The following is a 144,179-nucleotide window of genomic DNA, read 5'->3' as shown; positions in this document are numbered from 1 at the left end:
CTCTGTCAAATAAATAAATAAAATCTTTAAAAAAAAAAAGAGTCTCTTAAAAATGTCAGTAAGTTTGAATTTTTTTTTAAAGATTTTATTTATTTATTTGACAGATAGAGATCACAAGTAGGCAGAGAGGAGGAAGCAGGCTCCTTGCTGAGCAGAGAGCCTGATTCGGGGCTCGATCCCAGAACCCTGAGATCATGACCCGAGCCAAAGGCAGAGGCTTAACCCACTGAGCCACCCAGGTGCCCCAATAAGTTTGAATTTTTGATCTCCCAAAATAATAAGGATAACACAATGAAATCAAGAAAAAAATACACCAACAAAATGCAAAGTTGAACAGAAATAATTTTAGAAGAACCAAACAAATTCTGGAGCTAAAGAACACAGTGAATGAAATGAAAAAATGTAATAAAGAGCATCAAAAGCATGCTTCTCAAGCAGAAAAATGATTCTGTGAAGTAGCAGACAAAATCTTTGTAATTCTTCAATGGAGAACAAAGAAAGATTGAAGAAAGCCAACATGAAGCATGGAATTCATGAAAAATAAGTTGGAATCTCAGAAGGAAAATGGAGGAAGGAAACCTGGACATCGAAATTCATTAAGATAATATGTCATCCCCAAATTTCAAACTAAACTGTCTCCATAAAACATTATTGTACATTTTGTCTGAAATCAAAGACAGAACATTTAAAGCAGCAAGAGCAGTAAGAGAAAATTCTCGCATAGAAGGGAATCCCCTTAAGGCTACTACTAGATTTCTTGGAACAAACTTTGCAGATTAAGAGTGGAATGATAGGGGCGCCTGGGTGGCTCAGTGGGTTAAGCCGCTGCCTTCGGCTCAGGTCATGATCTCAGGGTCCTGGGATCGAGTCCCGCGTCGGGCTCTCTGCTCCGCAGGGAGCCTGCTTCCCTCTCTCTCTCTGCCTGCCTCTCCATCTACTTGTGATCTCTCTCTGTCAAATAAATAAATAAAAATCTTAAAAAAAAAAAAAGAGTGGAATGATATAGTCAGTGGACTGGGGCTGAGGGTAGGAGGAAGTCGGGGAGGGGACCTTGCCACCAAAATACTTTATCCTGCAAAGGTGTCCTTCAGAAGTGTGGTAAAGACAGTCCAAAGCAAAACCTGAGGGAGATCATCACCATGTTACCTGCCTCACAAAAAAGGCTGAAAGGAATTTGCCAAGCCAAAATGAAAGAACATTAATTAGAAATATAAAAATATATGAGGTGTGCCTGGGTGGCTCAATGGGTTAATAAGCCTCTGCTTTCAGCTCAGGTCATGATCTCAGGGCCCTGGGATTGAGCCCCACATCAAGCTCTCTGCTCAGCAGGGAGCCTGCTTCACCCTTTCTCTCTGCCTGCCTCTCTGCCTACTTGCAATCTCTCTCTCTGTCAAATAAATAAAATCTTCATAAAAAAATATGAAAATATATGAAAGTATAAAAACACACTGGTAAAGTTAAGTATACTATCAATTCAGAATACTCTAATAATGCAGTGTGTTAATTTGTGGTGTGTCAGTTAACCCTAGTATAAGGGTTAAAGGAAAAAATACTACAAACGTCTAACCTACAGTAATTTTAATTATTATGGAATAAAAATATGTAAGTTGCAAAGTTGCAACTTTAAAAACATAGAGGAAGAGTAAATGATTCGAGTTTTTAAATGTAACTGAAGTTGCTAGCCTAACATAGGCCATTATAACTATGATTTATGTTTACCACAAAACTAAAGCTTGGAGTAGGTTAAAAAAAGAAAAATTAGGAGAAGTGAATCAAAGCATACCACTATGGAAAATCATAAATTCACATGGGAGGATAACTAAAGAAAGGAACAGCAGAATCACACAACCTTACCTACAAGCCTTTACCTATCATTAACTCTTTAAGTATAAAAGGATTAAATTCTCCAGTCAGAAGAGGAGCAAACTACGGGCTGCCTAAAAGAAACTCATTTCAGTTTCAGGAGACATAAAGGCTCAAAGTGAAGTTAGGGGGAAAGATATTCCATGCACATGGAAACCTGAAGAGAGCAGGAATTTCTATACTTACTTAAGGAAAAAAAAAAAAGACTTTAAATCAAAGCCTCTAACAAGAAAAAAAGCTAATGAGATAAGACCATATTATAGATAAATGGGTCATTCATCAAGGATATTTACCAATCCTAAATATACATGAACACAACATCAGAGAACCTAAATATATTAAGAAAATACTAATAGATACTAAAAGAGAAATAGACAACAATAAAAACAGGACAGAGGACTTGATTATTCCACTTTCAACAATGGATAGATTATCCTAAAAAATTCATAAGGAAATTTGTCAGCACTTTGGTTTCAAATAAACGGCCCTAACAGATACAGAGAGGACATTTCTACCAACAGCAGCAGAATACAGAATACAGATTCTCAGGTGAACAGGGACATTATTCAAGTTAATGTATACAAATTAGGTTTTCTGACCACAATGACATGAAACTAGAAATCCATAGCTGGAGGAAAGCTGAAAAATTCACAAGTGTGTAGGAATGAAACACACTCCCGAAGATCCAGTGTGTCAAAGGAAAAAAATGAAAACACTAGTTAAAAACTATCTTGAGGGGCGCCTGGGTGGCTCAGTGGGTTAAGCCTCTGCCTTCGGCCAAGGTCATGATCTCAGGGTCCTGGGATTGAGCCCCGCATCAGGCTCTCTGCTTGGCAGGGAGCCTGCTTCTCCCTCCCTCTCTGCCTGCCTCTCTGCCTACTTGTGATCTCTCTCTGTCAAATAAATAAATAAAATCTTAAAAAAAAAAAAAAACTATCTTGAGACAAAAGAAAATAGAAACATAGCAAACTGTACTTATGGCAGGTAGAAAAAACAATTCTATGGGGGAAGTTCATAAAGATCTCAAACAACCTAACTACATTTCAAGGAGCTAGAAAAAGAACAAGGTAAGCCCAAAGTTAGTAAAAGGAAAATAACGAGATCAGAGCAGTAGATAAGAACCAGAACAACAACATAGAACTGGTTTTATGAAAGATGAAACTGACACACATTTAGGTAGACTTAAAAAAAAAAAAAGGAAAAATCAAATTGAGAAATAAAAGTGGTGATATTACAGTTGATAGAAAAGATCCTAAGAGATGACCATAGGGAATTATAGGCTAACAAATACAGAACCTATTAAGAGTCAATCATTAAGAAACAATCAGAACAGACTTGTAAAGATGAAGAAGACTAAAGCAAGTAATCAAAAACCTCTCAACAAATGAAAGCCCAGGACCAGATGGTTTCCTCGGTGAATTCTTGTAACAGTTTCAGAATTACCACAACCATAAAATGGGCTTGGGAATGTTCCTACTCCTCAATTTTTGGGGGCCAGCATTACCCTGATACCAAAGCCAAATAAGCTAAAAGAAACTATAGACCAATCTCCCTGCTAAATGAAAATGCAAAAATGTAGCAAAATGCTATCAAATAAAATTTAACAGCATATTAAAAGGATTATACTCCACAATAGAGTAGGATTTATCCCTGGGATTAAAAAAATGATTCAGCCTATGCAAACCAATACATGTGATAAACCATTTGACAAAAATTCAACATCCATTCACAATAAAAATGCTAGACAAATTGGGTATAGAAAGAACATATCATAATAAACACTGTAACAGACAAATCCACAGCTAACATATACTCAATTAAAAGTGGGAAATCCAGTCTTCTAAAATCATGAATGAGACACAGAGACCCATTCTCATCACTCCTATTCCAACATAGTCCTGAAAGTCATAGCAAGAACATTCAGGCAAGAAAAAGAAATTCGAAAGGGAGAAGTAAAATTGCTTAATTGTAGATGACATGATCTTATATGTGGGAAATTCTAAACACGCCACTGAAAATTGTTAAAATTAGTGTATTTTCAATGAAGTCAAAGAATACAAAACAGAAATCAGTTGCATTTCTATACACTTACAACAAAATATTTGAAAAAGAAAACCGTCTCATTCACAACAGCATTTAAAGGGAAAAAAATTACATAGTGATGTATTTCACTAAGGGGATGAAAGGGCCATACACTGAGAAAAAAACTTTGATGAAAGACACAATGTGTCTTTTGACAAAGACACAAATGAATGGAAGTATAGCCTGTGTTCTGGGATGGAAAGAACTAATGTGAAGATATCCGAACTCCCCAAAGCCATTTATAGATCTCATAGAATTCCTACTGATTTCTAATGGCATTGTTTTTCACAGAAATATCTTTTAGGGGGCACCTGGGTGGCTCAGTGGTTAAGCCTCTGCCTTCGGCTCAGGTCATGATCTCAGGGTCCTGGAATCGAGTCCTGCATCGGGTTCTCTGCTCTGCAGGGAGCCTGCTTCCTCCTCTCTCTCTCTCTGCTTGCCTCTCTGACCACTTGTGATCTCTCTCTGTCAAATAAATAAAATCTTAAAAAAAAAAATCTTTTAAAGCTCCAAAATTTGTATAGAATGATAAATGACCTTGAATAACCAAAGAAATTCTAAGAAAAAACTAGGCTGGAGGCATCACACTTCCTGTTTTCAAACGCTATTACAAATACAGCCATCTAAACAAACACAGAGACCAATGGAAGAGAGTTCTCTCAATAAATAAATAATAGACCTTGTAGGGGTGCCTGGGTGGCTCAGTGGGTTAATTAAGCCTCTGCCTTCGGCTCGGGTCATGGTGTCAGGGTCCTGGGATCGAGCCTCACATCGGGCTCTCTGCTTGACGGGAAGCCTGCTTCCCCTCTCCCTCTGCCTGCCTCTCTGCCTACCTGTGATCTTTCTCTCTCTGTCAAGTAGATAAATAAAATCTTTAAAAAAAATAATAAGCCCTGTATATACAGTCAACTCATATTTGAAAAGGGACCCAAGAATACTCACTGGGGCAAGAATACTCTCTTCCATAAGTGGTGTTTGAAAAATTAAATAATCTTATGTAAAAGAATGAAATTGGACCCCCCCACTTACACCACTTACAAAAATAAACTCAAATGGAGTCAAGATTTAAGATCTGAAACTTTTAAACTCCTAGAAGAAAGCAAAAGAAAAACTCCTTGACCCTGATCTTGGTAATGATTTTTTTTGGAGGTGATACCATCAGCACAAGCAACAGAAGCAAAAACAAGTAGATTATATCAATCTAAAATCTTTTACACAGGAAAAAACAAAAACACAAAAACCAATGGATGGATATTTGCAATCATCTACTGGATAGGAGGCTAATATCGTCCAAAATATATGGAACTCCTACAAATGAATGGGCCAAAAAAAAAAAAAAAAAAAATCTATTTTAGAAATGAGAAGACCTGAACAGACATTTTTCCAGAGAAGACACATAGATGGCCAACAGGTACATGAAAATTTGCCCAATCGCTTCTCGGCCTTTTGGCTAAGATCAAATGGAGAATTTGCCCAACATCAGTCATCATCAGGAAAAGGCGAATCAAAACCACCATAAAAAATTACATCACACCTGTTACAAGGAGCAAGATGACAGGAGTAGGAGACCTAAATATCATCAGGTCGTAGGAGTTCAGCTAGATACTTCTCAAACAGTTCTGAACACCTACAAACTCAACAGGAGATCAAAGAAAAGAATAGCAGCAATTCTACAAACAGAAAAGTGACCACTTTCTGGAAGGGAGGACATGCAGAGAAGGGAATTTGGGAAGATGGACCAAAGGAGGAGGGAGCCTCTGTCAGCTGGCTCCTGGCAAGTGAGAGAGCAGCGGAGCACAAAATTGGAACTTTTAGAAGTCTGCTCCAGTGAGGGACGTCACTCGAATGGCTAAGCAGGGGTTGGAGCCCTCACTGGAACAGTGTGGTCTCAGGACCCTTGGGGGTCACAGAAAGACCAGGGCCTGAGTGTGGCAGAGCTCCCAAATATTAGAGCAGGGAGCCGAGAAATGGGCTGTCAGCTCAGGGTTACCATAAACCATGATCTGCAGCACAGGTGGGCCACTGCTCTTCAAGCAGGGACCCCACAAGTGGCAGATCCAGGGAGACTACCTTTCCTCCCCCAGGAAGAGTGGCCCAGGAGCCTGCCACAGCAATCTGCTGTGTCTGAAGACTCCAAATGGGGTTGTGTGCCAGAGACAGGATGTTTGGTCACAGGCCATGTAAGCATGGAGTGCCGCTGGAGACCAGGGAGACAAGAGTGATTGAGAGCTTTTTTCTGAGGGCAGACTGAGGAGTGGGGCCCCAAGCTCTCAGCTCCTCTGGGTGGGAGATTGGGAGGCCACCATCTTTTTTTTTTTTTTTAAGATTTTACTTATTTATTTGACAGAGATCACAAGTAGGCAGAGAGGCAGGCAGAGAGAGAGGAAGAAGCAGGCTCGCTGCTGAGCAGAGAGCCCGATGTGGGGCTCGATCCCAGGACCCTGAGATCATGACCTGAGCCAAAGGCAGAGGCTTTAACCTACTGAGCCACCCAGGTGCCCCCGGAGGTTGCCATCTTCATTCTCATCCTCCACAGCTGTACAGAAAGCTTTCAGGGAACAAAAGCTACTGAGCATAAACCAGAGCAGTTTACATTGCCTGGCCCATGGCAAGGGCGGTGCAACTCCACCTTGGGTAAGGACATCACTGCAACAGGCCCCTCCCCCAGAAGATCAGCAAGAACATCCAGCCAAGACCATGTCTACCAGTCACTGAGAATTGCAAATCTCCAGTGCTAAGGGAATATAGCATATAGAATTCATTGCTTTTTTCCCCATAATTCTTTAGTCTTTTGGAGTTAGTGGGGTTTTCTTCTTCTTTCCCTTTTCAACCAACATCTTATCAATTCCTTCATTTTTAACATCATATTCTATCCCTTCATTGTATTTAACCTTATTGTTGGTATACATATATGTTTTTCTTTCTTTAAAATGTTGGGATACAATTTCTTCTAACAGACCAAAATATACCATAAATCTAGTGTACTGCGTGTTCTAGTCTCCTGCCTAATCACATTTTTTTAAATTTTTCCCTCTTTTTCAACAGACTTATCAACTCTTTTAAAATCTTTAATTTTCATCTTTACAGTCCTATTCCATTTGTTCACAATATGACTGTAAAGATAAGTTTTGTTTTCCTTAAAATTTTGGGAGGCAGTTTCTTCTAACAGACCAAAATACACCCAAAACCTAGGGTGTGGCTCTGTTCTATTCAGCAGCCTAACCCTATTACTTATTTTCCTTTTTTTTCTTTTTTCTTTTTTCCTTTCTTTTGCCCCAAGTTTCAGGTCTTTTCTGATTTGCTTAGTGTGCATTTTTCTGTGGTAGTTGTTACATTTCAGCATTTTATTCTCTCATTTGTCTATTCTCAGGGCAAATGACAAAATGGAAATACTCACCTCAAAAAAAAAAAAAAAAAAAAGAGGCATTACCAACTGCCAGGGACCTAATCAATACAGACATTAGTAAGATGTCAGAACGAAAGTTCATGACAATAGAGGGAGGCACCTGGGTGGCTCAGTGGGTTAAGTCTCTGCCTTCAGCTCAGGTCATGATCTCAGGGTCTTGGGATCAAGCCCCGCATCAGGCACTCTGCTCAACAGGGAGGCTGCTTCCCCCTCTCTCTGCCTGCCTCTCTGCCTACTTGTGATCTCTGTCAAATAAATAAATAATCTTTTTTAAAAAAGAAAAGAAAGATCATGACAATAGAGTATATGATTATTATAAAGATACGAGCTGGGCTTGAAGAAAGCATAGAAGATACAAGAGAATCCCTTTCTGGAGAAATAAAAGAACTAAAATCTAAGCTAAAGTCAAAACGGCTATTAATAAGGTGCAAAATAGAAATGGAAGGAAAATTTCCAAAGTCTTTTTCTGGCCTTTATGAGGCCAGCATTACCTTGATCCCCAAACCAGACAAAGACCCCATCAAGAAGGGGAATTACAGAATATCCCTGATGAACATGGATGCAAAAATTCTCACCAAAATTCTAGCCAGTAGGATCCAACAGTACATTAAAAGGATTATTCGCCACAACCAAGTGGGATTTATTCCTGGGTTGCAAGGTTAGTTCAACATCCACAAATCAGTCAAGGTGATATACATTAATAAGAGAAAGAACAAGAACCATATTATCCTCTCAGTAGATGCAGAAAAAGCAGTTGACAAAATACAGCATCCTTTCTTGAGCAAAAGTTTTCACAGTGTAGGGATAGACTGTACACACCGCAATATCATAAAAGCTGTCTATGAAAAGCCCACAGCAAGTATCATTTTTTAAAGACTTTGTTTGTTTGTTTTATTGGACAGAGTGAGACACTGTAAGAGAGGGAGTACAAGCAGGGGGAGTGGGAGAGGGAGAAGAAGGGTTCCATGGAGCAGGAAGCCTGATGCAGGGTTCTATCCCAGGACCCTGGGATCATGACCTGAGCCAAAGGCAGATGCTTAATGACTGAGGGACCCAGGCGCCCCACAAATATCATTCTTAATGGGGAAAAACTGAGCTTTTCCCTTAAGGTCAGGAACAGAGCAGGGATGTCCACTATGACCACTTCTATTCAACATAGTACTAGAAGTCCTAGCCTCAGCAATCAGATAATAGAAAGAAAGAAAAGCATCTGAATCAGCAAAGAAAAAGTCAAACTCTCACTCTTTGCAGATGATATGATATGATTCTTTACATGGGAAACTCAAAAGACTCCACGCCAAAACTGTTAGAACTCATACAGGAATTCAGGAAAGTGTCAGGGTTTAAAAATCAATGCACAGAAATCAGTTGCATTTCTATACACGAAAAAGACAGGAGAAAGAGAAATTAAGGAGTTGATTCCATTTACAGTTGCACCCAGAGCCATAAGACACCTAGGAATAAATCTAAACAAAGAGGCAAAGAACCTATACTCAGAAAACTATAGAGTACTCATGAAAGAAATTGAGGAAGACAAAAAGAAATGGAAAAACATTCCATGCTCAGGGATTGGAAGAACAAATACTGTGAAAATGTCTATACTATCTAGAGCAATCTACATATTTAATGCAATCCCTATCAAAATACCATCAACTTTTCTCAAGGAAACAGAACCAATAATCCTAAAATTTGTATGGAACCATACTCTGGTTTCTCTTCAGATCATATAAATCTTTCGCCTTTTACTAAAATTTGTATGGAACCAGAAGAGACCCCAAATAGCCAGAAGAATGTTGAAAAAGAAAAGCAAAGCTGGTGGCATCACAATCCCAGACTTCAAGCTCTATTACAAAGCTGTAATCATCAAGACTGTATGGTACTGGCACAAAAACAGACACATAGATCAGTGGAACAGAACAGAGAGCCCAAAAATAGACCCTCAATTCTACGGTCAACTAATCTTTGACAAAGCAGGAAAGAATGTCCAATGGAAAAAGTCTCTTCAACAAATGGTGTTGGGAAAATCGGACAGCCACATGCAGAAGAGTGAAACTGGACCATTTCCTTATACCACACACAAGAATAGACTCAAAATGGATGAAAGACCTCAATGTAAGACAGGAATCCATCAAAATCCTTGAGGAGAAGAGAACAAAGGCAGCAACATCTTTGACCTCAGCCACAGCAACTTCTTAGACATGTCACCAAAGGCAAGAGAAGCAAGGGCAAAAACGAACTATTGCGACTTCATCAAGGTCAAAACCTTTTTTTTTTTTTAAGATTTTATTTATTTATTTGACACACAGAGAGAGATCACAAGTAGGCAGAGAGGCAGGCAGAGAGAGAGAGGGAAGCAGGCTCCCCACTGAGCAGAGAGCCCGATGCGGGACTTGATCCCAGGACCCTGAGATCACGACCCAAGCCGAAGGCAGAGGTTCAACCCACTGAGCCACCCAGGCGCCCCAAGGTCAAAACCTTTTGCACAGCAAAGGAAACAGTCAACAGAACCAAGAGACTCCTGACAGAATGGGAGAAGATATTTTCAAATGACATATCAGATAAAAGGCTAATATCCAAGATCTACACAGAACTGATCAAACTCAACACCCAAAAAACAAAAAATCCAATCAAGAAACAGGCAGAGGGGGCGCCTGGGTGGCTCAGTGGGTTAAAGCCTCTGCCTTCCGCTCAGGTCATGATCCCAGGGTCCTGGGATCGAGCCCCACATCGGGCTCTCTGCTCAGCAGGGAGCCTGCTTCCCTTCCTCTCTCTCCCTGCCTCTCTCTGCCTGCCTGTGATCTCTGTCTGTCAGATAGATGAGTAAAATCTTTAAAAAAGAAAAAGAAAAAGAAACAGGCAGAGGACATGAACAGAGATGTTGGCAAAGAAGACATCCAGATGGCCAACAGACACATGAAAAAGTGCTCAGCATCACTCAGAAACAGGGAAATACAAATCAAAACCACAATGAGATACCACCTCACACCAGTCAGAATGGCTAAAATTAACAAGTCAGGAAATTACAGGTGTTGGCGAGGATGCAGAGAAAAGGGAACCTTCCTATACTGTTGGTGGGAATGCAAGCTGGTGTAGCCACTCTGGAAAACAGTACAGAGGTTCCTCAAAAAGTTGAAAATAGAGCTACCCTACAACCCAGGTATTGCACTACTGAGCATTTACCCTGAAGATAGAAATGTGGTGCTCCAAAGGGGCACGTGTACCCAAATGTTTGTAGCAGCAATGTCCATAATAGCCAAACTATGGAAAGAGCCTAGATGTCCATCAACAGATAAATGGATAAAGAAGATGATGTGTATATATACAATGGAATATTATGCAGCCATCAACCCCCCCCCACTGAAATCTTGCCACTTGTAATGACGATGCAACTAGAGGGCATTATGCAGAGAAAAACAATTATCATATGATCTCACTGATACAGGGAATTTGAGAAACAAGACAGGATCATAGGGGAGGGAGGAAAAAACGAAACAAGGCAAAACCAAGAAGGGAGAGAAACCATAAAAGACTCCTAATCTCAGGAAACAAACTGAGGGTTGCTGGAGTGGAGGGGGCGGAAAGGAATAGGTTATGGACATTAAGCTCTGTGAATTGTGTAAGACCAATGAATCACAAACTTGTACCCCAAAAACAAATAATACATTATATGTTAGTAAAAAAAAAAAAAAAAAGTATGGAGGTTCATCAAAAACATTAAAAATAGGGGCGCCTGGGTGGCTCAGTGGGTTAAAGCCTCTGCTTTCAGCTCAGGTCATGATCCCAGAGTCCTGGGATCGAGCCCCGCATCGGGCTCTCTGCTCAATGGGGAGCCTGCTTCCTCCTCTCTCTGCCTGCTTCTCTGCCTACTTGTGATCTCTGTCTGCCAAATAAATAAATAAAATCTTTAAAAAAAAGAAAAAAAATATTAAAAATACAACTACTATATAATCTAGCAATCCCACTTAGGGCTATATATAAGGAAATGAAATCAGTATCTTAAAAAGATTATCTATATCCCACATTCATGAAAACATTATTCACAAGAGTCAAGACATGGAAAAGACCTAAGTGTCCACTAATGGATATCCATTGATGAATAAAGAAAATACATAGATGTATACATACACATACTATATCTCTATCTTATCTGTGTATGTATCTATATAATGCAGTATTATTCAGCAATAGGAATTCTGCCATTTGTGACAACATGGACAGAATATGCAGACATATGCTAAGTGAAGTAAGTCAGACAGAGAAAGACACACAATATATGATCTATCTTAAATGTGGAATTTTAAATATCCAAAATCCTAGTAACAGAGATTGGAATTGTGGCTGCCAGGGGCTGGAAGTTGGGGAAAATGAGGACAAGTTCATCAAAGGTATAAACTTCCATTTATGAGTAAATTTCTTAGATTGAATGTATAATGTGGAATCTATAGTGAACAACACTTTATTATGTGTTTGAATGTTGCTAGGAGAGTAGAGCTTAAATATTGTCACCACAAAAAAGAAAAGGTAATTATGTGAGATAATAAGTGTTAATGAACCCTATTGTGGTAATCATTTTGCAATATATACATGTATCAAATCATCACATTGTACAACTTAACAGAATTTTTAAAAAAGATTTTATTTATTTATTTGCCAGAGAGATAGAGTACAGGCAGGCAGAGTGGCAGGTAGAGGCAGAGGGAGAAGCAGGCTCCCCGAGGAGCAAGGAGCCCGATGTGGGACTCGATCCCAGGACCCCGGGATCATGACCTGAGCTGAAGACAGCCGCTTAACCAACAAGACACCCAGGCATCCCCAACTTAACACAATTTTATGTGCAAATTATGTATTAATAAATTTGGAAAAAAGAATGTTGTTTCACACACTTTTTATTATATACACATATTTCTTGACTTTGTAAACTACTAGCCTCTAGAAGCAACAGTACCCCTTAACAATAAGCATGCACTGAGTTCTAATTTAGATTTTTAATACCATTTATAACAAAAGGAATTAGGCTCTTTAGAAAAATGACTACTCTAGAGCTAATGCAGGGAATATTCAAGACGATCTCATGTCAGAAACTAAGTGCTTAAAAACAAAACCAACTGAAATATGTCAAAGGGGCATAAGAGCCAGCTGATAAGACTTTCAGTGGTCAAAAATGAAAGTTTGTAATACAAAATATTTGATTACAGTTCAAGTTAGAAAATGAATATCCCTTAGTCTGTACTGAAATTAATCGATTATAAATTGGTAAAAACAGACAAGTATCCTGAGCAAGAGAATTCCAATTAATGCATGTAGATTCTGCTACCTCAAGCAACGGTAGCAGAACTCCCAAGCCCTTAAAACTGGTCCATACATAATGACCTTTTTGGAAATAGTACAGTATGGAAGGGGGGAAATAACTTTCCTATGTCAAAACCTGAAAAACACTCCTCCAACTATGACCAAACTTAATACCCATAATGACCTATTGTGTTGATAACACATATCCTTCCATATGATATGATGAGAACTGCATTTTACTATGCTCTTCCTCCCAAAAGCCTTCATCCCAGTCTAAGCATCATAAAAAAAAAAAAAAAAATCCCAGTTGAGGGGAAACTGTGAAATACCTGACCAAGAATCCTGCAGACTAGCACAGTAGGTCCAAACTAAGGAAATCAACACAAGAAATGGAGTCAGTTACCGAGGATCGTGTTCACGCAGGTGTTAATTGGGTGTATCAAGTGTAGTAAGCAGGGGAAACTAGTTATGGAGTACATAGAAATAATTATTTTTGCAACCTTTCTATTTGAAACTTTTTTTGAAAAGTTTATTGTTATGCAATGAAAAAACTAGTCTAAGAATAAAAGTCTAGAAGAATGTTATCAAACTCCTCTTTGGATTTTTCCATTCAAAAATACACTCTGTAGTGAGAACATTATTTTCTGTTATAAAGACATCTGTATCTAAGTATATATATTTATCATCCAATAAATATATGTTTATCATTCACTCTTATAGGTCTAGTGATAAAGAGTGACACATAATCACACACTGATAATCATTTTATGGAAATTGTAATGATAAAAATATGCACAGTGTACTATGCATACCTACATGAGAAGGTAACCTATGAATTTCATTTGAACTGATAAATCAGAATTAACCACATGTAGAAAAGAGAAGAAGGTTATGCATTTTATTTTTAAAGACTTTATTTCTTTATTAGAGAGAGCACAAGCAGAGAGAGAGGCAGAAGGAGAGGGAGAGACTCCCTGCTGAGCTGGGACCACAAAGCCAGAGACACTCAGCCTCATCCATGCCCTCAACTCAGCCTCCCCAACCCCCAACAGTTCTCTCTGGGGTCTTCAGATCAGTCCTGCCATGCCCCTAGTCCCTAACGCTAACCCTTGGATGGGTTCTGAGAGGGCCTTCCCCCAAGGGCCTTGCTTCAAATCCCCAGGGATCAGGGAAGCTGGAGCAATACCAGATGACACAGCCTGTCAGCCAGAAGGACACCATGACATTTGGATCTTCAGAAAGGTTCCAGAGCACCTCAGGCCATGACCATATTTAGTGGACCTCTGGATACAAACCCAGAGGCAGCATTCACCTGGACCCATGCTTTCAACTCAGCCCTGGGAACACTCCCAAAAGCACCTTTAGATCAGTCCTTCCATGCCTCTAGATCTTAACCCTAACCCTTGGTTGGGTTCTGAGGGGTCCATCCCTAGTGACCATGCTCCTTAAAGCAGGAGTTTGGGACACTTGGGCAATAGCAGAGGACTCAGTCAGCCTCCTTGAAGGAAATTTTGCCCTTTGGACCTCTGGAAAAGATTCAGTATTGGAGAAATCTGCATGCCCATCTGAGGCCACCCCCCTGTTCAGTGGCCCCTGGACACAAAGCTAGAGCCTTATATCCTTACGTTCTCTATCAGCTCACCCCCCAGTAGAGATTGAAACACCCTGGGCAGTTCATGCCTGATATGCCCCTAGGCCCTAACTTTAACCCTGGGCTAGGACTTCAGGATTCTGTCCCGAGTCCTGGCATGCATGCCCTATGTGTTGGGGACACCTGAACAATACCAGAGAACTCCGCCTGCCACACAGAAGGAACCCATGCCAATTGGAAATCTGATACGGATTCACAGTAGAAGAAATCTGCATGTCTGCCTGAGACCACACCCACATTTACTGGACCACTGGACACAAATCCGGATCCTGACAGTCATCCTGACCCATGCCCTCATCTCAGCCCTACCCTGGGAAACTCGCCGATGCACCTTCGCTTGGGTCCTGCCATGCCCTAGCCCCTAACACTTATACTAGGTTGTGTTCTGAGAGGTCTGACCCCAAGGGTCTGCCTTTAATGTCCTAGGGAGTGCGGACAGCTGAGCAATACCTGAGGACTAAGTCTGCAACACAGAAGACCACCACCATGTGGAACACCAGGAAGGTTTCAGGGCAAGAGAAATCTGAAGGCGAAGCTGGGCCCATCCCAGCAATCCCCCACTTTCTTCGATCCCCTGAACACAAACTCCAAGCCTGACCCTCCTCTTATCCCTAAACTAACCCAACTCCTAAATTCTAAGCCGTAACCGTATCTCCTAACCTCTAATGCCTAACCCTCACCCTAAGAAGAAGGAGAAACCTGGAGAATGGTAGAAGACATTTCAGACATCGGGCAGGTAGACACAGTTGAAGTGGGTCTGTGGTCTTTTTTATAAGGTGGAACCTGTAATGATCTCCTCATTTCAGGTTACGTGGTGGTTCTGCAGGACTCTGTCCCTGTTTTGGGTCAAACACACTGAAGCATCCCATCTGAGGCGGCAAACATGGTTAAGAAACAACAGCTAGAGGGCACCTGGGTGGCTCAGTGGGTTAAAGCCTCTGCCTTCAGCTCAGGTCATGGTCTCAGGGTCGTGGGATCAAGCCCCGCATCAGGCTCTCTGCTCAGCAAGGAGCCTGCTTCTCCTCTCTCCCTGCCTGCCTCTCTACTTGTAATCTCTATCATATAAATAAAATCTTTAAAAAAAAAAAAAAAAGAAAGAAACGACAGCTAGGGAACCTGAGTGTGGAGATAAAGCACATTTGTGCTGCTGTAACAAGTTGGCTGCACATTGAAATTATCACAGAGGAAATGACTCTTCCAAACATCCACGTTAACACCATGTCACAGAAGCAGAGGGGACATCAAACTTTGGGATGGAGGCCAAGTCCTGCCAGATCCAGTTCACCTACCATGGAGAGGCCAGTTACCCTTGCAGGAGGCCACATGTTAGCAAGAGACTTGTGAGAGGATTAAATCGGGCGCCCCTGTGTGTTGGGTGCAGTAGAAGCAGTGGGATTCGGAATTCCAATTCTGCACAACACTCCACCACAACCTGGTTAGAACTGTGAAAAGCATGAAGGGAAGCCTCGTAAAGTGGACAGGGGATGCCAGAAGTGGAGGCTGGAAGGGGGTGCCTGGTGCTCAGTGCCCATTACAGACCCCACGTTACAATCCCCCATGGGTGAGACTCATCCATTCCAGGCCCCGCAGGGGAAGCTGGAGGGTTCATCTCCTACAAGAAATCCACCATCCCCGCAGCTTGGCCAGTGAGAATCCTCCATCACCCTGAAGCCCTGCCTTTCTCCAGTGGACTTTCCTTCCAAGCAACCCTCCCAACTTCTTCCTCCTTCTCCATGAAATAACGTTCCTCTCCTTTGTTTCTTGCACTTGCCAGTGATGTACCCGTAGCTTGCTCATCCCAGATTGCCATTCTCTGTTCTTCCCAAATAAACCCATTTTGCTGGTCAAATAACTGGCAGTTTGAGTTTAAGGTGAACAAAACTAATAAATTCAAGAAACTTGCAAGGAACAAAATCAATATACACAAATCAATTGCATTTCTACGTGCTCCGAAGGAACCATCAGAAAGAGACTACAGAGAACAATCTCATTTACTACTGCCTCCAAAAGAACAAGATACCTAGGAGTCCCCTGAACCAAGGGGGTGACAGACCTGTCCTCTGACAGCCATGGGACACTGATGACAGACAGACGGAGACACACAGAGATGGGAAGACACTCTGTGCTCAGGAAGAACTGACACTGGGAAAATGCCTCCTTTCCCTAAAGCCATCTACAAAGTCCGTGCTGTCACTCCTGAACTTCTAGACTCCAGACTAACCCTGAAGCGGCTGTGGGTACAGGAAGGACCCTACAGGGCCGAGGCATGGGGAGCACGAGCAGCGAGGCAGGTGGCCGCTCCCTGACTGCAGACTCTCTCAGGAGCCCCAGGAACCAAATCTTCATGTGCACAAACACAGACGCAGGACCCAGGGTGCACATCCAAGCCCAGAAAGGGGAGACCCCACAGCCCCACAATACCATGGGGTGCCACGTCACCACAAACAAAACCACGGAAGCCCCAGTGTCTATACAGCACGCCCTTCCTCCATGGGATCCTGAAACCACTTAACACCTCGCCAGTCCCCACTGAGGCAGGTTCTCCTCACCTTCTCTTCTAGGGGCGGGTTCTGAGGGGGCTAGACTGCTATCAGTGTGGATGCGGCCCCACATCCTCCACAGTGGGTCCTATGTGTGGATGTGGACTCACATCCTTCCCAGCTTGTCCTATCAGCATGGGAGCAGCCCCACGTCCTCCAGAAGTGTCCACAGCGGGTCCTGAGGAGGCCAGGCTCCTGTCCCAGCTGAGGATGCACAAGCCAGGCTCAGGGCAGGAGCTGGGGTCCTGCACCCTCTGCAGGTGGTGGAGGGCAGTGGAGGACTAGGGGAGCTCACCCTTCCATGGAAGCACCTGCTCCCTCCCGGGGTCCAGCTGAAGCCATTTCATTCTGGAAATTCAAGCTGCATGGAGCCCAATATCCCCCAACTTCTCCAAAAAGAGCTAAGGAACAATGAATTGGAAACAATATGGAATGACAACAGTCCCTGACCCAAATGGTGGCACCAAACATGACCCTGGCCCTGATGCAGAACCACACTCTGACCTCAACTTGCTCTCAAGCCTGACCCTGACCCCAATCCAAGACCCTAATCCTAGCCCCCAACCCAAACAGTGTTCACAAGAATCAAAACGTAGAAACTGCAAATATCCACCAGGGGTGAACACATAAACAAAGTGTGGTGAAGGGACTGATTTTGGGTTCAGGTTCAGGTTTCAGTCAGAGTTCTAGATCAGGCTTTGGGTATAGGGACAGGGTGAGGATTTAGAGTAAGGGGCAAGGAAACAGAGTTGGATTTTAGGGTTTTTAGGTTTATGATTTAGGGTTTAAAACACAGGGCTTCGGGGCGCCTGGGTGGCTCAGTCGGTTAAAGCCTCGTCTTCGGCTCGGGTCATGATTCCAGGGTCCTGGGATCGAGCCCCACATCGGGCTCTCTGCTCGGCAGGGAGCCTGCTTCCTCCTCTCTCTCCCTCTCTCTCTGCCTGCCTCTCTGCCTACTTGTGATCTCTGTCAAATTAATAAAATCTTTAAAAAAAATAATAAATAAATGATTAAAACACAGGGCTTCTGGGATAAAGCTCAAGGTCAAATTTGGGGTTTGGGTTCATGGCTCAGACTTCTGGTTTAGGGTTTGGGTTCACAGTCAAGGCTTGGAACCAGGGCTCAGGTTCACAGTCCAGGCTTCCAGTTCAATTTCAGATTTGGGATTCAGGGTTCTAGTTGGGACCTTAAGGTCAGGTTAGGTCTCAGTGTTAAGGTTAGGATTAGGGATGACACTATTTCTTCAGTTGTCATGGACACAAAATTTCTATCTGAACTTTCTAAATCTGAAATGCATTTTGTCTGGGTGTCAAGAGCTGGTTTGTAATTTAGGATCGCAGTAACTCCCTACTGACAGCATAGTTGTCCTAGAACCTCCCAGTCATCCAGAACCAGCATTTGTCTTGGCCCAAACATACCCTTGGCAGAGAAGGCCAAACTGGTGCCAAAGTTGGGTTGACTTTACAATGGTAGAGGTGTGAAAACAAATATCAGGGAAATGTTCATGGAAAATGAAACAGGAGACAAATAACTGGTGGACTCTGATTCTTCCACAATAACAAAGACCAAGTCTCCAATAGAATCTGATAATGTTCCCTAGGAAGGCCTATGGTCCTCATTACCAGTACTGAAAGAGGGCCCCTACCCTGCATTAAACTAAGAATCACAGCAGGACACTTCCTACTTTGTGTCAACAATAAAATTTTATTAGTTAGCTGTTCCAGTGTACAATTTGTGGAAGCACTGACAATATTTTCCTTTCCCAAATCCTCATCAACACACGGGTAAAATGCAGGCAACATTGTAATGCACTGCTCATTGGAATTCCAAGTGCAAGGAGGGCTCTGAGAAGCAATAAAAAGGTATCGAAACTCAGAAAAAGCACCCTTGATGGGCACTCAATGAGGATCCCTACCCATAAGATCTAACATCTCATCCTGTGGAATTCGCCCATATAACTCATCAATAACAACAGCCTGCTGACCACCATAACCATCTCACCATTGACCTCTAGGCTTGTAATACACATTCCAACCGCTAGAGACACACTTCTCAGCAGCAGAACGGGTCTTGCCCACTCCCGGTGGACCAACTCTTACACTGAAGCCAAAACTCCCAGTCCTTGGAAAGCCCAGCCACAGAAACCACACCCTTAACTCAATAAAGGACAGACATTTCATGAAGCGGAGGCTAGAGATCAACTCCACTCCCATGAAGTAACTCTACAGTGGAGTCCAGATCTGTCCCCTTCCCAGGATCACATGGGGCACCGCATTCTTCCATTACTCCATCCTCAGAACAAAACAGTGAACCATCCTCATCAGTTCTGGGTGCAGGCTCACAGTGAGCCCTGCAAAAGCCAGACACCTTCTTGAGAGCACTCAGCCTCTCATGCCTCTCCTAGAGGATGGAGGGTGCTGTCTCCCTGACTTCCATACCAACTGGAGAATACTTGAAACAAGTCTTGCCATACTCCATGCAAAAGGCATATTCTCCATCTGCAAAATGATGGATGATGAAATGCCAAGGATTCCCCACACCTTCTTGAACCTAGATAATGTGGAGATAGAGCTTGGCCAGAGCTATCATCCCCAACCGCCCACCACCACCACCACACACACACACCCCCTTCCCTTGTGCACTCCAGACCAGTTTCCATCTACTTTGCTCATTCTCAGGCATTGTCTCTGCACTGTAGTATAGCAGAACTGAGGTGCTGGGACTGAGGTGCTAGGTGCTAAGCCAGCACCTTGGACACACTTACTATTAGAAATTAATATTCATTTTATTAACAGATGCATCCCAGAAGATCTTGCCACCATGGCCATTAGAAAAGTCAATACCACAGAGGTCCTAACAACCAGGGCCAATTTCCACAGCTCCACTCCCTGGCTCCAGGGATTGGCTCATCCATGAGCATGTGACCTGGTCCCAGCAAATAAGGTGGGAGGAACCTTGGGTCTCAGCCTACAGGGCCAAGTGTGGGGTGAACCACCCATGCCAGTGGCTTTCCCATCACGACTGCAGAAGTGGCCTAGGCCAGGCCCATGCCAGTGCCACAGAGGGCCCAGGAAGCCAGGTGGTCCGTAACATTGCTGAGGGCTCAGACTTGTCCTAAAGCCCACACTTGCTAGATCCTCTGCAAACTCAGAACCCCAAATGTGCTCACGGTCTTGGCCTGAACAAAATGAGCAACTGTGTGGTATAGAACCCACATTATACCCGCCAGGCAAAGGGGACTGACTCGGCCAAACATACGAACATGGAAGTCAACCACAGACAAACGTGTTGTGGGAAGCTTAATGCCTACAGAGAAATGAAGGGGAATTCCTGAGGTCTTAATCATTGGCCAATCTCACTATCATCTTTTTCTCTTTTCACGTGCAGGGGCCAGGGTCAGGAAGGATAGATCCCGGTGTCTTCCCACTCTGCCACTGAAAAAAAAGAGCCCTCTCCCCCTTCATCCATCGTGTTGCAGATCTGGGGTGTGGGAAAGTACCACCCATCGGCCAAATGGGCTGGGCCTCCCCCTGTATTCTGTCAATCAAGTGTGTCTGGAACATTAGTTATGGACGGTCTGTGGCTGCTTTCAAGCCACAATGCAAGAGCGGAGTCATTGTCAGAGACACCACGTGGACTGCAACACCTAACAGAAATCTTTACAGAAGACTTTCCAGAAAACTCTGTGACGATCCCTGTTCTCCAAGATCCTAGGCTCATGTCCCTTCTTTGAGGAGAACATAGCCCCTTCTGGGTCAAATATAATTTCTTCACCCCCACAGGCAAGGACTTCCATCCTTATAGCCAGAACTCCATCTCCATCCTTTTCTACGGACACCTTGAATGGCGTGTCTACAGGTCTGCAGCCCAATGGGAATTCACTGTTGTTTCTATGGCTGTGATGCTCCAAAACGGAGGTGTGTGAACTTGTGAGGGTGAGCGTGTGTTTCCTCTTTGGTAGCCAGAGTGTGCGAGGAGGATACAATAGCATGCTTTCTGTCCCAAAGCAGTAGCCACGCGATGTGGTTCCATCATGATCTCAGACAGAAGCCACACTTCATCTGGGAGGACTCCCAAGTCCCTTGCCCTGGACAGTAAGTTCCACTGAGACTGGGGGCACACAGAGGGACAGAGACTCCCCCTGCCCATCAGGGTTTTGAAGGACGCCTGCTTTTCCAGGACAAAAGATCCTGAAACCATTCATTGGCCTGTTATTCAGTCAGGCATCTCTGAGAGAGATCTACTCCAAGCAAAAAGGACAATGAATGACAGCCTTGTGTGACAAGTGCCATGACAGCGGACACTCAGGAGGACTGGAGGTGTTCAGGTTTTTCCAGACCTGGGGGTAGGGGGACCAGGAATCCTCCAGGATCACCCCTGAACGCCGGCCAAGCTGCCCTCTACTCAGCCATCCAGGGAGCCTGCCGCAGCATGTACCATACCCCTAGGCCCTAACCCTAGGTTGGGTTCTCAGGCTTTCATCCCCAGAGGCCTGGCCCCCAAGCCATCCAGACTGGTGACCCCTGAGCCACAACCCAGGAGTCCGCCTGCCACCCAAGAGGAAACCATGGCCCTTGGAGCTGCACAGAACCGTCAGAGTGGGAGCCACCTGCATGCACGCCTGAGGCCACATCCACACTCAGCAGTCCCTCAGGCCACAAACCTGATCCCAACGCCCCTTCTGATGCTTGGCCTCCACTCAGACCCCCTGGCGATCTCGCCTCAGTGCCAGCAGATTGAACCTGCCATGGCCCTCGGCCCACCCTAGGATTAGGTTGGATTTTCAGACTTCCGGTCCCAGAGGCCTGGCCACTGAAGCCCTACAGATTGGGGACTGATAAGCCATATCAAAGGACTCAGCATGCCACCCAGGAGGAAACTGCACCTTTGGGAGCTGCGTGAAACACTCAGAGTGGGAGAAACTTGCATGCCCCCTTAAGCCAACCCCATCTTTGGCGCCCCACTTGGCAATAATAACATCATCTGACGTGCCACATAACTGCCACCCTCAACTCAGCCATGCTGTGAGCCCGATTTAGTGCCGGTAGATCCCATCTCCCATGCCCCTAGGCTCTAACACTAAAGCTAGGTTGGGTGTCAGGATTCCGAGCCCAGAGGCCTGGCCATCAAGCCCTCCCAATTGGGGACCCTCGTGAAACACCCCAGGGCTCCAATGGCAACCCAGGAGGAAACCATGCCTTTGGAGCTGCACAGAACCCTAAGGGCTGGAGAACCATACATGCCCACCTGAGGCCACCCCCAGGATTGGTGGACCCCCTGGCCACAAACCCGGAATCTGACATGCCCACTGACAACCGCCCTCAACTCAGGGACTGCGGGAGTCCACCTTAGCGCAGGCAGATGGGGCCTGTGATACCCCTTGGCCCTACCTTAACCCTAGACCGGGTATTTAGGCTTCTGTTCCCAGAGGCCTGGCCCCCAAGCCCTCCAGACTAGGGACCCCTGAGCAACACCCCAGGACTCCATCTATCACCCAAAAGGAAACTGTGCCATTTGGACCTCTGTAGAACCCTCAGAGCGTCAGAAAACTGCATGCCCCCTAGAGTCCATCCCCACTTTCGGTGGCCCACTCTGGCCACAAACTGAGAGCCTGATGTGCCGCCTGACACGTGCCCTCAACTTGGCCCCCCAGGGAGCCCACTTCAGCACTGGCGAATTGGGCCTGCCATGCCCCTAGGCCCTAGCCCTAACCCTAGTTTGAATTTTCAGGCTACGGTCCACAGAGGCCTGGCCTAAAAGCCCTGCAGATTTGGGACCTCTGAGCCACATAGCAGGACTTGGCCTGCCACCCAGGAGGAAACCGTGCCATTTGGAGACGCGCAGAATCCTAAGGCTTGGAACAACATGCATGCCCACCAGAGGCCACCCCTAGGATCTGCGGCCCACCCTGGTCACAAATCCAGAATCTGACTTGCCTCCTGACAACTGCCCTCAACTCAGGGACTGCGGGAGCCCGCCTTAGCGCAGACAGATCGGGTCTGTGATACCCTTGGACCTAACCATAACCTTAGGTTGGGTTTTCAGGCTTCTGTCCCCAGAGGCCTGGAATCAAGCCCTCCAGACTGGGGACCACTGAGCCACACCCCAGGACTCGGCCTGCCACCCAGGAGAAAAATCATGTCATTTGGAGATGCACAGAACCCTCCGAGCAGGAGAAACCTGCATGACCTCCTTGGGCCACCCCCATTTTCGGCAGACCCCACTGGCCACAAACCCAAAGACTGATGCACCGCCTGACACACGCCCTCAACTTGGCCTCATGGGGAACCCACCTCAGTGCCGAGAGATCCAGTCTGCCATGCCCCTAGACACTAACCCTAGGGTGTTTTCTGGCTTCTATCCCCGGAGTCCTGGCCCCATGCCCTCCATATGGGGGACCCCTGAGCCACACTGCATGACTCCACCTGCCCCCCAGAAGGAAACCGCATAAAACCCACAGGTCAGGAGAAACCTTCATGTTCACCTGAGGCTACCCCACATTTGGCAGACCCCTAGATACAAACGCACAGGCAGATTCATCCTAACTCCTGCTCTCAACTTAACTACCTGGGAAACTTGCTTCAGCTCTGGCAGATGGGATTGCCGTGCCCCTTGGCCCTAATTGTAACCCAAAGTCCTGGTCTCCAAGCCCTAAGCCACACCACATGACTCCACCTGCCCCCCAGAAGGAAACCGTGCCATGTGGAGCAGCACAAAACCCTCAGAGCTGGAATAACCTGCATGCCCCCTTAAGGCCTCTACAAGCATCGGCAGTGCCCTTATTTTATGGATGATATGTGGAATTTAGGAAATAAGACAGAGGATCATGGGGGAAGAGAAGGAAAAAGGAAGCAAGATAAAACCAGAGAGGGAGACAAAGCATAAGAGACACTTAAACTCAGGAACCCACAGGGAATCTGAAGGCGGATAGGGGTGGGGGAATGGGGTGGCTGGGTGATGGGCACAGGGAGGGTATGTGCCAGGGTGAGCACTGTGTGCTGTGTAAAATGGAAGGATTACAAACATGTACCTTTGAAACAAATGACACATTATATGATCATAATTTAAAAAGAAGTGAAGGGGCACCCGGGTGGTTCAGTGGGTTAAGCCTCTGTCTTTGGCTCAGGTCATGATCTCAGGGTCCTGGGATCGAGCCCCACATCAGGCTCTCTGCTCAGCAGGGAGCCTGCTTCCCCCCCCCCCCCCCGCCCTCTGTCTGCTTCTCCACCTACTTGTGATCTCTGTCAAATAAATAAATAAAATCTTAAAAAAAAAAAAAAGAAGTGAAAGATAAACTTTTAGAATACAAATGTAAACTACATAAAAATAAATAAATAAATAATCTCACTGATAGAAAGCAAGCAAGTGACTAAGCCACCTGGAGTCACCACACTCCAATTTCCAGCTAGATTACAAAGCCGTTGCCATCAAACAGTGTGGTACTGGCATAAAAACAGACACACAGGACAATGGAACACAACAGAAAGCTCGGAAACTGACAATCATAGTACTTCTGGCAAAGTTCATTCATTCATATATTAAAGGTATATTTAAACTTAGCTCTGATAGAATGATTAACTCTGAATGGGAATTTATAATATTGATGTCCTGTTCCAACATTTGCTTCCAATAAATGCATTTTTTAAAGATTTTATTATTTGCTTGACAGAAAGAGATCAATCACAAGTAAGCAGAGAGGCAGGCAGAGAGAGAGGGGGAAGCAGGCTCCCTGCTGAGCAGAGAGGCTGATGCAGGGCTCGATCCCAGGACCCTGGGACCATGACCTGAGCTGAAGGCAGAGACTTTAACCCACTGAGCCACCCAGGTGCCCCATTTTTTAAATAGGGTGCTCTTTTATATACATATAAAAATATATATATATATTTTTTGTTTATATATATAAACATATATATACATATACACGTTTATAAAACGCTCTTTTATATACATACATATTATAAAATAAGGATGATTTAAAATCCACACTTTTAGGAAAAGTTAAATTCACTTTAACAAACCTACCACGGAAAAGGAAATATAGATATCTATCATCACAAATGAGAATATCACAAAAGAAGACAATCAGACACAATCTGGTGTCTGACGGAAGAACAGAACACTGCTTAAGTAGTTCTGCCCAAATGTTCAACCTGGTGAAAGCTATAGATCATGCTAGTCATTTACAAAAACACAAATGTCAGAGAGAAGTCCTACCAAAGAGTATGACAACATCATCAATGAAGACCACACTGCATGTATTCCGACATGAAAAAAAAATATTTTCCCAACAAATAAACTGTAAGACCAGAAAGAAAAAAGAAAGAAAGAAAGAAAGGGAAGGAAAGGAAAAGGAGAAACATCAGAAACTAACCCACACATGTATGGTCTTAACTTATGACACAGCAGAAAATATACAATGGGGAAAGGACTGTCTCCTCAGTGACCAGTACTGGGAAATCTGGACACTAAATGCGGGAGAATGTGACCGGATCACTTTCTTACACCACACATACACATTATGAATGGATGAGTGATTTGACCATAAGAACTGAATCTATAGTCCCAGTACTAAGTTTCTCCATATTGGTTTTGGTGAAGAGCCTCTTAACATCAGACACCAAAAGCAAAGGCAACAAAAGCAATAATAAACAAGTGGGAGGACATCAGACTGAAATTTCTGCATGACAAAAGAACACATCAAACCCTTAAAGGCAACCTCCCCAAGGAGAAAAAATATCTGCACATCCTATGTGTGAGAAGAGGCTAATATCCAAAATACACAAAACACTCCAAATCCAAACAAAAACTGGGGAGAATGTGTGAATACTTTGCAAAGATAGCATACAGGTGGCCAACAGACACAGAGAAAGTTGTTCAATGTCACTAATTGTCATCAGAAATGAGTCAAAGCTGCAATCAGCTGTCACCTCACAACTGTGGGAACAGCAGTCATCCCAGAGACAGACACCAGTGTGGTCAAGGGTGTGTAGACAAGGGGACCCTGTGCACTGTTGGTGGGAATGGAAATGGGTGCCGCCACTGTGACAAACGCTACAGAGTTTCTGGAAAAAATTAGTACAACTACCAATGACTTGGTAATTGCTCTACTGAGTATTTCTTTGGAGAACACAAAAACACTCCCTCCAAAAGAGAGATGCACTCCCATGTTCACGGCAACATTATTCACAATAACCAGACATGGAAACATTGACCTTGGGAGCATTATGCTAAGTAATTCAGACAAACACCAGAGACTCTCATGGACATGCCATATGGAAAAAAATACTGACCGCATAGATAATGAGAACAGATGAGTGGTTCCAGATTCAGGGATGGTGGGGGGAAATGGGTGAAGGTAGTCAAAGGTGCCACATTTGAGTGATAAAATCCGCAAGTCATGGAATGTTCTCTGCAACATGGAGACAAAAGCTAACCCTGGAGGATGGGGTAAAGGCTCCCCCACTACTTGAAAATACAGTGTTCCTAGGAAACCTTTCACAGCAGAATGGTGTAAATGGAAAAAGGAATGAACATTCATTTCTACAGAAAAATGAGTGAGCATGCTCAGACACGAAAAGTTCCTTTTCTTTGGCTCTTCTTAGGCTTCAGGACACAACATCCTAACAGATGCCCAAAATAAATGGAGAGAAAGCACAGCAGATGCTCACAGACACAATTCAAAGTGCCGGTGGCTGGACATGGAGAGCAGCGCCCAGGAAGGAGCTGATTGGGGTGCACGCTGCCTCTGTCTGTAGTGGTTCCCCATAAAACAGATGTTGAACACAATGCCCACTTCTTTACCTTTTCCATGGGAGAGAAATCCTCTTCAGGTTTTTTCCTGCTATTGGAGCTGCGTAATAACATAGATCTTTCAAAAAAGCCAAGTGTCTTACCATGAACCTTGAGAAAAGCTGGGAAGACTTGTGCTTGTACTTGTATTTGAAAGGGGGTAGGAGTTCAGAGTTCTCCCAGACACAAACATCAGCAGATCCACTGTGAAAGGCACCTACATCAGCAGATGGAACATGGGATACCTACTTCCCCTAGAAACCTCCTCCTTCACCTCGCTCGGAACAACCCACAAGAGCTCGGACTTACCTCAATTCCTCCTTTCTCCCATTCCCAATATCAAACCCATCAGCAAACCCTGTGAGCTCCATTTCAATAGGTACCCAGAATAGCACTAAGCCTTCCAAGGCCACCTGTCTGGTCCACACTGGAGCCCATTTCTTGCCTGACTTCCTGGAAAACCTTCATAATTGACCTCCCTTGCCCATCCTCAACCCTGTGTCATCTGTTCTCAACACTGTAGCCAAGACAGCCCAGTGAAACAGGATCCCACGAGGTCACAGCCCTGCCATGGCTTTCTGTCACCCTACTGTCACCTTCCTGAAGTCATGTCCTGTCTCCTGTGGCCACAGGTCTTGCTGCTCCTGGACATACCTGGTATGCTCCTGCCCCAGGGCCTTTGCATATGCTTTTCCTTCCATTTAGAAGCCTCTTCATGTGATATTACTCATCTTATTTCAAACTGACTCAAGAATCACCTTCCTACTGAAGACCCACCTCGCCCCCATGTGAACAGCAAGCACCACTGCCACCCCCACCCTTCAGCACTCCAACCTTGTCTTCTGCTTTCTATTTCCAGACCAGTTATCACAGTCAACCAGGCCATCTCAGCAAAGGGGAAACGGACCCCTACTCAAATGGTTTCACCATGGACTCCCTCCAATTTCCTAGTCTAGAGCCCTGGGGGAAAAGGTGACCAGAGCTCTTGCACAGCCAGGGTGCCCAGGACAGTGGGTCCCCCTCCAGCACCCTGAAGACCATCAGGAAAATGAGCCCTCAGAGGAATGCATTTGCACATGAAACCTGAAACCAGACACCTTCCTCAATTCCAGGTGAGCACACACACATTCTCCCGTTGCCGGATGTGCTCCTCTGAGAAGGCTGAGCAGAGAAGCATCCCAGGGTCCAAATCTCCCTCTGGCCAAAGTCCTGGGAAACAGACATCTCTCCTCCCTGCATCAACCACCTGTGATTGACGTCCGGCATCCTCCTGTGCTGGGGCAGAATGGTGCATCCTTCCCTCTTTCCTGGGACGTCATCACAAACCAGGCTTTGCTGCACACTTTTCAGGAAGGAACCTACAACAGCAGCAGCAGCCATGGCAGGCCGCCCAGGATCGGTCTTAGTCTCGCACATCAGTCTCACCCCATGTGGAACTAGAGCTTCAAGGAGACGGTGTGCCCTGTGGCCTTGGAACCTCATGGCAGGAGCTGAGATTTCAGTTCTAAATGAACACCAGCCTCTTGCACACAGCACAGCAAAGGGGAGGATTTCTCAGGGTTGTGGCTCTGGAAGAAGCGCTTCTGCTGGCGAAATTCACAGGCACCAGGGAGAGGACATCTGCGGTGCCTCATCCAAGGAAGCAAGGGGCACACTGGGCAAGAAGCCATAATGCTGCCTGCAGGCTGCTGCCCACCAAGCCCCCTGCTGAGACGAGGGCTGGAGAACCAAACAGGAAGCAAGTTTCCTATCCCATCTGCAGCAGGAGAGCTGGCTGGGGAGCAGAGCCCTGTCCTTAGAGCAAGGCCTGTGTTTCAAGAGAAAAGGCCTACTGCTACAGCCTCACAGTGTCCCAGCCATCTGCTCTGACTACCTTGGCAGGCTCACACTTGCTGACACGGTGACTCCTAAGACCGAGAGACTGCTTTCCTCCCCAGCTCAATGCTGCTCACAGAGAAGCAAACTCCAACCTCATAAATGCGTTCATCGTTAGCTCTAGAGTTCCCTGGGTTTGTCTACACTGGCCCACTGAGGTGTTCCTTCCAGATCATTCCTCCAGTGCCCTATGGTTTCGAACCACCCTCAAGCTGTCCTTCAAAAGGCAGGAACAGGTCCATTTAGGCAGACCAGCCGAGCGACTGTGTGTGTGGGAAACTCAGACAACATCCTCCCTGAACACCAAGGCTTCCAAGTCCAAGCTTCAAACCCTCCCTCACTGGGCACAGAGCACCACGTCAGCATGAACACTGCTCTTTCAAATTTCTTGTCTCCCATTCCTTCAAGTCAGAAAGCAAGGGCCAGTCACCACTCTATTTTCCCTTCAGAGAAGTAAGGAAAAGGATAGAATCAAACACTATGTGGGCACAGCACACTTCTATCCAAATAGAACTCTGTGTTCTTTCTCATACAGGCATCCTGACATCGCCCATACTAATGAGAGGCACCACAAGTTCAGTCCTCATACATATAGTTGACCTTGTGTTTTTCCTTTTGATAGTTGGATCTTGAATTCAATGTCTATATTGCTTTCTTAAAATAACAAGAATAGGGGCACCTGGGTGACTCAGTGGTTAAAGCCTCTGCCTTCGGCTCAGGTCATGATCTCAGGGTCCTGGGATTGAGTCCCACATTGGGCTCTCTGCTCAGCAGGGAGTCTGCCTCCTCCTCCTGTCTCTCTCTGCCTGCCTCTCTGCCTACTTGTGATCTGTCAAATAAAAAAAATAAAAAAATAAATCTTTAAAATAACAAGAATAATAATGATGTGGTCATGTAAAGGTCTGGGTCTCCATAACCAGACAACATGGCTCTGGTTCAGATAAGGATAAAAACACAACCTCTTCCCAGGAAGCAAAGGTCAGACCCTTAGGGATCCTGACACGCCTCCTGGCTGATGAGTTCCTTTGCTCCTGAGTGCAAAGATGCAGGCACCCACCAGGGTTCATTCTGTTTTCTTCATCAGTTCCCCAGTTCAAGTCACAAGGGACTCACTGGGTCAGGTTTCAGGGTCCAGGATGGGCCACCAAGTAAGCAGCACCCCCCACCCCTGGCCAGGGTAAGGTAGATGTTCTCTGGGAGTGCAACGAGCCCCTCCCTGAGCTACCCAACAACCTACACTCCTCCTCCATGTGTCCTCCTCACAAAGGCAACTGCGCCCTGTTAGACCCCCGCCCTGTGTTTTATTTTAAAAAACATTTTCGGGGCACCTGGGTGGCTCAGTGGGTTAAGCCTCTGCCTTCAGCTCGGGTTGTGATCTCAGGGTCCTGGGATTGAGTCCCACATCAGGCTCTCTGCTCTGCAGGGAGCCTGCTTCCTCTCTCTCTCTCTCTGCCTGCCTCTCTGCCCACTTGTGATCTCTCTCTGTCAAATAAATAAAATCTTTAATAAAAAAAAAATAAATTTAAAAAAATTTTTCTAACATTGAACTGTGTTTCATGGAAGAGAAAAACATAAACACCCACAAGAATTCCTTTAGTATTTCAGATTTGTTTCCCAGTATTTAATTAAAACAGGAAATAAAAATGCACAGATCGCCCCTTCCACCGGCAGGTACGAGTCACTGTGGGGACTTAGAAGAAAGCAGGAAATACCAGAGGAACAGATGTTCTGATGCCCCATCATTTCATCATCAAGGTTGTGAAACTCCACACACACTCAGAGAAAGAAACGTCTCCAACCCAATGTCTCGGCCTGGCAATGCGGAGCATCTGAACTGGAAGGACAGGGACAGACGAAGAGCTCGTGTGTGCTGGCTGAGGCCGGTGGCACACAAGAACATGCCCTGCCAGCTCTCCACTCGGGCCTCCCCTGTCCTCAGCCAGGACCCTCCTCACAGCCCTGACCTGTCACAACTGGTCACACAGCCACCCCTGGAGCCAGCCCTGCCCACACCCTCCTGCAGAACGCACTCCGCTCTCCTCCGGGACCCCTGGCAGCTCTCCCCAGACCTGGAACTCCCCTGTCTGCTGCAATACTCCAGGAATCCCCCCTCTTGTCACAATGACACTGGCTCAAGGCTTTCATAAATGTGTCGTATTTCTCTCAACTCACCTTCCTACCTGGGCAAACAGTAAGTCACATATCAATGGAACATGAACGTGCTCGGAGATCTGAGTCTTTCACTGCAGCCTTCTGAGGACTCCTTGTGCACCAAATACCACAGCCTATGACAGGGATTATGAAACTATTATTTAGGGAATAATACAGCCCAAATCACCTCATTGTTAGTTGCTCTTCATTAGCCCGAAAGTTTCTGTGTAAAAGCCTTTCCACAGACGTTACCTTCCAGCAATTCCATGAGGAGAAACAAATTCTGTGGGATAAGCTGACTCACCCAGTGTCAGGCAAGCTGTTCCAGAAGTCACCCCAGGGTTCCTGGAGTCCGCCAAGCCCCTTGACGCCAGCAGCGTGCCTCTATCCAGGAGAATTCCCAAAGACTCTCCTTCTGACTCCACCACCAAAGAAACTACAGCAAAAGTACGGCACGTCAAAATATCGAGATGGTACATTGAGTCAAACTAGAAAGTCAAGCTTCACTTTTAAACAGTAAAGGCCTACTTTGAATCATTTTGAATTTTCTCTCTACCTTAATTGGAACTCTTGTGATGAAAACACTGATCAGTTCTGAAACATCACCTTTGACAAATGACAAGACATCATCCATGTCTCTATCTGGCCGCAAAAAGCCGCCTAAGTCTAGATGCTGGCCATTCCCCCAAGTAAATGAATGCTGTTAGATGAAGGATCAAATTCTATGTTAAAACCACACAAAGAGCAAATCTTATCTTCCTTCTCTTAGACAAGTGACTCCCTACGAAACAGGTGTTCAGATTACATTTTGTAAGCAGGAAATGAACAGAGAAAATGGGATTCCCTGGGATGTTCTACCTGCAGGGAAACTAAGTAACTCTCGCACCAAATCCAGAATGCGGACAGCTACTTCAGTTTGACTTCGTGACTCAACTAGAAAAAAGACAAAAGTCCAGGAGATTTTGGTTAAAAAGAAGTCTTACCTCCAGTTCTGACACATAAGTGACATTGCGCCAATGTACCTGCTGCTTTCTCGGAACACTGATGTCCTGTGATGAGCTGCGTGGCTCACCCAGACGCTGTTGTTCAAAACACTGTGTTTCGTGGAGCCAAATCAGAGAAGTGTTGTCAGGTGGGGATGAGAAGGCCCCTCTGACCTAAGACCAGCACACCTGCTTCTGTTCCTGGGAGAAGGGAAAACACATACTTGTTTGTTTTCTTTTCTCTCTCTCTCTCTCTCTCTCTCTTTTTTTTTTTTTTGGAAACACATACTTGTTTCTTAAGTAGTAATTATCAACATTCTAAAGTAGACCAAGACGTTGTCTTTTTTGGAAAAGTGAAATTATCCTTCCAAATAAACACCTCAAATCATCTGTTCCTCATGCAACTTGAGTGAGGTCTGGTTTCCTCCCACTTCCAGGCCCCCCACCTGGAGGACGGTCCTACAGGATCCTGACAGCCCACTACCACCATCCCCTGGGACATGGAGCACAATGCTAAAATTGGGGGATGGCTCTGGGGCTTGTTAGCGCCACACCTGTGCCTGGGGGGCAGGAACCTGGAGGACCCTTGTGCACAACCCTGACAGCCCATTACCACCAACCCCGCAGACAGGGCGCAAAATGCTGAAGCTGGGCAACTGTTTGGGCTTGTTAGCACCACACCTGTGGGGGTGGGGAACAGGGAACACCCTGCTGAACTCGGGGTGCTGCTCAAGGTCCATTACCTGCATTGTGCCAGGGGACGGAAGGCACCCCACTAAAGTTGGGAACTGTGTGCCGTCTTTACATGCACTCTTCCTGAGGAAGACAGGAAACCCTGAAATGTCCACAACCCATCCCACGAAAGCTTGAGTGAGCGGGCGCCCTGGAGTTCAGGGGTGTGGGAGAGAGGCCCAGTTGATGGACATTTTCCAAAGGAAAAAGAAAACCCATCTGAGTCCCCACGATGAACTCGCTTCATGCACCCTCGGAGGTCCCTACCCCCAGGACCCCCACACCAGCGCACAGCCCTCACTCACCAAAGCAGGACAACCGCCCAGGATCTCTCCCAACTCCCCTGTACCTCCTCCGCCTCTGCACACTAAGTCAGCTCTGGGTCTGCCCACAGAGAACATAGCTCCACCCCCAGGTGCTGATCGGTGGGAAGGGTGGTTTCCTGAGCCCACTGTACCAGGCGAACTGCCCTTACACCCGCACCTCCCTGCTTTTGCACGTGCCCCCGGAGGCGGAACCTCCTCACTCCAAGACCTGGCTCCCTGGGGCAGCCTTGGGCAGGTCGTGGGCAGGGCCCCCCTCTCCCAGACATCTGGCCCTTTTGGAGACCCTCTTTGGCTGCACACCATCCTCAGAGCCCTGCTCCTTCCCTTCCTTCACCAGCCCTGCCTGTGGAGCTGTTCCTGGCTACTGTCAAGGTCAGCTGCTCTCCGACCTTCCCAGGCTTAGGCTTTGGGAAATGGAATGGTTGGGGGGCGCCTGGGTGACTCAGTCATTAAGCGTCTGCCTTCAGCTCAGGTCATGATCCCAGGGAAGTCGGATCTAGCCCGGCATCTGACTCCTGGCTCAGTGGGAAGTCTGCCTCTCCCTCTCCCACTCCTCCTGTGTTCCCTCTCTCAGTGTGCCTCTCTCTGTCAAATAATAAATAAAATCTTAGGGAGGAAAAAAGGAAATGCAATGGTTTCCCACATTTCCAAGGCAGTTTTAAGACCCAAAAAGTAATGTTCTAAGCAGGAGAAGCTTCACCTTCTGGTCTCACCCATGGAGTGAACAGTGCTTCTCAGACCTTCCGAGCATCCTTCTAGGATGAGCCCATTTGTGCTGGAATATATATTCACATGCTTGGTTCTGCAGGGAAGCTCCAGGATGAACCAGAACAACCGCTTTTCTGTGCTGTTGGAGTGGTGAACCAGGAACATTGATTTTTCACCTAAAAAGAAAACATATTGTTATTGTCAACACTAAAGGAACAAACCCTTTTAAACATTTTAGAAATAAAAGAAGAGTTTTATTCAAACCCCAGTCAAGACAGAAGCCTGGGAGACACAATCTTCACAAGAAAGGGAGTGCTTTGGGGAGGAACATTTGGGGTAGGTTTCTATATTCCTTCTCTTTTGTTTTACATACAGAGTTACACATCATCATGAGGAAGAACATTCCAGAAAGTTACAGACTTTTTCTTATGTTTTTTTAGTATGTTCAAGTCAGTATGACTTTAATCTTATGGGAGCAGGAGAGGTTCTTTTGTTTTTTTGTTTGTTTGTTTGTTTGTTTTAAGATTTTATTTATTTATTTGACAGAGATCACAATTAAGCAGAGAGGCAGGCAGAGAGAGAGGAAGGGATGCAGGCTTTCTGCTGAGCAGAGAGCCCGATGCGGGGCTCAATCCCAGGACCCTGGGATCATGACCTGAGCCGAAGGCAGAGACTTTAACCCACTGAGCCACCCAGGCGCCCCTCTTTTTTTTTTTTTTTTTAATCTTTATGTTTGCAGTGGCATTTTTTAGGTTCTCTTTTTCTTCTCAAAGGAGATGTACAACATGTGCTTGGGGCAGAAATAGAGCCCATGTTCTGAGGTTTTGTCCAGTCATTTTGAGCTTGGAAAATGTTAAAAGGATGGTTTTCCTGGGAGCCCAGGATCTGGGCCCATGGATGGTAAAAAACAAACATTTCCATTATCATTCTATTTACTACTAAAGAGAGGAAATTGAGACAAAAGCACCTTTAACAATCCTACTAAGAAATCAAAATGATGGGGCACCTGGGTGGCTCAGTGGGTTAAAGCCTCTGCCTTCAGCTCAGGTCATGATCCCAGGTTCTTGGGATGGAGCCCCGCATTGAGCTCTCTGCTCAAGCAGGGAAGCCTGCTTCCTCCTCTCTTTCTCTGCCTACTTGTGATTTCTCTCTGTCAAATAAATAAATAAAATCTTTAAAAAAAAAAAGAAATCAAAATGATGCCTACAGAAGGTTACGTGTTCCATGGTCAACACAGGTAACAGAAGTATTCCCAGAAGCTGGGCTCCTCCCTTTCTCCTGCCCAAATCTCTGAAGCACACAGATCATTTAAAGTCAGAATTTGAGATCCTCCCAACATCTTAGAGAGGTCTGGCACCATTCCCTTGGACTACAGAATAAAACAGTAGCTCATTGTCACAACACTAATTGAAACATGATGTCCCCCTAAAGCTTGGACACACTGTCTTAGTTCTTTCCCTGCAGATTTCAACTAATGTAAGTCATAGTCATACCATATAAACACTACAATGGTTGGGAAGTAAGTAATCATGGGTAAGGGAACAGTTTAGTAATGTTTAGAAGCATTGTCTCACTTTGTAGAACAGGCTGAACTGAGTGTATTTAAATACTATTTCAGACCTGTCTTGCAGCACACTCTGAACACACCAGAACCTGAATCAATTTTAAAAAGATAGCTCTTTCAGTAACTTTAATATCAGAAAAATATTATAATGCCTCTATTCCTAGGGATCTTTGTGTATCTTACTCAGAGGTCCTCCATGCTTAATAATCATGGTGGGCAGAGGTAAAAAGGCCAGCTGAATTCATTCCAGTTGACCACACAACAAGAAAATCCTGAGACTCGGGGCGCCTGGGTGGCTCAGTGGGTTAAAGCCTCTGCCTTCGGCTCAGGTCATGATCCCAGAGTCATGGGATCGAGCCCCACATCGGGCTCTCTGCTCAGCAGGGAGCCTGCTTTCTCCTCTCTCTCCCTCTGCCTGCCTCTCTGCCTACTTGTGATCTCTGTCTGTCAAAATAAATAAATAAATAAATAATCTTAAAAAAAAAAAAAAGAAAGAAAATCCTGAGACTTGAGATGTTTCCAGATCAAGAAGACCAGAGATAAGAGGGAAATAGTACCGTATATGGACTAACAAGGGATTTGGAGTCAAGCTTGGGAATTCCACTTAGGTTTTGACACTCAAATCCTCTGTGACTTGAATCACCTCTGAGCCCCTGTCTAGCCATCTAGAAAATGTGACTAATAATATCTACATCATAGTTTGGAAGTTTAAGAGGGAGAATTCCACAAAGAGCTGGAGAGATGGCTCTCAAGAGCAGGTGCTCAGGAAGCCATGATTACTATTGGAGTCTATTTCTTTTCCAGAAGAAAGAACACATGTTGGATCCATGTTTCTAAGAGGTGACTCACAAGATGATTTTCAAGTCTTAAGGAAGGTCAAGAACCTGTTATTTCACTCAGAAAGCATGCTGTTGGACTGGTGAGGACAATACAATAGCACCGTTCATCACTAAGAGTGGGGAGCTTCCCATCTCCATACAGCCATCTTGTCCCTCTTAGCTCAGGGCTACCAAAAAGGGCAGCTGTGCAGGAACCACAGGCCAAGGCTGCCAGATGTGGCTGGGACAGGCAGAACTCTGACTTAAGGCTCAACTCCTGTCTAGCTAATTATACTGCTCTTCTCAGAGTGCCATTGTCTGTAAGCTCTGATGTAGGAAAGGTGGAGAATTTCCCTTGTGATTTTTTCTCTGACCCTTAGGATATGTAGCAAAGTTACATTTAATTTTTAAACATGGAGGGACTTCCTGGTTTTCTTTTCATTATGACTATGGTTCAGTTCTCCTGTGGCCTAAGAATATAATCTAGTTCATTTCAGGCTTTAAGATGGGTAGATTTGCTTCATGGCCCAACATTTCTTCTACTTGGGTAAATATCCTAGGACCACTTTAAAATTATGTATTCTGGGGGCGCCTGGGTGGCTCAGTGGGTTAAGGCCTCTGCCTTCGGCTCTGGTCATGATCCCAGGGTCCTGGGGTCCAGCCCCGCATCGGGCTCTCTGCTCAGCGGGGAGCCCGCTTCCCCCTCTCTCTCTGCCTGCCTCTCTGCCTACTTGTGATCTCTGTCTGTCAAATGAATAAAATCTTAAAAAAAAAATAATGTATTCTGTACTTACTGTGTAATGTTCCATATATGTCAATTCTGTCACATTTGTTACCAATGTTTCCTCTGCTTTTTCTTTTTTTTTTTTTTAAGATTTTATTTTATTTATTTGACAGACAGAGATCACAAGTAGGCAGAGAGGCAGGCAGAGAGAGAGGAAGGGAAGCGGGCTCCCCGCCGAGCAGAGAGCCCAATGTGGGGCTTGATCCCAGGACCCTGGGATCATGACCTGAGCCGAAGGCAGAGGCTTTAACCCGTTGAGCCACCCAGGCACCCCTCCTCTGCTTTTTCTATCAGATATTGAGAAAGGTATATTAAAATCTTCGAACAATGCTATTCTAGTCAACATTGCATTGGAGAATCTACCCAGTGTTAAAAGGCAAGAGAAACAAAAAGAAAAAGAATTGAGGGGATAATTGTGACTATTCACATCATATCAGGGTGTACATAGAAAGCATTAAATAGTCTATAAATACACTATTAGAATTAAAAACAGAAAATTTGCAAATCTTAGAATAAAGAAAGCAATCCAGAAAGCAGCCCGGGAGAAGAGATTTCTTATGGATGGAGGGAGGAACATCAGAATAATGTCAGACCTGTCTGCAGAGACCAGGCAAGCCAGAAATGGCTGGCAAGACATATTCAGGATACTAAGAACACGAGAAGAACATGCAGCCGAAGATCCCTTCTCCAGCAAGGCTGTCATTCAAAGAAGAAATAACGCCTATTCTTCTGAAGCTGGTTCAAAAAATAGAAACAGAGGAAAAATTTCCAAACTCATTCTATGAGACCAGCATTACCTCGATCCCCAAACCAGGCAAAGACCCCTTCAACAAGGAGAATTACAGAGCAATATCCCTGATGAAATGATTGCCAAAATACTCAACAAGATCCTAGCCGACAGAATCCAACAGTATGTTAAAAAGATTATCCATCACGACCAGCTGGAATTTATTCCTGGGATGCAAGTGTGTGGTTCAGCATTTACAAATCAATGCATATGATAGAGCACATTAGTCAAAGAAAAGACAAGAACCATAGGATCCTCTCAATTAATGCAGGAAAAGCATTTGACAAAATACAGCACCCTTTCCTGATTAAAACTCTTCGGAGTGTAGGGACAGAAGGGACATTCCTCAGTTTCATAAAAACCATCTATAAAAAGCCCGCAGTGAATATCATTCTCAATGGGGAAAAGCTGAGGGCTTTTCCTTAAGAGCAGGAACACAACAGGGATGCCCATTCTCACCACTGTTGTTCAACATAGTTCTAGAAGTCCTAGCCTCAGCAATCAGACTACGCAAAGAAGTAAAAGGCATTCAAATTGACAAAGAAGTCAAACTCTCTCTTCACAGATGACATGATACTTTATGTGGAAAACCCAAAATACTCCAATCCCAAATTACTAGAACTCATACAGCAATTCAGTCACATGGCAGAATACAAAACAATGCACAGAAATCAGTTGCTTTTCTATACACTAACAACATAACTATAGAAAGAGAAATTAGGGAATTGATTCCATTTACAGTAGCACCAAAAACTGTAAGATACATTGGAATAAACTGAACCAAAGAGACAAAGGATCAGTACTCTAGAAACTAAAGAACACTCATGAAAGAAATGCAGGAAGACACAAAAAGATGGAAGACCATTCCGTGCTCATGGATCAGAAGAATAAACATGGCTAAAATGTCTATGCTGCCCAGAACAATTTACACTTTCAACACCAGCCCTATTAAAATACCATTGGCGTGGAAAGAACCAAGATGCCCTTCAACGGACGAATGGATAAGGAAGATGTGGTCCATATACACCATGGAGTATTATGCCTCCATCAGAAAGGATGAATACCCAACTTTTGTAGCAACATGGATGGGACTGGAAGAGAGTATGCTGAGTGAAATAAGTCAAGCAGAGAGAGTCAATTATCATATGGTTTCACTTATTTGTGGAGCATAACAAATAGCATGGAAGACAAGGGGAGTTAGAGAGCAGAAGGGAGTTGAGGGAAATTGGAAGGGGAGGTGAACCATGAGAGACTATGGACTCTGAAAAACAATCGGAGGGTTTTGAAGGGGCGGGGGGGTGGGAGGTTGGGGGAACCAGATGGTGGGTATTGGAGAAGGCACGGATTGCATGGAGCACTTGGTGTGGTGCAAAAACAATGAATACTGTTACGCTGAAAATAAAAATTTAAAAAAAAATAACCATTGGCATTTTTCATTGAGCTGGAACAATCTTAAACTTGTATGGAACCAGAAAAGACCCCACATAGCCAGGGAAATGTTGAAAAAGAAAAGCAAAGCTGGGGGCATCACAATGCCTGACTTTAAGCTATCTTCCAAAACTGTGACAGCCTCGTATTCACACAAAAACAGACACAGAGGGTGCCTTGGTGGCTCAGTGGGTTAAGCCTCTGCCTTAGGCTTGGGTCATGATCTCAGGGTCCTGGGATCAAGCCCCGCATCAGGCTCTCTGCTCAGAAGGGAGCCTGCTTCCCCCTCTCTCTCTGCCAGCCTCTCTGCCTACTTGTGATCTCTGTCAAATAAATAAAATCCTAAAAAAAAAAAAAAAAAAGACACATAAATCAATAGAACAGAATAAAGACCCCAGAAATTGACCCTCTGCTCTATGGTCAATGCATTTTTGACAAAGCAGGAATGAATATCCCATGGAAAAAAGAGACAGTCCTTCCAGTTAATGGTGCTGGGAAAATTGGACAGCCACATGCAGATGATTTAAACTCAACCATTCTCTTACACCACACACAAAGACAAACTCAAAATGGATGGAGACCTCAATGTGAGACAGGAATCCATCAAAATCCTAGAGGAGAACACAGGCAGTCACCTCTTCGACATCAGCCACAGCAACTTCTTCCTAGACACATCACCAAAGGCAAGGGAAACAAAAGCAAAAATGAACTATTGGGACTTTGTCGAGATAAAACGCTTGGTGTCAGGAGTGTGGTTTCCCAGGGGCCTGGCAGCTGCATGGAAGGGATGAATTGCTTTTGGGGGAAGGGGTGCTCACTGCTGACACCGTTCACCATCCTCCACTGCACTCTGCAGTCCAGGCTCTGTGCCCCGCTTAGGTCAATCACCAGCACCCCACTTGCTCCTGCCATGGGAGAGATCATTCAGCATCACTGCACTGCACACAGGTGGAGAGTGAGGCCCAGAGAGCGGAGGCAAGTGGCTCCAGTCACAGGACCGGTCAGTAGAGGAGCCGGAAGGCCAGCTCTCCCGAGTCCCTGTTAGCCCAGCCAGGGACTCCGTGAACCCAGAGCGAGCCCTCCCCTGCCTGCCCAGCCACACGCTGGCCCCTGAGCTGGATGATGGGCTGTGCTTCTTGGCCCTGAGGGTGTTGCTGGCCAACTAGGAGGGGAGCACAGTGGGTAGGACAGGCTGTAGCTACAGGACAGAGTGACAGGTCTGAGCTAGCAGGAGCCACACTCTGGTCTCCCTCCCAGAGGCTGCCTGGGTGCTAGAGTCTGGGTGCTGTAGGGGCCGGCACACAACAGGGTCTGTGCTGACCAGGGAGCCATGGCCTCCAGAGAGAGTCCACTCTGCCCTCTCCCAGCTTCTGTGCCACATCACCTCTCCTCACTGTGGGGCTCTAGGACCTGGAACCAGGCCCCATAGGGCTGGCTTGGCTCCAGCTTGTAATGAGTTTGCAGCCCCTGGAGCAGCTGGATTTCCTGGGGCTGGAGGGAGGACTGGCTGCAGACAAGTACTGGGCTGGGGGAGAGGCAGGGCCTCATGGAGGGTGAAGGATGGGGCAGGGGCCAAGTCCTGGGGCCACTGCTCATGTCTAAAAAGGGCTGAAATCCCTGAATGCCCATGGGGTCCCTCATTACAGTAACAGCACCCTCACACTCAGGAATCCTGCTGGTGGGCCCCTCCTCCCTGGCCCTGGGGCTGCTCTTCCTCCTGCTCTGAGTCGGCCTCCACTGCTGCCTCCACATCCTCTGGCCCAGCTCTGCACTTAGCTGGATCCTGGAAGGCAGTCTGCATTCCTGGCCAGCTGTGGCAGGGGGCAGGGTATTCAGTGACCTTGTGTCCCCAGATGTCCAACCCACCTGACTTTGCACCCTGAGGATTGCTGCCCAGGATGGGAATGGTTCCGGGGCTAACCGGACTTTGAGGCCACAGAGCCCTTGGTGGTGGTGAGGATAACATAGGGGACGAGTCAGGTGCGGAGCCATAGGTGTCATGCACATCCGCCATAGGACTGGGTCATGGTACAGGTGCTGTGTGCAGGTCACAGTCCTGGGCATGAGCAGGAGCCTGGTCTGAACCCAGCTCTGTGTCCCCTGTGCACACCGGGCCTTTCAGAAGGGAGGCCTGTGTGCCTGGTGCACATGTCCTGAAGGAGTGGCCAAGTTAAAACATTTCCATATCCAACCCTCAGGGACAGTTGGGAACCTAGGGTCAAGAGAGGCAGGGACTCACCCAGGACAAATGAGGGGCACAGAGTCTAAGAAGCAGGCTACTCTCCAGTCCCAGGCCAGCCCCAACCCTCCCATGAGGTTCGCTTTGGGGGTGAGAGACCCTCAGATCCTCAGGGATAGTGACCCACCCCATCCCATGTGGGGACACGACCTTGGGCATCCCCAGACAAGTAGAGGCATGTGTGCCTGCACACACACACACACACACACACACACACACACACACACCTCTCTGACTGCCTAGCTCATGGTCAGAAGGGGCAGACACCCTGAGAGCAAGGTGGGTGACAAGGGGTAAAGAAGGAGGAGGTCAAAGACAGCTGGGCATGGAGCAGGGTTATCAGGACCCCTGGCAAGAACCCTGGCAAGATCCATAGCGTGGGGATGGGAGACAGGCCAGGCTGATAGGGGATTCCCAAGGGGCCCAGGAGGGTTTGCAGGGCACTGGGAGAGGACAGGGTCTGGGGTCTGGGGTCTGGTGTCCATCACCATCCTGAGCTACTGGAAGTAGGAAGAGATACCCCCGAAGTCCAGATGGCACAAAAGGCCTCAGCTGACTCTTCTGTCAATTGGGCCATAGTGATAGGGTGTCCCTAGAGTCCTACAGGCTTGTGGACAAGTCTGTTGGCCTTGGATCTTCATCCCTGACCCACTGTGCTCCCAGTCCTAGGAAAATGCTTTGTACTCCATTGAGGTCCTTCTGAGCAGAGGACAGCCTGGGGGCTTGGGGGCCTGATGACCTGGGTTTGCAGAATGTGGCAGAGCACTGGACCACTGGTCTAGGGACCAAGGTCAGGACCCTCCTTGTTGCAGCCTCAGGGTCCCCATTTGGAAGAGGTTCCAGAGTCAGTGCTCTGGTCTGGGTGAGGAGGCCTTAGGAAGGAACCAAGCACCAGGACAGGAGGGGTAAATGGGGAGAAGGTAGGCTTCTGAAGTTCCTCACATCACTCCCAGAGCCCCCAGGTCCTGCTCCTGGGAGAGACACAGAGAAGACAGAGATAGAGAATGAACACAAGAGAAAGAACCAGAAGAAGTCACAGACTTTCTTCAATCGGGTTGGAAACAACATCCCATCATTTTGCTCCATTCTATTCCTTAGAGCGCAGTCACACAAGCCATCCACCCTGCAGGGGAGAGAATTCCACAGGGATGTGTGACCAGGATTCAGGAATGCCAGGAACCACTGTGGGGACTGCCCAGCACATGGGCACAGACGAGGCCCTGGGACTGGGCCTAAACCTAATGGGAGCCCCTGGACATCTGTGTCACGAGAGGACAAGGTCGGAATCAGTTCACTGCAACCTTCCCACGGGGGCTGGGAGACAGGCAGGAGGAGGATGGCTTTGCCTGGACCCCAGAGCAGTCCCAGCACCCTCTGAGCTGTGTTCTATGCCCCCACAAGCCCCCCACTCATCCTTGCATTGCCACGTGCATGTCTCGGCCTCCTGTGATAGTAGGAACATATGTAGAGATCCTACCCCTAATGGTGTCCCTAGAAGTAGAAGCCAGAAGACCCCACTGTGCAGATGGGGAGCCTGGGGAGGCCCTGAGAGGCATAGGGTCAGTCCAGGGTCACAGTCCTGGGCATGAGCAGGAGCCTGGTCTGAACCCAGCTCTGGGTCCTCACAGTAGGGACACTGTCCATACCCAGGCCTCACAGGGGCTGTGGGGAAGCTGTGTGGGTGTCACTGTAAGGATGGGGCATGGGGCAGAGGGTGAGCATTGAGCAGCTGGGGGAGGGGGCCCTCAGGATCTATGGTGTGAGGAGGAAGTCGGGTAAGGGGTCCCCAGAAAGTGGTGACCTCACTTCCCTGACAACAGAGCCTAACAGAATTTGGAACCCAGGTAACCAGGCACCCACATTCCAGAGACAGCTCCCTGCCCAGCTCATTTCTTTGGAGATCCTCGAAAGAAGAACATGTTCATGTGTTGCATCCCAAAGTCCGGAGGCTGCAGGCTGAGGAAAGCACACCCTGCAAACACTTTCCCTCCCTAGGGATATCATATCAGGGCTCCCCGACATCTCTGATCATTTGGCTAGAAGTACAGAAAGGTGACACCATGAGGCCCCGACATCTCTGATCACTTGGCTGGAAGTACAGAAAGGTGACACCATGAGGCCCAGATACAGCCCCCAGCCCCATATGCTCTAATCCAACCTGTGCAGCCCCCAGTCCCCTCCCCATGCCTGCATGTGTGTGTGTGTCTGTGTGTTTGTAAAGAAGGCTCACGTGGGGTGTGCCCACCCCATTCAAGAGCAGGGGTCAGATGCCCAGTGGGCAGGTCATGTTCACACCCCAGGTCAAGGCTGGCTGGGAGGGATGAGGTGTGGGGTTTATCATGTGTCCTGCAGCTATGGGTCCCTGTCCCGGGTGTAGGGCTGTGTATGCACAGGTCCATGCCTGATCTGGGAGCAGCAGGGGGACTGGGCAGGAGGACAGTGAGGATGGCCGGGCAGGGCTGTGATGCATCCAGGCTGGCTACCTGTCCCTGTCTTTGCAGAACACCAGGGATGATGAAACAGGGAGGAGGCTGGCAGACACCGGCTCCATCTCCCTGACACAGGGAGTGACTGTAGGGGGCTCTCCAGGAGCAGGGACTGGGGACTGACTGGGAAGGCCTCTGACACTGCTCAGGCCACTGTCCCTGCTGGTACCACACCGGACTGTGGTCCAGCACATGGAGGCCGAGCCCAAGCATGAGAAGGCCGGGGCTGGGTGTATGTGGGCTTCTGGGGATGGGACAGTGCTAGGCTTCACAGGCCGGAGACCCCAGAGGCTGGTGTGGAGCCAGGAACAAGGACTGGGCTCAGAGCACCCACTGGGTGGACTGCAGTTGGGGAGATGTCCCGGTGAGGGTTCTGTCCTGGCTGTAGCTACTCTGGGAGGCCCTGGGCTGAGCTCTATCTCTGCAAAGGCACACAAACATGTTCTTTGTTCCAGGATCTCCAACAAAATGAGCTGGGCAGGGGGCTGTCTCTGGAATGTGGGGGCCTGGATACCTGGGTCTAACTCTGAAGAGCCAGAGCCAGCCCCAGCTTCATCCGCAGCACCAGATGGGGGGATGGTGCCTGGAGAGACTTCAGCAGGAGACCGGGACCCAGCAGGTGACCAGGCACTTGCCCATGGAGAACCTGAAGCTGTCCCGGAAGAGCTGGCACCTGTCCCTGCCCCAGCCCCTGCTCCTGCTCTAGTTCCTACTCCTGTTCCTGCCCCTACCTCTGCCAGAGCCGCTCCCCCTTCCCCTGTCCCAGCCTGTGCTCCTGCTCTCCTATCCCTGCCCCTATCCCAAACCCTGCCCCTACTCCTGCTCCTGCGGGGCTCCCAGAGCCACACCCAGAGCCCACAGCCCTGCTCCTCCTATGATTATCCCTCATTCTATCCCCCAACCCTGACGGCCTGCAGGGTTGTTTTGTCCCCTACCTGTATATTCTCTCTGGTACATATTAATTGTTATTTTATCTTTCCATGGTCTGCATACTGTTTATTATTTAAGTAAAATTACTTGTTTTCACTTGAACACATCACAAGCGTTAAGTACATTCCCAACACTGTAGCACCACACCACAGAACATGGCTTCAGGACATCTCCTTCCCCAAAGGAGACCCTGAACCTAAAGCCCGCCCTGCCCATTTCTTCTCCAGCCCAGCCTCTCGCAACCCCTAAGCTACTTTCTCTCTCTGTTCCTTTACCTGTTCTGGATGTTTCTGTATGTGGAATCACACAATATGTGCCTTTGTGTCTGCCCACCTATTTTCAAAGGGGACTCGTTTTTTTCTGTGTTTATCTGACATAATTTCCTTTATTCAATATTGAGACACCCGATGCATTACAGATGAGATGTAGTCATAGAGGCCCCATTAGGCATTATGAGCACAATCTCGGGGTCAAGACCCCTGTTCCTGCTGGGACACCACAGCCTGACCCCAGACAGGACAAGGCTGGTTCCTCCTGTGGCCCACCCAGAAACCAAGGAAATGCAGAAAGCTGGCAGACACACCAGAGAGGGCAAACACATCGCTCAGAACCCAAGGCCAGAGAAAAGTTCCACCTGATTCTGCTCCAAATCAGGCTCCAAGTCATGGGGTTCCACAGGGACAGAGACCAAATGCATGAGAGTCCAGGGGGAAGGACAGGCACGTGGGGAGGATGTGTCAGAGATGTGGGAGCTTTCAGGGAAGGGCTCTGGCAAAAGAAACCCTATGAAGGCAGCACTGGTCACCCTCAGAGCGGCAGGTGTCTGATCTGGGGACCGGCAGCCCTGGGGAGAATGTGAAAAATCAGAGGTCCAATGCAGGTCCCCTGGAGAGAAGGTGACGGGCACCCCCATCTGGGAGAACAGTGAGCAGCACCCATCCCAGGCCACAGGTGCACCCATCACCTAGCAGTGCTCGGCCTCAGCCCCAGAAAGTCTGGCATGATTTTTCAGATGTATTGATTGTACTGACAGATGTATTGTCAGGAGTGTTCGCACAGCGGTGGTGGAGAGAGCAGGGAATGGAACAGTGCTAATGCTCAAGGAGATGGATGGGATCTATGGTCCCAGTCCTCATGATAGAATGTCCTGTAGCTAAAAAAAATAAATTAATTAATTAAAAAAAAAAGAATGTCCTGTAGCTACTGTCCCAGGGTCATCCGGGCACAGGATCTGGGAAGCCCCTCCTGAGACACCCCCCACCTCCTGCCACCCTGCTCCTGGGAACATTCAGAATTGTTTGAGAAGGTGGAGAGGAGCCAAGATGACAGCAGGGCCAAGGAGAAGGAAGGTCAGCACTGGGAGGACAGAGGGATGTGCCCTGAGCCACCATCCAGGGCCCAGGCTGTGATGCCCTCGGACCTCACCCCAAATACTGGTTCCTGATGTATGGACCGGACTTCTGCTCTTTCACTCCCTGCTTTCCTACCTCATTTATTCACCATCTCATTCATTACCCCGTCTCTCCTTTCCCTCCACCCTCCCCTCCCCTCCCCCACTGCATCCCCCTCCCCCCCCCCCCCCCCCCTCCTCCCTCCTTCCAGTCACTCCCTCCCTCTCATCCTTCCTCCTTCCTTCTCCTCTCTCCCTCTCATCCTTCCTCCCTCTCTTCCTCCCTCCCTCCCTCCCAACGTCCTGCCTTTCCTCCCATCCCACCTCCCCCACTCCCACCCTGCCATCTTCCTTCTCTCTCCTCTCTTTCTCCCTCACTACATCCCCGCCTCCCCCATCCCTCCCTCCCTCCTTCACCTCCCTTCCTCCTTTCCTTCCTTCCCTCCTTTCCCTCCCTCCTCACATTCCCTCCCTCATACCCTCCTTCATTCAGCGGAAGATCTGGGGTCCCTGCTCTGTACTGAGCACTCGGGTTTCATCAGTGAGCACTCCCCCAACCCACGTGGTCGTGCCTACTGTGGGAGGAGATGGGGCAGCCCTCAGGGCTAGCAGTGGTGATGAGCACCAGAAATCTACTCCTGAGAACAGAGGACAGTTGCACAAAGAATGGAGACACCCATGCTTAGCACTTCCTCCAGAAAAATCTAGTCCTGAAAAGTGATGAAAAGTAAATATACCCTAGACTTCATGCAATGTGAGTTCTAATGGCCCATACGCCCTGATTCCTAGAAGCAACAAAGAGTAAGTCATCCAGCGTCGACTGGGGGTTTGTGACACAACTTTTCTGACCAAATGATAGCATTTCAGCCAACATCTCCAGGGCCTCCGAGTTTTCCCAAGAGTCCCTGTGATTCTCTGACTCTTCCATCGACCTCCTTGCCAAGCTCTGTCCTTTCATCTTCCTTGTCTCCTGCCTTTTCTGTGACTCTTCTGTGGTCTTCCCTGCCCACACCAGGGCCACCCTCACCAGGATTTCCCATGCACCTTGGCTGGGCGCCCACATCCCACATTGGGCTCCATGACCCTGATGTTTTGTGCGAGGCCTATGTGCTCCCTCTGGGGTCACCTGGCTTCTCCGTTGAAACGACCTGCATCTTCCTGCTCTGGGTCTCCTCTGACAAGTCTGTGAGTCCAGCCTGTGCCCATGTCATAGGCATGGAAGCGCGAGTCCAGAAGGTCCAGACAATCTGCTCCCAGTCTTAGCCTGGGCCAAGAGTGGTGCCTGAGCAGAGGAGGAGTTGGGCCCAGGGAGCCTGAGGGATGACAAGGCACAGTGAGCCCCCAGGATGAGAGTGAGCACCGTGGGGGCCTGGTGCTCAGGCCTGCTGGGAGACCATGTCCCACCTGCTCCGCATCTGTCCCCAGGGCTGGAGGTCATCGGGGAATCCACCTTCCCAGGCTGCAGGCTCGGAGTGACTGGCAGGGGAGGAGCACGGCTGGTGCAGGAGAGAGCCCTCAGGTAGAGAGGAGGGGGCAGGCACTCCCCCAGCAGCAAGAGAACTGGGGCAGACTGAGGGGGCATCAGCGGACAGCAGTGTCTGCAGCTGGGGTTTCCACACAGACCCCCTCCTGAGGCTCAGCACAAGCTTGTCTGAATGGCCTATGTCCCCAAACACAAAGTCTGGCCCAGGACCTCCCCTCAAGCTCCTACTCCCAATCCTTTATACTCAGCTCAAGTGCAAGAAATGGCCAATAGTTTAGGTGGTGTTGGGCGCACAGAGACATGTGATTTTCTGGCCCACGCTGTAACACTGCTGGCATTTTAAAGATCCCAGGGCTTTGATTAAAAAATGGTAGAATGCGGGGTGCCTGGGTGGCTCAGTGGACTAAGCCTCTGCCTTTGACTAGGGTCATGATCTCACTGTTCTGGAATGGAGCCTCACATTGGGCTCTCTGCTCAGTGGGGAGTCTGCTTCCCCCCCCCCCTGCCAGCTCTTTCTGCCTACTTGTGATCTCTCTCTCTCTATCAAAGAAATAAATAAAATCTTTTTAAAAAATGGTAGAATGCCAGGGACCCCAGACAGCTTTCTAGAGACCTGCCTCTCTGTCTCGCAGCCCTCCCATACCCCCAGCTCTGCTCAGAAACCTTCCAGGCCACAGGTCCACGGTCTTGGGTCCTCAGATGCCCAGAAGATGCGCCTTCAAAAAGCGATCTAGGTGGGGCAGCAGGACACACTGCGGATTCCAGTAATCCCCCTCCCAGAAAGTGAGGGTACTGCTGGACGAGCTGTCCAAAAACAGCCAGGTCAGCATTCCAGGAAGACACCAGAGGCACAGGAGTAACTGAGGAGCATCTGAAGGTCAGGTAGGGACAATGGGAACCTCGGGTGGTTTTTGAAAGGGTCCGTAGACAAAAGGATGAGACTGATACAAAGCAAAAGTTAAGCAGGGCTTTATTTCGCGCCAAGCATTGAGAATCAAACTGACCGGCCAGGACCATCTCTTGCAAAGAGGCGACCCCTCCCAGTCTCACAGACTAACTTTTATAGAGTAAAGGCCATGTGATTGAGCCTGGCCACACACAGGTGGCCAACTGAATTACAATTCACCCTATAGTAGTTATTTGAACTAGCCTATCACTCTGGTCAGAATTGGCGCCCAAAAGGCAGGGCCCACATTCTTGGGTGGTTAGAGAGGTGCTTTCCTGTTTGGATGTCTCCACCTGGCCAAACATGTCCTTGGCGGGTAGGGAGGTAATACATGTGCTTTCACTGATTGGACGTTTCCACCTGGCCGGACACATCCTTGTTTCTGGGCTCCGTTATCTTTGCCCAGCCTGACATGTCCTGGTATCTGTGCTCCGTTATTGGGGCTATTTGGCCGTATTTCACCAATTCTGTTTCTAAGAGCTTTCCTCTTGGGGGGAAGAGGCAGGTTCAATCTAAGTTTACTGCATAAACAACAAAATGGCTCGCTCTGGCTAAGTAGGCCCTTACAGTTTTGCCTAGGGGCAGCTTCCATCCCCCTAAACCCTCAGTGTGATGGCTCCACTGGGGGATGGGGGAGGGACCATGCCTGGAGGACCCGTGGCTCCACTGGTAGCCAACTTGATCTGTGCACAGGTGGGAAAACCTGGCCATACCCTCAAAGAATTTCTGGAAACAGTACCCATCTCAGTGGCAGCTGACGTGGGAGGTCAACCTTCCAGCTGCCCGAGGCGGGATTGAGCCCCAGACCAGCATGCTAGCCAAAAACAGAAGGAGGAGAACCAGTTCTTCATTTCAATAGTTTCTGAGTTACCGGTTTGTTCCTATGGTTAGTATACTGTGCAAGGCCTTGAAAATGTTCTCTTTAATGTTCTCTGCTGGAAAGGTTCTTGAAAAATCTCTGGTTTATAGGTAAAATCATCCAGAATTGACCTTGGTTGGCACAGCCATGCTGGGAAAAGTATGGAGTTTCCCCCCCAGTACTAAAAATAGTAGTCCTGTATGATCCCACTACTGGGTCATTTGCAGGAAATGAAGTCAGTTTCTTGAAGTAAGATCTGCACACTCTCACCCAGTCTCCTCGAGGAGGGGCAGCCACCCTTAGCAACAGGGTACCCATGTGGGAAGCCTCCCCTCGAGGCAGGTGCCTCCCTGGACAAGGGGCTGCCCCAGGGCTGGGAGGTCTCCAAAGCAGCGCATTCAATGTCCTAGTTACTAGGAGGAGACAAAGTACAGCACCAGGCCAGTGAGGGTCAGGACACACTGCCCCAAATATGGCACATTGGCAAATTAAATATAGAAACTGAAAGAATTTTCCATAGAGCAGAAGCAGGAAGGTCCCTCTGATCCCTAGCCATCAGCCCTCCTTCCCTGAAGCAGGTCAGAATACTCCCATGTGGCACTTTCTCTCCCCAGATGGCAGGGAGGACATGCTTCTCACCAGAGTCAAGGAATTTAGGGCCACAAAGGCTAGAGGAAAAAATCTGGTTAAACTAACCTTTATCTTCCTAGTTACTTTTTTACCGTTTACCAGTCCTAGCTCAAACTCCCATGTCTCTCAGTTCTTCACACATTGATTGCTTCTTTGCCTAAAATGTAGAAGAACTTTCTGCTTCAATTCCCTCTGCTGGTCTCCATAGCAAAAAAATCAATACACTTTGTTAGTTTTTCTCCTGTTTATCTGTCTTTGTCAATTTCAAGACCCAGCCAGGGACCTTAAGAAGAGTTGAAGAAAACTTTCCTCTCTTGCAGCCCTGGACCGGAGGTGGGGTGGGGGATTGGGTGGGATATGTCAGGAAAATCCATCCCATCTTCCTGACCTTGGTTAAAAATGCCCTCTGCTGGGAAGCAGCACAGGGCTGTGCAGGGCTGGGGGAGCCAGGGAGAGGAAGGTGGAACATGTAGGAAGCTACCTAACCCTCAGCCAGGGGACTTGGCCCCACTGACAGAAGGGAGGGGGGTGGGAGGATGGGGTAGCTAGGTGACAAGTATTAAGGAGGGCACATGCTGTGATGAGCACTGGGTGTTACAGGCAACTAATGAACCACTGAACGCTATATTAAAATCTACTGATGTAGTATATGTTGGCTAATGGATTTAAATTTTTTTTAAGATTATTTATTTATGGGGCACCTGGGTGGCTCAGTGGGTTGAGCCACTGCCTTTGGCTCAGGTCATGATCTCAGGGTCCTGGGATCGAGCCCTCCATCGGGCTCTCTACTCAGTGGGGAGCCAGCTTCCTCCTCTCTCTCTGCCTGCTTCTCTGCCTACTTGTGATCTCTGTCAAATGAATAAATAAAATCTTTTAAAAAAAATTAAAAAATAAAGATTATTTATTTATTTATTTGACAGACAGAGATCAAAAGTAGGCAGAGAGGCAGGCAGAGAGAGAGGAATGGAAGCAGGCTCCCTGCCAAGCAGAGAGCCCAATGCGGGGCTCGATCCCAGGACCGGGGGATCATGCCCTGAGGAGAAAGCAGAGGCTTTAACCCACTGAGCCACCCAGGTGCCCCTAATGGATTTAAATTTTAAAAATTAAATTAAATTAAAAAATAAAAAATAAAACCAAAGCAGAAACCAAACATAACTCAGAGGAATCCATGCTCCTGGAGGCTGAGCTAGTGGCCACAGCCCAGGCCTCTGGCAGTCAGGGGTCAGGGCACTGAAGTTCTGAGAGATGGCTCAGTGCAGCCCTGCCCCTGAAGCCCCATGGCTGTGGCAACGTGCAGGGACTGGGAGGGAAGACCCAACCGGAAGCCATCCTGGCTCCATGGCCGCTGCAGAATCACTCCCAGCCCCACCAGGCCATGTCTGTCTAGAACCAGGAAGAAAACCTTTTCCCTTGATTGTTTTTTTTAAAGATGGTTTCTCAGCATTGACACAGAATCATCCAGCAAAACTGGAGCCGTTCAAAGCTGCAAATGACCCAGAAGTTATCAAAATGTAGTGACCACAAAGAGAGGACCTTGTGTCCCCAGGCAGATCTCCTGGGCGCAGGTACAGCTGGAGGCCCTGGACATGCCCATGTGGGCAGGGCTGGGCTCCACGGTCTCCCTCGAGGAGACAGAAGTAGGAACCTACTCTCACAGCTCTGCTCAGGACAGCACCCCCTGATGGAGATGGGAACAGCCCCTCATGAATCCCAGATGTCCTGGTGATTCTTGGGCATAACCTGAATCTCAACTTCTTCATGAAGGGTGGGGAGGGCAGCCCAGCCACCACCGGTCCCACAGGTCCTCCGGGTGTAGCACATTGGTGGGCTTGTGGTCCAGCAGGTACCTGTTCAAGTGGCTCTCATCGTGCCACACAACCTTGATCCCATTGGCCAAGGTCGAGCCCCATCACTGGGTGACAGGCCAAGGTCAATCAGTGAACCTCCACCACCAACCCCTCAAAAAAGGCCCCCATGTAGTAAACGTCACCCTGGTCCCTGGGGATGTCTGGCACTGGTAGCTGAAGTCTTCATGGGACACCCAGTAGAAACTGGGGTGAAGGGTGCCACAGAGAGAGGACAGGGATCTCCAGGCCCATATGGTCGCAGAACTTCATGTTCACACCCACACATGGCAGGTCATCCACCTCACCGAGGAAACGCTGCTCACAGATGCAGCTGACCATTGCCATGTGCTGCATGGAACTATCCTGCCAGTGTGGGGTGCCAGGGACCTCGAGGACCACCACCCTCCATCCTTCCCAGGGGGACATACAGGCCTGGCAGCCCCAAAACCACAATGAGATCTCACCTCACACCAGTCAGAATGGCTAAATTAACAAGTCAGGAAATGACAGATGTTGGCGAGGATGTGGAGAAAGGGGAACACTCCTACACTGTTGGTGGGAATGCAAGCTGGTGCAACCACTCTGGAAAACAGCGCAGAGGTTCCTCAAAAAGTTGAAAATAGAACTACCCTATGACCCAGCAATTGCCCTACTGGGTATTTACTCTAAAGATACAAACGTAGTGATCTGAAGGGGCACGTGCACCAAATGTTTATAGCAGCAATGTCTACAATAGCCAAACTATGAAAAGAACCTAGATGTCCATCAACAGATGAATGGATAAAGAAGATGTGGTATATATACACAATGGAATACTATGCAGCCATCAAAAGAAATGAAATCTTGCCATTTGCGATGACGTGGATGGAACTAGAGGGTATTATGCTTAGTGAAATAAGTCAATCGGAGAAGGACAACTATCATATGATTTCCCTGATATGAGGAAGTGGAGATGCAAAGTGGGGGGTTAGGGGGGTAGGAGAAGAATAAATGAAACAAGATGGGATCGGGAGGGAGACAAACCATAAGTGACTTTTAATCTCACAAAACAAACTGAGAGTTGCTGGGGAAAGGGGGGTTGGGAGAGGGGGGTGGGGTTATGGACATTGGGGAGGGTATGTGCTATGGTGAGTGCTGTGAAGTGTGTAAACCTGGCGATTCACAGACCTGTACCCCTGGGGATAAAAATACATTATATGTTTATAAAAAATAATAATAAATTTAAAAATTAAAAAAAATATATCTCTCTGCTGGTTGCTGGAGAAGAATGGGCTCTGTACAGTGGGGGACAGGAAACCCTAAACCTAAGCCTTAACCCTAACCCCACCCTAACCCTAATCAAACACTGTGCTCAATTTTGAGGACTGACAGCTCTACTCTGAAATCACAAACAAGCCCATCATGCTGGCTCTCACTCCTTGCTCAGTATTGCACTGAAAGTTCTACTCAGAACAATAAGGCAAGAAATAAGGAATCCACATGTGAAAGGAAAGAGTAGAACGAGGTCTATTCACAGACCAGATATGGCAGCATCTTATACAGAGAGCTTCCTAAAGAATCAACAAAAATGATCACAGCCAGTTCCCTAATTCCACAAAGTTACAGGACAAAATATCAATGCACAAAAAATCTCTTATTTGTATACACTAGCAATGAATCATCCAAAAAGGAATTTAAGAAAACAATTCCATTTTAGGGAACATAGACATTGACAAAATACTTACAAATAGATGTAATCAAGGTATATGTCTTATACACCAAAAATTATAAAACATTGCTGAAAGAAAGTAAGGGAAACCTAAGTAAATCTGAGGATACTGCATGGTGATGAAAAGACATACTAATGATAAGATGGCAACAGTACACAAAGCAATGTGGAAATTCAGTATTTTCCCGAGAAATTTCACAAAGGCCTTTGGGAAGAAATGCACAAGCTAATCGTAACAGTTATATGGAATTTTAAGGGACCACAAAATAGCCAAAACCACCTTGAAAAAGAAAATCAAAGGTGAAAGGTCATACTTCCGAAGTTCAAATCTTAATACAAAGCAACAGTAAATAAAACATTGTATGCATGTATGGTATGCATATGCCCTGAGACAAATAATATATTATATGTTAATTAAGTGATTCTAAATTCACACACACACAAAAATTAATAAATAAATAAATAAATAAATTTTTTAAAAAGTATGCATACAGATCAGTGGGATTTAACCGAGAGCCCAGAAATAAACTCCTTCATCTATGGTCCACTGAATTTTGACAGGGGTGGACAATATTACACTGGGGAGGCAGAATAGTCTTTTCAACAAAGGGTCCTAGACAATTGGCTATCCTTGTACAGAAGAATAGAACTGGACCCTTACCTCACACCACATATACACATTAACTCAAAATAAGTTAAAGGCTTAAATGTAAACCCTATAAACCTATAAACCCTAGAAGAAACAAATGGGATAAATCTTCATAACCTTCGTAACCTTGGATTTATCAGTGCTTTTAGATCTGACACCAAACATAAGAAGACTCCAGACCAATCGTGAAGCGGGTGTGGATATGCAAAGGACTCTGCAGGGCCCAGACGCAAGGATCATGAGCAGCGAGGCAAGCGGCGGCTCCCTGACTGCAGACTCTCTCAGGAGCCCCAGGAGCCGAATCTGCGTGCGCACAAAGCCCAGAAAGGGGAGACCCCACAGCCCTGCTCACAGCACCACAGGAGGCCATGTCACCACACACAAAACCACAGGAGCCCCAGTGTCTACACAGCATGACCTTCCTCCATGGGGTCCTGAGACCTCGCAACACCTCGCCTGTCCCTCCTCAGGCAGCTTCTCCTCACCTTCTCCTCAATTTCTCCTCCAGGGGCTGGTCCTGAGGGGGCTGGACTGTTGTCAGTGTGGACACAGCCCCATGTCCTCCACAGTGGGTCCTGTCAGTGTGGATGTGGACCCACATCCTTCCCAGCTTGTCCTGTCAGCATGGGAGCAGCCCCATGTCCTCCAGAAGTCTCCACAGCGGGTCCTGAGGAGGCCAGGCTCCTGTCCCAGCTGAGGATGCACAGGCCAGGCTCAGGGCAGGAGCTGGGGTCCTGCACCCTCTGCAGGTGGTGGAGGGCAGTGGAGGACTAGGGGAGCTCACCCTTCCATGGAAGCACCTGCTCCCTCCCGGGGTCCAGCTGAAGCCATTTCATTCTGGAAATTCAAGCTGCATGGAGCCCAATATCCCCCAACTTCTCCAAAAAGAGCTAAGGAACAATGAATTGGAAACAATATGGAATGACAACAGTCCCTGACCCAAATGGTGGCACCAAACATGACCCTGGCCCTGACACAGACCCACAAGGCTGACCCTGACCCCAATCCAAGACCCTAACCCTAGCCCCCAACCCAAACAGCGTTCACAAGAATCAAAACGTGGAAAATGCAAATATCCACCAGTGGTGAATGCATAAACAAAGTATGGTGAAGGGATTGAATTTGGGTTCAGGTTCAGGTTTCAGTCAGAGTTCTAGATCAGGCTTTGGGTTTAGGGACAGGGTGAGGATTTAGAGTGAGGGGCAAGGAAACAGAGTTGGAGTTTGGGGCTTTAGGTTTACCATTTAAGGTTTAAGACTCAGGGCTTCTGGGATAAATTTCAAGGTCAAGTTTGGGGTTTGGGTTCATGCTGGGATTTGGGTTCAGGGTTCATGGCTCAGAGTTCTGGTTTGGGGTTTGGGTTCACGGTTCAGGGCTTGGATCCAGGGCTCAGGTTCAGAGTCTAGGCTTTGGGTTCAATTTCACGTTTGGGATTCAGGGTTCCACTTGGGGCTTTAAGGTCATGTTAGGTTTCAGTTTAAAGTTAGGGGTTAAAGTTAGGTTTAGGGATGACACATTTAATTTTCTTCAGTTGTCATGGACACAAAATTTCTATCTGAACTTTCTAAATCTGAAATGCATTTGTCTGGGTGTCAAGAGCTGGTTTGTATTTAGGATCGCAGTAACTCCCTACCGACAGCATTCTGATCCCAGGGTCTCCCAGTCACCCAAATTCGCTTTTGTCTTGGCTCAAACATACCCTTGGCAGAGAAGGCCGAGCTGGTGCCAAAGTTGGGATGACTCTACAATGGTAAGGGTGTGAAACCAAATATCGGGGAAATGTTCATGGAAAATGAAACAGGAGATAAATAACTGTCGACTCCTGATTCTTCCACAATAACAAAGACCAAGTCTCCAATAGAATCTAATAATATTCCCTAGGAAGGCCTATGGTACTCATTACCAGTACTGAAAGAGGGCCCCTGCCCCTGCATTAAACTAAGAATCACAGCAGGACACTAGGATACTTCCTACTTTGTGTCAACAATAAAATTTTATTAGTTAGCTGTTCCAGTGTACAATTTGTGGAAGCGCTGACATTTTCCCTTCTCAAATCCTCATCAACACATGGGTAAAATGCAGGCAACATTGTAATGCACTGATCATTGGAACACCAAATGCAAGGAGGGCTATCAGAAGCAATAAAAAGGTATCGAATATGAGACTCAGAAAAAGCACCCTTGATGGGCACTCAAAGAGGATCCCTAACCATAAGATCTAACATCTCATCCTATGGAATTTGCCCATGAAAATATCAGTAACAACAGCCTGCTGACCACCATAACCACCTCACCATTGACCTCTAGGATTGTAATACACACTCCAACCGTTAGAGACACACTTCTCAGCAGCAGAATGGCACTTGCCCACTCCCAGTGGACCAGCTCTTCTAGTGAAGCCAAAAAATCCCACTCCTTGGAAATCCCAGCCATTAGGACACAGTCACAGAAACCACACCCAGAACTCAATAAAGGACAGACATTTCATGAAGTGGTTGCTGCAGATCACCACCACTCTGAAGAAGTAACTCTACAGTGGAGTCCAGGTCTGTCCCTTCCTGGGATTATACCGCATTCTTCCATTACTCCGCATTCTTCCATTACTCCATCCTCAGAACAAAACCGTGACTGTCCTCATCAGTCCTGTGTGCAGGCTCACAGTGAGCCCTGCCAAAGCCAGACACCTTCTTGAGAGCACTCAGCCTCTCACACCTGTCCTAGCAGGTGGAGGGTGCTGTCTCCCCGGCTTCTGTACCAACTAGAAAATACTTGGAACAAGTCTTGCCATACTCCATGCAAAAGGCATATTCTCCATCTGCAAAATCATGGATAGTGAAACGCCATGGATTCCCTGCACCTTCTTGAACCTAGATAAGGTGGAGCTACATCTTGGTCAGAGCTATTATCCCCAACCACCACCCCCCTCCACAAACACACACACACACACACACACACACACACACACACACGCACGCACACACACACACACACACACACCCTTCCCTTGTGCACTCCAGACCAGTTTCCATCCACTTTGCTCATTCTCAGGCATTGTCTCTGCATGGTAGTACAGCAGAACTGAGGTGCTGGGTCTGAGGTGCTAGGTGCTAAGCCAGCACCTTGGACCCACTTACTATCAGAAATTAATACTCGTTTTATTAACAGATGCATCCCAGAAGAAATTGCCACCATGGCCATTAGAAAAGTCATTACCTAACAGCCTGTCCTAACAGCCTGTGCCAATCTCCACAGTTCCACTCCCTGGCTCCAGGGATTGGCTCATTCATGAGCATGTGACCTGGTCCCTGCCAATGAGGTGGGAGGAACCTCTGGTCTCAGCCTACAGAGCCAAGCAGGGGGTGGACCACCCATGCCAGGGGCTTTTCTATCATGACTGCAGAAGTGGCACAAGCCAGGCCCGAGCCAGTGTCACAGAGGGTCCAGGAAGCCAGGTGCTCCATAACATTGCTGAGGGCTCAATCAGACTTGTCCTGAAGCCCACACATCCTAGATCCTCCACTAACTCAGGAGAACCCCAATGTGCTCATGGTCTTGGCCTGAACAAGATGAGCATCAGTGTGGTATAGAACCCACAAGATATAGAACCTGCAAGATTTTCAGCCAAACAATACCTACATGGAATTCAACTACAGACAAATGTGTTGTGGGAAGCTCGAAGCCTCTGGAGATATGGGAGGGGTAAGGTGGTAGGAGGGAATTCCTGAGGCCTTAACTGTTGGCCAATCTCACAATCTTCTTTTTTTTCCTTTCAAGTGCAGGGGCCGAGGTCATGCAGGACAGATCCCAGTGTCCTCCCACTCTGCCTCTGGAAAAGAAGAGCCCTCTCCCCCATCATCTATCCTGTTGCAGATCTGGGGTGTGGGAAAGTACCACCCATGGGCCAAATGGACCTCCCCCCATATTCTCTCCATCAAGTGTGTCTGGAACATTAGTTATGGACGGTCTGTGGCTGCTTTCAAGCCACAATGCAAGAGCGGAGTCATTGTCAGAGACACCACGTGGACTGCAACACCCAACAGAAAATCTTTCCAGAAGACTTTCCAGAAAAGTCTGTGCCAATCCCTGGCCTCCAAGATCCTAGGGTCATGTCCCTTCTTTGAGGAGAACATAGCGCCTTCTGGGTCAAATCTAATTTCTTCACCCCCACAGGCAAGGACTTCCATCCTTATAGCCAGAACTCCATCTCCATCCTCCTCTACTGACACCTGGAATGGCACGTCTACAGGTCTGCAGCCCAATGGGAATTCACTGTCGTTTCCATGGCAGTGATGCTCAGAAATGGAGGTGTAAGTGTGAACTTATGAGGGTGAGCATGTGTTTCCTCTTTGGTAGCCAGAGTGTGCAAGGAAGATACAATACAGCAGCGTGCTTTTCTGTCCCACAGGAACAGCCACACAATGTAGTTGCATAGTGATCTCAGAAGGAAGCCACCTTCACAGAACAAACTTCATCTGGGAAGACTCCCAAGTCCTTTGTCCTGGACACTAGGTTCCACCAAGGCTGGGGGCACACAGAGGGACAGAGACTCCCCCTGCCTATCAGGGTTTGTAGGATGCCTGCTGTTCCAGGACAAAAGATCCCGAAACCACTCATCCACCTGTCACCCAGCCAGACATCTGTGAGAGAGATCTACTCCAAGCAAAAAGGACAGACATAGAGACAATGAATGACAGCCTTATGTGACAAGTGCCATGACAGGGGACACTCAGGAGGACTGGGGTTGTGCAGGGTTGGCCAGACCTGGGGGTAGGGGAACCGGGAATGCTCCAGGAGGGTGATCACAGCTGTGTCATGACAGTGGATGCTCAGGAGGACTGGGGGTGTGCAGGGTTGGCCAGACCGAGGGGGCAGGGGGACCAGGTGTGCTCCAGGAGGATGTCACAGCTGTGCCCTTGGGTGGCTACATGTGTCAGTGTGACTGGGTTGGCCAGATCGTCAATGACAGTGTGGGCAAGGGGTGGTGTCCCTAAATGAGGGAGTCCCACCTGCACCTGATCCGTCTGTTTGCTGCCCTTGAGCGGAGCAGAGGATGGGCTGAGCTGGGTGTGGCTGTCGGAGGGAGATGGCCAGCTGGCCACAGATGCTACCTGCCAAGTAGCTGTAGGACCAGGTCCTGGTCCTCAGCTAAGATGAAACAATCATTATGTGTAGTGACCTATTTCTGGGGACAGGTCACATGCTCAGTGCTTTGATGACTATATCCTCTCCCATTGTATTTTTTAAAAACGCCTTAGGCAGGTAAGATAGGCCTACAAAAAGCTGTCCATAGTTAATGTATGTAACTTGACCGTGGCCCTAACCCTAATATCTAGTTAAGAGACACTCGATTTAGAATACTGCTCATAAATTAGAGGATGGTATTTAGGAGCTAAGGAATTCAGGGACCAACCTTCTTTGGTCTTATTCTCCCTTGAATCTGGTAAATAGGAACACATTGGGCCACGTGCTATCTGGAGAGTGGCCACACGGGGGCAACAGTGAGTACACAGTGCCCCAAATCCCACTGCAAAGCCCATTCTTCCTTCATCCTGTCCAACCTTGTTCATTCAATGTTTACAGATCATTGTATAGATGATGAAAAGTGTGACTTTGTTGAATTTTTTTAAAAAGCAAACTAATTCAACCTGCTAAGAACAGAAGATGTTTTCTAAAATCTCAGACTTGGTGAGCACATGAAGGCCCAGGGGCCTGGGAAAGGCTATTACTATGGAATCTCTTCAGGTCTACTTAGGAAACAAGGATGGCTTCTATTCCGCTTCTCTTCAAGAAGAATTTGGGTCAACTATCAGCCCTGAATCCACACAAAATACTGCAGCTCAGAGGAAAACAAAAGGAGAATCGACAGCCTCCAAAAGCAGAGACAGAGCCACCACACCCAGGAACAAAGAAGACAGACCACGGAAGGCTCTGCTCAGGCCAGTTTGCATTTCTGTGGATCCTCTGGAGCTAGAATCCCCCCAGTGCCCTCTGGAGCTGCACAGAACCCTCAGAGTGGGGGAAACCTGCATGTACCCCTTGAGGCCACCCACACACTCGGCAGCCCCCCAGGCCACAAACCTGGACCATGAAGCCCCATCTGAACCCTGCTCTCCACTCAGCCCCCCCCCCCCAGCAACCCCGCCTCAGCGCCAGCGGTTAGGGCCGGCTAGTTTGAGTTGTCAGGCTTCCATCCCCAGAGGCCTGGCCTCCCCAATCCCCCCAGATTGGGCCCCCTGAGCCATACCCCAGGACTCTGCCTGCCACCCAGGAGGAAGCCATGCCATTTGGACCTGTGCAGAACCCTCAGAGGGGCAGAAACCTGCATGCCCCCGTGAGGACACCCCCACCTCCTGCAGCCCCCTGGGTACAAACCCGCAGTCAGACATACTGCCTGACCCACCCCCCTCAACTCAGCGCCCCGGGGAACTTGCCTCAGCACTGGCAGATCGGGCCGCCATGCCCTTAGCTCAGCTCACCTCAGGGACCCCGTCAGCTCTAGGCAGACCTGGAACTCCCTCTGCCGCAAAGCTCTGGGATACCCCCTCCTTCTTCCAAAATTACACTGGCCCAAGGCTTTAATGAAAAAGGGGAAAAACTACCTCCTGAATGCTTAACACCTCCTTTCCTCTTCCATCCTATTTCTCTCCATTGACCTTTGTACCTGGGCAAAGTGTAAGGAACATATGAATGGAACACGGACATGCTCTGACATCTGAATCTTTCACCGCAGCTTTCTGGGGACTCCTTATGCAAACAGAAACTAGTGTATCCTACCACAGTGTGTCTGAAAGTGAAGAGCGAAAATCACTCCATTTTTACCTCACTCTTCATGAAGCAGAACATGGTCTTCTTTTCTTCACTGACTTCAACTCCAATTCGCTTCCATTCAGTGTTCATTCTTCTGCTTCAGGGATAGGATTTCATGATTCCTCACCTGCATAGAACACCCAGAGCTCATCACAAGTGCCCTCCCTAATAGCCATCGCCCATTTAACCCTTCCCCCCACACCCCTGCCCTCTAGCAACCCTCCATCCGTGCTTCGGTGGAGTCTGTTTCCTCATTGGCCTATCTGTCTCCCCTCACTCTGTTCATCTCTTTTCTTTCGGAAAATTCCATAGGAGTCAAGTCATGGGGTATTGGTCTTGTCCTACTGATGTTGCTGAGCTTAGTCCACTCTAGATCCATCCATAGCCTTGCAAACAGTAAGATTTCATTCTTTTTGAAAAGCTGGGTCCTATTCCATTGTGTGTAGATAGAGATAGAGATATGGATATAGATATAAATCTCCCACATCTTCTTTCTCCATTCTTCAGTGAATGGATATTAGGACTCCCTCCATAGTTCAGCTATGGTTCATAATGCTGCCATAAACATCACGGTGCTTGTACCCCAATGAATGTGCATTTTTGTGTCCTTTGGGTAAATACCCAGGAGTGCAATTGCTGGATCCTAGGGTTGTTCAGTTTTTAGCCTTTGGAGGAACTACCATACTCTTTTCTAGAATGGCTGCAACAGCCCACATGCCCATCGACAGTGCAGATGGATTCTGCTTTAAGCAGAACATTCCCTGCCAGCAATTTCCTAAGGAGGAAATGGAAAACCTGTGGGATAACCTGACTCACCCAGCATCAAGCAAGAAACTCACTCCAGGGTTCATGACACCAAGCCCCGTGAAGCCACCAGCATGCCTCTATCCAAGAGAATTCCCAAAGACTCCTTCTGACTTCACCACCCATGAAACTGCAGAGAAAATATGGCATATCCAACTCTCTAGATGGTCCACTGAGTGAAACAAGAAAGTCAAGCTTCCCTTTTAAATCGTCCAAGGCTCCTTGGAATCATTTTGAATTTTCCCTCTGCCCTCATTGAAACTCTTTGGATGAAAAGATGAATCCATTAGGATACATCACCTTTAGCAAAGGAGAAGGCATCATCCATGTCTCTATCTGACCACAAACAGCCACCTCACTCTAGATGCCGGCCATTCAACCACAGCCTAGGCCCAATGAAATAAACACTGTTAGGGGCGCCTGGGTGGCTCAGTGGATTAAAGCCTCTGCCTTCGGCCCAGGTCGTGTTCCCAGGGTCCTGGGATCGAGCCCTGCATCGGGCTGTCTGCTCGGCAGGGAGCCTTGTTTCCTCCTCTCTCTCTGCCTGCCTCTCCATCTACTTGTGATATCTCTCTCTGTCAAATGAATAAATAAAATCTTTTTAAAAAAATAAATAAATAAACACTGTTAGATGAAGGAACACATTCTATGTTAAAAAACACATGCAGTGGGCACCTGGGTGGCTCAGTGGGTTAAGCCGCTGCCTTCGGCTCAGGTCATGATCTCAGGGTCCTGGGATCGAGTCCCACATCGGGTTCTCTGCTCAGCAGGGAGCCTGCTTCCCTCTCTCTCTCTCTGCCTGCCTCTCTGCCTACTTGTGATCTCTCTCTGTCAAATAAATAAATAAAATTTTAAAAAAAAAAAAAAACAAACAAACACGTAGAGTTAATCTCATCTTCCCTTTCTAATTGAAGGGATTACCTAGGAAAAAGATGTTCCAAATACCTTCGTAAGCCAGAAATGAACAGAGAAAATGGGATCCCCTGCCATGTACCCCCTGCAGGGAAACTCAGGAACCCTGGCACCCACTCTAGATTGCTGACAGCTGCTTCAGTGTGACTTTGTGGCTCTACTGGAGACAAGAAAAGCCCAGGAGGTTTGGGGCTCAAGAGAAGTTTTACCTCCGGTCCTGACATGGATGTGACATTGCGCCCAATGGACCTGCTGTTTTCTCCGAAAGCTGACATCCTGGGACAAGCTGCATGACTGACCCAGACACTGATTTCCAAACTTCAGGTCTCGTGGAGCCAGAGTGAAGAAGGGTTGTCAGGTGGGCATAAGCAGGCACCTCCCACCTAAGGCCTGCACACCTGCTCCGATTCCTGGGAGAAGGAGAGACACATGCTTGTTTCTGAAGTGGTCATTAACTTCCTTCTAAGGTTGACCAGCAACATTGTCCCTTTTGGAGAAGCAAATATACTCTTCCAAACAAACACTCAACTCATCACTTCCGAATGCAACATGAGTCGGGTTTGGTTCCCCCAGGACCCCTGATCCCCACCCCAGGACTCCACCTGCCACCCAGGAGGAAACCAAGCCATTGGGAGCCGCACAGAACCCTCAAAGCAAGAGGAACCTGCATGAGCCCCTCAGGCCACCCCCACCTCTGGCAACCCCTTCGGGCCCAAAACCCTAAGCCTGATGCTCAGCCTCACCCCCTCCCACAACTCTGTCCCTGGGGAGCTCGCCTCTGCTGGGGCCCTCAGGGAGCCGTGTGGGCCCGGCTGGCGGTCCCCCATGCCCCGACATGCACCTAGCGAGAAAGCCCTCCCAGCTCGGTGCCGGCATGCGGCCCCCAATTGCCGCCCAACACCAGCCAATTCTCACAAGCTTTCCGCCCAAATCCACATAGATTTGGGCAGAAAGCTCGTGAGAATTGGCCGGAAAGCCCCGGCAAACTCGCTTCCAGCAGCAGGGACCTTGTGGGGAGACACCTGGGCCCGGCCTGGGGTCCCGAGTGGTCTCGGCCGACGCCTTCGAGAAAGCGCTCTAAGTGCCAGGTGCACGCCCAGCCCGGGTCACCTCCGAATGCTGGCCAATCCCGCCCTCTACTCAGTCCCCCACCCCAGCCCACCTCAGCACCGGCAGGTGGGGCCTGCCAAGTCCCTAGACCCTCACCCTAACCCGGGGTTGGGTTCTCAGGCTTCAGTCCCCATGGGCCTGGCCCGCAAGCCCTCCAGACTGAGGACCCCTGAGCCATACCGCAGGACTCCGCCTGCCACCCAGGGGGAGCTGTGTGAAACACTCAGAGCAGGAGAAACCTGCATGCCCCTCTCAGGCCACCCCCACCACTGGTGCCCCCTTCTGCCAAAAAACCTAGAGCCTGAGGCTCAGTCTCACCCCCTCCCTCAAATCTGTCCCCAGGGACCTCCCCTCCATGGGGGCCCCCAGGGAGTCGTGTGGGCCCAGCTCACAGCCCAGCACGGCCCCCACATGCACCTAGTAAGAAAGCACTCCCCTAAATCTCAGTTTTCCAGGGCAGGGTTGAGGCAGAGGAAGAAATTATACACACACACACACACACACACACACACACACACACACATAAAATATACATATATATGTAATTTTTTTTTTTTTTTTACCCCCGTCTGATTCTAACATGTGGCCTAAGTTGGTGAGTACTGCTGTTGTCTGTAAAGACATTCTTACCTGAGGTTTCACGTTCGAATTTCCTTCTCAGGAAAGGAAAAGTGATTCCAGGGAAACCTTGTATGTAATTCGCATCTCTCAATCCCCAAAACCTTGTAATTTTTAAATTCTTTTTACTCCCAGTATCTCTCAAACTGAGAAGACAGAATCAGTATGATGTTGAAAGCATCACATACTAAAGCTCCGACAGATTATAAACTCAGTCAGTAGGTCTCAACTGGGGCCATTCCCCTCCTCCACCCAATATGGCAATGTTTGGAGGCACTTTATTGGGTGTCACAACTGGGGGAGTGCTACTGACATCTAGTGGGCAAAGAGGGTAAAGGCCGCCGATGCTGGCATCTGCCCCCTAACGCAAAGAATTATCTGATATGAAATGTCAACAGTGTTGGGCACCTGGGTGGCTCAGTTGGTTAAGTGTCTGCCCTCGGCTTAGGTCATGATCCCAGGCTCCTGAGATTGAGACCCGCATCAGGCTCCCTGCTCAACAAGGAGCCCGCTTCTCCCTCTCCCTGCAGCTCCCCCTACTTTTGTGCTTTCTCTCTCTGTGCATCAAATATATAAATAAAAATCTTTTTTTTAAGATTTTATTTATTTATTTGACAGAGAGAGAGATCACAAGTAGGCAGAGAGGCAGACAGAGAGAGACGGGGAAGCAGGCTCCCCACTGAGCTGAGAGACCCATGCTGGGCTCTATCCCAGGACCCTGAGATCACGACCTGAGCTAAAGGCAGAGGCTTTAACCCACTGAGCCACCCAGGCGCCCCAATAAAAATCTTTTTTAAAAAAGTCAATAGTGATTTTAAATTTAAAAAAAAAGGAAAATTACATTTCACTGTTGTTGAGTAGATCAATAGACACATGGGCCTTCATTCTGTCTCTATGCCATAAAGTAGAAGATAAAGAATTCCATTTTGGACATAAGTTTTAAGTATCTGAGAGTATTTTAATGGAGATGTCGAGTAAACAGACTGGCAGTCATAAGAGAAAGAGAGCTGGACCCATAAACCAACAAGGTGCCATAATGGAGACAGAGTGGAGAGGATTGGTTCAGTAACAAATAAAGCATTCATGGGAGGGAATTATAACACTTGGAGTTTCGGTAGAAGAAGACAAAAAATCAAGGAAAACTGAGGAAGAGGTAAAGAAGTCAAGAATGGCATGGGGATGCAAGCAGTCTCCCAGGAGAATGGTATTTCAGAATATATTAGACAGATGGGGTGCCTGGGTGGCTCAGTCAGTTAAAAAATGCATCCAATTCTTGATTTCAGATCAGGTCATGATCTCAGGGTTGTGGGATTGAGCTCCCACCACCACCACTACTAGGCTCTGCACTCAGTGTGGAGTCAACTTGGGATTCTTTCCTCTTGTCCTTTTCCTCATTTGAGTGCTCTCTCTATTTCTCTTTAAAATAAGAAATAGGGGCACCTGGGTGGCTCCGTGGATTAAATCTCTGCCTTCAGCCCAGGTCATGATCTCAGGGTCTTGATATGGAGCCCTGCATTGGGCTCTCTGCTTGGCGGGCAACCTGCTTCCTCCTCTCTCTCTGTCTGCCTCTCTGCCTACTTGTGATCATGATCTCTCCCTCTCTCTCTCTGTGTCAAATAAATAAAATCTTTATTTAAAAAAAAAAAAAAAGTCAATAGTGTTGGGGGCGCCTGGGTGGCTCAGTGGGTTAAGCCGCTGCCTTCAGCTCAGGTCATGATCCCAGGTCCTGGGTTCGAGCCCTACATCGGGCTTTCTGCTCAGCAGGGAGCCTGCTTCCTCCTCTCTCTCTGCCTGCCTCTCTGCCTACTTGTGATTTCTCTCTGTCAAATAAATAAATAAAATATTTTAAAAAAAAGTCAATAGTGTTGATCATATTTTCCAGTGTCCTTAAGTCCAGAATTTTTTATTTTATTTATAGTTCTTTTTAAAAATTTATTTGTCAGGGAGGGAGAGAGGGCACAAGCAGGGGGAGCAGTAGGCAGAGGGAGAAGCAGACTCCTGACTGGGTAAAGAGCCTATTGTGGGGCTCCATCCCAGGACCCTGAGATCATGACCGAGTGGAAGGCAGATGTTTAACTAACTGAGCCAACCAGGTGTCGCAAGTCCAGAATTTTTTAATCCTTCATGTTCCCTGAAGAAATGAAGCCTAACATTCCCACTACTCTTTTTATTCATTTAATACTATGATTACAAAGTGCATAAAGAGAATCACTGAGGATCAAATTTAAGAGAGATAAGGACAAAAATAAAGCATTTTATGTTGAAGGAGGAAGGGATGCAGACACGGGTGGATATCGGTACACGTTGAGCTCTTACATATCCAGAATTGCTTTTTCATATTTACTACGAATTTATGGTAGCAGAGAAAAATCTCCTAAATAGCAGAGGAATAGGAATGATCACACTTATGTCCTGACTTATTTACTTATTTGGAGAAAACAGAGAACACGATTCGAGAAAGCTTTAAAAAAGAAAAAACAAAAAAAACAGCAAAAAAAAAAAAAACCACCCCAAAACCTAAGAGTCATGGAACCCAGCCCTGGGGAAGGGCCTGGCACGGGAGTGGACCCTTCCACCCAAGTCACTGAAGGAAGACAAGGTGATATGATTGCTCTTCGTTTCAATCAGTGGCACATTTCTGTGATATGATTTTTAGTGGGGCAGCTGGATTACCCAGTGGGATATAGTGATCTGGAACCAAGCCCTGATAAATGACGAGTATACAAAGAGCTTGGGTGGGCCAGCCACTCTCTCTCCTACATGGAGTTCTGAGTCTGGTGTCTCTAAATCCTGGGCCATAGGTGACAGTTTGGGGAAATCAAGCTTTGTCTACCTGCTCAACCCTAAGGATGTAGAGGCAGAGACCTTGGAGCCAAAGCAGAGTTCTAACCTAACTTTGATGGATGAGTTCCTCCGCATTCCCATTCGGAAACCTATACCGCAGGATTTAGGTGAGCCAAACGCCTGCCTTCAAGGCTCTCCAGCAGCAATTCTCAAGTATTATCGTGCTCACAATTCCCCTGAGAATCCTCCCAACACACGGATTCTGATTCAACAGGCCTGACATTGGGTCTGCTCTCCCGCGATAGTGATGCTGCTGATTGGTGGACCCCATTTTGGCTGGCCTAGAGAAAAAAGTGAGGGCCGGAAGGGATCCTGCTGAGTCACTGTCTTGACAATAATTCAAAATGTTTGAAGAATTCATTAAAGGGTGTGGTCTTTTCTGAGACCACTCTGCACTAGAGTATAGGGCCCTCCTAGGTATAGGGACTACACGGTGGGGCAAAGGGAGAGAAACCTGCAGGGGAGAACTGGGCATGATGCCCCCTACTGGTCAGAATACTCCATTACCCCAGAACGGAATTGCAAGGAGTGATCTTTCTCCCCTTACATTGGTGTCCAGGCCAATACACAGCTTCATCAACCTTTCCTTATCAGCACTAAGTCTAGGACGATGGAAATGTTCACAACTCAAGATATGTAGAATTCTAACTAACTGGAAGTCTTATTTAAGTATATACCTGTGGGCGCCTGGGTGGCTCAGTCCTTAAGCATCTGCCTTCGACTGAGGTCATGATCCCAGGGTCCTGGGGTCGCCTGCAGCTTCCTGCTCAGCGGGGAACCTGCTTCTCCCTTCCTATCTCCCTCTGCCTCTCCCCCTACTTGTGCTTGCTCTCTGTCTTTCAAAGAAATTAAAAAAAAAAAAAGTTACTCAGTATTTGGACTATTTCAGCACTATGGAAGTCTGTCCTGCTTTGCTACTCACTGTCCACCTCAAGCCAAGTAAGAGGGTGCTGCAGACAATCACTCAGAGAGTAAACATGTGTTCTCTAGAGTTTGGCAGACAGGTGCCTGTCTCATTTTATTTAAAAACAAAAGTCTAGGGGCGCCTGGGTGGCTCAGTTCGTTAAGCCTCTGGCTCTTGATTTCGGCTCAGGTCACGATCTCAGGGTCGTGAGATGGAGCCCCACATCGGGCGTACTGGCCATGGAGCCTGCTTAAGGTTATCTCTCTCCTCTCCCTCTACCACTCCCCCGCTCTTTTTCTCTCTCTCAAAATAAGTAAATAAATAATAAAACCAAAAATCTAAAGGTGAGTGGTCCGATTATTTTCCCATTTGTTCTCTGCTCCATTTCATTCTCCCCTGGAATGGAAACGGAGGGCCTATCCTTGTGCTCTGCTCTGTTTTGCAGAGGACCAGACCCCTACAAATCAGATTTCCTGGAATCCCTGGGCAGCTGGCTTCTAGTTGTGTTTGACCAAACAGGGGAAGCCCTGGGGGAGACTAGAGCACAGGAAAAGGGGAGAAGGCATTGTTCTATCTCTGTTTCTGGATAGCTTTCCTATAGCAATGCAGGGCTGCAGGCTACAGCCTTGGGCAGTTTCAGCAGCAGAAAGTCAGGGTTCTGGCAATAACTTGGCAGGGAGTGTGTTCTGTGCTCAGATCTCCCAGCCCTGGCTGCCTGCAAACACTGAACTTTGGGTTACCTACCTTCCCTTCTCATTTTGCTCCGTGAGCTCTTCAGATATTTTTTTTTTAAAGATTTTATTTATTTATTTGTCAGAGAGAGAGAGGGAGAGAGAGCGAGCACAGGCAGACAGAATGGCAGGCAGAGGCAGAGGGAGAAGCAGGCTCCCCGACGAGCAAGGAGCCCGATGCGGGACTCGATCCCAGGACGCTGGGATCATGACCTGAGCCGAAGGCGGCTGCCCAACCAACCGAGCCACCCAGGCGTCCCTCTTCAGATATTTTTATAACAAATCCTCTTCATAGATTTGATATGTTTGAACTACCTAGTATCATTTCAGCTTTCCTGTCTGCGCCCTGACTGATAGCATGTTTGAAATGGGTTAGTGTATGGACGCCTGGGTGGCTCAATCGGCTTGAGTTTGCCTTCGGCTCAGGTCGTGATCCCAGGGTCCTGGAATCAAGTCCTGAATGGGGCTCCCTGCTCTACAGGGGAGGCTGCTTCTCCTTCTCCTTCTGCCTGCTGCTCCCCTGCTTGCATTCTTTTCCTCTGTCAAATACAATCTTAAAAAAAAGAAAAGAAAAGAAACAAGAATGGGCTAGTGTGGCTGAACAGAGACAGAGGGCTCTGTTGACAACTGTCAAGGCACTGATCCAGAATTAATCTGCTCAATACCAATCTAGCAAGTGTGTCAGGTTAGTGGGTAGACACAGAGGTTTTTATGTTTTTAAAGGGGGAAAGTAAATATCATTTATTGATTTATTGATTTATTTATGAGAGAGAGAAAGAGAGCACGAGGGGCAGGGGGTAGGCAGAGGAGGAGGGAGAAGCAAACTCCCCACTGAGCAGGGAGCCTGATGCGGGACTTGATCCCAGTTCCCCAAGACCATGACCCAAGCTGAAGGCAGACACTTAACCAATGGAGCCACCCAGGCACCCCGACATAGAGATTTTTGAGTGTGTTTCCCTCCTTTTGTCTTTTTTTTTAAAAGATTTTTTTTTATTTATTCATTTGACAGATAGAGATCACAAGTAGGTAGAGAGACAGGCAGAGAGAGAGGAGGAAGCAGGCTCCCCGCTGAGCAGAGAGCCCGATGCGGGGCTCAATCCCAGGACCCTGGGATCATGACCCAAGCCGAAGGCAGAGGCTTTAACTCACTGAGCCACCCAGGCGCCCCCCTTTTGTCTTTTATTAGAGAAGACAGTATAATACGGGAATAGACTTACTAGCATGCCTTCTGGTAATACATATGCTTTCCGAGCCTGCTCCTCCACGTTATATCCCAGTAGGCCTTATAGAAATGGACAGGCTGACTGGTCAGGGAAAGTGAGTCATGCTCGGTTTAGAATGACCTTCAGCTCCTGACAAGGAGCCCCAGGGAATGTATCTGCTCCTTGAAAGCCACAGAATTACAACCGCAGGAGCAACAGCTCCTTGAAAGCCACAGAATTACAACCGCAGGAGCAACAGTGATTGAGAAAGTGGAATGCACTGATAGCTGGGATGATGCTCATGTGAATTTTTACTTAAAAAAAAAAAAAAAAAGATTTTATGGGGCACCTGGGTGGCTCAGTGGGTTAAAGCCTCTGCCTTCGGCTCAGGTCATGATCCCAGGGTCCTGGGATCGAGCCCCGCATTGGGCTCTCTGCTCAACAGGGAGCCTGCTTCCTCCTCTCTCTGTGCCTGCCTCTCTGCCTACTTGCGATCTGTCAAATAAATAAATAAAATCTTTAAAAAAAAAGATTTTATTTATTTATTTGACAGAGAGAGAGAGAGAGAGAGCACAAGCAGGGGGAGTAGAAGAGGGAGAAGCAGGCTTCCCACCGAACATAGAGCCCAATACGGGACTCCATCCCAGGACCCTGAGACCATGACCTGAGCCAAAGGGAGACACTTAACGACCGAACCACCCAGGCACCCCTGAATTTTTACCCTTTATAAAATTTAGGTTTTAATTATTTACTTAACGGGTATGTATAGAATACCTACCACGTGCCAGGCATTGTTCTAGGAACTTATAACACAAGCAGGAAACAAGTGCCTCACATCCCTACATTCTGGTGAACATAGAGCTAATTCTGAAAGTTCTGAAAAAAACAGCACTTTGCTATATTTAGACAAATCCAGGGGCTCCTGGCTTCCTCAGTCGGAAGAGCATGCAACTCTTGATCTCAGGGCTGTAATTTCAAGCCCCACATTGGGCATGGAAATTACTTAAAGTCTTTAAAAGAGAAAAAAAAAATCCAATGCAAGATTTTAAAGGTGTGTCATGGTGTGATCTTTTCTTAAACATTCTGGTCAGCTCCTCAAATTCTGGCAAGAATTGTTTGGTTTCAATCCTCCCTGCCCACAAAAGCAGAAACACTGATGATGTGTTTTCACATAGGCTGATGAAAAGTACTTGTGGTTACAGATGCTGGAAGCTTTTCTTTTCTTTCTTTCTTTTTTTTTTTTTTTAAGATTTTATTTATTTATTTGACAGAGAGAGAGAGATCACAAGTAGGCAGTGGGGGAGGGAAAACAGGTTCCCCACTGAGCAGAGAGCCAAACATGGGGCTCAATCCCAGGACCCTGAGATTGTGACCTGAGCCGAAGGCAAAGGCTTAACCCACTGAGCCACCCAGGCAGCCCAATGCTAGAAGCTTCTGTTTGAGGAATTACTACAACATGAATTCCCGGAGATTTTTTTTTAAGTAATCTCTATGCCCAGTATGGGGCTCGAACTCACAACCCTGAAGTCGAGAGTCTCACACTGTACTGACTGAGCCAGCCAGATGTTTCCCCCCACCCCCACCCGCAGAGACCATCTTATAGAGACTACCCCAGGGGTTTGATGATCATGTGGAGAAGGAAAACTTTGTAATAGCTTCAATCCAAAGTCTGAATGAGGAAAAGAGGAAAAGTCCTTCAAAAACTCATTCACAGCTGAAATGTCCTCATCTCGTTTCCTGAGAAAGTTCCCTCCTTTAGTCATGGGGGAGGTCCTGGATTAGTAGACTGATCACAATATGGACGGCTCTTCTAACCCATGAGGACGACTGCTTAATTATCCTTGACCCTGGAACACATCTGTTCTGGTTAGAATTGGACTGTGCTGCCCAGTGGTTCTGAAGGTGGTCCCAGGGCCAGCAGCATCAGTTCCTGGGAACAAGTCAGACTTGCCCCTTCTCGAGCCTCACCCCAGGGTTAGCATCTATGGGGGGGGTGGGGTAGAACACAACAATCTATATTTTAGCAAGCTCTCCAGGTGATTCCAATGCCCCCCAAAGTTGGGAGCTGCTGGTACGAAGCCCATGTCTCAAGTGCACTTGACAGAGACTCCACTGTTTTCCTAAAGCTCCGTGATGCCCCCAAAATGTATGCGGCTGTGCAGACATCATTTACATATATTAAGAGAAAATGATTGTTCTTTTTTATTTTTTTTTAAGATTTTATTTATTTATTTGACAGAGAGAGATCACAAGTAGACAGAGAGGCAGGCAGAGAGAGAGAGAGAGAGGGAAGCAGGCTCCCTGCCGAGCAGAGAGCCCAACGCGGGACTCGATCCCAGGACCCTGAGATCATGACCTGAGCCGAAGGCAGCGGCCTAACCCACTGAGCCACCCAGGCGCCCCAATGATTGTTCTTTTTTAATAGAAACTTTTTTTTTACTTGTATCAGTTCAAGAATTTCACCTCTAGTGGCGCATTACAAATGTCCCCAGCCATCCCTCTTCATCATGGTCTCAGTTCCAAAAGCCAACACAAGAGAATTAGAGTTCTGTTCCACCATTTCTAGCTGTGGTATCCAGGTGGCTCTGGTTTGCTCTGAATACTCTTTTTCAGAGTAAATGTTTTGACTCCCACCCCCACCCCTGGACACTCCACTAAGAACATGGAGGGGGCACCAAGGGGCGGGCGGGTAGTGGCTCCCCTCTGCCTTGCCACAGCAGCCCATCGGCTCCTGAGAGCTAGGTGTGAGTGTTTTATCTGCCGCAACTTTAATATCCTCTCTTACAGCTAGAATTACTGTGGCTGCTGGCACCAGACCTGACCTCCAATAGATCCTCATTAAAAGACTTAAAAGTGGATGCACTCCAATTACAAGACCTTGAAAGGGTCTTGTATTGCTACTTTTTGCCATTACCACCTCCTGGTGAGGAGGGGGTAATGTGCACCCTTGCTTGCGTTCTTTGGACAGGGTAGCTGTCTGTCCGACTCCCTCTCCTGAAAGGAGCTCTGATTCCCCATCACCTGTGGTCCCATGGTAGGGGAGACAATTTTAAAAGGCCGGAGGAAAAGAAAAAGAAAATATCCACAAGGGGGCGCGTGCACGTGGGTGGCTCAGTCAGCTGGGCATCTGCCTTTGGCTCCAGCCATGATCTAGGGGTCCTGGGACTGAGCCTTTCTCCCTCTCCCCCCCCCGCCCTGCTCGTGCTCTCTCTCAAATTAATAAATAAAAATCTGTTAAAAAAAAACAAAAAACAAAAAACAACATCACAGAAATTCATTTCATGTGTTTGGATTTTTTGTTTCTTATTTATTTGTCATTATTTCCCTCTTTATTCTTTTTATATGTTTTAAAATCTTCTACAATTAAATGAAATATATTTACTTAAAGGGGAATGCAAACTTTATGTTAAAGGCATTTGTTACATGATGATAGATTTAAATGCTACCACTTGTAGGAAATACTGAGTTTACAAAAGGACAGGTGTTTTGCTCCTTGGTGAGAGTATATTTAAAAGCAAGGGAGGGGCGCCTGGGTGGCTCAGTGGGTTAAGCATCTGCTTAGGTCATGATCTCAGGGTCCTGGGATAGAGCCCTGCATCAGGCTCTCTGCTCAGCAGGGAGCCTGCTCCCCACACCCCGGCCTGCCTCATCTGCCTAGTTGTGATCTTTGTCAAATAAATAAATAAAGTCTTTTTAAAAAATAAAGCAAGGGAGGGGCGCCTGGGTGGCTCAGTGGGTTAAGCCGCTGCCTTCAGCTCAGGTCATGATCCCAGGTCCTGGGTTCGAGCCCCACGTCGGGCTTTCTGCTCAGCAGGGAGCCTGCTTCCTCCTCTCTCTCTGCCTGCCTCTCTGCTTACTTGTGATTTCTCTCTGTCAAATAAATAAATAAAATCTTTAAAAAAAAAAAAAATAAGATAAAGCAAGGGAGTTGTTACCACAATAAAATTAAATAAATACCCATTAAATTCCTGGCAAATACCCATCGGGCTCCTGGTTCAGCAGGAGTCTGCTTCTCCTTCTCTCTCTTGTTTGTGCTCTCTCTCAAGTAAATAAATAAAAACCAAAAAAAAAAAAAAACCCAAAAAACCCACAAAAAAAACTGAGTCAAAAATTGGTTCTTTAAAAGGACTAATAAAATTGATAAAATTCTGAGGGCACCTGTCAGGGTCAGTTGGATCATGGGACTCTTAATCTTGGAGTGTTTTGGTTTTTTTTTTTTAAGATTTTATGTATTTTTTTGAAAGATTGAAAAAGAGACAGCACAAGCTTGGGGGGAGGGATGGGGAAGGGCAGAGGGAGAGAGAGAAGCAGACTCCCAATGCAGGGCTCAATCCCAAGATCCCAGAACCATGACCTGAGCTGAAGGCAGATGCTCAACTAAGTGAGCCACCCAGGTTCCCCTTGATCTTGAGGTTTAAGTTTGGGTGCAGAGATTACTTAAAAAATAAAATGTTTTTTTAAAAATTTGATAAAACTCTGGAAGGACTGTTAATTATTTTAAAAAGGTAAGGCATACATTCTAACTTTAGGAATGAAAACACATGATGTTCTTATTTATTGCAAAAGCTCTAAAAATATAATAAGAGGGGCTCCTGGGTGGCTCAGTGGGTTTAACCTCTGCCTTCGGCTCAGGTCATGATCTCAGGGTCCTGGGATCGAGCCCCACATCAGGCTTTCTGCTCAGCGGGGAGCCTGACTCCCCCTCTCTCTATGCCTGCCTTTTTGCCTACTTGTGATCTCTCTCTCTCTCTCTCTGTCAAATAAATAAATAAAATCTTTTTTAAAAAACCTGATTAAGGGGCGCCTGGGTGGCTCAGTGGGTTAAAGCCTCTGCCTTCGGCTCAGGTCATGATCCCAGAGTCCTGGGATCGAGCCCTGCATCGGGCTCTCTGCTTAGCAGGGAGCCTGCTTAAAAATAAATAAATAAATAAATAAATAAATAACCTGATTAAAAAAAATAAAAATGTAATAAGAGAACCTCATACTTGTTAGAATGAAAACTGTCAAAAAGATAAGACATAACAAATGTTGGCAAGAATGTGGAGAAAAGGGAACCCTCACGCACTATTGGTGGGAATGTAAATTGATACAGCCACTGTGGAAAACAGTATGAAGGTTCCTCAAAAATTTGCAAATAGAACTACCATATGTTGCAGCAATTCCACTTCTAGGTATATATCCAAAGGAAACAAAATCACTGTCTCCAAGAAATATCTGCATCCTTATGTTCATTGCAGCATTATTCATGATAGCCAAGACATGGAAACAACCTAAGTGTCACAGATGGATGAATGGATAAAGAACATGGGATACATATATATGTATAAAATGGAATGATACTCAGCCATAAAAAGGGAAAGAAATCCTGTCATTTGCAACAACAAAGATGGACCTTGAGGGCATTTTGCTAAGTGAAATAAGTCAGAGAAAGACAAATACTGTATGATCTTACACGTGTAATACAGAAAATTCAAACAAGAGAAAAGGAGTAGAATGATGTTTGCCAGGGGCTGGGGGCGGGGAGAGAAATAGGGAGATGTTGGTCAAAGGATACAAACTTTCAGTCCTAAGAGGAGTAAGTTCCAGGGATCTAATGTGCAACATGGTGCATAGTTAACAATACCATGTTGTGTCCTTGAAAGTTGCTCTAAGAGAGGACCTTTAGGGGCACCTGGGAGGCTCAGTCGGTTAAGCAGCTGCCTGTGGCTTAGGTTATGATCCCAGAATGCTGGGATCAAGTCTTGCCTCTTGGAGCTCCCTGCTCAGTGGGGAGTCTGCTTTTCCTTCTTCCTCTATCCCTCCCCCATACTCATACTCTCTCTCTCTCTCTCTCTCTCTCTCAAATAAATAAAATCTAAAAAAAAAAAAAAGGTAGAACTTTAATATTTCCACCATATCACCCCCACCACCAACAAAAAGGTAATTATGTGAGGTGAAGGATGTAACTAACCTCATTGTTATAAACATTTTGCTATATATATATATATATGTATAGCAAAATGTATATATATATATACATATACATATATATGTATCAAATCATCACATTGTACACCTTAAACTTACATGATGTTTTATGTCAATTATAAAGCTGAAAAAAAAAAGAGATGATGTAAATCCTTACCCTGATAAATTTGAAATTTATATAAAAATGAAAAATTTCCTACAAAATCACAACATACCAATAATATCTGAGGATGGAAACAATTTGAAGAGTTACATACATATTTTTAATGAACTCTAGGTAACACCTCGTCACCAAGGAAAAAACCTAGGGTGGAGTACTATTAATATAACAGCAGCTGCAGACTTAAAATGTCAACAAACACTGAGCCATAATGCTACTCACTTAGTCCTCAGTCTGGGAGGATTCTGATAGAACAGTAGCGAAGGAGGGGCACCTGGGTGGCTCAGTGGTTTAAGCCTCTGCCTTTAGTGGGGGTCCTGATCTCAGGGTCATGGGATCTAGCCCCTCATCAGGCTCTCTGCTCAGCAGGGAGCCTGCTTCCCCCCCTCTCTCTGCCTGCCTCTCTGCCTGCTTGTTTTCTCTCTCTCTCTGTCAAGTGAATAAATAAAATCTTTGAAAAAACAAAAACAAAAAAACAGCAGAAGGAAGCCCAAGATTCCCAATGGCCACTGACTTTGCTTAGTCCCAAAATCTAAAATGTGTTGGACGAAGTCATGTTCCTCTTTCTTTCTTTCTTTTTTTTTTTAAGGTTTTATTTATTTATTTGACACACAGGCTTCCTGATGAGCGGGGAGTCTGATGTGGAGCTCTAACCCAGGACCCTGGGATCATGACCAGAGCCACCCAGGCGCCCCATGTTCCTCTTTCTGACAGCAGATGGAGCCATTGAGACACATACAACGGGCATGCCGCAAAAACCTAAAGGCACCTTGGACCTATGATCATTTAACAGTAGAATGTAAGGGGTTCTGGGTGATTGAAACTGGCAAAGTTCCTGGCTCTAATGCGCCAGACCTGGTAAGAATTTTCAATCCTGGTAGGTCCACCTCTCAGGAATCCAAGAGCTGGGATACATTGTACGTCCTGCGGAGAAGTAAGGGTTTTGTTTGTTTCAAGATATGCGCCCCAAGAGAACTTAAAAGTGAAGCCACCGCAGAGCATGTCTCACTCCTATGAGGAGAGACACGAACATGATGTTCATCGGAAGCCTGTCCACAGTCAGGAAAGGAGTCAGCAGAGAGGCTCAAACAGCCAGGTGAAAATACTTTTTTTTTGAGAGCACAAGGGTGAAGGGACCAGAAGCAGAGGGAGAAGCAGGTTCCCCACTGAGCAGGGAACCCAACGCAGGGCTCAGGACTCGATCCCAGAACCCTGAGATCATGACCTGAGCAGAAGTCAGAATAAGCCACCAAGGCACTCTTTTTATTACAGAGAAATTACAGAGAAATGTTCCCACCACACCATCCCCCACCCCCAGTGGTGCTGCAAACCATCCCTGTGATGAGGGCAAAATTATACAGAAGAGAGTGAAATATCTGCTTTAAGAGAAGAAAAATCATCTTCTGGTCAAAACACCTGTGTTTGGGTCCACCTCGGTGGCTCAGTCATAGACCATGACCTTCGGCTCAGGTCATGATCCCAGGGTCCTGGAATGGACCTCACATCAGGCTCCCTATTCAGTGGGAGGCCTGCTTCTCCCTCTCTCTCCCCCTGCTTGTGTTCCTCTCTCGCTGTGTCTCTGTCAAATAAATAAAATCTTGGGAAAAACAACAACAACAACAAAACACCTGTTTGTGCTGGTTAGAATTCGAGATCTATGTATCTAAAGGACACTTTTAGGTGTTTTGTTTTTTTTTTAAGATTTTATTTTTTGACAGAGAGAGAGACAGCAAGAGAGGGAGCACAAGCAAGGGGAGTGGGAGAGGGAAAATCAGGCTTCCCTCTGAGGAGGGAGCTCCACTTGGGGCTCGATCCCAGGACCCTGGGATCATGACCTGGGATCATGACCTGAGCTGAAGACAGATGCTTAACAACTGAGCCACCTAGGCGCTCCTTATTTTGGTTCATTTTTATAATGCATTTTGTCACTTCATTCTTTATGAACAGAATGGTGGGATGCAATCTGCTTTTAGGAACATCCCTACCCGACACACACACACAGTACTGGTAAAAGTTAAACATTACTTTCCAACCATGGAGGGGGTGGGGGGGAATCATAGTTCTGTGGTACTGGCTAGAAACACAATATCCATGGTATTTTTTTTTTTTTAAGCAGTAGAGTTATTTGATACTGAACACTTTCTAGTGATGAGTCTAGAAAATTTTTGAAAAATTAGACCATCTTTTCACTTGTGACACTCTGTGCAGTGACTATCATGACCCCCATTATACAGACTGGCATCCATAAAAAGAAATCTTAGAAAACCTGAACGTTTGACTTAAGTCACAAGCTACGAAGTAGAGAAACTGAACCCAGATCTGACTGTTAAAAATTATGCTGTACAAATTCATTCTCTGATACGACCTCTAAAATGTGTGTTTGGAAGTCAGGAAATGGGTGGTGTGGGCACTATCTTGTCTAGATTAGGGACACAATACCGCATGATCTCATCGCAACTGCCTCTGCAATTAGTACACTCTGCCAGGAATTCACTTTCTTAGAAATGAAAAGGCTTTGCCATTCTTCCAATGCCATCTTCCAGCAGCTGAAAATGTATTCCCTTTTCTAATCCTGGGACCAAACAGAGAAGACACCCTGAAAACTAAGTTTTAAAAACTTAGAACCAGGGGCTCCTGAGTGGCTCAGTCAGTTAAGCATCTGCGTTCAGCTCTGGTCAAGATCCCAGATTCCTGGGATCGAGCCCCACATCAGGCTCCCTGCTCAGTAGGGAGTCTGCTTCTCCCTCTCCTTCTGCTGCATTTTCTCAAATAAATAAATAAAATCTTAAAAAAAAAAAAAAAAAAACCTATGAATAAAAAAAATAAAAACTTACAACCACAACAAATTGAGTATTGATTTAAATATAAGGAAATGTAAATCATTTAAAAGCCTCACTCAGCTGCTAACTTCAAGTTCAGGTTTGAAGAATCCGCCTGCTGAAGAATCCTGGTCCATGTAGCTATCAAGCGTCCAGGGCACCAGCTCCTCGCAGATGGTGGAAAGAGCCGTGTGAGCTGCAGACCATTTTCTGGGCACACCCTTCAGCTCCTCACTTTGGCTCTTCAGCAAGATGAATGGCCAGTTCTTAACCAGGTCATTGTAACTGCAATCGAAGGTGATGGGTTACTGGCTGGTCCTCATAATGCTCTGACACGGGAGCACAACCAACTCCCTTTCTTCGACCCTGCCAGTTCAGGAATTCTATTCCTGCTGAAGATAGGTCAAGATCAGCAGGGGGAAAAAGAAAAAAAAAGGCAAAATTAAAGCCATGCAGAAAAAAACAACAGCTCAAGAATGAGATGTCAACACAATTCAGCTTGTGAGTTTGGGGATAATTTCTTGGCCAAGGACAGTTTCCCTGACCTGAATCATTTGACTCAGCTAAAAATCATTTGTCTCTGAAAGGCACTAAAAGCATGAGCCTTCACAAATGAATGATGATTAATAACCTTAAATAACCCAGGATAGCTTCAGCTGGGTATCTGAAAAATATAAAATGTAAGAACCTTTTTTTTTTTAATTTACTTATTTGACAGAGAGAGATCACAAGCAGGCAGAGAGGCAGGCAGAGAGAGAGAAAGGGAAGCAGGCTCCCTGCTGAGCAGAGAGCCCAATGCAGGGCTCAATCCCAGGACCCCAAGATCATGACCTGAGCCGAAGGCAGAGGCTTTAACCCACTGAACCACCCAAGTGCCCCTGTAAGAATCTTTTTTTTCTCTTCTTTTTTTTTTTTTTTTTAAGAGAGTTCTTAAGAGGGTGCCTGGGTGGCTCAGTGGGTTAAGCCTCTGCCTTCGGCTCAGGTCATGATCTCAGGGTCCTGGGATCGAGTCTTGCATCGGGCTCTCCGCTTGGCAGAGAGCCTACTTCCTCCTCTATCTCTCTCTCTGCCTGCCTCTCTGCCTACTTGTGATCTCTCTCTGTGAAATAAAGAAATAAAATTAAAAAAAAAGAGAGAGAGTTCGAAAGAGTGCAAGTGGGGAGGGGCAAAGGGAAAAGGAGACTGAGAATCCCAATGTGGGGCTCGATCCCTCGACCTTGAGATCATGACCTGAGCAGAAATCCAGAGTCAGATACTTAACCGACTGAGCCACCCAGGCACCCTAAATGTAAAAATCTTGATATGAAAATACGAATGAAAGATTAATGTTCTGAATACAGAAGAGAGTGGGAAATAGAGCTGACAAAGATCTAGACTTTACTGGCCCTAATTCTCATTCTAGCGGGGGGAAAGCACAAAGAAAATATTTTTCAGTTTTTCAGAATCAATAAAGAAATGAAAGGCAGTTTCAAAACTGAGAAGCAAAACCTTCCAGCTTGGATTGTGGCTGACTAGCTTGTATCAGGTCAACCCTCAGCTGAGAGCCGGGGAAGCAGGATAAACATAAAAACAACTACTTGAAAGCATTCAGTGCAGTGAGAAGTCAAGGTGTTAGAGAGAAGGGAAGTGTGGACATGGCATTTGCCAACTCTGAGCAGTGCCGGAAAGACAGGGTATCCTCACAGAAAGTGGCAATTCAGAGGCTGGTAAGCTGACTAGTTTCGGGAACCCCACAGGTTATGAGGGGGAAACAATATAGGACCCACCCAGCACCACCCTAGGAACACTGGAGGGCTAAAAGTAGACTCTGACCTCATAAAGACTGGCAGATGCAAAAGTAAAATTTTCTCCGGGGAAAGGTAAGACAAGTAAGCACATTTCTACAATTTTTAAATTTCTTATTTTTTTAAGATTTTATGTATTTATTTGACAGAGGGAGAGAGAGCACAAGCAGGAGGAGTGGCAGGCAGAAGGAGAGGGAGAGGCAGGCTCCCCCCTGCGCAGGGAGCCTAACTCAGGACTTGATCCCAAGACCCGAGATCATGACCTGAGCTGAAGGCAGACACTCAACCAACTGAGCCACCCAGGTGCCCTACACCTTTTTAAAAATAAACTTAATCTTTAGAAGAGTTGCATATTTCAATTGAGAACACAGTGCAGAGAGTTCCTGTAACATACCCAGTTTCCCTACTACTAACATGGTACTGATATCAGTATAGTACATTTGTCACAACTAATGACCTGATAATGATACATTATTATTGACAAAAGCCTATACTCAATTCAAATTTCCTTATTTTATAACCTAATGTTCTTTTTCTGTCCCATATTTATCTAGGATACAATATTACATTTAGTCATCAGGTCTCCTTGAACTTCTTCAGGCTGCGACAGTTTCTCAGACTTCCCTTGTTCTTGATGACCTTGAAGGAAGAATATTGGTCATGTATTTTGTAGAAGGTCCCTGTAGTGAATGTGATATATTTCTCATGATAAATTAGTTTGCAGGTTTTTCAGGGCAAAACCAGGGGTAAAGGGCCATCAAGGGTACATACTATCAACATGTACATCATTCTTGATGTTGACCTTGAGCCCCGGGCTGAGGTAGTGTTTGTTGGTTTCTACACTATAAAGTTACTCTTTTATCCTCCTTTGTATTATACTCTTTGGAAAGAAGTCACTATTCCCAGTCGCATTTAAGGAATGGGGAGCTATGCTCCAACTTAAGTTTGTATACATAATATCAAGTATTCAACTGACAATATTAGACCTACAAAAAGACAAGAGCTTACCTAAAACAGAAAATAAGATAAAACCCAAGGTCCAGAGGCTAGAGTTATTAAAATCAGACTTAAAATACCTATGATTGGGGCACCTGGGTGGTTCAGTGGATTAAAGCCTCTGCTTTCGGCTCAGGTCATAATCCCAGGGTCCTGGGATCCAGCCCCGCATCAGGCTCTCTGCTCCGCGGAGAGCCTGCTTCCTCCTCTCTCCGCCTGCCTCTCTTGCCTACTTGTAATCTCTGTCAAATAAATAAATAAAATCTTTTTTAAAAAATTTTAAAAATACCTATGATTAAGATGCTTAAGAGTATGAGTAATAAGATGAAAATTTTCAGCAGAGCACTAGAAACTAAAAAAAAAAAAATTAGAATTGAAAAATAAAGTAACAAATTAAGAACTTTTTAAAATTGTGCTCAATGTGGGGCTCAAATTCACAACCCCACACCAAGAGTTGCATTCTCTATGGACTGATACAGCCAGGTACCCCACAAATTAAAAATTTAATTTATTTTTTATAAAGATTTAATTTATTTATTTGACAGAGAGAGAGGAGACAAGAGGGGAGAAGCAGAAGCAGTCTCCCCACTGAGCAAGGAGCCCAATGAGGGACTCGATCCCAGGGCCCTGGGATCATGACCTGAATCAAAAGCAGATGCTTAACCAACTGAGCCACCTAGGCACCCCACAAATTAAGAATTCAATAGGTGGGGGTGCCTGGGTGGCTCAGTGGGTTAAGCCTCTGCCTTCAGCTTGGGTCATGGTCTCAGGGTCCTGGGATTGAGCACCACGTCGGGGTTCTCTGCTCAGAGGGGAGCCTGCTTCCTCCTCCTTCTCTGCTTGCCTCTCTGCCTTCTTATGGTCTCTTTCTGTCAAATAAATAAATAAAATCTTAAAAAAAAAAAAAGAATTCAATAGGTAAATTTCACAACAGATTAAACACAGCTGAATAAGAAATTAGTTAGGACACCTGGCTGTCTCAGTGGGTAGAACATCCGAATTGATCTAGGGGTTGTGAGTTCAAGCCCCATTTTGGGTATAGAGATTACCTTAAAAAAAAAGAAAGAAAGAAAGAAAGAAAAGAAATAGGTTAACTGAAAGATCGGTAAGGAGAAAATATCTGTACAGAAGAACAGAAGGACAAAGATAGGAAATGCAGCAAAGAGCATAAGTGGCATATGCGGGTCACTACAAGAAGGTCCAACATAGGTAATTGAGTCCCAGAGGGAGAATTTAAAAAGAAGGAAGTAGAAGACATTTTTGAAGATATAATGGCCAAGATTTTCCAAAACTGAGGAATGACATCAAGACACAGAATCACACCCATGGGATTACAAAACAAACAAAAATGAAACAAAATGATGAGAATATCTTGAACCAACCAGAGAACAGAAAAATAGGAAGCAAAAGTACAGAAGAACATGAAGGGCAAAGATTATGTAGAGAATGGTAGCTTTTAACAATTTAATATAATAGTTTGGGAAACTGATATTTTATGCTTCTTATTGAATATTATTTTTCAGTGAGTAGCAGTGGAAGAAGACTCTTAATGCTGCTGTAATTATCAGTACCAAATAGGTGTATAAAAATAAAATATTGGGCGCCTGAGTGGCTCAGTTGGTTGGGCAATTGCCTTCGGCTCAGGTCATGATCCCAGAGTCCGGGATTGAGTCCCGTGGACTCCCAGCTCCATGGAGAGTCTGCTTCTCTCTCTGACCTTCTCCCCCCTCATCCTCTCTCTCTCAAATAAATAAATAAATATATATTTTTTTAAAGATTTTATTTATTTGTTTGACAGAGAGAGATCACAAGTAGGCAAAGAGGCAGGCAGAGAGAGAGAGAGAGGGAAGAAGGCTCCCTGCTGAGCAGAGAGCCCGATGCAGGACTCAATCCCAGGACCCTGAGATCATGACCTGAGCCGAAGGCAGCAGCTTAACCCACTGAGCCACCCAGGTGCCCCAATAAAAAAAAAATCTTTAAAAATTTTTTAAAAATATGGGGCGCCTGGGTGGCTCAGTGGGTTGAAGCCTCTGCCTTTGGTTCGGGTCATGATCCCAGAATCCTGGGATCGAGCCCTGCATTGGGCTCTCTGCTCAGCAGGGAGTCTGCTTCCCCATCTTTCTCTGCCTGCCTCTCTGCCTACTTGCAATCTCTGTCGGTTAAATAAATAAATAAATCTTTAATTAAAAATTTTTAAATAAAATAAAATATTAAAATTAAACATCAGAAACTAATATAACTGCTAAGTTGACTGAAATTAAAATTAAAACCTTTAAAAAAATGAAACATCAGATACATTTAATAATTTCTTTCTTCCTTCCTTCCTTCCTTTCTTTCTTTCTTTCTGAGAGAGAGAGCATGTGCATGCATGAGAGTGGAGGGGGTGGTCAGAGGGAGAGAGAGAATCCCAAGCAGGCTCCATGCCCAGCATAGAGCCTGATACAGGGCTTGATCTCACGACACTGAGATCATGACCCAAGCCAAAATCAAAAGTTAGATGCTGAACCGACTGAGCCACCCAAGTGCCCCCCGCTTTGAGAAATCTCTGTGTCCCTCTCACTGCCGACCCCCTCCTTCCTCCACACATGCACTGCTGTTGGGCAGAGACTTTAAAAGCCTGAGTATGATTAAAAGAAAGAGACATACAGGTAATATCAAAGAGTCAGTCCAAAGAAAAAATAGTTATTACTTCTGTCAATGTTCTAACTAGATTACAATCACTCTGAGCATACATTAAGTTTTATCCTATATAGGGCATTTCAGATTTTGACTCCCATACTTAATAGACATATCAAGAATGGAGGGAGTTGAAAAGGATCATGATTAGAGAGACTCAGGGGAAGATGTTGATGGAAGGAAAAGTGTACGACCACGTGGGAGGGGCTTGCAACAGAGTCCAGAAGTGTTGTACCACAACTATTAAGTATGTCTTCATTACCCAGCACCAACTGCTTTTATGTGGGAAAGTAAGTATTCTAATATGAGATTTTTGCCCTCAATAGCCTTTCATTATTATTCAAAAGCTTTTAGCAATATGTTGAGATTGACTCTGTTTTTGATAGAATGTGGATATTTCCCAGAAATGGAAAAGAAAAAAAAGTGTCTGGGTAGTTGGACCATAACATCACAAACTGGCAGACAATATTTTTTTTTTTAATTTTTATTTATTTATTTGACAGAGAGAGATCACAAGCAGGCAGAGAGGCAGGTAGAGAGAGAGAGAGGAGGAAGCAGGCTCCCTGCTGAGCAGAGAGCCCGATGCGGGGCTCGATCCCAGGACCCTGAGATCATGACCTGAGCCGAAGGCAGCGGCTTAACCCACTGAGCCACCCAGGCGCCCCTGGCAGACAATATTTTACTCAGTAAGGTCTGAGAGTTTTTCGATACATTAGGACCCCCCTTGATCTTCCTTGATGATGAATTTGATGGTAAGGTAGACAACTATTATAGAGGCTTGGGCTGAAAGCTTTGTTGGTGGGATGTAGGACTGAATAGATACAAAGGAAAAAACCCATGACAGGCTACTCATAGGAAACCACTTGGATGTCTAATGCAAACAGAAATACCAAAGGACAAAGACAGAGAAACATTAGAAAGGAACTCCAAAGCAACTACACACCAAATCTTAATTTGGGAAAGTTGTCTTGAGCCATCATTGTTTGATACCCACCAATGACCCATCACTCATTCTGTAGTTATGCTTACTTTAGCATCAACCTTGACACCTACCCTAACACCCCCAACCCAACCTCATCAACACCAAATGGCCATCCACCCAGTGAGTGCTGATTACTCTTCAAAGAAAACTATTTTGAAGGATAACTGTACTTCTCAAAATGTAAAACACGCATGCCGTATCAGCAAGCAGTGACACTTCCAGAAGACTATTTTAGACACATGCAAAAGGATTTATGGTTCAAGTATTTTCATTTCAGCATACTTTGTCACAGAAATATTATAGAGTGAATATGTTTTTAACAAATTAAAGTATTTCTATATTATAAAATTGCCTTCTGACCTTGTAGAAATGAGTTAGACTTTCCAGAACTGACTGGGGATATTCATATTTGTATTTCTGGGAGGTTTTTTTTTTTTTAAGCTATACATAAATGCTTTTAAGAAGTGAATCAGGGGGCGCCTGGGTGGCTCAGTTGGTTGGGCAATTGCCTTCGGCCCAGGTCATGATCCTGGAGTTTCAGGATCGAGTCCCACATCGGGCTCCCTGCTCAGCAGGAAGTCTGCTTCTCCCGCTGACCTCTCTTCTCTCATGCTCTCTCTCTTTCATTGTCTCTCTCTCTACCTCTCAAATAAATAAATAAAATATTAAAAAAAAAAAAAAGAAGAAGAAGAAGTGAATCAGGGGCACCCAGCTGGCTCTGTCGGTGGAGCACGTGACTCTTGATCTTGGGGTTGTAGATTCCAGCCCCACGTTGGGTGTAGAGATCACTTAAAAATAAAATTTAAAAAAAGGAGAAAGGAGGGCACCTGGGTGGCTCAGTGGGTTAAAGCCTCTGCCTTCGGCTCAGGTCATGATCCCAGGGTCCTGGGATCAAGCCCCGCATCGGGCTCTCTGCTCTGCAGGGAGCCTGCTTCCCACCCCCCCTCTCTCTGCCTGCCTCTCTGCCTTCTTGTGATTTCTCTCTCTCTGTCAAATAAATAAAATCTTAAAAAAAAAAAAAAAAAGGAGAAAGGAAATCGAAAAAATATTGCCTCTAACTTATCACTTGCACCCACATGATCTGCCTTTTCTTCCGCTACGACAGACAACTTCTCTCTGCTCCTAACTAAAGCCAAACTCAGCACTGGTACACAAAATCTCATCCCTTGTGATTTAGCCCACGGTGTTGTTCTGGCCAGTTCTCCCCTCTCTCCTTCTTCATCAAGTTTTTTTCCCCTCTGTGGATTACATCCATGAGCACCAAAATCGTTCTCATTTCTCCCATTTCAAATACACCTTCTCTTGAAGCTACTTTCACCACCAGCCACTGCCCCATGTCTATAATTCCCTTTTACAGTGAATTCCTCAGAAGAGGACAGTATTTCCATCCCTCCAGATCACACTGTAATCTCACCAATCCAGCAGGCGCTCTTAGCCACCTTTACTGGGGGAAACTAGAACTTATATTTGTCCCGGTGTGAAGCTATATAAAATAGGCATTGATTATTTTACATTGTTGAGACATCTGGGTGGCTCAGTTGTTTCAAGCATCTGACTCTTGGTTCTGGGTCAGGTGATGATCTCAGCCCCGCACTGGGCTCCCTGCTCAGCCTGCTTGTCCCTCTCCTTCTGCTCTTCTCCCTGTTCACTCTTTCTCTTTCTCAAATAAATAAAATCTTTTTTAAAAAATATTTTATATTGTTGGCTGTAATACTACTTTATATGATGACCAAGACTATTTAACTTCCAGTTTATAGAAAATTTAGGGCGTAAAAGGAAAAGTTATGTGACACTGGGAGAAAATAAGCAGAAAAATCCAAAATATGAGACATTGTAGAGAATCCAGTGTCTTCAGCATTTCACAATGTCACAAAAGAAAGACTGTTCTAGGGCGCCTGGGTGGCTCAGTGGGTTGAGCCTCTGCCTTTGGCTCAGGTCGTGATCTCAGGGTCCTGGGATCGAGCCCCGCATCGGGCTCTCTGCTCTCTAGGGGAGCCTGCTTCCTCCTCTCTCTCTGCCTGCTTCCTCCTCTCTCTCTGCCTGCTTGTGATCTCTCTGTCAAATAAATAAATAAAATCTTTAAAAAAAAAAAAAAGAAAAAAGAAAGACTGTTCTAGATTTAAAAAGAGACGTAAGGGGTGTTACAGACAAATGTGACGCATGGTTTTAGATTGGATTGGGTGACGGAGCCGCCGGGCCAGATTCTAAGCAAGACCAAGCCCTAAGAAGACAGCAATCTTCAAGATTGAAGAGTAGTCTGATTTCTCATTTTTTCCTGACTCACTAAAAATAGTATTTCAGATGAGTTAGAAAAGTTATTGAGAAATCACTGAACTCCTGCAGCTTCCATGAAGCACTCCCTGTCTTGGGCAACCGAAACAGACACAGGCAGAACAGTCGTCTACTAACCCTTACAATCTGCCCTAGGAGATACGCCCTTATTCCCCCACACAGCTGGCCACCATCTACCCTGAGATTTTTTTTTTTTCTTTTTCCTCATCTGGTCATCTGTTTCCCTGAATATATCTCCTTTATTGTTATATACTTAGGTTTTATGATAGCACATAGTAATTCATTTTGTTTAGTTTTTCAGCTTCTCTCTTTTTTAAAAAGATTTTCTTTTTTTTTTTTTTTAAAGATTTTATTTATTTATTTGACAGAGAGATCACAAGCAGGCAGAGAGGCAGGCAGAGAGAGAGGAGGAAGCAGGCTCCTCTAGAAAGCAGAGAGCCCGATGCGGGGCTCGATCCCAGGACCCTGGGATCATGACCTGAGCCGAAGGCAGCGGCTTAACCCACTGAGCCACCCAGGCGCCCCAAAGATTTTCTTTTTTTAAAAGATTTTATTTATTGGGGTGACTAGGTGGCTCAGTGGGTTAAGCCTCTGCTTTTGGCTCAGGTCATGATCTCAGGGTCCTGGGATCAAGCCCCACATCAGGCTCTCTGGCAGGGAGCCTGTTTCTTCCTCTCTCTGCCTGCCTTTCTGCCTACTTGAGATCCCTCTCTCTCTCTCTCTCTCTCTCTGTCAAATAAATAAATAAATAATCTTTTTAAAAATCCTTAAAAGTAAAAATAGATGAAGGATTTTTAATGGCCTACCATCAGATATCCCCAGATGGCTCTAGAATTCTGCATTAGTAGTATGTTTGTACACTGACGGGAAACATCTAGTACTGGAGGAAATAGTTGATGATGCAATAGACAGCGGCAAAAGTTCCCGGAGTCCAAGCCGGGAGCAATCAAAGAGGATGAGCTCAGGCACAACGCAGGCCGTATGGACCTTAGAAAGGAGCAGAGACATATCATGTGAGGACGGTTTTATGATGAAGGACTGGAACGACTTTGCTTTTAGTTTTGGGGGAGGAAGGATATTTTCTTCCATTTCCAAGATTCTTTTTACTAACAACTTTTTGTTAGAAGGGCTACATTCTTAAAGCTGAACACAGAAAAAGAAGCAATTTTGAGAACTTGGTACTGACAATGGAGGAAAAAAATTAAACTCTTAGAGAGCTTTTGAACAACTGGAATTGAGAAAGAAAATGCGAGTCCTTCAACTGAGAAAGGAGCAAAGGGTGGTTCTCCATTTTTTTATTACTTTTTAAAAATTAACACATAATGTGTCATTTGTTTCAGGGGTACAGGTCTGTGGTTCATCAGTCCTACACAATTCACAGCACTCACCATAGCACATACCCCAGTGTCCCATCACCCAGTGTCCATCACCCAGCCACCCCCAGCCCTTTCACCCCCTGCCCCTCCAGCAGTGTGGTTCTGCATTTTATACTGAATGCTGAGAATATAGACAATTGAGAAAAAAGGATGATTCTGTACCTCTTGGAAAAGAATTCTCCTTGACACTGTTGGTGCATCTCTGTGAAAACAAAGGGTTCAAGCTTTGTTGCTTGGAACTCACAAAAATCCACAGGTCTATTTGCTTACGGTTCACATCTCAGATACATTACTTATTATTTCTGTTAATGGCATTTCTGGGAAGACAGCTCCAACTTGTGTCCTAAATTTAATTCATGTCGAGTAATAAAGACATGACATTTTTATGACTATAAAAGATAAAACAGCAGCAGTCAATAATAATCTGTACTTAGTGGGGAAGCTTGCTTAACGAGCCTAAACCTTACTTCCCAAGTCACCATGAATGGGCACAGCCCGTTATCGCTATGTGAGATTCCTCATAAAGGAGTAAACAAATTTTGATAGGTGCACAAGTGCAATATGTATGAGAAATTTTGCATTAAAAAGAATATAAACCATTAAGTAATCGGCTTTTACATGTTTTACCTGATCAGATAAAACAAACAAAACTGTAAACTTTTGTGTATAAGCAAAAAATGTATACCTTTTTTGAGCAAATGTATATGTCTGTAAAAAGTCATAACTATAGAGGTACCTGGGTGATTTGGTTGGTTAAGTGTCTGACTTCCGCTCAGGTAGCGACCTCAGGGTCCTGGGATGGAGCCCCACATAGTCCCTCTCCCTTTGCCCCTCCCCCTATTCTTTCTCTCCCTCTCTCTCTCTCAAATAAATAAAATCTTTTTAAAAAGTCATAACTATAAGTTTTAACATTTTTATACTAAATAAAAAATATATTCTAAATCCTAACTATATCAAAGGCAATAAATAAAAATAGCATTAAAATAATGTAACTAATGTGTTTAATAAGAAGCTCCTTTACTTTAAAGATTTATTTACTTATTTGAGAGAGAAAGAAAGAGAAAGAGGGGAAGAGTAAGTGTGATGGGGGAGGGGCAGAAGGAAATGAGGGAGAGAGGAAGCCAACTTCCTGCTGAGCCTGGAGCCTGACATGGGGCTCGATCCCACATCCCTGAGATCATGAACTGAGCCAAAACCAAGAGTCAGATGCTTGACCAACCGAGCCACCCAGGCACCCCAGCAGCTCTTTTACTTTGCTATAATATTGTTTAAGTAAGGCTGGCCTTCATAGATGTGATTGAAAGAATATGGTCTTATATTTGGCTTATCTACAGCCAAAACAGCAATGTTTTTTTTTTACTCTTTAATGCCTCTCTTCCAACTGAGTCTGTTTTCTCATTAAAAGAAAAACATTTGGGGGCGCCTGGGTGGCTCAGTGGGTTAAGCCTCTGCCTTCAGCTCAGGTCATGATCTCAGGGTCCTGGGATCAAGGCCCACATCGGGCTCTCTGCTCAGCAGGGAGCCTGTTTCCCCCTCTCTCTCTGCCTGACTCTGCCTACTTGTGATCTCTGTCTGTCAAATAAATAAATAAAATCTTAAAAAAAAAAAAAAGTAGAGACATGAAATCATTTGCCCCATGATTTTCATCAAATTATACTATGAGTAACCAGTGAGAGTAGCTCATGCTGTCAAGCTCTAATCTGCCATTTTTAACTCTCACAGAACAAGTCCTCCTTCCTGTGGAGCTCTCACAATTATGTCCCCGGCGCCAGCTTACCAGGACCAGTCAAGGCTTTCTTGTAAATGAAACGCAGGCCCCTTGCTGCCTGGGCAAGCGCTCACTATCATTCACACTGCCCAAAGTACCAGGAATGAGAGTCTATACTATACTACAAAAACACTGCAAAAAAAGTTCTAGTACCGGCACGCTTGGTGACAGCTGGTTGAGCGGCTGACTTTGGCTCAGGTCATGATCTCTGGGTTCTGGGGTCAGCCCCACAGTGAGCCCTGACTGAGGCCCAAGTTGAGGCCTGAGTTGAGCCTTGCACTGAGCCCAGCTTAGCTTCTGCTTTGGCTTCTGGCTCCACGTTCAGCCGGGAGTCTGCTTTACCCTCTCCTTCTGACCCTCCCCCCTACTACCCATGCTGTCTGTCTCTCAACTAAATAACACCTTAAAAAAAATAATAAAATCTTTATAAAAATGAATTATAAATTCACATAATATAGATAGCAACGTATGTGATAGGTAATTATAGTATTTATAAAAACAAAACATTGTAGATAACACAAATGTGATCATAAGAACTAATGGATGATGCTGGAGATACATAGACTAAATTATTATACACCCAATAAAACTCATATATTTTGAAAAATGTTTAATAGAAGGAAACATACTTGATGTAATATGTGAAAAAAAAGTCAAAGGACATTGCCAGAGGGTTTAAGAAGGTAAAGAAGTAAGCACTAGTATTCCCAAAAAATGAATTAAAATTTTCCCAAAAAGAAGTTTATAAATCGGCATGTATATGGTTTTCACAACTTTCTTTAGATTGTGCATACAAACAAGTGTATATATATTAAAAATAATGAAAAGAAAGGAACATCTAAATTATTATTTTTGTATTGGACTGTTAGGGTAAAGGTGATTACATAATTTTCTTTTCTTTTGTTCTTCCCATTTCCAAACCCAATTTCCTTTGATACTCACTTAATCTGGGATGCCTGGGTGGCTCAGTTGTTTAAGCCGCTGCCTTCAGGTCAGGTTGTGATCCCAGGGTCCTAGGATCAAGTACCACAATGGGTTCCCTGCTCAGCCGGGAGCCTGCTTCTCTCTCTTCCTCTGCCTGCCTCTCTGCCTGCTTGTGCACTCTCTCTCTCTCTCTCTCTCTCTCTGACAAATAAATAAACAAATAAATAAAATCTTAAAAGAAAAAAATTACTCACTTATTCTTTTATTAGCCAGAAATATGTTACTCCCTTTTTTTAGAGGCCATGTCTGAGCTAGACCTGGTCTCTACCCAAAATAATTCCATAGCTGAACACATAGTTGGTAGAGCATGCAACTCTTGATCTCAAGCTCATGAATTCAAGCCCCGCATTTGGAGCGGAGCCTACTTAAAAAAATAAAATAAAAACAAAAATGAAAATGTACAGTGCTTTTCACCTCCCATGTCCTCCGTTCTTGACTAACTTGTCAAACCCTTCTACTTCTTGGTCTCGGTAAAGCCTCAGTATTACCCTCTAACTGATCTTATTCAAATTAAGAGTTTCTTGACTTATTATTATTTTTAAAGACTTTATTTATTTACTTGATAGAGAGAGCACAAGCAGGGGGAGCAGAAGAAGGAGAAGCAGGCTCCCTCCCTATTATAGCAGGCATCCCTATTATTATCTTTAAAGTAGGCTCCACACCCAACATGGGGCTTGAACTCGAGATCGAGGATCACATGCTGACTCTTGACTGAGCTCCAGGTGCTCCAGGAGGGTCTTGGCTTTTAACCCAAATCCCTAACTCACCTTTCTGACTTGAACAGTATCTCCTGATTCTAATAATATCTGTACCTGTTTCTCTACTTGGCCTTGATATTCTAACTGAACTGACATTTGTCTTTCTAAAGATGTTTTAACTATTGTTTTTACCTTTATATTTTACTCTTTGCTTGTATTTATTGAACAAACTGATTGAGAACATGTGATGGAGGATGAAAAAGGGGAACTAAATGTAACCCACTCTTTGAAGAACTTTGCAGGTTACAAGGACAAGATGGTAGGTGCTTAGAGTGAGACATAGGTTTAAGAGAGAATTGCTCTTTTCTTTTTTTTTTTATTTTTTTTTATTTTATTTTTTAAGATTTTATTTATTTATTTGACAGAGAGATCACAAGTAGGCAGAGAGGCAGTCAGAGAGAGAGAGGAGGAAGCAGGCTCCCCGCCGAGCAGAGAGCCCGACGCGGGCCTCAATCCCAGGACCCCGGGACCATGACCCGAGCCGAAGGCAGAGGCTTTAACCCACTGAGCCACCCAGGCGCCCAGAATTGCTCTTTTCAAATAAGAGAATTTTGAGCATGTTTAAATGCTTAAGGCAATAACCCAACATTGTTGCAAGTTGCCTAAATTCGGTGTACAGTGAACTAAATTTTGATATGTTGCATTTCCTTATTAGTTCCATAGATTATCACAACCCCAACCCAACCCTAATAGCTACAGCAGAACAAAGGAGGGACACCTGGCTGGCTCAGTTGTTAGAGCATGCAAATCTTGATCTGTGGACATGAGTTCCAGCCCCATGTTGCACATAGAGATTATTTTTTAAAAAAGAAGAAGAAGAAAGAAAGAAAAAAAAAAGAAAAAACACAAGAAAGAAAGGAAGGAGAGAAGAAGGAAAATTTTCAGAAGTACTTGAGCACTGGAGCAGCTAAAATCAAAACACCAATTTCTTGAAAATAGCACTTCCCAAACAAAATTCTTCCCATGGCTCATCAAGTCTTAAATCCATGATTCTGTTAGTCACATGCAATCACAGTAAGACTTGTGAGGTCTATACACAAGAAGTAGGCAGGAAAAACAGAGAAGAGAGAGAAATGTTCTTATGGCTTCACATTCAAAATGGTGACACTTTTCTAGGAAAAAATCCCACCTATTAGTTTAAAAATTACTTAGAAAGCTTGGGATGCCTGGGTGGCTCAGTGGGTTAAGGCCTCTGCCTTCAGCTCAGGTCATGACCCCAGGGTCATGGGATCGAGCCCCGCATTGGGCGCTCTGCTCAGCAGGGAGCTTGCTTCTACTTTCTCTCTGCCTGCCTCTCTGCCTCCTTGTGATCTCTGTCTGTCAAATAAATACATAAAATCTTAAAAAACAAATTCTCACCAGTTTTTTTTTTTTTAGATTTTATTTATTTATTTATTTATTTATTTGACAGAGCGAGAACTCACAAGCAGACAGAGAGGCAGGCACAGAGAGAGGGGGAGCAGGCTCCCCGCCGAGCAGAGAACCTGACGTGGGGCTCGATCCCAGGACCCCAAGACCACGACCCGGGCCGAAGGCAGAGGCCCAACCCACTGAGCCACCCAGGCACCCTCTCACCACTTTCTAAAGGTTAACTTGCTCCTCTGCTTCTCATTTCCCAGAGGAAATCTTCTAGTCTTGCAAACACCTCCCTTTTCTCACTACAATGTAAGCTTTGTTCATTGATGTATCCCAAAGACCTAGAAGGCCACTGAGCGCATAACAGGCCCTCCATTTGGACTAGATGAATGAATTCATCAACAATGACCTCTAATGCACTCTCGTCTTCTGGCTAGATTTAGAAATTTGCAAAAGTGGCACCATCAACCACTAAGTTTTTCCTGGGACTTTCCTTTACATTTTCGTATCAACATCATGGACGTAAAAGCTGTCATTTTCTTTTACTTCTCCTTTTCACCCCCAGTTCCCCCAAGGCTGAACTGTGCTTGGACTAGCAGTAGACTGTGTTGAAAAATCGGCGAGCTTCCCAGCAAAGTCCTCCATGTGTGCTACTCAGAGGCCCAACGCCCCCTCCACACACATGTTCATTCCTCTGCTTGGTTTCTGCTGTGTCCCTTGTCTACTGTGTGATTTCTTAGGAAAGGGAACCCTACCACTCAGAGACACTCCCGTACCCCACATTACCAAATGTACTCTAACAGAAAATCCCCCCCACCCCAATTTCAGAATGGTAGCTTGAATTCTTGGTGCTTTCCCGGCCTGCACCTCCAGGGGGGACGATGAGGACTACTAATACAGAGTCCTTCACAAGGGGCCCTTTCTCAGCTTTTGAAAGAACTTCACTCCCCTAATGGGAGCCTATTACTTCCTGATCTGCCATACTTTTGTCCTCTCCAATAGTCTGTTTTCCTCAGAAGTTCCCCTACCCTTTTCATTTGTTTCCGTTGAGTTTTTTACACTACAACTTGCTTCCTGCCCGTCCCCTCTCGTTAGGTTACAGGAAAGTAATTGTCACCTTACACAGACTCCATTACACTAAAAAGGTGAACTAGCAGCAGTAGCAACACATGGGAGCTCGTGAGACATGCAAATTCTTGGGTCCCACCCAACACCTCTTGAAATGTCATCTACATTTTATTTTATTTTATTCTTTTTCTTTTTTTAAGATTTTATTTATTTATTTGACAGAGAGAGAAAGACCGTGAGAGAGGAAACACAAGCATAAGGAGTGGGAGAGGGAGAAGCAGGCTTCCCTCCGAACAGGGAGCCAGATTCAAGGGCTTGATCCCAGGACCCTGGGATCATGACCTGAGCCCAAGGCAGATGCTTAACGACGAGCCACCCAGGCGCCCCTCCAAAGAATATTTCTGAAGATTGGACCAGGAGGGGGCAGTACAGTGAAATGGTTAGATCAAGGTTCAGCTCTTCCACTGGCTGTGACCTTAGCCAACAGTTTCCCCATCTGTACAACAGTGATCAAAGTATGATCCATCACAAGTTTTTTATCTTGAGTGGTCATCTGATTCCTATCTCTCCAGATTAGAACTCAGTATCATAAGCCCATCGGATTTTCTTTACTAAAAAGGCTATGAAAATCACAAAGATCAGGGCAGAAATAAATGAAATAGAGAGCAGAAAACCAAAAATGATTAACAAAACTAAGAGCTTTAAAAAAAAAAGGAAAAAAAGATTTAAAAAATTAACAGACCTTTAGCTAGACTAAGAAAAAATGGGAGGGGCACCTGGCTGGCTTAGTCTATGAAGCGTGTGACTCTTGATCTCTGATCTTACGGTTGTGGGTTCAAGCCCCTTACTGAGTGTAGAGATTACTTAAAACCAAATCTTAAAAAAAAGTTTCTACGTTTTCGGTGAGTGGATAAACAGCAGCCCATAGTCATGCTGGTTAGGAAACAGTAGGCTTCCTTGCTTTCTTCCTCTCTGGGCACCACTTTTTTTTTTTTTTTTTTTTTTAAAGATTTTATTTTTAAGTAATCTCTACGACCAATGTGGTGGCTTGAACTTAGAGCCGCGAGATCAAGAGTCTCATGTTCTACTGACAGCCGGCTCACGACCCTGGGCCCCGTTTTCTGATAGACTTCTAGTTCATGTGTACAGAGCAACTACACAGGAGTGAGAAGTCCCATCGGGTCACATATCTCAGTAGTTTTAATCTGTCCTGGAAAATCTCTAACGGGCCTGGGTGGAGGCAGCTTTGCTTTCTCTCCGGGCCAGCTCTTCCTGTCTCCGTTGCCCTTGCTACGGGGGAGTGGGGTTAGCTGACTGCAAGTCGCTCAGGACGCAGAAAGAAACTCAGCAATCACTCAAACGTACTGCCCCACAGGGCTGCGGTTCAACGGGAAGCCCTCGATTTGTATAAATGTTATTTGTGGTCAAGAGTTTGCTGTTTGTTTGCTTGTCTGCTGATGCTTTAACATTTCTCAGGCTATTTTTAGTACTGAAGTCTGGATGGTCCTGAGTTCAGAGCAATCATGGCAGCAGTGCCCACTGAGACAGCGGACTGGGTACATGAACGTGTGTATGTGTGCGCGCGCGCCCACGTAGGGTGGGATGATTTAACAATTAACTGACAGTGATGTGGGCTTTTTTATTGCACTGAGATGTGCCAAGGATGTGCCAATGTTTATATTTTGCCCAAACGGCCCTTCCAAATTGCAATAAATATTTATCAGACTCCGCAGCACTAATATCAATCAACAAGCCATAGCCTTAAAATAAAACAACAACAACAACTACAGTATTTTCTCTTAACTTTGAAAGTATTAGATTTTCATCATGGAGAAAATAAATAATGTAGAAAGTGAAAAGAAAAAAGAAAAATCACCTGCAATTGAATGAGCCAGCCTGAACATTTTTGTTGTGTTTCTTCCCAGTCTTATTATCCATAAATATACGATGTAATGTTTGTATCATCAGGTACTTCTTGGAGCTTTCAAGGGAGGCATCAGTTAGAAATGAGCCTGCCCCAGGCACAGCTGTTGGGCTAGACCCCAGACTGGACAATCCATTTGTCCCTGAGACAGAAAGAGAGAGTTAGAAGCCTCTCCAGCAGGCAGGTACCGGCGTGGAAAAGAACATTATGTTTGACCTTGGGGATTTGAAAAGAACAGTGTATTTGGCATTCAGATGATAGGCCAGTGCCTTTCACCTAACTACAGAGAATTTTTCTCAAGGAGCAAGTTGACAACATTCTATCCCATCCACTACCACCTCTTTTTTTTTTTTTTTTTTTTTGTTAATCTCAGATATTGGATTACCCTCTATGGCAAATTTTACACCTCCATTAAAAAACAATACTATAGATCCTTCCCTCACCGTCCTCAGAAAAAGCCAATCTTTCCAACTCCTTGATTGTATTCTCCTAGCCTCCAGAACTGTGAGTCATAAATGTTGTCTACACCACCCACTTGGGATACTCTGTTACAACATCCCTAAGTTTAACTTTACTGAGAAGAGGTGAAAAATATGTCTCAGGTCTTAACCTATTGTTGTTATTTAAATTCTGCTCCAGGTGAATGTCAGAATTGCTATTTTCTTTTCTTTTTTAAGATTTTATTTATTTATTTGACAGAGACAGACACAGTGAGAGAAGGAACACAAGCAGGGGGAGTGGGAGAGGGAGAAGCAGGCCTCCCCCCACCAGCAGGGAGTCCAATGTGGGTCTCGATCCCAGGACCCTGGAATCATGACCTAAGCCAAAAGCAGCCGCTCAAAGACTGAGCCACCCAGGTGCCCACCTATTATTTTGAAAATATGCCACCTATACTTTGAAAATAAATAATACTATTGCCCCTCTTAAAAAATATTTTAAAAGGGGGCGCCTGGGTGGCTCAGTGGGTTAAGCCTCTGCCTTCGGCTCAGGTCATGATCCCAGGGTCCTGGGATCGAGCTCCGCATCGGGCTCTCTGCTCCACAGGGAGCCTGCTTCTCCTTCTCTCTCTGCCTGCCTCTCTGCCTACTTGTGATCTCTGTCAAATAAATAGATAAAATTAAAAAATATATATTTTAAAAGTCTGATGTAAAGATACTATGAGTGCCTCTCTACAAATGGATGTCTGGGAGTTTACATTTCACGTTTTAAAACTGCCAGCACTGAAAACACCAGGACATTTTTCAAGTCTAGATAAAATATATTATCACTGTTATTTGAATTTTTAAAAAATACTTATACCAGAATTGGAGTTGCTAACAGAATACTGGAAAAAATTTTCCATCACACAGGATGCCTGGGTGGCTCAGCTGGCTAAGCATCTGCCTTCAGCTCAGGTCATGATCCCAGGGTCCTGGGATCAAGTCCCACATCAGACTCCTTGCTCAGTGGGGAACCTGCTTCTCCCTCTGCCTGCCACTCTCCCTGCTTGTGCTCACTCTCTCTCTCTGATCTAAAAACAAATAAAATATTTTTTTTAAAAAAAGAAAAAAAGGAAAGAAAAGAATTGCCATCAGAAGCGTCAGAGGCAGACCACTGAAGTGTTCTCTGATGGTCCTATGGCATAAAGCACCAAGTTTTCCTAAAACCTGTTTTGTAGAGAAAACCTACACAGCAGGTCTTTATGATTCTTCAAGACATTGTTGCCTTGATTCAAGAGACTACTGTAGTAAAAACCTGCTGCTTTCAGCTGGTGACAATTTAAATGAGCTCCATTCTCAGCTCTCTTTGTCATCCCTATTATGGTTCAGCTACTATTACTCCGGAAGTTACAAATTTTTGCTCGTCGTCCTCTGGAACAAACTATAGATAGTCCCTTGTGGTGGGCAGGAGGGTTCGCTCTCCTTCAGGCATTAGCTTGCCAGCACTTCCAATCTCACCCAAGGGCCTACCCTTCGTAATACTCCAGATAAGCATGTGATAATGAAGCAAGCCAGAGCGGTGATTCTCAAAGTGTGCCCCCTGGGTGAGCAGCTTGGCACGACCGGGGAGCTTGTGAAACATGCCCGTTTTTGAGTCTCACCTTTGAGCTATGGGCTCAGGAACTCTGGGGGTGAATCCCAGGAGCCTCTGTTTTAACAAGGCCTCCTGGAGATTATTATGCCTGCAAAAGTTTGAGAAGCACTTGTTGGGTAGAGAAGGGGCGATGGGGGGTTAGGGAATGTTGCCAAAGGGGTTTTGCTAACTTCCTTTCATAAGCCCGTTCAGCAGTAGAACAGCTATGAGGAGCATTTGTAAGAAGGAAAATGTACTACATCCTCTGTACAAAAGCTCTGCACCACACCAGCCTCTAGCTGGATCGCTGTGAAGCAGATGTGTCCTTTGGACAAATGTACCCTACAGAGATTTCAGAAGATTTGCTGATCTGGAAAGGTTCTGACACATTTCCTTTCATCACTTATCTGTACTGCTGTTCTTTTTCACTCTGGAAACGCAAGCCTTCTGTTCATGTTTTAAGTACAGGTGGTTATTATTTCAACCAGCTAAGTAGGTCAGAACAGAAATACCTCACAGTGTGATTCTCAGATCCCCCAGGGATGATCCCTTTAGCCTTCCTGGACAGCAGCCTGACTCGGACGGTTTGGAATCAGACAGCCCTTCTTTCTCTCTGTCACTGCTAAACTGTGACTTAATCCAGCTGCTGACCTGCTCTGAGCAGCAGCTTCCTCATTCATGAAATGATTATAGTAGTTTCTATCTCCTAGGGTTGTTTTAAGAGTTAAATAAAATTATTTAATATTCTTATCTTTTTTTTTAAGATTTTATTTATTTATTTGACAGAGAGATCACAAGCAGGCAGAGAGGCAGGGTGGAGGACTGGGTGGAGAAGCAGGCTCCCTGCTGAGCAGAGAGCCCATCCGGGGCTCGATCCCAGGATTTCGAGATCATGACCCAAGCAGAAGGCAGAGGCTTAACCCACTGAGCCACCCAGGAGCCCCTATTTAATATTCCTATCTTAATAACATATTATTGGGGCTCCTGGGAGGCTCAATGGTTAAGCGTCAGCCTTCAGTTCGGGTCATGATCTCAGGGTCCTAGGTCTGAGCCCCGCATCAGGCTCCCTGCTCAGTGGGAAGCGTGTTTCTCCCTCTCCCACTCCCCCTGCTTGTGTTCCCTCTCTCACTGTGTCTCTCTCTGTCAAATAAATCAACGAAATTTTTTTTAAAAATAACACAGGGCGCCTGGGTGGCTCAGTGGGTTAAAGCCTCTGCCTTCGGCTCAGGTCATGACCTCAGGATCCTGGGATCGAGCCCCTCATCGGGCTCTCTGCTCAGCAGGGAGCCTGCTTCTTCCTCTCCCTCTGCCTGCTTCTCTGCCTACTTGTGATCTCTGTCTGTCAAATAAATAAATAAAATCTTTAAAAAAAAATAAAAATAAAAAAAATAAAAAATAACATATTATTGAATAGAAAGCATTAACTAAACAGTTCGGATCATTGTTATTCATTGATCTTCATCTCACCTATGGAACCCCTCCTCCCTCTCTATAAGCAGATACCCTCTCTCCTAACTCACTGACAAACACTAAGGCCATTAAGTGTGATTTTCTTCAATTTTCTCCCAGCCCTCCCGACCATTCTCCCCCAAAAGCATCTCACAAAGTTACCTGAAACCTGTCACTGTCACTTCTGAGGTCTAAGAATAAAGGCTGAGGGACTCCTCCTTTTCTTCCTTCTGTTCAAAGCCAACCACTCACTGCGCCTTAACTCTTACCATTTTGTCTGGTCCAGAGACATTTTCTGCTTTTTCCTCTGTCCCTTGAATTTGGTCTCACAATAGCTTCACCCATCTCTCTCCTTTTTCCATTCAAACTTTTGCAAGGGTTATCCATATTTCCTTGTCCATTTTCCTCCCACGCCAGAGAAAATATTTACATTAAAACTGTCAGAGGGGCACCCGGCTACCTCAAGTGGAAGAGCATGTGACGTGATCTCAGGGTTGTGAGTCTGAGCCCCACGTTGGATCGAGAGATTATTTAAAAAACAAAAAACAAGAAACAAAAACAAGTTGTCAGTGATTATCAATATACATCTGATTGATTTTTCCCCTTTAATTTTGTTGTTCCCAAAATATTCATCTTCTGAACAATCAGGTTTTCACAGGGGGTTGGAGGGACAAAGTTTGGTCTTGAAAATATGATTTAAAGAAAACAGCTGCCTACATAGAAAAAAAAAAAAGGGAAGTCTTTGGCTAGTTGAGATAGAGAAGGTGGTGAGTCACCACATTTTTCCACCCTGAAGTAACTTCTGAAAAGCCATTTGCTGTTTTAAGCAATCTTTGGATGCATCTCATCCAATTTAATCATTTCAGTACCATGCTGATGGCTCGCAAGTTCACCGTCTAACTCTGACCTTTCCTTTAAAGTCATATCTTCAGCTGGGGGCATGTGTCTTCGTTTGTATCTGCAAACTAATTCACACACACCCCTATTTCTCTCCAAAATGTTCTGTTTCTGCTGTTAGACCATCATTCATCGAGCTAGAAACCAAAGAATTCCATCCTTTACTCCACTGCAGTAGGATAATTCCCTTCTCTGGTGGATTTCATTTGCTTATACTCAAGTGTGGTAAAATGAGATGATGGAAGTGTCCAAGTTCTTGGCTTCAAGTCTACAATGTGCAGTTCTGTGTACGATACAAAAGATTTTAAAGAAAAAAAAAAAAAAACTAACGGGAACTAGCTTTGCTCCCCTCTCCTTCTTTACTATGTGTGGATCAAAGATCCTTTCACGTATTGGAAGAAGTTTGCAATCTAAGTTATAGAGGATAGGGGAGGAAAAGTTTTCCTTAACTCAGGGTCCCTGTCTGGGTCTGAAAATTAAGGTAACAAAGACAGATTAATGGGGGAAAAAAGGATACAGATATATTAATATAAGTTTGACGTGACCCTGGAGACTAAGAAAATGAAGACCCAAAGAAATGGTTAAATCTAAGTATTTTTATGCCAGGTATGATGGAGAGCTGATGGCTGAGAAGAAATACAGGATGTCAGAGAGTCTGAGATAATTGTAGGGAACTAGGAGAATTCCAGCCAGGCCTGTTTGTTAGGATTCTTCTTGGCAAACTTTTGTCTTCAGAGATAAGGAAGGTATTTTCCTCTGGGTATAAGGAGAGTACCTTTCACATGAGGGTTTTATGGCCCATTTCTGGGAACAGGAGGAGTTGGGGAGGTCAGAGCAACATTCCTACTCCCGCAGTTTTCTCAGACTCCCTCAGCTGAGAACATTCAATGTAGCAAAATGCTGTATTTTGGAGCAGCCTCTTCTGAACCACATCAAGAGTGTAATAATGTGAGTGAAGGAGACGTTGCATCTAGACTCTGCCTTAAACAAAGTCCAAGACTTGGTAATATGAGACGATACTCCTTTTTAAGAGATCTGGGAGTAAAAATAACTTCACGTCCCGCTTTCTAAATAAGTTCTTGATATGGCAAACCATTAAGTAGAATCCGGTTTATTCAGTGTCTGTGAGGGCCCCTGAGAGGGTCAATATAATCCCCAGTTACCTAGAAGGTAACAATAGATATTTTAAATCAAATGCATAATAAAGAACTCCCATGATACTGCTCCGCATTGCCCCATGCTCCCCTCAACACAATTCAGGACAAAACAGATATTAGTTCTGTGATTTAGCTATGCCTCTGGGATGCCTAGGAGTTCCAAGGGTCTCTAGCCAAATTTCATACTTCAATCCCAACAGTTCAGTTTTTACCAGGTTTTTGTCGGGGCTTGGAGGGACAAGTTTTTGGCTTGAAAAATATATATATATTTTTTTTAAATTGCCTTGGAAATGTGGGAAACCCAATGCATTTCCTTTTTTTTTTTTTTAATTTTTATTTATTATTGGACAGACTGAGTGAGACACAGCAAGAAAGGGAACACAAGCAGGGGGAGTGGGAGAGGGAGAAGCAGGCATTCCGCTGAGCAGGGAGCCCAATGCAGGGCTCGATCCCAGGACCCTGGGATCATGACCTGAGCTAAAGGCAGACAGACGCCTATCGACTGAGCCACCCAGGCACCCCTCAAATTATGTTTTCAAGGGGTGCCTGGGTGGCTCAGTTGTTAGGCCTGCCTTCCACTCAGGTCATGATCCCAGGGTCCTGGGATCAAGCCCCACATCGGACTCCCTGCTTGGTAGGGAGCCTGCTTCTCCCTCTTCCACTCCCCCTGCTTGTGTTTCCTCTCTTACTCTCAAGTAAATAAATAAAATCTTTAAAAAAAAAAAAGAAAGAAAGAAAGAAGGAAGGAAAAGAAAATATAATTTGGAAAAAAAAAAAATAACTGCCTAGGGATGCCTGGGTGACTTGGTTGGTTAAGTGTCTGCCTTGGGCTCGGGGTCATGATCCCCAGGTCCTGGGATCAAGTCCTTCATCAGGCTCTCAGTTCAGCAGGAAGCCTGCTTCTCCCTCCCTGCACCCCCTCCCCCACTGGTGCTCTTTCTCTCTCTCTCTAATAAATAAATAAAATCTTAAAAAAAAAAAAAAAACCTGCCTAGATAGGAAAAACAAGAAAAAGCCATTGGCTAATTGAGATAGAGATGGTGATGATTCATTACTTTCTCCCCACCTGAAGTAACTCCTGAAAATCCAGAATTCCTAATGACTTCTTATAGGTTTGTCAGTACACAATTAAGTTTCAGCTTAATGAACAAAGGGTAAAATATGTGAAATCAGTTGCTTCATTAATCTCACCATGCAACATGGATGGCTGTTCAAAGATCACTAGCATATGGACAGGACTAGAGATGGAAACAGTGCTGAATATGTTGTCCAGTTGTGTTCCCAAAGATTCTGGACCTCAAAGTTCAGACTTTTAAGGAACTGCCATTTAAATCAGTGGCTTAAGATTGTCAAAAGAGGGGCGCCTGGGTGGCTCAGTCAGTTAAGTGGCTGCCTTCGGCTCAGGTCATGATCCTAGGGTCCTGGGATCGAGTCCCACATCGGGCTCTCTGCTGAGCAGAGAGCCTGTTTCTCCCTCTCCTTATGCCTCTGCCTGCCTCTCTGCCTACTTGTGTTCTGTCAAATAAATAAATAAAATCTTAAAAAAAAAAAAAAGATTGTCAAAAGAGTTTTCTGTCTAGGATTTAACATGTTCTTCAAATAATAGACTGATCAGCCATGGGATGAAATGCCTTTTCTAATCAAAAACAATTTATTTTTGTTTTTTAAGACTTTATTTACTTATTTGAGAGAGAGAGAGAGAGAGAGCACAAGCAGGGGCAGAGAGAGAGGGAGAAGCAGACTTCCCACTGATCAGGGAGCCAGATGCAGGGCTCTATTCCAGGACCCTGAGATCATGACTTGAGCTGAAGGCAGATGCTTAACTGAGTGAACTATCCAGGCACCCCCCCCCAAAACAATTTCAAATATATCACTGGAAATGCTTTAAAAAATTACAAGAGAGGGGCACCTGGGTGGCTCAGTGGGTTAAGCCTCTGCCTTCAGCTCGGGTCATGGTCTCAGGGTCCTGGGATCGAGTCCCACATCAGGCTCTCTGCTCAGCGGAGAACCTGCTTCCTCCTCTATCTCTCTCTCTGCCTGCCTCTTTGCCTACTTGTGATCTCTCTCTGTGAAGTGAGTAAATAAAATCTTTAAAAAAAAATTACAAGAGAGCTTGCACCTCCTTAGCCTAACAGGGTCTGACTCAGCTAGATGATAGGCAGATTAAAGAAAAAGAACAAAGTCTTACATTGTCGGTGTGATTGTAACTCTGCCAAGTGTGTCCTTCAGGCACAGCAGAGATCATGCTTCTGGATTGTATGCCCAAGGCACTTTCTGTTGTCTTTTAAGGTATGTCTGCTCTTGGTGCCTTTTTCATGAATTTTCTCTATGAGGGCTGTACCTCTTACACCTGTCCTGTGGTACTCCCTCCTCAGCACCAGTCTTCTGGTAGTCCCTGTCCCTTTCAAGAGGGACTGCTAGGGGGCACCTGGGTGGTTAAAGTGGGTTAAAGCCTCTGCCTTCAGCTCAGGTCATGATCCTGGGGTCCTTGGATCGAGCCCTGCAACGGGCTCTCAGCTCAGCAGGGAGCCTGCTTCCTCCTCTCTCTCTGCCTGCCTCTCTGCCTACTTGTGATCTCTCTCTCTCTGTCAAATAAATAAATAAAATCTTAAAAAAAAAAAAAAGACAGACTTCTAGGACAGATGATCTGGGGAGCCATAGAAAGCACCCTTGTTACGACAGGCCAAATCCAAACCCTGTCAAATGGTGATATGTATGGCCTGCCTACTCCTGATCAGCTTGTTAGTGAAGCCACTACCCGCAAGTCCTTCTCACCACCATGGACAGCTCCCAATGGAGCCTCTCCTGCTTCTCAAGCTTTCCAAGTTTGTCTCATAGAACTCAGAGACAATAAAGTCATTTAATTGCTACAGTCTTTACAGTGGGAGATTTGGTGGACTCTGGAGGATTGTTTCTTCAAGCCAATGACCTGTGTAAACTCAATCCTATCTCTATAACCAATTCCTTCTGGAGAGATCCAATTCTCGATGCCTGTTCTTCATAGAATCAATACTCTTTTTTTTTCTTTTATTGTATCTTGAGTTTCAAATTTTCTCAGGATATAGACCTAAGAATATCTTCTTAATTACTTAAACACTGCATCTTGTGTGAGATACTTTCTCTTGATGTTTAAGATTTGCTCTGTTGTAGGGAGGTTTAAAAAATCAGAATTCCAGTCCTTACCCCTGATTTACTGAATAAGAATCTCTAAATCTAGGCACTCAGCACCAGTGTCTTTATCTTTCGACATTAATTCATGCTGTGAAGTCTGGAATTACCATGACTTTAATGCCCTTTTAAAATAAATTTAAATTTAGGGGCGCCTGGGTGGCTCAGTGGGTTAAAGCCTCTGCCTTCGGCTCAGGTCATGATCCCAGAGTCCTGGGATCGAGCCCCGCGTCGGGCTCTCTGCTCAGCAGGGAGCCTGCTTCCTCCTCTCTCCCTCTGCCTGCCTCTCTGCCTACTTGTGATCTCTGTCTGTCAAATAAATAAATTAAAACAAAAATCTTAAAAAAAATAAAATAAATTTAAATTTAATTTATACTTTTTTTCCCATCAAAGATGTAAAACTAATTCTGCCCATTTTCTTGAATTTTAAGAATTCACCAGAATAGGGGTGCCTGGCTGACACAGTCAGTAGAATGTGTGACTCTTGCTCTCAGGTTCAGGAGTAATCTCTACATTCAATCCTCAGGTTGAATGTAGAGATTACTTAAAAATAAATTAATTAATTGATCAATTAATTAAAAAAAGAATTCACCAGAATATGTATCAATATTGATTATGCAGCATTTTTAAAAAATTGCACTCTAGAGGCAAATAATAGAAACAAGAGCAAAAAGTGTCTCAGGATCTCACATGAGCTTTATCATCCCATTGTCCAAAGTGTAAAACTTCCAGCTGTCTTTCCACTGTCAAATGATCTATACATCAGGGGCGTCTGGGTGGCTCAGCCGGTTTAATGTCTGCCTTCAGCTCAGGATATGACCCCAGGGTCCCAGATTGAGCCCTAAATCAGCCTCCCTGCTCAGCGGGAAGCCTGCTTCTCCCTCTCCCACTCCCCCTGCTTGTGTTCCCTCTCTCCCTGTGTCTCTCTCTGTCAAATAAGTAAAATCTTAATAAATATATAAATAATCTGTACATCAGACACTCCCTATCCTGCCTTGTCTGAAACTTCTTCCATAAGTACTACACTCCCAATACTATTTTTTTCTTTTCATTTGCTCAAGAAAAGAGAGAATGACACTAACTTCCAATGTTTACTTCACCTGGGCACAGCACACAAAACAGTTCACGCTATTTTTAAATCTATCAGACTGGCCTAGTTCCTTTATGAGAACCAGATTTACAACTACCAAGAACTGTGTGCTGATATCATCATCATTCTTGACATCTGTCTGTGATTTAATCAAAAGAAGATGGATAAGTGGAAGGCTGTGGCCTCATTCTTGATTGCATATTGGGATCACCAGAGGTACTGTATAAACTACTAATGCCTGACCTCTCCCCTGCCCCACGGTGGTTCTGATTCAGTTGCTCTAAGGTGTAGCCCAGGCTCTCCCAGGTGATTCTAATGTGCATCAAGGGCTGGGAACGACTGGCATAAAGATGGTTTGTTGCTATAGGAGGCATGTCTAGGGTGGATATGAGGGAGTGTCTGTTGCCTGCATGACCTAGAAAGTCACCAGATAATTTGCACTAATGTTCACTGAATAATTTGTACAGTGGTTGCATCTCCAGTAATACACTTTAATAAGCATCTGAGATAGAGATCAAATCATAAAGATAATTTCCATACCACACAAAACAACTTAACTATATCCTTTGCTGGGAAACTACTTAGCTGAAGAAAAATCTAATCCTAGATATTACTTTCATACCTTCCCTTAAAATTCTCCAAGAATTGGATAAGTGGGTATGCTGGATGGCCTAAATGTGTAGTCTATTCTTTCAATTTACTTTTATTATACCAGTGGTCCTGCCCATTACAGAAATGCTAACAACTAGAAGCAAGCAAAACATTAAAAATTTTTAAAAATCACTTCCAGGGACACGGGGCTGCCTCAGTTCATTATGCATCTGACTCTTAGCTTTGGCCAAGAGTCTCGTGGGTCCTGGGATTGAGCCTCAGTTGGACTCTGAGCTCAACAGGGAATCTGTTTGAAGATTCTCTCCCTCTGCCCCTCCCCCTGCTCTCTCTCTCAGGTTCTCGCTAAAATAAATAAATAAGTCTTTTTAAAAAATGACTTCTATTCATATCTGCCAGAAGAAAACCCTTTTAACATTTTGGCACATATTCTAGATTGCCCATACACATATTTGCCATCTACATGGCCAGTGGTCAATAAACATTTGTATTAATATAAATTTTTTATAAAAATTGCATCATACTGCAAATAATATTTTTCATATCTATATACATACATCCCATTATTTAAGATTTAGTTTCTCTGCATCTTGATTAAATTGAACATTTTTCACACACCTACTGGAAATGCATTCATTTTTTTTTAACTCTATATATATACTTTACCCACTCTATCACTGGCTGATCATTTTTGTGGCCCACTGACAACCAAGATACAGATGACACCTACCTTAATTCTGGTCACCAATATCACTGTAATCACTCCTACAGTCACCTACAACCCTTCAGTGGTGTTCAGTAGTCTCAAATATTTAGCACAAACTCCTTAGCCTGAGTTGGAAAAGCCTTCAGTCTCCTGACTGGCATCCAGATTAGAATACCTTTAATCAATTTTCCAATTTAAATTTTACCTGATCACAACCCAGATTAAAACTCCTCATCGGGGCACCTGGGTGACTCAGTGGGTTAAAGTCTCTGCCTTCGGCTCAGGTCGTGATCCCGGGGATCCTGGGATCAAGCCCCGCATCAGGCTCTCTGCTAGGCAGGGAGCCTGCTTCCCCCTCTCTCTCTGCCTCTCTCTCTGCCTGTCTCCCTGCCTACTTGTGATCTCTGTCAAATAAATAAATAAAATCTTAAAAAAAAAAAAAGAAAAGAAAGAAAGAAAAGGAAACTCCAGATAGTTTCCATTTACCCTCAGATCCTAATCCAGAAACCCTAATTTCATCAAACTGATTCAAATCCCATTTCTGGTCGCTACCTCACCAATAAATGTACTTGGAGACTTGGAGAGTAAACTGAAGGTAAGAGAACAAGTCATGTTTTTATTTTGAGAAATAACTTTCTAGGCAGAGGAAATAGCACAAAGTCCGTAAACTGGGACTGTGCTTGGCTTGTTTACTAAAAACTCTGGCAACCAAATAAATAAATAAAATCTTTAAAAAAAATAAATTTTTAATAAATAAATAAATAAAAATTTAAAAACCTCTGGCAATCAGAGGGAATGGAGAAAAGAGAGTAAAGGGAAGTGTTAGCAGAAATCAAAAAGGTAGGGCGCCTGGGTTGCTCAGTGGGTTAAAGCCTCTGCCTTCAGCTCAGGTCACGATCTCGTGGTCCTGGAATTGAGTCCTGCATCAGGCTCTCTGCTCAGTGGGGAGCCTGCTTCTCCCACCCCTCTCTCTCTCTGCCTCTCTGCCTACCTGTGATCTCTCTCTGTCAAATAAACAAATAAATATTTTTTAAAAAATCCAAAAGGTAGCAAGAGATCAAATCCTAAAGGATTTTGTAAGCCATTGTAGTCTTAGGCTTTTACTCTGAAAAAAATAGACATTGTCAACTTTTTTTTTTAATGATTTTTTTTAAGATTTTTCTTTCTTTTTTTTAAGATTTTATTTATTTATTTGTCAGAGAAAGAGGAGCGAGAGCGAGCACAGGCAGACAGAGTGGCAGGCAGAGGCAGAGGGAGAAGCAGGCTCCCTGCCAAGCAAGGACGCTGGGATCATGACCTGAGCTGAAGGCAGCTGTTTAACCAACTGAGCCACCCAGGCGTCCCGACATTGTCAACTTTTGAGAAATGAAATGGTATTGTCTAATTTATATTTAAAAGGGCTACTCTGCTATGTTGGAAGTAGCCTGTGGGGTAGGAAGGCAAATACAAAAGGAGAGAGTTATGAAACATATCTAGTTTAGAGATAATAGTGGTTAAGAAGTGGTAATATTCTTGGGGCGCCTGGGTGGCTCAGTGGGTTAAAGCCTCTGCTTTCGGCTCAGGTCACCATCCCAGGGTCCTGGGATCCAAGCCCAGCATCAGGCTCTCTGCTCAGCAGCAAGCCTGCTTCCTCCTCTCTCTGCCTGCCTCTCTGCCTCCTTGTGATCTCTGTCTGTCATATAAATAAATAAAATCTTAAAAAAAAAAAAAAGAAGTGGTAATATTCTGAGAATTTTGAAGGAAGAAAAGCAAAATTTTCTGACAGATTGAGTTTGGACTATGAGAAAAGGAGAAGAGTTAAAGATGCTATCAAGGGTTTTTTGTTGTTGTTTTGTTTGTTTGTTTGTTTGTTGGGGGGTTTTTTGCTATCAAGATTTCTTAACTCAATAAGCTGGATGAATGGATTTGACATTGTTCAGGTGGGGTACTGAGAGTGGATCAGGGTTCAGTGAAAGGGATCATGACTGAGTCTGAGATTTTTTGTTTTTAAAGATTTAATTATTTAAGGGGCACCTGAGTGGCTTAGTTATTTAAGCTTCTGCCTTCAGATCAAGTCATGATCCCAGGTCCTGGGATCAAGTCTGAATCAGGTTCCCTGCTTGGTGGGGAGCCTGCTTCTCCCTCTCCCACTGCCCCTGCTTGGGTTCCCTCTATTGCTGGATCTGTCTCTGTCAAATAAATAAAATATTTTTTAAAAAATAAGATTTAGGAGGGAGACAAGCCATAAGTGACTCTTAACCTCACAAAACAAACTGAGGGTTAATGGGGGGAGGGGGGTTGGGAGGGGGGGTGGGGTTATGGACACTGGGGAGGGTATGTGCTATGGTGAGTGCTGTGAAGTGTGTAAACCTGGCGATTCACAGACCTGTACCCCTGGGGATAAAAATATATTATATGTTTATAAAAAATAAAATTAAAAAAATTAATTAAAAAAATAAGATTTAATTATTTGAGAGAGAGAGAACGTGCAGAGGGGAGGAGCAGAGGCAGAGAGAGAGACCCAAGCAGGGCTTGACTCATGACTCTGAGATCACAGCCGGGGTAGAAACCAAGAGTCAGAAGCTTAACGGATTGCACCACCAGGTACCCCTGAGGCTGGGAATTTTAAGTTTGACTTAAGTTACCTAGAGGATGTCCAAGCAGAGATATTGAATTAGGAGTTGGATATATGAGCCTAGAGATAGAGATCTGCATGTAGTCACCATTTGGGTGGTATTAAATCCTTCAGATTGGATTACCAAGGCTAAGACCATGTATATATAGGAAAGAAGAGATCTAGGGATTTGGCCTTTAGTAACTAGAAAGGACCAAGGCCGGGGAAAGGTTGGAGGAAAGAGAAGGAACAAAGAAAACCTTCCTCCTTGTGTTTTGATGTTTGTTTATTTATAACCTCTAAACCCAATGCAGAGCTCAAACTCTCTCATCCTGAGACCAAGAGTCACCTGTTCTACTGACTGAGGCAGCTAGGAGCCCTAAAGAAAACTTTGAAGGAGCAGTCATTGGTATAGAAGGAAACTCAGGAAAGGATGGTATCCTGGAAGCCATGAGAAGAAAGCTTTTCAAGGTGGAGAGGACTCCTAACACTTCAAAAGATCCTGATATCTCAAGTAAGATGGGGATGGGGGGGAGGGGCAGGGGCACCAGGGTGACACAGTTGGTCAGTTGGTTAGGTGTCTGACTCTTGGTTTAGGCTCAGGTCGTGGTCTCAGGGTTTTGAGATCCAAGCGGCTTCTGGCTCTGAGCTCAGCAGGGAGTCTGCTTGGCACTGTCTCCCTCTGCCCCTCTCAATGTGCGCTCTCTCAAATAAATAAATCTTGGAAAAAAAAAAAAGATGGGGATAGGGAATTGATCATTAGATTTTTGCATCATTAACTTGTGACTTTGACAAGAAGCGGATCTGTGGAGATTGGATATGAAAGTCTGATTGGAGTATTCAAAAGAGAAAGAGGAGGGGGAAATCACCAGCATACAAATACAGAGAAATCTTTAAAAGAGTTTTGCTACGAAAGAAAATACAGACTTAGGGTGGAAGCAATAGATTCAAGAGAGATGTGTTTTGTTTTGTTTTTTCCTAACCCGATAATAATTACAGTATGTTTATATCACCAGCAGAAATGATAGGGGAAAATGATGTAACTAACTAATGATTTGAATTCCACAAATTTGAAGTTGCAAATTTTAAAATGGAGTTAACAACTTGAATTTAAATTTCAACTATTTTTTAATGCATCTATGCAATTTAACTGTATTATGGTCTGAAATCCTAGGTCATACAAGCGCTTTAAAAAATTGAGATATAAATTATAAACCATAGAACTCATCCTTGTAAGATGCAAAATTCTTAAATATATAAAATCCAATTTTTTAAAATACAGTCACAATGTTGTACCACCAACACCACTATTTTGTTCCAAAACATTTTGATCACATTTAAGAAGAAGCCTATTGGGGTGCCTGGGTGGCTCAGTTGGTCGAACCTCTGGCCCTCAATCTCTCTCTCTCTCTCTCTCTCAAATAAATAAACAAATTTTTTTAAAAAGTAGTTTTCTTGGGGCGCCTGGGTGGCTCAGTGGGTTGAGCCTCTGCCTTCGGCTCAGGTCATGATCTTAGGGTCCTGGAATCAAGCCCCACATCAGGCTCCCTGCTCAGCAGGAAGCTTGCTTCCCCTCTCTCTCTGCCTGCCTCTCTGCCTACTTGTGATCTCTCTCTCTCTGTCAAATAAATAAATAAAATCTTAAAAAAAACTTAAAAAAATATTTTTCTTTTCTTGAACTGTCTGGTTTCGGCATCAGGGTGTGACAGTCAGTCTTATGAGCAACTTGCCTACACTAGAGACTCAGTTACTCAATACTAATAGAGATATTGCTGAGATTTTTTTTTAAAGATTTTATTTATTTATTTGACAGAGACACGAGAGAGGGAACAGAAGGACTGAGCCACTCAGGCACCGCTAGCTGAGATTTTTAAGGTATGTTTTAGATGCAAGTAAAATCCCTAACAGTTGACTTGAAGTAGGGGAGATTTTTTTCTTTTTAAGATTTTACTTATTTGTTTGACAGAGAGAAAGAGAGAGACACAGCGAGAGAGGGAACACAATCAGGGGGAGTGGGAGAGGGGGAAGCTGGCTTCCAGCTGAGCCGGGAGCCCCATGTGGGACTCGATCCCAGGACCCCAGGATCATGACCTGAGTCAAAGGCAGACACTCAATGACTGAGCCACCCAGATGTCCCTAAATATCTTAATATATATATCTCCTACTGGTTCTGTTTCTCTAGTTGAACCCTGACTGATAACACAGCGTAATCAATACTGGCCTCAGAGAATGAGTTGGGAAGTATTCCTTTCTCTTCTATTTTGTGGGAAGAGTTTGTGAATTGTTTAATTATTATTTAAATGTTGGTAGATTTCCCCAGTGAAGCTATCTGACCACGCGAACATTTATAAAATTTGTTTTTCTGTCCAAGAAATTCGTTCTACCATATGTGCTAATTTGAAGTAGTTCTTTTTATTTTTTTAAGATGTTATTTATTCACTTGACATAGATTGAGAGAGAGTGAGAGAACTACAACAGGGGGATGGGCAGAGGGAGAGGGAGAAGCAGTCTCTCCACTGAGCTGGGAGCCCAACACGGGGCTTGATCCCAGGACCCCAGGATCATGACCTGAGCCAAAAGCCAGACAGACGCCCAACTGACTGAGCCATCCAGGCACCCTGAAGTGGTTCTTTTACTTCAAATATATCTGGAACATCCATCTTTGCATGTTAATATTCACTGATGCACTTAGTATTGTTTTATTGCTGAATTATATCCCATAGCATAATACATGAAGTGGGGGTTTTCTGGGGGAGGGGTTTAGCTTAGCAGATCTGAATTTTTTTTTAAAGGATTTTATTTATTTGAGAGAGAGAGAGAGAGAGAGAGAGAGAGCAAACAGGAGCAGAGGGGAGGGGCAGAGGGAGAGGAAGAAGCAGGCTCTCCAGCAGACTCATCCAGGCTCCAGCTTAACCAGCTGAGCCACCCAGACGCCCCTGAGTTTAAATCTTTTTTTTTTTTTTAAAGATTTTATTTATTTGACAGACAGATCACAAGTAGGCAGAGAGGCAGGCAGAGAGAGAGGAGGAAGCAGGCTCCCTGCTGAGCAGAGAGCCCGATGCGGGGCTCGATCCCAGGACTCTGGGATCCTGACCTGAGCTGAAGGCAGAGGCTTTAACCCACTGAGCCACCCAGGCGCCCCAAATCTTAACTACAAATCTTACTAGCAGTGCAAGTTTGGCTTCTATCTATCTATTTATCTATCTATCTAAGGGACTAGGACAGAACTGTGGAAAAGCTAGATTTATGTGCTCGTGTTCTTTCACTGATGCTCCCTGTTCTCTGACATCTATCTGATTCACATCTCCCTGCATGTTCTCAAGTCTTCTGTTTTTGTTTTATTTTCTCTGTTCAGTCTCCCTGTAGATAAACTTTTGATTTTAAAATTTTACTGACAGTGGGTGGGGAAGGGGGCATCTAGGTGGCTCAGTGGGTCAAGCATCTGCCTTCAGCTCAGGTCATGATCCCAGGGTCCTGGGATCAAGCCCCACATCGGGCTCTCTGCTCAGCGGGGAGCCTGCTTCCTCCTCTCTCTCTCTGCCTGCCTCTCTGCCTACTTGTGATCTCTGTGTCAAATAAATAAATAAGACCTTAAAAATTAATAATAATAATAATTAGTAAAATAATAATAATAATAATGTCCATTTATGGGCAATGCCAGAACTATCTTGGGAAAACTGAAACATATGAACAAATTTCTATAAAAGTATATATCTTACCAAAATTCTCTCAAGAGGAAATAAAAGCCTGAATAGTCCTTTAAGTAAGGTCACTCATAACTTAATTTTTTTTAAGCTAACTTTTTTTTTTTTTTAAGATTTTATTTGACAGGCAGAGATCACAAGTAGGCAGAGAGGCAGGCGGAGAGAGAGGAGGAAGAAGGCTCCCCACTGAGTAGAGAGCCAGATGCGGGGCTCGATCCCAGGACCCTGGGATCATGACCTGAGCCGAAGGCAGAGGCTTTAACCCACTGAGCCACCCAGGTGCCCCTAAGCTAACTTTTTAAAAAAGATTTTATTTATTTATTTAGAACACAAGCAGGGGGAGGAGCAGAGAGAGAAGGAGAGAAAGAACCTCAAGCAGATTCTATGCTGAGCACGGAGCCCAGTGTGGTCTCATCATGGGGCTTGATCTCACAACCCTGTGATCATGACCTAAGCCAAAATCAAGAGGCAGGCACTTAACTGACTGAGCCACCCAGGCACCCCAAGGTAATTTATTTTTGACTAACATCACAATGAAACATTAATTTCAATTTACAATCCCTTTCTTTACTCGGTCTATATTTAAATCCAAAAGTAAATTATTTTTAAACTGATCTTTTGGGGCACCTGGGTGGCTCAGTGGGTTGGGAATCTGCCTTCCTCTCAGGTCATGATCTTGGGGTCCTGGGATCAAGCCCCGCATCAGGCTCCCTTCTCCCTCTCTCACTCGTTCTCTGTTTCTCTCTCTCTCATTCATTCTCTCAAGTAAATAAATAAAATCTTTAAAAATAAATAAACTGATCTTCTTATGAAAATCTTCATTGATTTTGATAACCTTCATTTTTCTTTCTTCTCTTATTTCCAACAATGTACAACACTGCTGCTTTATGAAAATCAAATAGTCTCACACTGAAGAATGTGGACTATGATCTACACGTCAAATTTAGCTGCAGTTTGAGTTTATTCCACAGATTTTGCTATACAGAAAGAATCGACTATGCTTTGTGATCAAAATCCAGGGCAAGCAAAGAGAAATTGTAGTGAAAATGAAAGAAAGGGAAAGAAAAAATGGAAAGAAAGAGAAAGAGAAGAAAAAGAAGTGGAAGTAGAAGAGGGACTGGAAGAAGAACAGGAAAAAGAAGAGAAAAATGAAAAACAATATCCCCAGAAAAGATTAGTCAGCAAACCCCTCATGGACACTCTCTGGGCAAACTTTAAGTTAAACAAATGCCCCACAATAGGAGATACCCAATCACTTGCATTTGAATTTAACATGACAGTAAAACAGGTATGAAACCTATTTCTTTATCAACAGAGTCACCTTGTAGTACTATCACTCATGTAAACCAATATCCTTATTCCTTCATTCATCATCTCCCCACCTCATTTTTTTACAGATAAAGCAATGGTTTCGAAAAAGGAGGAAGAAATACAATAAAGATATGTACAAGCAGAAACCTAAAAAAAGACCTAAAAGGTAAGAATGTTTTATACGTAGAACACTAAGTAGTAAGGAAGTAAAAAAGGAACATAGTGACTTCCAGAGAAAGACTGTGTCCCATAGTTCTTGGATATCCCATCAGCTTTCCACAGTCCACCATTGCCATTTAGCTCTTGCTGGAAGGTTGAGTACTGAGCGTTGTGAGAGCTCAGATTGCTGTCAGACATGGCCCGTGGACATGGAGGTGAACTTGGTTACATTAAACCAGAACTTCCAGATTATAAACTGTGGAAGATAAATGGAAAACCATTAGACAACTGTCCAGAAGCCAGCTGCACAAGGCCTAAGGGATCCATGGGGCCTCCATGAAGCTTGGAGATACACGGGTGGTTTTGCAAACAGTGTTTCCTTTGGTGCATTATTAAAACAATTCAAATAGGGATTTGCTGCATTTGTGGTAGCTGTAGGGGCTGATAGTAGGATTTAATAAAGTGAGCATACAAGTTTAAAAAAAAAAAAACTTTTCATGTTCCAGCCAGTGACACAAAGAACTGCTGACTGCCCTATTTGTTATTCTGCTCAACATACAAAGACGCATGTGCGTACACAAACATGACACCATTTACCATGTAGTCATATTCCCAAATATACTACTAAAGCCCTTAAATGTTTATTGGCTGCAATATGGAATTAATAATTTCATCTTTTTTTTTCCTTAGATGCTGAATATTTGTGATGCTTGTCTTCTCTGTGTTACCTACTGGCAGAATCTCATGTGACTGGAAAAAGTGAAGATAAGAACAACATCAACATTTTTTAAAGTACTAGACTATACACAGAATTTTTATATATTATTTATGTATATTTATATACAATATTTTGTGTATTACCTCACTTGATCATCACTCTAAACCATAAGCGAGGAAACTGAACTGCTGGGAAATAATGTGGTTTTGGGGACATCTGTATGGCTCAGTCAGATAAGCATCTGCGTTCAGTTCAGGTCATGATCTCAGGGTCCTGGGATCGAGTCCCGCATCAGGCTCCCTGCTCAGCAGGAAGCCTACTTCTCCCTCTCCCTCAGTGGCAACTCCTGCTTGTTTTCCCTCTCTCTCTCTGTCAAATAAGTAAATCTTTTTAAAAAAGATATATCAAGGTTATAAATATATTATGCTTCTATACCTTGTTTTTTAAATCTCATCTTGCCTCCCTTTATGAACTCACCCCCTTCAACTCAGGTTTCATCAGTCAAAATGCACATTTCATTCACCACATAATGAATGGATCTCAGAGGGGGAGAGTCAAGATGGCAGAGAAGTAGCAGACTGAGATGACATCAGGTCGCAGGAGTTCAGCTAGATAGTTATCAAACCATTCCAAACACCTACAAAGCCAACAGGAAATTGAAGAGAAGAAGAGCAGCAACTCTAGAAACAAAATCGACCACTTTCTGAAAGGTAGGACATGCAGAGAAGTGAATCTGAAGTGACAGGAAGATAGACCACGGGGGGAGGGGCCAGCTCCCAGCAAGCAGTGGAGCAACAGAGCACAAAATCCGAATTTTAGAATTCTGCTCCATTGAGGGACATTGCTCCAGAGGCTAAGTGGGGGTGGAGCCCTCATGGGGACAGGGTGGTCTCAGGTCCCACGGGGTCACAGAAGGATTGGGGTATCTGAGTGTAGCACAGCTCCCAGGTATCAGAGCAGGGAAGCCGGCTACAGAGACAGAGCCAAGGAGTGAGCGCTCAGCTCAGGGTTACCATAAACTGTGATCCATGGCACAGTCGGACCACTGCTCTTTGAGCAGGGACCCCACAAGTGGCAGATCCAGGGAGACCCACCTTCCTCCACTTGAAGAGCAGCACGGCAGCAATCTGCTGGGTTTGGGGACTCCAAATGGGGCTGTGCACCAGAGACAGAGATGCTCGGTCACAGGCCGGGTGAGCTCAGAGCACGGCCAGAGACCAGGGAGATGGGAGTGATTGAGTGCTTTTCACTGAGGGCGCATTGAGGAGTGGGACCCTGAGCTCTTGGCTCCTCTGGGTCAAACACTGGGAAGCTGCCATTTTCATTCCCTTGGGAACAAAAGCTCCTGAGAGCAAACCTGAGCAGATTACTTAGCCAGGCCCCTGGCAAGGGCGGTACAATTCTGCCTCAGGCAAAGACACTTGAGAAACACTGCAACAGGCAGTGATTAGCAAGAACATCCAGCCAAGACCGAGTTCACTGATCAATGAGAACTGCGGAACTCCAAAAGAGAAGAGAGCAAAGCATGGAATTCATGGCTTTCTCCCCATGATTCTTTAGTCTTACAAAGTTAATTAAATTTATTTTATTTTATTTTTTTCTTATTCTAATTTAACTTTTCCTCTTTCCTCTTTTAACGATTTTTAACTAGTTTATCTTAAAAATACCTTAAAAAATTTTTTTAAAGCTTTATTATTATACTCATATTTTATCCTTCATTGTATATAATGTTATTTTTTGTATACATATAGGGTTTTTCCTTTAAAAAATTTTGGGATACAATTTCTTTTACTAGATCAAAATATACCCTAAATCTAGCACAGGGCTTTGTTCTGGTGTCCAGCCTGAGCAAATTCTCTCCACTTTCTTTTTCTTTCTTTTTCCAACCAACTTATCAATTCCTTTTTTAGAAATTTTTTGAAATTTTCATCTTTATATAAACATATATATATGTTTAAATTATATATATGTATATATGTATATATATATTTATTTATTTATTTAATTTTTTAAAATTTCTTTTTACCCTCTTTCTTCTCCCCCTAGTTTCAGGTCTCTTATGATTTGGTTAGCATACATTTTTCTGGAGTCTTTGTCACCCTTTTAGTATTTTATTCTCTGGTACATATATTCTTATCTGGATAAAATGACAGGGCAGAAAAGCTCACTACAAAAAAAAGAACAAGACGCAGTACCAAAGGCTAGGGACCTAATCAATACAGACATTGGTAAAATGTCAGATCTAAAGTTCAGAATGGCAATTCTCAAGGTGCTAGGTGGGCTTGAAAAAGGCATGGAAGATATTAGAGAAACCCTGTCTGGAGAAATAAAAGCCCTTTCTGGAGAAATAAAAGAACTAAAATCTAACCAAGCTGAAATCAAAAAAGCTAATAACGAGGTACATAAAAAATGGAGGCTCAACGCTAGGATAAATGAGGCAGAAAAGAGAACTGGTGATATAGAAGACAAAATGATGTAAAATAAAGAAGCTGAGCAAAAGAGAGACAAACAACTATTGGACGACGAGGGGAGAATTTGAGAGATAAGTGCTATCATAAGATGAAACAATATTAGATTATTTGGGATTCCAGAAGAAGGGGGGAGGGCAGAAGGTATATTGGAGCAAATTATAGTAGAGAATTTCCCTAATATGGCAAAGGGAACAAGCACCAAAATCCAGGAGGCACAGAGAACCCCCCTTAAAATCAATAAAAATAGGTCCACAACCCGTCATCTAAAAGTGAAAATTACAAGTCTTAGTGACAAAGAGAAAATCCTGAAAGCAGCTTGGGACAAGAAGGCTGTAACATACAATGGTAAAAATATTAGATTGACAGCAGACTTATCCACAGAGACCTGGCAGGCCAGAAAAAAATGGCATGAGGGGCACCTGGGTGGCTCAGTGGGTTGAGCCTCTGCTTCAGCTCGAGTCATGATCCCAGGGTCCTGGGATCAAGCCCCGCATCGGGCTCTCTGCTCAGCAGGGACCCTGCTTCCTCCTCTCTCTCTGCCTGCCTCTCTGCCTACTTGTGATCTCTGTCTGTCAAATAAATAAATAAATAATCTTTTTTTTAAAAAATGGCATGATATATTCAGAGCACTAAATGAGAAAAAATATGCAGCCAAGAATACTATATCCAGCTAGGCTATAATTGAAAATAGAAGGAGAAATCAAAAGTTTCCAGAACACGGGGCGCCTGGGTGGCTCAGTGGGTTAAGCCGCTGCCTTCAGGTCAGGTCATGATCTCAGGGTTCTGGGATCGAGCCCCGCATCGGGCTCTCTGCTCAGCGGGGAGCCTGCTTCCTCCTCTCTCTCTGCCTGCTTGTGATCTCTGTCTGTCAAATAAATAAATAAAATCTTTGAAAAAAAAAAAAAGTTTCCAGGACAAACAAAAACTAAAAGAATTTGCAAACACCAATATTGAAAGGGGTCCTCTAAGCAAAGAGAGATCCTAAAAGTAGTAGACCAGAAAGGAACAGAGACAATATACAGTAACAGTCACCTTACAGGAAATACAACAGCACTAAATTCATATCTTTCAATAGTTACCATAAGTGCAAATGGTCTAAATACCCCAATCAAAAGACACAGGGTATCAGGATGGATAAAAAAATAAAACCCATCAATATGTTGTCTACAAGAAACTCATTTTAAACCCAAAAACACCTCCAAATTTAAAGTGAGGGGGTGGAAAACAATTTACCATTCTAATGGACATCAAAAGAAAGCTGGGGTGGCAATTCTTATAAGAGATAAATTAAATTTTAAGCCAAAGACTACAATAAGAGATGAAGAAGGACACTATATCATACTCAAAGGTTCTGTCCAACAAGAAGATCCAACAATTTTAAATATCTATGCCCCTAACATGGGAGCAAACAACTATATAAACCAATTAATAACAAAATTAAAGAAACACATCAACAATGATACAAGTAATAGTAGGGAACTTTAACACTCCCCTCATTGAAATGGACAGATCATCCAAGCAAAAGATCAACAAGGAAATAAAGGCCTTAAATGACACACTGGACCAGATGGTCATCACAGATATATTCAGAACATTCCATTCCAAAGCAACTGAATACATATTCTTCTCTAGTGAGCATGGAACATTCTCCAGAATAGATCACATCCTGGGTCACAAATCAGGTCTCAACTGGTACCAAAAGATTGGGATCATTCCCTGCATATTTTCAGACTGCAATGCTCTGAAGCTAGAACTCAGTCACAAGAGGAAAGTTGGAAAGAACTCAAACACATGGAGGCTAAAGAGCATCCTACTAAAGAATGAATGAGTAAACCAGGAAATTAAAGAAGAATTGAAAAAATTCATGGAAACAAATGAAAATGAAAACACAACTGTTCAAAAATCTGTGGGACACAGCAAAGGCAGTCCTGAGAGGAAAGTATATAGCGATACAAGCCTTTCTCAAGAAACAAGAAAGGTCTCAAGTATACAATCTAACCCTACACCTAAAGGAGCTAGAGAAGGAACAGCAAAGAAAGCCTAAACCCAGCGAAGAGAAATAAGAAAAATCAAAGCAGAAATCAATGAAATAGAAACCAAAAGAACAGTAGAAAAAATCAACAAAACTAGGAGCTGGTTCTTGGAAAGAATTAATAAGATCGATAAACCCCTGGCCAGACTTATCAAAAAGAAAAGAGAAAGGACCCAAATAAATAAAATCATGAATGAAAGTGATCTCTATCACAACCAACACCAAAGAAATACAAACAATTATAAGAACATATTATGAGCAAATATATGCCAGCAAATTTGACAATCCGGAAGAAATGGATGCATTCCTAGAGACGTATAAAATACCAAAACTGAACCAGGAAGAAATAGAAAACCTGAACAGACCCATAACCAGTAAGGAGATTGAAGCAGTCATCAAAAACTCCCAACAAACAAGAGCCCAGGGCCAGATGGCTTCCCAGGAGAATTCTACCAAACATTTAAAGAAGAATTAATACCAGGGCGCCTGGGTGGCTCAGAGGGTTAAGCCTCTGCCTTCCGCTCGGGTCATGATCTCAGGGTCCTGGGATCAAGCCCCGCATCAGGCTCTCTGCTCAGCGAGGAGCCTGCTTCCCCTCTCTCTCTGCCTGCCTCTTTGCCTACTTGTAATCTGTCTGTCAAATAAATAAATAAAATCTTTAAAAAAAAAAAGAAGAAGAAGAATTAATACCTATTCTCCTGAAACTGTTCCAAAAAATAGAAATGGAAAGAATACTTCCAAACTCATTTTATGAGGCCAGCATTACCTTGACATTACCAAACCAGACAAAGACCTCATCAAAAAAGAGAATTACAGACCAATATCCTTGATGAAAACAGATGTGAAAATTCTCACCAAAATACTAGCCAATAGGATCCGACGGTACATTAAAAGGATTATCCACCACAACCAAGTGGGATTTATTCCAGGGCTGCAAGGTTGGTTCAACATCCACAAATCAATGTGATACAATAAATTAATAAAACAAAGAACAAGAACCACATGGATATTCTCAATAGATGCAGAAAAAGCATTTGACAAAGTATAGCATCCTTTCTTGAACAAAACTCTTCAAAGTGTAGGGATATAGGGTAAATATCTCAATATCATCAAAGCCATCTATGAAAAACCCACAGCAAATATCATTCTCAATGGAGAGAAACTGAGAGATTTTCTACCAAGGTCAGGAACATGGCAGGGATATCCATTATCACCACTGCTATTCAACATAGTACTAGAAGTCCTAGCCTCACCATCAGGCAACAAAAAGAAATTAAAGGCATCCAAATTGGCAAAGAAATCAAACTATGATCTTTGCAGATGATAGGATACTTTCTGTGGAAAACCCAAAAGACTTCATGCCAAATCTGCTAGAACTTGTACAGGAATTCAGTCAAGCATCAGGATATAAAATCAACGCACAGAAATCAGTTGCATTTCTATATACCAACAACAAGACAGAAGAAAGAAAAATTAAGGAGTCAATCCCATTTACAATTACACCCAAAACCATAAGATACCTAGGAATAAACCTAACCAAAGAGACAAAGAATCTGTACTCAGAAAACTATAAAGTACTCATGAAAGAAATTGAGGAAGACACAAAGAAATGTAAAAATGTTCCATGCTCATGGATTAGAAGAACAAATATTGTAAAAACGTCTATGCCACCTAAAGCAATCTAAATGTTGCAATCCCTATCAAAATACCATCCATTTTTTTTTTCAAAGAAATGGAACAAATAATCCTAAAATTTATATGGAACCATAAAAGATCTAAAAAAGCCAGAGGAATGTTGAAAGCCAAAGTTGGTGGGATCACAATTCCAGACTTCAAGCTCTATTACAAGGTTGTCATCATCAAGACAGTATGGTAATGGCACAAAAACAGACACACAGATCAATAGAACAGAATAGATAGCCCAGAAATAGACCCTCAACTCTATGGTCAACTAATCTTTGACAAAGCAGGAAAGAATGTCCCATGGAAAAAAGACAGTCTCTTCAACAAATGGTGTTGGGAAAATTGGGCAGCCACTTGCAGAAGAATGCAACTGGACCATTTCCTTACACCACACACAAAAATAGACTCAAAATGGATGAAATACCTCAATGTGAGACAGGAATCCATCAAAATCTTTGAGGAGAACACAGGCAGCAAACTCTTCAACCTCAGCCTTAGCAACTTCTTCCTAGAAACATCACCAAAGGCAAGGGAAGAAAGAGCAAAAATGAACTATTAGGACTCCATCAAGATCAAAAGCTTTTACACAGCAAAGGAAACAGTCAACACAACCAAAAGACAACTGAGAGAATGGGAGAAGATATTTGCAAACAACATATCAGATAAAGAGCTAGTATCCAAAATCTATAAAGAACTTATCAAACTCAACACCCAAATAACAAATAATCCAATCAAGAAATGGGCAGAAGACATGAACAGACATTTCTGCAAAGAAGACATCCAGATGGCCAACAGACACATGAGAAAGTGCTTCACATCACTCGGCATCAGGGAAATACAAATCAAAACCACAATGAGATACCACCTCACACCAGTCAGAATGACTAAAATTAATAAGTCAGGAAATGACAGATGCTGGCGAGGATGCGGAGAAAGGGGAACCCTCCTACACTGTTGGTGGGAATGCAAGCTGGTGCAGCCACTCTGGGTAACAGCATGGAGGTTCCTCAAAAAGTTGAAAATAGAGCTACCCTACGATCCAGCAATCGCACTACTGGGTATTTACCCTAAAGATACAAACGTAGTGATCCAAAGGGGCATCTGCACCCAATGTTTATAGCAGCAATGTCCACAATAGCCGAACTATGGAAAGAGCCTAGGGGCTCCTGGGTGGCTCGGTGGGTTAAAGCCTCTGCCTTTGGCTCAGGTTATGATCTCAGGGTCCTGGGATCGAGCCCCACATCGGGTTCTCTGCTCAGTGGGGAGCCTGCTTCCTCCTCTCTCTCTGCCTGCCTCTCTGCTTACTTGTGATCTCTCTCTGTCAAATAAATAAATAAAATCTTAAAAAGAAAAAAGAAAAGAAAAGAAAGAGCCTAGATGGCCATCAACAGATGAATGGATAAAGAAGATGTGCTATATACATACAATGGAATACTAAGCAGCCACCAAAAGAAATGAAGTCTTGCCATTTGCAATAACTTGAATGGAACTAGAGGGTATTAAGTTGAGCGAAATAAGTCAATCAGAGAAAGACAATTATCATATGCTCTCCCTGATATGAGAAATTTGAGAAGCAAAGTGGAAGGTTTGGGGGGTAGGGAAGGAAAAAATGAAACAAGATGGGATCGGGAGGGAGACAAACCATAAGAGACTCTTAATCTCACATACAAACTGAGGTTTGCAGTGGGGGTAGGGGGGTAGGGAGAAGGTGATTGGGTTATGGACATTGGGGAGGGTATGTGCTATGGTGAGTGCTGTGAAGTGTGTAATCCTGACGATTCACAGACCTGTACCCCAGGGCAAATAATACATTATATGCTAATTTTAAAAAAAAGAATATAAAACAATAGGATAGATATTACAAAAAAAAAAAAAAAAAAGACTGGATCTCTGCATCTGCCTTCCAGGATCTTCAAAGTTATATGGAGGCCTTAAGTGGATTCAGTAACGTATGCCATCCAGATGGTCTTGATGAAATCTCACTCTCTCAAGGCTGTGTGTCCTTGAAAATGGTTCATGAAGTAACAGTATGCCCTTTGTGTTCAGAACAACACCCAAGGCAATTGCCAAAGAATTGTGGGAAAGAACTGTGGGAACAGTGGACAGAATATACATTCCAAGGATATGGGAGGGGACGAAGAGCCTCCAGTTGCCCAGGCCTGGGTCACAAGTCAACCAGCAATCACACCCTCTTCCGTGAATTCCTCCAACACTCTGCTTCTTGTGTGACAGGTTCTTAGAATCTTTTTTTTTTTTTTAAGATTTTTATTTAAAAAAAAAAAAGATTTTTATTTATTTGACAATCAGAGAGAGAGAGAGAGAGAGAAAGAGCACATGCAGAGGGAGCAGCAGGCTGAGGGAGAGAGAGAAGCAGGCTTGGGCTGAGCAGGGAACCCAGATGTGGGGCTCAATCCCAGGACCCTAGGATCATGACCTGAGCTGAAAGCAGATGCTTAACTGACTGAACCACCCAGGGGCCCCCTCATATTATCTTAATAAAGATAATACATTAGCAGACTCATCAGGTATGACCATAAAACATTCTCCTTGGATAACCCTTGCAAGGCAGTAATGATGTCCAAATCCATCCTATTGTGGGGGACGGTTCTTCTCATGAGAGACATTTCAGTAGTCAGTAAAGACAGGCTTTGCCAGGTATCATTTAAGGCTTTTGGGTAAATATTATAAGGACTTCTATGAGTGCCACATTTTTCTCCAGGCCCATAGAGAGGGACAAAGATGGTAGTCAAATAATTGTACAAGTGAAAACAGAATGTGCCACCTGAACTTGAGGAAAAGGAAGTTGGCAGCTTTAGGAACTTGACCTGATTGTTCATACATGTTACCTGAGGGCAGACAGCACTGTCGGGTGTGAGGAGATGGACTAGGGGTGAGATATGCCCGATGAGGACCCCCATCCTCACCTCTCCCCTCTTCATCCCTTGGGTGTTCCAATCCAGGTAGGGTGCATTTCAATAGGTACAGCTTGTAGCAAGACAACAGGATCCCAGTGAGATCAAGTAGTCCCCCCTCACCCAGGGGCAAAAAGTAACTCACCCACCCTGATGGGACATCCCACTGCAAATTCTAGTAGATCATTCCTTTTTCAGATACCATTGGGGCTTGGTGTTCTCAGCAGCATAGCATGTGGATCCACAGTAAGAGCTGGGGCATTGACTGTTTCCCATGATTTTTACACTTTTATGACACCGAGTGTCTCAGCAGGAGTCCCCAGTCAGGCACATAGAGCAATAGGCCCTACTGGCTGATCATTCAAATGTATTAAAGGCTGGGGCAGTACTTCAGTCCACCCAGCCCAAGTGGTTTTACTTGTTAATAATACAACCTGCTGGCACCTGGATGGCTCCAGATGGTTAAGCAACTGCCGTTGGCTCAGGTCATGATCCTGGAGTCCCAGGGACAGGATCAAGTCCCACATCGGGCTCCCTGCTCAGCAGGGAGTCTGCTTCTCCCACTGACCTCTCTCCTCTCATGCTCTCACTCACACATTCTCTCACATTCTCTCTCTCTCTCTCAAATAAATAAATAAAATCTTTAAAAAAAAATGCAACCTGCTACTTAAATATTCTATTTTTCCTTTCTACCAATCCTGCTGCTTACAGGGTATAGGGGAGATGAAACCTCCATTCAATGCCATGCTCTTTTGCCCAGTCTTGCATATCATGACCTTGGAACGTGACCTCCCAACTCTATTGAGTGGGAGTACTTGGTACTCAACTTCTCTAATTCCCTAACGGTGGCAGCCTGGTTTCGCACGGTGACAGGGAAAAGCTCGGGTTGAACCCGATGCAGCGTCTACACAAACCAGGACTCATTTAGAACCTTCCTTCAGGGGGCTGCTGGGTGGCTCAGTTGATTCAGCATCTGCCTTCAGTTTTGGGGCTCGATCCTGGTATCTAGCCCTGAATCGGGTTCCCTGATCAATAGGGATCCTGCTTCTCCCTCTCCCTCTGCTGCTCTCCGCCGCCTTGTGCTTTCTCTTGCTCTTTCTTCCACTGTCTGTCAAATAAATAAATGAAATCTTAAAAAAAAAAAAAATGAACACTCATTCAGAGGGAGGGGCCACTATAATCAATTTGCCAACCACTTAGTGGTTGGGTACTGTGGCGGGTAGATCCACACTTCTTTGGCAATTGCCTTGGGTGTTGTTCCAAACACAAGGGGCATGCTGTTACTTCATTAACCAAGTCATTGTATCTCCAGAGCAAGCCACCATCCTTGGCAAAATGCCGTCACACCCAAACACCTCAGTGGCCACTCTTCCTATGCACCCAATTTGCTCTGTCTACAGTGGGGCAGTAGCTTCCCGACTGCCAGGGGGTGTCAGTCCCTTACATAGGGAAAGACAGTAACAACTACTTCAGGCTCTTGAGAGAACCCAAAAGTCTTTTCATATATATATTCTTTTATTTTTTTTTTTTAAAGATTTTATTTATTTATTTGACAGAGAGAGATCACAAACAGGCAGAGAGGCAGGTAGAGAGAGAGGAGGAAGCAGGCTCCCTGCTGAGCAGAGAGCCCAATGTGGGGCTCGATCCCAGGACCCTGAGATCATGACCTGAGCCAAAGGCAGCGGCTTAACCCACTGAGCCACCCAGGCGCCCCTATATTCTTTTAATTTTTAAAGTCATCTCCACTACACCCAACATGGGGCTCAAAGTCTCCACCCCGAGGACAAGTCTCAGGTTCCACCAACTGAGTCAGCCAAGCACCCGTCTTTCCACATATTCTGACCCTACAAGGGCTTATTGCTAAATATCCACCCCTTGGCTTCTCACTGGCCGAGCCATAGGGTAAGATCCCTTTAGAGCAGGCCAGCTGTCAGCACAAAGGGTTAATGGCCAGGCTTTCTGAGTGATCACCCACCAAACTGCTCTAAGTCCAACCCAAGGGCAGCTATAGTTCATTCCTCTTCCATCCAGATGGTGTCAGTGTTGGGCTGAAGAGCCACTGCGGTCCCCAGAAGCAGATGGTCCCACCAGATCTGTAAACAAAGCATTAGCGGGAATTCCTCCCCTCCCCCTCCCTCTCTACCGGCCACAGGGGTCACCACAGGAATGGGGTGGGGCATTTGGAGGATTTTCATGGATTTACAGGGCCTACTTGCGCTGCATTTCTGGACCAAGTGGGCTGGGGACAGAGTGTTCTTCTGTTACAAACAGTCATGGCTGTTAATCAAAGTGTAAGTTTGAGCCGTGGCATATAACACAGGTAATGGTAAAATGTTCAGAGCTTTCCCTTTTAGACTGAGAGAATAATCTGTAGCTGCCCATGATTTCTACGTCTATTTGGTATTGTACTGGCAATACTAATAAGTACAATAATGACACACGCACACAAATTACAAGGTATAAGAATTTTTAAAAGGGAAAAATATGATTATTTACATGATAATTATGTATGCAAAAACGTTTTAAGTCTACAGATAAATTATTAGAATTAAAAAATTAAGAAGATCGGGGCGCCTCGGTGCCTCAGTGAGTTAAGCCTCTGCTTCTGGCTCAGGTCATGATCTTGGGGTCCTGGGATCCAAGCCCTGCATCAGGCTCTCTGCTCAGCGGGGAGCCTGCTTCCCCCGCCACTTCTCTGCCTGCCTCTCCGCCTACTTGTGATCTCTGTCTGTCAAATACATAAATAAAATCTTTTTAAAAAATTAGGGAGATTGCTAGATCAAAAATCAATATGCAAAATTCTAACACATTTCAACTTACAAGTAAGAGAAGAAAATAAAATTTAGGAAAAGAATCTGATGTACAATAGCATCAAAATTCTCCAGGACCTAGAACTAGATGTAACAAAAGATAAGTAACATGTTTACATAGAAAACTATATTTTAATTAAAGAAATTAGGGGCTCCTGGGTTGCTCAGTCATTAAGAGTCTGCCTTCCGCTCAGGTTATGATTCCAGGGTCCTGGGATCCAATCCTGCATCTGGCTCCCAGCTCAGCAGGAAGCCTGCTTCTCCCTCTCCCACTCCCCATTTGTGTTCCCTCTCTCGCCATCTCTCTCTCTCTAATAAATAAATAAATAATCTTTTTAAAAATTAAGATGATAAGAGAGAGGTAAATCTTTGCTGTACTACAAAATTCAATATTTTTTTCAAAATTCAATATTTTAGGGGCGCCTGGGTGGCTCAGTGGGTTAAGCCTCTGCCTTCGGCTCGGGTCATGATCCCAGGGTCCTGGGATCGAGCCCCACATCGGGCTCTCTGCTTGGCGGGGAGCCTGCTTCTCCTTCTCTCTCTGCCTGCTGCTCTGTCTACTTGTGATCTCTCTCTCTCTCTCTCTGTCAAATAAATAAATTTTTTAAAAAATTCAATATTTTAAATGTGTAAATATCCTCCAAATTTCTATGTATTCACTGTAATTGCAAACAAATCCTTAAAATATTTTTTTAAAAATTTGACAAATTGACTCCAAATTTATGTGATGGCCTTTGAGTCAATAACACGGGCCCAAAAAATAGCCTAGACACTGAGTTAAAAGAGTAAAATACATGAACCTATTCTGTTCAATATCATTATTTATTATAGTTATAACAACTAAGACAGTGTAATCCTGCACATAGGTAGGCAAGTAGACCAGTGAAATTGAATAAACTACACACATATGGAGACTCAATAAAGTTAGCACTGAAGAAAAGTGGGAAAATAATCTCATTAGCTAGTACTAGGACATTGGTTTATCCATATAATCATCCATATGAAAAATAATAAAATTAGACTTCTACCTAACACCATACACAAAAAATCAATTCCAGGCATTTCATAGATCTAAATGGGAAAAGCAAAACAATAAAACTTTTAAAAAGCAATATAATTGAATGAAGTAGGATGTATACCTCATGCCATATATGAAAACTAACTGAAATGGATCAAAGACCTAAATTTAAGACCTAAAATCATAAAACTCCTAGAAGAAAACAAGGCCAAGGTTCCATGAAATTGGAATTGCATAGTGATTTCTTGGCTATGACACCAAAGTCACAGACAACAACAAAATGTACACATATTGGACTTCAATTCAAAGTTCTGAAACTGAGAGGCACCTGGGTGGCTCAGTCGGTTAAGTGCCTGCCTTCAGCTCACCTCATGATCCCAGGGTCCTGGGATCAAGTCCCACATTGGGCTCATCAAGGAGTCTGCTTCTCCCTCTCCCTCTACCCTTCCCCCCAAACCCCGGTCATGCTCTCTCTCTTTTGCGCTCCCTCTCAAATAAATAAATAAAACCTTTTAAAAAAAAATTCTAAAATTGTAAAAACTTAAAAATTTCTGCACCAGAAGACAGTATCAACAGAGTACAAAGGCAAACCACAGAATGAGAAAAAATACTTACAAATCATATATAAGAATTCAGAAAATATAGGGAACTCCTAAAACTCAACCACAAAAAAAACTCAGTTCAAAAATAGACAAAGGAGGGGCACCTGGCTGGCTCAGTCAGTGGAACACATGATTCTTGATCACAGGGTTGTAAGTTTGAGCCCCCCGTTGTGCGTAGCAATTACTTAAAAAAAAAAAAAAAAAAAAAAAAAACTTAAAAAAAATATAGACAAAGGGTTAATATTGTGTGTCAGCTATATGTCAATTAAAAAAAATTTTTTTAATAGAAAAATGGGATTGTGAGGGGTATCCTAAGGAGAAAAGGAGCAAAAGACTCAAATAGACATTTCTCCAAGAAAGATATACGAATGGCCAATAAGCACATGAAAAGATGTTCAATATCACTAATCATTAGGGAAATGTAATCAAAACAATAATGAAATATCACCTCATACCCATTAAAATGATTATGTATCAAAATTTAAAAAAAAACAAACAAACAAATCCAAGTATTGGCAAGCTTGTAAAGAAAGTGGAACTCTTATGCATTGTTGGTTGGAATGTAAAATGGTACAACCTTTATGGAAAACAGTATGACAGCTCCTTAAAATATTAAAAGTAGAATTGCTATTCTTCTAGCAATTCCACTTCTATATTCCAAAAAGTCTCAAACAGATATCTGTACACTCATGCTCATAGCAGCATTATTCAAAATATCTAAGACATGAAATCAACTCAAATGTCCATTGACAAATAAATGGATAAGCAAAACATGATACATATGTCCAATGGAACATTAGTCAGCCTTAAAAAGTAAGGAAATTCTGACATATGCTACAACATGGGTGAACCCTGAGGAATTTATGTTACGTTAAAAACCAAATTACAAAAAGACAAACATTGGGGCGCCTGGGTAGCTCAGTCAGTTAAGCGTCTTCCTTCAGTTCAGGTCATGATCCCAGGGTCCTGGGATCAAGTTCTGTGTCAGGATCCCTGCTCAGCAGGGTGACTGCTTCTCTCTCTGCCTGCTGCTCCCCCTGCTTGTGTGTGTTCTTTCTTTCTCTGTCAAATAAACAAACTAAATCTTAAAAAAAAAAAAAAAAAAAAAAGACAAATAATGTCTGAGTTCAGTTATATGAGATAGAGTAGTCAAATCATAGACAGGAAGTAGAATGGTGGTTGCCTGGGCTGGACTAAGGGCAGAATGCAGAGTTCATTGGGTGTAATGTTTCAGTTTTCCAAGAGGTATGGAGGTCGGTGGTGATGGCTGCACAACCCTATGAATGTGTTTATTGCCACTGAACTCTACACTGAAAAATTATTAAATAGTAAATTTTATGTTATGTGTATTTTACCACAATAAAAAAAAATGGGTAAAAAAACCAATATGGAAAAATATAATGACTTCAGGACACAGAAAGATTTCTCAAATAAGACACAAAAAGCATTAAGAAAAAGATCAATAAGTTAGACTGCATTAAGATCTTCTGGTCATTAAAAAATATGAAGAACTAATACAAATCAATAAGAAGTCAAACAATCCAATAGAAAAAATGGACAAATGAGCTCAGCAGACATTTCACAAAAGAAATGCAAATGCCCAATTTTACTGACACCAACAAAGAAATGCCAGTTGCAAACACTATGAAACATAATTATATACTCACAAGGAATAGCTAAATTTAAAAAATTGATAGTGCCAAATACAGACAAGGATGCAGTAACTACCTCATATCAACTGTTAATAGGAATATAAATTGGCAAAACCATTTTGAAACAAAATGTTTTACAGTGTCTTTTGAAGCTAAAAATATTCCTAACCTATAAATCAGCAATTCCACTACCCAGGATATGTCCTTAGAAATGCTTGTATGTGAGTCAGGAAGGATGGCAAGGATGCGGAGAAAGGGGAACCCTCCTACACTGTTGGTGGGAATGCAAGCTGGTACAACCACTCTGGAAAACAGCATGGAGGTTCCTCAAAAAGTTGAAAATAGAGCTACCTTACGACCCAGCAATTGCACTACTGGGTATTTACCCTAAAGATACAAACGTAGTGATCCGATGTTAATAGCAGTTAATGTCCACAATAGTCAAACTATGGAAAGAACCTAGATGTCCATCAACAGATGAATGGATAAAGAAGAGGTGGTATATATATATACAATGGAATACTATGCAGCCATCAAAAGAAATGAAATCTTGGGACGCCTGGGTGGCTCAGTTGGTTAAGCAGCTGCCTTCGGCTCAGGTCATGATCCCAGTGTCCTGGGATCGAGTCCCACATCGGGCTCCTTGCTCAGCAGGGAGCCTGCTTCTCCCTCTGCCTCTGCCTGCCATTCTGTCTGCCTGTGCTTGCTCTCTCTCCCTCTCTCTCTCTCTGACAAATAAATAAATTAAATCTTTAAAAAAAAAAAAAAAGAAATCTTGCCATTTGTGACGACGTGGATGGAACTAGAGGGTATTATGCTTAGCGAAATAAGTCAATCGGAGAAAGACAACTATCATATGCTCTCCCTGATATGAGGAAGTGGAGATGCAATGTGGGGGGTTTAGGGGGTAGGAAAAGAATAAATGAAGCAAGATGGGATCGGGAGGGAGACAAACCATAAGAGACTCTTAAAACAAACTGAGGGTGGCCAGGGGGAGGGGGGTAGGGAGAGGGTTGTGGGGTTATGAATATTGGGGAGGGTATGTGATATGGTGAGTGCTGTGAAGTGTGTAAACCTGGCGATTCACAGACCTGTACTCCTGGGGCTAATAATACATTATATGTTTATTAAAAAAAATTTTTTTAATTAAAAAAAAAAGAAATACTTGTATATAACCAGGAAAAATATATAAGAATGTCACAACATTGTTAGCAATACCCCTAAACTGGAAACAATCCTATTACCTTGGCACCCAAATACATCTTAAACCACATTTAATCTCCAAATAAGGCAAACAGCAAAGTCATACTTCTGCCTAACATAGTACAACTATCCTGCATACAACCAAAAGCATGCTCTCTCCTGATAAGATGATACAAAGTCTTTGAGTGATATTCTTCTCTTTGATATCCTATAACTTAAATACTTTGCTATAAAGTTAACAATTACTGGGCGCCTGGGTGGCTCAGTGGGTCAAGCATCTGCCTTCAGCTTCAGGTCATGATCGCAGGGTCCTGGGATCGAGTCCCACATCAGGATCTCTGCTCAGCAAGGAGTCTGCTTCTCCCTCTCACTCTCTCTCCAATAAATACATAAAATCATTTTAAAAAGTTAAAGATTATTAATACATCCTATGTTAGATGATACAGGGATAAGAGAAGGAAGTAAATTGGGGCACCTGGATGGCTCAGTTGGCTAAGCATCCGACTCTTGGGGTTTTTTGTTTTGTTTTGTTTTTAAAGATTTTATTTATTTATTTGACAGACAGAGACCACAAGTAGGCAGAGAGGCAGGCAGAGAGAGAGAGGGGGAAGCAGGCTCCCCGCCGAGCAGAGAGCCCAATGTGGGGCTTGATCCCAGGACCCTGGGATCATGACCTGAGCAGAAGGCAGAGGCTTTAACCCACTGAGCCACCCAGGCGCCCCCAATTCTTGGTTTTGACTCAGGTCATGATCTCATGGGTCATGGGCTCAAGCCCTGCATCAGGCTCCCCGATCAGTGGGGAATCTGCTTGAAGATTCTCTCCCTCTGCCCCTCCCCCCCCAACTCTCTATCTCTCAAATAAATAAATCTTGAAAAAAAGGGAAGCGAATTCAAATATTTGCTACACATACATACACAAACACACACACATATTTATAACTGTTATGGACTGAACTATGTCCTCCCAAATTAATGTGTTGAAGCCATAACTCCCAACATGACTATATTTGCAGAGAAGACCTTTCAGAAGGTAATTAAGGTTAAATGAGATTAAAAGGGTAGGACCCTAATCCAACAGGGCTGATGTCCTTGTAAGAAGAGTAAGAGACAGAGGGCACCTGGGTGGCTCAGTTGGTTAAGGGACAAACTTTTGATTTTGGCTCAGATCATGCTCTCAGGGTCATAGGATCAAGACCCACTGTGGGCTCTGTTCTCAGTGCAGAGTTGGCTTGGGATTCTCCTTCTCTCCTCTTCTGCCCCTCCCCCAAATAAAATATTTTTAAAAGAGAGAGAAGGGGAGGAGGAAGACACAGCAGGAGTACACACACACACAGAGGAAAGGCCATGTGAGGACACACCAGTAAGGCCGCCATCTGCAATCCCAGAAGAGAATTCTGGCCAGAACCCAACTGTAGGGGCCAGAGGCAGACTGTCCCCAAATGTGCCACTTTGGCATATTGATTATTTTGAACAAAAGTTACTGAAGAGACAGCCTATGCAATAAGGACACTCAGATCCTCCTCTGTCCCCTGAAAGCAGGAAATAAATCTCCCCTGTGAAAGGTAGCCTCCATGTACCAGGAGGGAAAGAGACATCCTTCACCTGAAATAAGAAATGCAAAGCCCAGAAGGCTGTAGAAACAACCTTTGTTACTTTGTACTAATTCACCACCCCAGCCCAAATTCTGCTTAGAATTCCTTACTGATAGGAACTCTCAACGTTGAGTTTTCTTTGTCCTGTCATTTCTTCACAGATTTATTGTCTCTTTGTCTAAAAAGTATAAAAACCACCTGTCTGGGGTGCCTGGGTGGCTCATTGCGTTAAGTCTCTGCCTTTGGCTCATGTCATGATCTCAGGGTCCTGGCATCGAGCCCCGCAACGGGCTCTCTGCTCCTCGGGGAGCCTGCTTCCCCCTCTCTCTGCCTGCCTCTCTGCCTACTTGTGATCTCTGTCTGTCAAATAAATAAATAAAACCTTAAAAAAAAAAAAAAGAACCACCTGTCTTGATTACTTCTTTAGGTCTCAATCCTGTCATTGGGCCTCTGTGTGCCCATAAAAAAAACTTTAAGTTTTTCTCCTGTTAATCTATCTCATGTAAATTTAATTCTTAGTCCTGCTAGATGAAATGTGGACTAAGGTAATTTCTTCCTTCCTTGTCACACCCATACAAGCAGTGTGTAGTCTAGGACTTTCCGCCTCTAAGAGTGTAAGAAAATGCATATCTGTTGTTTAAGTGACCATGTCTGGGCTAGTCTGTTATGGCAGCCTGAGGAGACTCACACACAGCAACAAAAAGCTCAGAAACACCTAGAACAATCACAGTTTTTGTTTCTGTAACTGGTCACTGGTCATAGGTGGTATTTGTATCTACTTATTTCACAACTCATTCCATACTCCCTTTGAATCCAATGAGTGGCAAATAAACGTTAGAGGTCTAAAGCTAGTGAATAAGGACAACAATACTGTATTACAATCATCAAACTTGTTAGAAGATTAGCACATATTCCCTTTGTCCTCAGCAAGCACTTCAGCAGATAGCAATTTTTTTTCCCGGTAGTGACTTAAACTTACCTATATTCTTCAAGGACCATTAATGGTCCTTCCTAGATTGGGTTATTGTCATTTTCTATTGACCCTAAGGATAGAGCATGATCTCCAGGCCAGCAAAACATAACATCATTGGGACTAGAAGCCAAAATTTCCCTAGTGGATCACTAGACATAATAGTATGGATACACTCCTATTTCTACACCTTGGATTCCTGGACTTGTAAATTCTGGCTATGGGAAGACAATGCCAGGGATTGGATGATGACTTAGAGCACACACAGCCTACTAGAGGACACTGCCCCAGACTGGAAAGGTATCGCTACCTAGCTGAGCACAGCAACTGAGTCTTCCGAAGTCTGTTCCTTCATTTTATCAACCCAACTACTTTTTTTTTTCCTAAGATTTTATTTATTTATTTGAGAGAGAGAGAGCAAGTGGGAGAACACAAGTAGGAGGAACAGCAGAGGAAGAGGGAGAAGCAGGCTCCTTGACTTGGGGCTTGATCCCAGGACTCCAGGATCATGACCTGAGCTGAAGACAGATGCTTAATCAACTGAGCTACCCAGGTGCCCCAACCCAGCTACTTTGGAATGAAGGGAAATACCGTGAGACCAGTGAATTCCCCAAGCTTGAGCTCAGTGCAGCACTCCCTTTGCAATGGCTGTGAGCTCCTCCATTTGAAGCAATTCTGTGTGGATAATGCGCTCTGTAGGTCCACAGATGGTAGTTTTGGCAGAAGCACTGCCTTCAGGAAAGGCAAATTCATGTACACACAGTACGTGTTGATTTCAATAAGAACAAAGTCGTCTTATCTTCCCAAGATGGAAGTGATCCAATGTAATCCACCCGTCACTAGGTAGATGGCTGAGGACCCACCCTGGGGAATGGTGCCATGTTGGGGATACAGCCTTGGTCTTCACTGCTGGCAGATGGGGCACTCAGCGGCGGCTATAGCCAGGTGAATCTCAGTGAGTGAAAGTCCCTGTTGCTGAGTCTATACATAACCTCCATTCCTGTCATCACTTTAGTCCCCACCATGCCCCGTTGTCTCCAAGACTCCCTGCCTGACCCTAACCTGAGACCTGCCAGATATCTTTCCTAATGAAATGTTTACCCCACCCTTATATAAAAATTAAGGGGAAAGTGAGGGGCACCTGGGTGGCTCAGTGGGTTGGGCCTCTGCCTTTGGCTCGGGTCACGGTCTCAAGGTCCTAGAATCAGCCCCCCATCAGGCTCTCTGCTCAGCAGGGAGCCTGCTTCCTCCTCTCTCTCTGCCTGCCTCTCTGCCTACTTGTGATCGCTGTCAAATAAATAAATAAAGTCTTTAAAAAAAAAATTAAGGGGAAAGTGAGTCACTTTTCACAACCATGTCTATCCATTTTTTTCTTACACTCTGTCTACCTGGTCCCTAAAATGTTTAAGTTTGCAGCCTTGCTCTGCCTGTCCACTCTGGTTTCCCTTACAGCTTCCATTACCAGCTATAGACCATGAATGCACAAATCTGTGTAAGACGAGATTTCTCTCAAGAGATCTTATTCCAGCAATATCTGGATGTATCTCAGATACATCAGTCTAAAAACACATGAACTCTAATTAATTCTATTTCTCCACTTATAATTAAAAATTGAGTTATTGATGGGGTGCCTGGGTGGCTCAGTGGGTTAAAGCCTCTGCCTTCGGCTCAGGTCATGATCCCAGGGTCCTGGGATCGAGCCCCACATCGGGCTCTCTGCTCATCGGGGAGCCTGCTTCCTCCTCTCTCTCTCTGCCTGCTTCTCTGCCTACTTGTGATCTCTGTCTGTCAAATAAATAAATAAAATCTTTAAAAAAAAAAAACCTTTTTAAAAAATTGAGTGATTGAAAAAGTAAGATGAAATAAAATCGAGTGACTGGCAACTATGTCTACTAAGACACTCGAGCCAGAAAAAGTGTCCTGGAGATCCCCATTCATCTTGCCACTTACATCAAATCAGTGGCCAAACCTGATCCAGTTCTACCTATTTTTCTTTTAAGATTTTATTTATTTATTTGACAGAGAGAGAGCACAAGCAGAGGGAGTAGAAGATAAAGGGAGAAGGAGAAGCAGGCTCCTGGCTGAGCAGGAAGCCCCACATGGGGCTCGATCCCAGGACCCTGGGATCATGACCCGAGCCAAAGGCAGATGCTTAACTGACTGAGCCTCCCAGGCGCCCCTCAGTTCTACCTATTAATGTAATTTGTATAAATGTAGTTCAAACACATTCACTCCCACTTCTCTCTGCATGGCTCCCACTTTCCCAGAGACTCTGATCACTTTTGCCCACATCCAGAGTCGGCAAACTTTGTCTGCAGAGGGTCAAGTAGTACATATTTTAGGATTTGCAAACTGTATGGTCTCTGTTACAGCTACTCAGTTATGCTGTTGTAGCAAGAAAGCAGCCATGAACAGTATGCAAATGAGCGTGGCTGTGTTCCAATACAATTTTATTTAAGGACACTGAAATTTGAATTTCAGACACTATTCACAAGTCACAAAATATTAATCATTTGACTTTATCCCCCAACCATTTAAAAATGTAGAAAATGGGGTACCTGGGGACACGTGGGTGCCTCAGTTGGTTAAACGTCTGCCTTCAGCTCAGGTCATGATCTCAGGATGCTGAGATCTGAGTCCCCTATCAGGCTCCTTGCTCAGCAGGGAGCCTGCTTCTCCACCCACCCCACCCCCACTCTCTCTCTGCCTGCTTCTCTGCCTACTTATGATCTCTGTCTGTCAAATAAATTAATAATTTTTTAAAAGATTTTATTTATTTATTTGACAGACAGAGATCACAAGTAGGCAGAGAGGCAGGCAGAGGGAGAGGGGGAAGCAGGCTCCCTGCTGAGCAGAGAGCCCGATGCAAGGTTCGATCCCAGGACCCTGAGATCATGACCTGAGCCAAAGTCAGAGGCTTTAACCCACTGAGCCACCCAGGTGCCCCAATAAATAAAATCTTTTTTAAAAAAATTTTTTAAAAGACTGATTATATCATTCCACTTTTTAAATTTAAATTCAATTAATTAAAATGTACTGTATTATTGGTTTCAGAGGTACAGACCTGTGATTCATCAGCCTTATATAACACCCAGTGCTCATTCCATCTCATGGTGCCCTCCTTAATGTCCATCACCCAGTTACCCCATCCCTCCACCCTCCTCCACTCGAGCAACCCTCAGTTTGCCTCCTATAATTAGGAGTCTCTTATGGGTTGTCTGCCTCTCTGGTTTCCTCCTGTTTTGTTTTTTTCCTCTCTTCCCCTCTGATCCTGTCTTGTTTCTTAACTTCTGCATACCAGTGAGATCATATAATACTTATCTTTCTCTGATTGAATTATTTCACTTAGTATAATACCCTCTAGTTCCATCCACATTGTTGCAAATGGCAAGATTTCTTTTTTTTTTTTTTTTGATGGTTAAGTAATATCCCGTTGTGTGTATATATATACCACATCTTCTTTATCCACTCATCTGTCAATGGACATCGGGACTCTCTCCATAGATTGGTTATTGTGGACACTGCTACTGTAACCATTGGGGTGCAGGTCCTCCTTTGGATCATAATATTTGTATCATTGGAGTAAATACCCAGTAGCGTGATTGTCGGGTTGTAGGGTTTCAACTTTTGAGGAATCTCCATACTGTTTTCCAGAGTGGCCACACCAGCTTGCATTCCCACCAACAGTGTAGGAGGGTTCCCCTTTCTCCACATCCTCGCCAACACCTGTCGTTTCCTGACTGGTTAATTTTAGCCATTCTGACTGGTGTGAGGTAGTATTTCATTGTGGTTTTGATTTGTATTTCCCTGATGCTGAGGGATTTTGAGCACTTTTTCATGTATCTGTTGGCCATTTGGATGTCTTCTTTGCAGAAATGTCTGTTCATGTCTTCTGCCTGTTTCTTCTTTTTTTTTCCAAAGATTTTATTTGTTTATTTATTTGTCAGAGAGAGAGAGAGAGAATGCGAGTGCACAAGCAGGCAGAGCAGCAGGCAGAGGCAGAGAGAGAAGCAGGCTCCCTACCAAGCAAGGAGCCCAATGTGGGACTCGATCCCAGGACCCTGGGATCATGGCCTGAGCTAAAGGCAGAGGCTTAACCCACTGAGCCACCCAAGCACCCCTCTTACCTTTTTATAGAAAATGGCCAGTCACGTGATAAAGACTAAACCACTTTTAGGAATTTTTATGAGTTTGTTTACCAAACACATTTAATAAGAACTCACTACATAAAAAGTTCCTTTGGAATTTGGTCCACAAATTCACTTAACAGGACGGAAATTTAAAACCTTTAAGTAAACGAGAAAGTGGAAAATCCCTAATCCTATCACATGTAATTACTAAAGGGATATACACACATATCAAAAAGTTTAGCTGGGGAGTCTGGGTGGCTCAGGGGGTTAAGCCTCTGCCTTCAGCTCAGGTCCTGATCTCAGGGTCCTGGGATTGAGCCCTGCATCGGGGCTCTCTGCTCAGCAGGGAGCCTGCTTCCCCCTCTCTCTCTGCCTGCCTCTCTGCCTACTTGAGATCTCTCTGTCAAATAAATAAATAAAATCTTAAAAAAAAAAAAAGTTTTGCTTACACAAGGTAAACTATAAGTGGGGGGTGCTTTTTGAGTAAAAACAAAGAACTAGCTGATATCCTTGGTTTTGTCACCATAGCTCAGATGAAGAGACCCGAATTTGCTGTCAACTCCCGTGACCGAAAAAATTGAAGATAAAAAGCTTAATTAGTTTTATTACATATTTTTCCAGCCATTAATGGAGATGTAACTATGAAAGATTAAAATTGCCTTAAAAGGGGGTTGAAATAGCAGCTATGAAGGCAAAATTCAAGCATGATTCCAAGGATGCTTTCAGCTTTAGAGTTAGCTTCCTTTGTCAAACAAAAATCTTCACAACTTCATCAAAAACTTCATCAACAGGACTGCCTAGCCAGCTCATAGGTGGAGCAGGCAACTTTTTTTTTTTTTTTTTTTTTTAAGATTTATTTGTCAGAGAGAGAGAGAGTCAAGCAGAGGGAGAAGCAGGCTCCCTGCTGAGCAAGGAACCAAATGCAGAGCTCTGATCCTGGGAACCCTGGGATCCTGATCTGAACCAAATCAGATGCTTAACCAACTGAGCCAGCCAGGTGTCCCAGAGCCCGAAATTCTTGATCTCTGGGCTGTAAATCCGAGTCCCACCTTGGTTGCAGAGATTACTTAAAAATAAAATCTTAAAAAAAAAATAGGGGCACCTGGGTGGCTCAGTGGGTTAAGCCTCTGCCTTTGGTTCTGGTCATGATCTCAGGGTCCTGGGATCAAGCCCTGCATCGGCCTCTCTGCTCAGCGGGGAGCCTGCTTCCCCCTCTCTCTCTGCCTGCCTCTCTGCCTACTTGTGATCTCTCTAGCTGTCAAATAAATAAAATCTTAAAAAAAAAAAAAAAAAAAAAGGCAGGGGGCGCCTGGGTGGCTCAATCACTTCGGCTCAGGCCATGACCCCAGAGTCCTGGGATCGAGTCTCACATCACCTCCCTGCTCATCAGAAAGTCCGCTTCTCCCTCTGCTGGCTGCTCCCCCTGCCTGTGCTCTGCCTCTCTCTTAAATAAATACATACAAATCTTAAAAAACAAAACAAACAAACAAAAAAACACAGAAAAAAGACACTCTTATGAGGCACCTGGCTGGCTCCGTGGGAAGATCATGGGACTCTTGATCCAGAGCTCAAGCCCCATGCTGGGTGTAGAGATTACCTAAATAAATAAATATTAAAACAACACCACCAGCAACTTCATCAACAGACTTAGAGGCATCTATTTGCTTGACTTTCCCCATTCCTTCACATGTCAGTAATTGGCTTGGTCAGCTAACTATAGGTCTGAATTCTCCTTTCCAAGCTCCCTTCTACCACTTCTCTTTCTCTTTCCAAGACATCAGTCCATACAGATCTCCTTATGACAGTCAAAACACAGACAGAAAGCTATAGCCTGCCTTCCCACCCCTGGTCTTGTCCCAACCTTGAAGGTTGTCTTTGATTTCTTAGAACCCCCCCAATCACGAATCTATTCTGACCAAGGGCAGCCAGCATCGGATCCCTTTCCCTCTTGAACAGACCGATGGTTATTTCAACTGGCACAATCTTTCCATCTTTAATGGGCTTTCCCATGAGCTCAGAGTCCTGTGAATCTGGGTTCTTCCTTTTCATCCTGAAGTTCTTCCGCAGAAGGCTGTGTGTAGCCCTATTTCTCGCGGACACGGGCGCAATGGGTCCCCGGGCCGGAGCCGGGACTGCGGAGGACAAACACCAAGGTCGGCAGAGCGAGGTTCCAGCACATGACGTGCAGCGGCCCTCTGCCATAGCGGTTCAGCTTCAGCGTACACCGCTTTTCCGCCAGACCCTGAGGGAGCCGACAGCCGCAGGGTGTGGTGATACTCCGCTCTCTTAAGTGATTTCCCTCCGAGACAGAAGATCCTCCTGCGTACTCTTGCTGTGTTGTGCACACACACCACAGTTCCGTCACACCTTAAGGCACTGCTCTGTCCGCGTGGCTTCTCTTCTCTACCACACTATAAATGGCTTTGGTGCAGCAAGTATGCATAATCCGTTTCCTTTTCCTAGCACTTGACATCTGAGACATGGTTAAAACATACGTGTTGAGCATAGCTTGCATAGAGAAAATACAGCGGCAAACATGGACGGAGCATTTCCAGCATGCCATGCCCACATCTGATCAGTGTGTATGTATGTATCCTCACTTGTTACTAACATGAAGGAAACAGGCATAGATATGGGAAACTACTTGGGGGATGGCTGGCTGGCTCAGTCCCTACAGCCTGCAACTCTTGATGTGAGGGTCGTGAGTTCAAGCCCCATGTTGGGCATGGAGCCTACTTAAAAAAAAAAATTTCATGTTGTCTTACCTCATGTTGGAAACACTTTTGTGTTTTCTTTTGAAACTGACAAAGGTCTAAGGGACATTGGATTTTGGGATTCTGAGCATTTAACAAAACTGCAAAGTAGCCTACTTAGGTGCTGGAACTGGCTTGTCTCTTCAATGGCTTTGTATACATAAGTAAAAAATTCATCAAGCTGTACAACTTGAGATTTGCTCCTTATATGCAAGTTATTTCTCAATTTTAATTTAAAAAAGAAAAAAAAGCTTCGGGGCAACTGGGTGGCTCAGTGGGTTAAAGCCTCTGCCTTCGGCTCAGGTCATGATCCCAGGGTCCTGGGATTGAGTCCCGCATCGGGCTCTCTGCTCAGCGGGGAGCCTGCTTTCCCCTCTCTCTCTGCTGACTCTCTGCCTACTTGTGATCTCTCTCTGTGTCAAATAAGTAAATAAAATCTTAAAAAAAAAAAAAAGCTTTGCCTCATTTTCTCACCCTCACCCTTAATAGTACATTCAACGAACACTTCCTTAAATTTGAATTCCTAGGGTGCCTGGCTGGCTCAGTCAGAAGGGCATGTGACTCTGGGGGTTGTGGGTGTAGACATTAATTTTTTTTTAATTTTATTTATTTATTTATTTAAGATTTTACTTATTTATTTGACAGAGAGACCAGAAGTAGGCAGAGAGGCAGGCAGAGGGGGGTGGGGGGCCGGAAGCAGGCTCCCCGCTGAGCAGAGAGCCTAATGTCGGGCTCCATTCCAGGACCCTGAGACCATGACCTGACCTGAAGGCACAGGCTAAACCCACTGAGCCACCCAGGCGCCCTAGACATTACTTAAAAAAAAATAAAATCTTAAAAAAAATTTCCTTTTTCAACATCACACTATTTGCCTTAGCTTTGAACTCTTTTATACGATTAAACTTATTTACTCTTGGAAGGCAGGACACTCTTGTTCCCTCTTCCTCTATTCCTTTTACAATATTAGAATACTCAGATGTCCTGAGGCATTATAATATTTAGGTGTGATATTTTGAGGGTTAACAGCTTTATTTTATCCCACTACCAGCCAATTAGAGCAACAACTAAGGTGCTAGATTTTTCCCTTATTCTCCCCCCATCCCCCACCAGCTACCACCAAACCCCACATTCTCTCAGCCTTTCCCACCGCCTACTTTTTCCAAGTTCTTTATCCTGCTCTCTCACCTACTGAGAAGCCATGGAGCCTGTTCTCTTTGGGGCCACTTACATCACATTGTTCCAGGGCAGTTTTATACTTTGTTAAATTTTGGTAGACATTCCTAGGTGTTCCTCCCCTCCCTGAGAGTTTACCAAAATAGGGGGCAAAATAGGAATCCCTTTTTACATGGGGTCAAAGATCCCCTGAGGGTAGGGTGGGAAAGAGGGAGTACCGCATTGCTATCAACAGTGTTGCTCAGGGTCAGGGTCTTTGACAATTCAGTTTACCCTTTGAACTCTCGGCAGGGAGACCTTAGAATTTGCTACACATAATAATTTAGTTCTTAAATATTAAAAGTCTTTAGTTAAACTTTGACAAATACAAAACAAAATCACTGGGAAGTTGTTCTTTGGGGATTTTTTTTCTTTTTGAGAATTCTTGTAATTCCCCATTTATCTGAATATCAGTGTTTTATTTTTATTTATTTATTTTTTTAAAAGATTTTATTTATTTATTTGACAGACAGAGATCACTAGCAGGCAGAGAGTCAGGCAGAGAGAGAGGAGGAAGCAGGCTCCTTGCTGAGCAGAGAGCCTGATGCAGGGATAGATCCCAGGACCCTGAGATCATGACCTAAGCCGAAGGCAGTGGCTTAACCCACTGAGCCACCCAGGCGCCCCATGAATATCAGTGTTTTAAACACAAGAGCTGTTTCATTAATTCAAAAAATACGTTTTGAGGGATTTTTTTGTTTGTTTTTTAAAGATTTTATTTATGTATTTGACAGAGATCACA

The 144,179-nt window shown here is 44.6% G+C and overlaps 1 pseudogene; it reads right to left on the bottom strand.

The window, feature by feature from the left end:
- Positions 1 to 140,219: 140,219 nt before the first annotated feature.
- LOC111159707 lies at positions 140,220 to 142,030 on the bottom strand (annotated as a pseudogene).
- Between the last annotated feature and the right edge of the window lie 2,149 nt (positions 142,031 to 144,179).

This window comes from Enhydra lutris, unplaced genomic scaffold (assembly GCF_002288905.1).
Source record: "Enhydra lutris kenyoni isolate GAN:26980312 unplaced genomic scaffold, ASM228890v2 scaffoldscaffold69, whole genome shotgun sequence".
NCBI classification, from domain to species: domain Eukaryota; kingdom Metazoa; phylum Chordata; class Mammalia; order Carnivora; family Mustelidae; genus Enhydra; species Enhydra lutris.
This window is presented reverse-complemented; position numbering and strand designations above follow the sequence as displayed.